The sequence below is a fragment of the Phoenix dactylifera genome, chromosome 2 (assembly GCF_051530095.1).
Source record: "Phoenix dactylifera cultivar Ajwa chromosome 2, Ajwa_hap1_PhDact_Kaust_v1.1, whole genome shotgun sequence".
NCBI lineage: Eukaryota > Viridiplantae > Streptophyta > Magnoliopsida > Arecales > Arecaceae > Phoenix > Phoenix dactylifera.
The window spans coordinates 11,919,295-12,040,676 of record NC_143191.1 but is presented as its reverse complement, the minus strand read 5'-3'; the positions used below and the strand labels follow the sequence as shown (position 1 = coordinate 12,040,676).

At 37.5% G+C, this 121,382-nt stretch overlaps 6 protein-coding genes and 1 non-coding gene across 16 annotated transcripts; 2 read left to right on the top strand and 5 right to left on the bottom strand.

The window, feature by feature from the left end:
• The first annotated feature begins 11,843 nt into the window (after window positions 1-11,843).
• Window positions 11,844-12,983, top strand: LOC120107775 (gamma-glutamyl peptidase 3-like). Its single transcript, XM_039121205.2, has 4 exons — window positions 11,844-12,250; window positions 12,335-12,499; window positions 12,609-12,776; window positions 12,858-12,983. The coding sequence occupies exons 1-4, from the start codon at window positions 11,933-11,935 to the stop codon at window positions 12,963-12,965; spliced, it is 759 nt and encodes a 252-aa protein (XP_038977133.1). The 5' UTR covers window positions 11,844-11,932; the 3' UTR covers window positions 12,966-12,983.
• A 1,971-nt stretch (window positions 12,984-14,954) lies between these two features.
• On the bottom strand, window positions 14,955-33,406 carry LOC103709802 (putative GDP-L-fucose synthase 1). Of its 5 annotated transcripts, XR_005513854.2 has the most exons (4): window positions 29,861-33,406; window positions 28,729-29,735; window positions 15,439-15,815; window positions 14,955-15,251 (listed from the first exon to the last, which is right to left on the bottom strand). XR_005513854.2 is itself a non-coding variant. In XM_088715341.1 (3 exons), exons 1-2 carry the CDS (start codon window positions 29,877-29,879, stop codon window positions 28,750-28,752), a joined length of 1,005 nt encoding a protein of 334 aa, XP_088571467.1. In that variant the 5' UTR covers window positions 29,880-33,406; the 3' UTR covers window positions 14,955-15,251; window positions 28,729-28,749. The 5 variants fall into 5 exon arrangements, 4 of the variants coding, with proteins under 4 accessions (XP_088571467.1, XP_038987372.1, XP_088571468.1 ...); XM_088715341.1 differs by lacking the exon at window positions 15,439-15,815; XM_039131444.2 differs by lacking the exons at window positions 14,955-15,251; window positions 15,439-15,815 and adding an exon at window positions 16,924-18,012.
• A 128-nt stretch (window positions 33,407-33,534) lies between these two features.
• On the bottom strand, window positions 33,535-37,391 carry LOC103709801 (S-adenosylmethionine decarboxylase proenzyme). The gene is made up of 3 exons (XM_088713670.1): window positions 37,198-37,391; window positions 35,287-35,435; window positions 33,535-35,064 (listed from the first exon to the last, which is right to left on the bottom strand). Exons 2-3 carry the CDS (start codon window positions 35,416-35,418, stop codon window positions 33,838-33,840), a joined length of 1,359 nt encoding a protein of 452 aa, XP_088569796.1. The 5' UTR covers window positions 35,419-35,435; window positions 37,198-37,391; the 3' UTR covers window positions 33,535-33,837.
• A 13,575-nt stretch (window positions 37,392-50,966) lies between these two features.
• Window positions 50,967-63,168, top strand: LOC103709799 (uncharacterized). 4 transcript variants are annotated; one of them, XM_008795295.5, is made up of 8 exons: window positions 50,967-51,395; window positions 51,483-51,607; window positions 51,716-51,753; window positions 53,518-53,628; window positions 57,792-57,871; window positions 61,318-61,354; window positions 62,268-62,309; window positions 62,813-63,168. In XM_008795295.5, the coding sequence occupies exons 1-8, from the start codon at window positions 51,126-51,128 to the stop codon at window positions 62,881-62,883; spliced, it is 774 nt and encodes a 257-aa protein (XP_008793517.2). In that variant the 5' UTR covers window positions 50,967-51,125; the 3' UTR covers window positions 62,884-63,168. The 4 variants fall into 4 exon arrangements, with proteins under 4 accessions (XP_008793517.2, XP_088571466.1, XP_008793519.2 ...); XM_008795298.6 differs by having other exon boundaries at window positions 51,064-51,395; window positions 62,803-63,168; XM_008795297.6 differs by lacking the exon at window positions 62,268-62,309 and having other exon boundaries at window positions 51,063-51,395.
• Window positions 63,169-70,813: 7,645 nt separating this feature from the next.
• On the bottom strand, window positions 70,814-85,527 carry LOC103709848 (putative clathrin assembly protein At5g35200). Of its 3 annotated transcripts, XM_039131402.2 has the most exons (16): window positions 85,333-85,527; window positions 82,851-82,991; window positions 82,681-82,750; window positions 82,315-82,412; window positions 74,646-74,787; window positions 74,265-74,365; window positions 73,700-73,783; window positions 73,530-73,580; window positions 73,379-73,444; window positions 73,236-73,301; window positions 73,028-73,108; window positions 72,808-72,885; window positions 72,018-72,191; window positions 71,854-71,929; window positions 71,657-71,775; window positions 70,814-71,397 (listed from the first exon to the last, which is right to left on the bottom strand). In XM_039131402.2, exons 2-16 carry the CDS (start codon window positions 82,950-82,952, stop codon window positions 71,068-71,070), a joined length of 1,638 nt encoding a protein of 545 aa, XP_038987330.2. In that variant the 5' UTR covers window positions 82,953-82,991; window positions 85,333-85,527; the 3' UTR covers window positions 70,814-71,067. The 3 variants fall into 3 exon arrangements, with proteins under 3 accessions (XP_038987330.2, XP_089784864.1, XP_038987333.2); XM_089928738.1 differs by lacking the exon at window positions 82,315-82,412 and having other exon boundaries at window positions 85,333-85,497; XM_039131405.2 differs by lacking the exon at window positions 73,530-73,580 and having other exon boundaries at window positions 70,871-71,397.
• Window positions 85,528-91,169: 5,642 nt separating this feature from the next.
• On the bottom strand, window positions 91,170-110,875 carry LOC103707182 (uncharacterized). The gene is made up of 15 exons (XM_088715339.1): window positions 110,608-110,875; window positions 109,836-110,107; window positions 109,479-109,558; window positions 109,280-109,380; window positions 109,009-109,131; window positions 107,673-107,742; window positions 107,429-107,515; window positions 107,255-107,320; window positions 107,019-107,111; window positions 106,868-106,924; window positions 106,636-106,764; window positions 106,460-106,550; window positions 106,237-106,325; window positions 103,731-103,924; window positions 91,170-91,486 (listed from the first exon to the last, which is right to left on the bottom strand). Exons 2-15 carry the CDS (start codon window positions 110,065-110,067, stop codon window positions 91,381-91,383), a joined length of 1,518 nt encoding a protein of 505 aa, XP_088571465.1. The 5' UTR covers window positions 110,068-110,107; window positions 110,608-110,875; the 3' UTR covers window positions 91,170-91,380.
• Window positions 95,173-95,278, bottom strand: LOC149768202 (small nucleolar RNA R71). Its single transcript, XR_016399702.1, has one exon. It is a non-coding gene; the product is annotated as a small nucleolar RNA R71 (small nucleolar RNA).
• Window positions 110,876-121,382: the final 10,507 nt, after the last annotated feature.

Here is a 121,382-nt window from a genome sequence, read left to right as displayed (position 1 = left end):
CTGAGCCATGGACCAAAGTTCAAGGCATAGTCCACCTTGGCTCATAGAGGTAATCAATTGTCACTAAGTGAAGGTTCAAACCGAAAGGTACCTACACCTATTACATAATATAAGATACTCAGCATTTTATTTTTATTTTTTTATTATTTATTTATTTTATTTTGATTTTAAATTTTTTTTAAATATTTAATTTATGTGGGGGATTGTTGAATTAAATTAAATATTTCAAAATTTTGAAAACTAAATTAGTCAACGGCCAAGTGGCAAGCATCCAGCGCAAGAGCAAATATGGAAAAATTTCCAAAGAAAGCAAACCATAACAAGTGTCATGCATCCAGCGCAAGAGCAAGCATGGAAAGGCCCCTCGAAGAAGGAAGAAAACGTGGATGGCCAAGATGCAATAAGCCGAAGGATCAAAGAAGCACAAGAAGACACGTCATCAATCCGCGGGAGAGGAATCTTCTTCTTTTGATGCGCATGAGCCTATATAAAGGGCTCTAGGGATCATTTCAAAGTACAATTAAAAATTTTCTCTTCTCCCTATTCCAAGAGTCTAGATAAAAAAGGCTTTAAGGATCATTGGGAAGAAAAGAAATAAATAAAATTTTTCTTCTCTTCATAATTTTTCTAAGTTTCTTTTGAGGTATCTGCAAGTGTGAACGTGCTCTACTTTCTTCCCTGGAGGCGCACTGACGGGGAAGACGTGGTTCTGTATTGGGTCGTCGTATCTCTAGGAGATCTGTGCCAGCAGACCCGTGCGTTGGGGGCATAAACTTTCCTGGGACGGCACATCAGCGTGCTTCGATCCACATGCCATCTTCTCTCTCTTTCTTTATTTTATTATTATATTGTCAAGTTAATTATTTGCTAGTTTATTCTTCTTAATTATTGTTTTTGAATATTAGAAATATTTAATTTATCAATTATATTTGTGCATCTAGGCTAACACTAAGTTGGGCATGATATACCATATATGCATGAACTTTGAAATGCAAGTCTGAGTATAGATGCTTGTTTCCGTATACATAAAAGTGATCGCACTTCCTGCATGAATCTTGCAAGCATTTCTAGAAAATATTTCAGAATAAATAGCAGATATATGGCATCTGATTTCATTCTTTTAGTCCGTAGCCTTCTGTTTCTATATGCTTGTACCCACCTCCTACCTTCTCAAATCCACTAACTCAGCCCCCACGAATGTAATCTTTTTTTTTCTTTTCCATTCTCTGACTTGCAAAATATTCCTTCCCCCATACCATCCTTGATTCATGAAACCTCTGTCTTTTGTATTCTTTTCCAGATACATGTACATCTAAGAATAAGCTTTTCAACAACATGTAACATGTTAACATCGTATCTAAAACCCAAGTGTTTAAATGGATGGGCCCAAGAGTATCTCCGCACCACAAGATTCCTAACCTATTCGATATGGAACTATTATTCTTGAGCACTCTTCTTACATGTAAAGCCTGAGGGATGGAATTTGTGGATTAGTAAGTGAGAGTATAGAGGCTTCGGTAGACAAAAAGAATCGGTGGGCTCTGAGGTCCCATCTAAAAATCTAGATTATTTAAATAGATGGGTCCAAGAGTATATAAGCACCACAAGTCTTTAACTTATTCGATATTTGAGTATTATTTAAAGTATTATTCCTTAGATGCAAGGGTCGCGAAGACGTGATGTGTATGACGAATTATCTTTGCGTCATCAAGGATTCAAGGAAATGGGGTGTGCACTGTAGACATTCCTATTGGGGTGGAAGGGTAAGCCTGCAAGAAAAAGGTGATCAAATTTGCAGGCACTATAATAAAGCATATTGAATTATTTGGGAGGAAAAGATAGAATTTGATTCCTAAAAGGCCTAGCTGTATCTATAATTGCAAGCCATGAAGCATGCAATTGGTGTAGCATTGATATTTGATGTTACTTGGTAAGATATGTCTATGTTTGGGTCTTGGTGCGGCATCTATGGATGCTGACACAAGGATTGGATCTTGATAGACGGTACCAAAGTAATAGATTCAACAAGAGGATAATTGCCAAAGTTTTTTTTTTTTTTTTTAAAAAAGTCTTCCAGAGATAAACATCATACTAAATAAAATAATTTATCTTAAATGATAGACCATTTAAATCCAAGTTTGACAAATATATTTTTCTTTATTTATTATTATATTTTATGTTGAATTAATGCATCAATTTAGCCTACTTGTAAGAGAGAGACTTTTGTCGCTTTCATAATTGAGAATTATGCTTTCTTCAAAGATTTGGTAATCGATCTAAACCTCTTGAAAAGAATTTTGAGTGCTTCCTTTATTTATTATGAAGTGTAGGATCTTGGATTCGTGATGACATAATTTATAATACTGCCATGGCAAAGAATGTTTAATTTTCTCCTTAAAAATATTGACAAATACATACATCCTCCGCCACTGCTATATGTGAGGATTTATTTATATAAGATTATATACGACAATCCGCGCACACTCCTGCACTAGGGAATAAAGATCTAGTCCAAATTCCAAATGTTTAAATCTAATGATATTTTAAGAGATTTTCTATATCATCACCGCCGCCGTCATCAATTTTTTTGGTATGATCTGGCACCACCATCATCTTCAAACTATCTCTAGGGCTCAATCCATTTTTTTTTAAAAAAAAATATCCATCTATGGGGGATCATCACCTACAGTCAGGAATGCATAACCTTTATTGGCGTATCACGACTTGCAAGCATTCCTTCATTCTTTCCTTCTTGGATTCAAATAAGCCTCTGGCATCCATATTCATGGCTCACTAGAAGTGGTGTTAATCAAAAGCTAACAAGAATATTCTCCAAGAATTTCTTTTGCCCTGTTAAGGATCCAAGTGGGATTTGCACTTCTCACACTGGGTTGGAAGGATAAACTTTAACAAAATTGAGTAGATTAGGAAGAAAAAGAAAAAAAAAAGAATCTGATCATTCACGTAATGTGACCTTGCATCTAAGCATGGACAAATCTATAGCACTCATGCAATTGGAATCAAGTATAGTGTTTGATGTTAGTGTTGTTCTTTGACACACAAAGGGTCCAATGTTTCCGTCAAACGGTAAATTTACTTGGAGCCGCTTTTCTAGTGCTGCATGGACGTCGGCAGTTGGATTCTGATACATGATGTAAAAGCAGCAGATTCAAGTACAAGAATATATAGAACGTCAAAACTAGGAAATTACTTTTCTACACAAGACAAAATATAAAACATCTTCTAGTTACCAAAATTTTCCATTGAATTTGGTTTAACTAAGATTCAGGAGAGAGAGAGAGAGAGAGAGAGAGAGAGAGAGAGAGTCACCCAACACCCGGGTCCGGTACGTGACCGGCCGCATGAGCCCTAGAGCAGTGCCCTAAAGATCATGCAAGGCCTATTATTAACAAAAATTTCAATAAATCCACAACTAATTTAGTAATTCAAATAGATAAGTTCGACATGTCCAAATAAAGAAATTAGTTCAATTACAAGATCTTCAAATGTTCATCGACATCGACATCAAAGAAAGATAAACTAACTAACTAGCTAATGACTTTGATACTCGCGCTCCGCGCCCAACCCATCCATGTTTATGCATCCTGCAACTCTGAAAAGAAAAAACAAAAAGAAGGGGGGGTGAGCTTTACAGCCCAGTAAGAACCCCTACACATCCACACCAACACAATAATAATATAGATTTAAAAACCACGATAAATCGATGCACATTTCATGAAAACATAAACAGTTTCCAAAAGACTCAAATAATCAATATAAGTATGTACATCAAACATCAATAAAAGTCCAGTCACACAAGAATGATATAGCATATCATAGCTCATAAACCTTCATTACTGTTTTCAATGCTTTTTCTTTTCATTCTATATTAACTTGATCCGGATCAATTATCTTTCCGACTTTGGGCTACATCCCGGTCACGTTTCCGGCCCGTGACGGGGCAATCGATAGTATCACATTTCCAGCCTATGACGGGGCAATCGATGGTATCACGTTTCCAGCCTGTGATGGGGCAATCGATGGTATCACATTTCCAGCCTGTGACGGAGCAATCGATGGTATCACATTTCCAGCCTGTGACGGGGCAATCGATAATATCACATTTCCAGCCTGTGATGGGGCAATTAATACTAACGAGATAAGCCCAAAGTCCCTACTCATTTAACCAATCACATACACACATCAATTCCTTTTTCCATCTTATATCCAGTCTAGACTAACCATGGTCACATTTTCGGCCTGTGACAGGGCAATCAATATAACATGGTTAGTCCATACCACCATATTCATAAATTCAATTATGCAGGTATAAGTTATACGCCTACATACATCCATCATACTACCAATCACAAGCCAACACGATCAAAATATAATTTTATATAAAACTATTTCTGCTTTGTCTGGATCATAGCATATCAAACATATATAATGTAAAAATATTTATATCATGTAGGATTGGCGTACAAGGATTCTTACAGAAATTGTAGACTGACTCAAATACATATCTGGATCACAACCTACGAGCTGGGGTGCTGAGTCCCCTGATCAAAACCTCCTGGCACCGCTGACTCTTCCCCTACAACATCAATTATAAATCACAAACTAAATTATTTAATATTTAAATATTCTAAACCATAATTCACATCTACTATGGGGTCCATCACCAGGTCCCCAACATCTCAATCCCTCCAGATCTAGGGCAGTCGGGGTGGCCCGACTCCCACCTTGTACCATCGGCCTATGTCGTCGCCAGTCGTGGCCGCAGCCATGCCGGCGACGATGGCCGGTCCCGATGAAGAGACCAACATAAAGGGATGATTCCTCTCTCTTCATGGTTGGGAATACATCTTCCTTCCTCAAATTTTTTTGATCCAAGGGCAACAGCCATGGTGGCTGTGCCCTCTCCTTCCCCAACCCGACACACCTTGGCCACCACTGGCCCAACCATCGCCGACCGCCCTGCTGCAGTCGTCGATGATGGTGGCCGGCCAAAAGAAAGAGAGAAGAAGAAGAGGTCTTATTCAAGAATCAAATATTCTTTCTTTTAGGCTTTACTTGGAAAATTGAAAAAAAAAAAAATATGGATCTCTTTAGTTCATAATACAAATAGTATTCTGAACCAAAGTTATTAAGGAATCCAAGAATTTTAGTGTTTTGAATCAGAATCCCCACAAGAACCGGCGAAGGGGTTTCCTCCTCTTCTTCTTCTTTTTCTTCCCCTCCTCCTTCTTCCATTCTCAACCGAAGGCCTCCCCTCTTCTTCTCCCTTCATCTGCCGAAGGCCCTCCTCATGGTGGCTCGGCCTCTCCCCCCCCCCCCCCCACCCGACGGCAACCCAAGCAGCCCCCTCCGACCACCGTCGTCGCCGCCGGTGGCCAACCCACGCGAGAGGGAGAGAAGGAAGGGACGGGATCACGAGGAAGAAGGCCTCGGATCCGCCATCCCCCATCTCCAACCAAAGCCCTAGAGCCCTACTCCGAATCTCCCATATCCCGACCACCCCACTGCCATGGACCTCGACCAATCCCGGCGGCCGACGGCTGGCGGCAAGATCCGAAAAGAGAAGCCGAAACAGGGTACCCCTGTTTCGGATCCTTCTCCGACGATCTCACCGGCCAAATCCCCATCATCACCGCCCTAAGTCCAGAAAATGAAGCATAAGGAAGGGAGCCCCACTTACCTCGGTCCGACGACGTGCTCCGGCGACCTTTCCGACGAGGAATCGACGAAGAAATTGTGAGCAACTTGCGAAGGGTCTTCACCGAAGGAAAGAGGAAGGCTTTAGGCTTCCTCTGCGGCCGGCCGTCTCCGACGCTCGTCTCCTCCGGCGATCAACTCTCTCCTAGCGTCGCCGGTCCCCCCTCTCTCCCGTTCTCCTCTCTACCACGATCGTGCCCTAGGCACGATCGTATATGGTGGATGGGCCCGGTCTTTTCGGGCCGGCCCGTCCACCCCTCTTTTTTTTTTTCCTTTTTTTCTGAGGTATTACAGAGAGAGAGAGAGAGAGAGAGAGAGAGAGAGAGAGAGAGAGAGAGAGAGAGAGAGAGAGAGAGAGAGAGAGAGAATTACGTAACTTCCTATAAATTTAGAGGTAAATTATGCTTACATTTAACAGTGTGAAAAACCTATGCTTGCCTTTTGAAATTTATTTTTATCTAATGTTTTAATCCATAACTTAATAGAATATTCGACAAACTATTAACTTTAAATAGGATCCAAATACTATATTAAAAAAAATTGTAAAAATAGCCAAAATAAATTTAAGTGACGTAACAACCTAAGGATATAAGAAAATATATGCATTATTCTTTCTACCTACGAGCAATTTCGACTTTTTATATAAGGTAAACGGTTTCATTAACGCTGTTAATTTATCTGGATGTAAGTGTAGGCTTTACAAACTATTGAATCTACGTGTAATAAACGTAAATGCTAATGAAGTTTTGTAACTTACTAAAAAAAGTAATAGATCTTTTATGTTCTACAACACGAGGCTTGGTAATATCCTTTGGGTTTGCAGCATGGGCTATTGACGCTATCACTCATTGTGTCACAAGATATTTACGTTTTTCTCTTGAAACATCTTTTGAGATGCAAGATTTTCTCCCTCATTTTTTTTTAAGAAATAGGGAGGAAAAAAAATTAACTCAAGTGAATCCAAAGATTTTTCAAAAAATGCTTAAATTGTAGTATTACCTAGACATGGCTCAACGTGGCTCTTGGGCTGCCCCTTGGGGATATAATGCTTAGGAAAGCAAGAAGGACTTTTTCCTAAGTTTTAAAGGTAATCCCATCCGAATGCACGAGTATGTTAAAACATAAGCTTGATTGAATGAGCACAGACTGGTCGATCCAAGCTAGGTTTTAATTGGACAATTGATGGAGCCAATGGATAGGTAAATTGATCTAATAGACAAAGCTAGCAATTTTTTTTTAAGTAGATTTATCTAAATGATATTCTCTATATTACTTAAGCCAATTATATGGCATTATTGACCAGTTGGAGCCACTAAAGTTTACATTCACTCGCAAATCAAGTGCGTTAGTAATGGAAAATATCGAATGAATGTGTCTACACAAGGATTCCAGGCAAAATAGATATGTCTACATGAGGATCGTATAAATTATCCACCTGACTAAAAAAAGGAAAAAGAAAAAAAAAAATTGAACCATGCACCTATATCGTGCATGCACTAAAGGTTATGAAATCGAAAATCCGAAGAAGGCACATGACTTGAAGTGGTTTATGCAGGATTACATCAAGAAGAGAAAAAAAGGTCGATCAATTTTTAAGTCTGTGCTTGGCCGATATTACTTGATGCATGTTAATTCGAGATTCACATAAGCTCCACCTTAACTTTTCCATGTTCTACTTAGCAAGTTAGCATATGAATGCAGACTTGAGTATCGAAATACATCACGTATTGCAAGTGGAGTTCTATTAGCAGAAAAAGAAGAAGAAGAAGAAAAAAACTTCTGCTTGCTAAACCATAGTTGAGACTTATAAATTAGCCAAAGAAGAATGAAAAAAGCACTCTTTCTGGTGGAGTGAGGATCCAAATTTTTAGGATCTCTCAAGAAAGTTACATGTAGATTCAGAAATCTTGCTGGTGGAGTGAAGATCCAAATTTTTCGGCAAAACTGCAATCAGGTTTATATAATAATCCTATAAATCAATTCAATAAATGGTCATAGCAATCATTTTAATCTATTTCTTTTTGCAAAGCATGTTTTATGTTAAGTCTCAAAATATTTTATAACGCCATTAATATATCTATGTTGGTTGCTAGTCCCCACGGAATTTTTGGCATAAAACAAAATTTATAAATAATTTTAAAATTTAATAATAAGATAGATTGCTAGATTAATTGGAAGAAGGTATGTCTGGAATATGGCACGTAAAGATAGCAGCCTAAGAACAGAATTTGTCCAGTCGTGCAAGTTTACGGCAAGATCGTCCTAAGGTACAATGAACCCAACTCGGTCTAAAGGCGTATAATCACGTGGACTTCTGATCTAACAGGCTCTTTCAGTTTTCGAAAAGAAAAATAGAAAAGTTTTAAGAAAAATTGAAAAAAGAAAGAAATCGAGTGGAAAATTTGAAGAAGAAAAAGAAGGCTAATGGAAGCTCTCTCTCTCTCTCTCTCTCTCTCTCTCTCTCTCCCCCTCCCTCTCTCCCTCTCCCTCCTTCTCAATCTCAGAGCAGCAATACAAGTCCTGATCTAGATTTTTTATTTTGAGATCCAAGATTTGGAGCTGTTTTTAGGCTCGGTTAGGGTAACTCCTGGAGAGGCTCATAAAGGCCTCAATGACTCTCTCAATAAAAAATCTAAATGGACCGCTAGTGTTGGTGCCTCACAATAGCCCAACAGCACATGCATAGGTCAGTCAAGAGTTTAAATTTCAAATTCAAATTAAATCCATTTAACACTAGCCAATTTGAAATTTGTGATGTTTATGATTATGAAGTCATAGGTTACATTATGAATCCAATTTCAAATTTAATTTAGCTGAGGCATGTGGCGAAACATGATAGTCATGCGCACGTATGCATCGTGCATGCCATATGCATGGCCAACCTATCATGCTACAAATCATGGATATAATATGACAATACTATCGAGGGGTACAACCCATAAAAGTATGAAGCCAACAATCATAATCTATATACAAAACCATCTCAAATAAAATATAATAAAAGGATCCAAATCTATCATCCATTAAATAAATAAATAAGTGCTTATTCAGAGAGTCTAAATCCAAATTTAAATATCAAAACCTCCAACTTAAAATTCATAAAGTCAATTCATAATCACTAAAATTTTCGCTATAAAAAACTTCAAGATTGGTAGCATGAACTCCAACCCTGGAGTGTTCTTCATTCCTAATCATCCTATTTATCTGAAAAAAGAGAAAATGAAGAAAAATGTGAGCTACACAACTCAGTAAGTAAAACTTACATTACCTTACTAGATCAAGCATAAATTTTTATATAAACAACATATTATTTAGAGAAAATAATTTTCACTACAAAATAAAATACTTAATAGTACATTCTGAAAAAACAAGTTATAATCAATCATGCATGCATTAATCATCAATATTTCATAAGCATGGTTCCAAGTCTATTACACAAATAAAGTTATAAATTATATTGCCATTTAGCCATATCATAATTCAAAACATTGTTCACATATATTTGTGCTAAGGTTACTTTATACCAGTGACAGAGCCTGTGTTTGTAATCAACAAAGTATTTTGATTTATAGTTTGTATGCTAACTTTATATCCATCCGCAAGGTTTGTATTCGTATAAAACTCGTTCTGAATGCCGATCTCTCCTAATTCTGAAAACCTTTAAAATATTTTTATCTTCTTTTAAAATATATATATAAGTGGTAAAACACTAAATGGCATAATAAGATTCACATTGCATAAACAAGCTATTTTTATTTAAAATACTTATGGAATCATTTTTCATAGCAAAGCATAATTTTCATAATACATATGCCGACCCTTTATTTTAAGAAAATACGATATTATCATTGAGAAACCATATGCATAAAAAGTACGTAACAATTTAAAAATTAATGAGTGTAAGATCTAGTTACTTCTTCCACTTTGAATCTTCAAAACTAACTAGGAGAATCGGTTAAACTTATTTAAAGACATAAATGTACAATTAATTTCTATTCAATAACTTTGTTAGTATTAAAATTTTAAGAGAAAGAAGACGACAAACAATTGGCTGGTTGACAGCGTTTAGCAGCTCCAGATGGTTCAAATTTAAGCGATTCAATCAATAAATTCAGAAGCAAGGACTTGATCAAAGCTAAGATTGTTTGACAGCGATCATCAACCGTAGATTTTGATGATACTCCATAAAAACCAAGGTGATCATTCTGGCAGGCTGCTCGGGCACCGAGGTGGTTCAGGACCTCTTTACTGCGATCAACTTGAATCCATAGGAAAGAGAGACAGGACTATGTTGGGATCCATAGGTATGCTTAGAGAGAGAAAGAGGAGAGAGAAACAAGAAAGAAAGAGGGAAACTTCCTCTCTTCTAGAAGCGGAAGGGGAGGCCTGAATCGCAAGAGATCATGCCTAGGGGCATGGTCGACTATCGGAGGTGGTGGATAGCCAACGGTAGTAACCGGCTGGTGAGAAAACATGAAAAAGGGGTCGAAAAATAGGGGACAAAGAGACTTTTTTTTTTTTTGGGCCATTGGCCATTCACCGATGACTAAGGCTTCGTTGTGGAGCTCGTAGGGAGGCCAAAGAACTCGACTGATGGTCCAATGTCAAGAGAAGGCGGCACTAGTGGCCAAAAAAAGAGAAAGAAGGGCAGGAAAAATAGGAAAAGCGGAATAGGAGGGTTTCTTGATCGATTTCAAACCGATTTACTGGCAGAATCCGACTGGCAATCGCTTAATGGAGAAGGAAAAAGACCAGAGGAGGATCGAGGCTTACCTCGGGCTCTGGCGGTATCTATAACCCGATTTTTTAGTGAGCGCAATGACGTGATGTCGTGAACTCAAAGGTAGAAAAGAGGGAGAGAGGAGAAAGAGGGGCAGCTCTCATGATGGAGTGCCTTGGATGGAGGAGGAGGTTGTTATACAGAGGAGCCCTAGGGTCCCAACAGCCTTAGAACTCTAGCTTCTTCTTGGAGTTACTAGAGAGGAAGATGACTCCAACTAGGAGTCTCTGTCCTTATATGTGTAGCACACGAAATCCAGCTAAGTTGGGCTATGACTAGATCTAGCTGATCAAGTGGACCGGGCCAGATCATGCCATCACATACTCGAGCAAAGTGAGCACATGCATGCTTCCTAGCTTGTCATCTCTAAAGCCTAAATATGAGACTACTAAGAATAGTTTTTAAAAACTTGAATCCTTTTCAAAAAAAAAAAATCCATTTAAAAATCTAAACCTTTTTTGAAAGGAAATCAAATAATGGAGAGGTTTACAATGCAGCCTTGGAGATGCAGCAAACTTTGAAATTTATGTTTGGAGCAATAACAATAGAAATTACTTTTCTTTGTATTTTTTAATCAGCAAAGGAAGAAGTGTTTGATCCTACATGAAACCATGTAGCAGAAATAAAATTTTCAATCCGTGTTAGATAATAATTCACGTCAATCCATCCCCTACAATACAAAAATACATGCGCCATTTCCATAGCAAAATGATAATGCCGGCATTCTACGTCGCTATAGGCAACGCTATGAACCTTGCTTATAGCATTGTAGGAAGTTCTACCTAAGTACAATTGTATCACATTTGAGCAAGGCTATAAGCCGACTCTTTCAAGCAAGGCTTGCAACTTCTATACACGAGATCATTCAAAGGAAAAAATAAAAAGCTTCTTTCGAGTTTAAGCTGATACATTGCCTTAGTCCCATCCTTCCTTGACAGTACTCTCGTCATACAATGGAAAGCACCATCTTCTTTAGAAAAAAACAAAATTTTTAAGAAATAAGAACTATCTTTTCAAGTGGAAAAAAAGAAAAATCAATATTGGTAAGAATAGAATCTCTTCAAAAGGAATTTTTTTTCATGAAATGTTCGAAATTAAGGAAGTAGTCACCAGGGCTGTTACAAGGGTTACTCAATCTTTAGCATTATTCTTCGAGATATAACATAATGGGAACTCACCTTTCTAGTTGCTGCCCTGGGTGCAGGAGCAATTCAGCATGTGGCTGCTGGTCCAAACACTGTGGACTTAATGGTCCTCTGATGCCAATCTTCGTGGTCACACCCCCCCCCCCCCCCCCATGTTTTTTCTTTTTTTGGATACGAGTTGCTTTCTCGGCCGCCACCCACCCTCATAAAGGAGAGCTAGATTGCACTCCTTCGTCCGAGCCATCTCCAATACTCTTCCTTCAAAGCTCTTCTGTTCTCCAGAGAAACCATGGAGGCCAGCGGCAAGAAGCGATATGCCCTCCTCCTCGCTGCTAAAGACTCGGCCTATGTGAAGAAGATCTATGGAGGCTACTTCAATGTCTTCGTGGAGGCATTTGGTGATGAAGGTGAGACATGGGACATTTACAGAGTGATAGATGGTGAATTTCCCGGCGTGAAGGAGCTCGATGGCTACGATGGTTTCGTTATCAGCGGTAGCCCTCATGATGCCTATGGCAATGATCCCTGGATCCTGAGGCTCTGCTTCCTACTCCAGACCTTGGATGCCATGCAAAAGAGAGTCCTTGGCATCTGCTTCGGCCACCAAGTAAGCATGCAGTTCACTTCAAAGGCAAAGCTTCTTGCTTTGAGACATTGACCTTGATATATATTTGATTCCTTTGTGACATAGGTGCTGTGCCGGGCATTGGGAGGCCGAGTAGGAAAGGCTTATGGGGGATGGGACATTGGAGTTAGGAAGGTGAGCATGATGGAAGACTTGTCGCAGTACAAATTCCTGCAAGGTCTTGAAGAGTTTCCTCACAGTGCTCTAATCATCGAGTGCCATCAAGATGAGGTTTATGAGTGTCTTGGTTTCAAAACACCAAGACAGCTTCTAATGCTCTTGCACTAGTATACAATGTTGTTGCATGATTTTGTCACATTTGAGTCGTTGATGGAATCAGGTGTGGGAGGTGCCGTCGGGGGCCGAGGTGCTCGCCTTCTCGGAGAGGACCGGCGTAGAAATGTTTGCAATTGGAGACCATGTCCTGGGAATACAAGGGCACCCGGAGTACACCAAAGATATCTTGCACAATCTTATAGATCAGCTTGCAAACAGGAGCACCATTGATGTAAGTCTCTTTTTAATGAGCATCTCTTGTTTTGGTCTACCAAGATGGATCTTTCCAAGACAATGGTTTTATGTCCATCAGAGAGGCTTTGCTGATGATACCAAAAGCAGATTGGAGGGAGCTGAACCTGACAGGGGCTTTTGGGAGAAGGTCTGCAAGGGATTTCTCAAGGGAAGACAAAGCCACTGATCTAAAGCTTTTCGGTGGTGACACTGTCATCTTTAATTGCTCAAAACAAAAAAAAAGATACAAAGATTGTTGTTTCTCTTCTAACAGGTCCTGTTTTGGTATCTGTAATCAGAAAGAGAATTGGCAACATAGAATGCATGCTAGCCTCTTTGTAACATCAATCTGTGCCCTTCTTTGTTTGGGATTACCGTCTGTCCCTTTGAATAGTAGTTGATTATAAGGTAACAACCTTTTTTTCCTAGCAAAATGGTGGGGATCCATCAAAAAAAAAAAAAGAAGAAAATATCTATTAGTTGATTTTTTACAGCTATCTCTAGCTCATATACGAAATGCCTTTTCCAGTAGAATCTCTCTCATACATTGCATTACGGGTAGTCGTACCTCCCGCTTCATCAAAAATTTTAAAAAAAAAAATCTCACTCATACATACAAACAAATACTAAAAATTGACAGACACAAGGAAAGCAAATCCACAGGGACACAAACAGTATGCTTATTTAAAAAATAATAATAATAAAAGCAAGCAGATTATTTTGCAGGTTAACGTTAGAAAATTAAGGGGAAGTGCATCTTCCTGAGAAAAGGATGTGTCATTATCAACATGCGAGTTATAGCTACATAAGCTTTCATCCTCAGCAGAAGAGATTTAGTAGATTGGAAATGAGCATTTGTCATGCTCACACTTACCCGTAGCTCATATATCAGATTCATGGAAAATTTGAGTTCATTTGATTCCATCTACAATAAAATGGGAAGCTGCCTTTTTTTTTTCTTTTTTTTTTTTTGAGCAATGCCACCACTTGTACTTACAATTAAGTAGTTTATAAATAATTTTAATGATATAAAATTCATGTCTAATAATTAGAATTTCCTCCTTTCTTTCTTTTACTCTTCAGACAGAAACAGGGTGGACCTGCCACCTTTTTTATATCAATTATTAGGGTCGTTTTTTAGTAAAACTAATAATGTCTGCATCATGTGATGTAATGCACATATACAGCATATCAAAAGACAGGATTTAACTTGATAAGAAAAAAAATATGGCTACCATTCAGACTCTCTTCTAATGATGTAAGAAAATAGATGTGAGAGAAGGAAAAAAGCTTGGAAACTAAAAACTCAATAAAGCTAGAAAAAAAACGTTAGACAGCATCAATTGGATGGATGAGCGGTTTCTTCTTGTGAGGTTTGCACAGAAGAGATTGCAGGATGACATTTTTTAAATGAAACAGGAATTATCAGAAAGCGTGGAACATGCATATGAGATTTGAATCAAGTTGCATAATAGCGACAAAGAAAATCTTAAAAGAACTGCAATTCTAGGCATGGCAATTTTTGGTATTTGTATTCAACTGAAGATGTTACAAGGCTATCGATGTTCCCCTGTCAATATGGCTGCTCAGAACTTGTGCAGTACACAAGAGGGTAAGTGTGATGGACCAATAACTTAGGCCAATGACCACAACTGGCCAATTAAAGTAGGGAATAGAATGATGCTTGCAAGCAACTTTTTTAACATTTGGCGGAATTAAGTAGAGATGGACTATGCTCCTCTCCAGGGGAGGGTATTTACTCCTTGTGAGTCTAAAATCAATAATAAGGTATTTAACTCAAATATTCATATAGTTAATCTCGATCTATACTACTAAAAATACCTAGAGACCAAATATCACATACTTTGGTGTTCTATAAGTTATAAATCATGTGAATATAAACATGAATGGTTTCTATTATGCTAGTGTACTAAAATATAGAAATAGAGTATTTAAATTAAAATTCATATTATTAATTATAGCAAAACAAGATCTTACATCATTTTAACCATTTATTTTTGCATCGACTTAATGTATAGAATAGAGAGTACTAAACCACATAATTTTTTTTATTTCTAGATATGTTTAATAATACAAATAAGCATGCACGCTACAGATCTTTGATTTTGATGTCCCGCTATAGATTTTGAAATTGAAAGGACTGGACTCCCTCTCCTATCAAAAGAAGCAAAGTTCATCTTATTGAAATATATTAATACTCATATTATTAAGTCCATCATTTTCCTAGTCACATCCAATTTGCGGGCCATATAAAATGAAACTTCCTTGTTGTGTAAAGAAGCAAAATTTGTGAAAGTTGCAAATGTTGCAGAAATTGGCAAGATCTTAGCAAGGGGGCTACCAAAATTTTTCTTCTTGCTGTGGTGCTGGGGGTACGCTGCCCTCCATCTCCGCTAATTGTGCCTTGTTTAATTAAGAGACCGCTCCAACTTTAATGTTTAAGCATTTTTGTCTGAAATGCATTTCCCTCACAATTAGGCATTCTTTTGGAAATTGATGTTTGAAAAACGAATCATAGACAAAGTAGTATAAAATATTCTACAATTTTTTCAATGACAGAGTACAATAGAATCACTACCCATTATTTTAAAGAAAGGATACAAGAAATATTTGCATCAAATATTTGAGAAAACACCTACCAAGGTATGTTCATGGAGCTAACTGCATCCAAATGGAGGGGCATCCATGGGGAATGGGGCCGTCGTCCAGTTTTATAATATATGACAACAAAGTGTTCAGCTCATTTCAAGAAATACTCTTGTCAAATATTTGAGAAAACACCTCCCAAGGTACGTGCATGGCACTGCATCCAATTGGAGGGACACGGTCACCAGGGCTGGTGCCGTGGTCCAGTTTTATAACATATAACAAAGTGTTCAGCATTATGATCAAAACAAAACTATCAGAGAGTAGAGAATGGTCCAACAGTCCAGCAGGGAGGGAGGAGCATCACATGAGACTGCAACACTGATTGAATCCAAATTTGGATTTTAATGGTTTCCTGCACCAACAGCAGCTAACCGTACAGAAAACAAGATCAGTCTAACTTTTAAAATAAAAGATTGGTGATAAAAATAGTCCCTCAACCTAGCCAAACTTGTGATTATTGTTCTAACGCAAGAAAAAAGAGACTATTAGACCACAGGATGTTGGAAACCGATCCTATCAGCTGCTTCTTTTTGTTCCTTCTTCCTCTCCTTTTAAGAGGAATGGTGGGGAAAGTTAAGAATCTTGTTTGAAGCAAGGAGAAGAGCAGAAGAATGCTACAGTTTGTCCTAGTTATCTCAGTCCCTGCAGCTGATAGTCTTTTATTCTTTTTTCTGTGAACATGTCAAGCTATGATTGGCGCATTAAAAAAAGCATTATCTCTATATATAGTTAATTAAAAATTTTTAGGTTCTCTCCTGTAAATTTCTATCATCCCCCATATCAGCTTCCTAGGAGAATCAGTCGTTGTAATGGAAGTAAAAGACTAAAAGCCATTGCATCACTTTGCTACAAAAAAAAACACAAAAACAGAAAACCATTGTCTCGCAAAGAAAAACGATGAGAAGAGAAACAAAAGAACCACTGTTAGCTCAGTCCAATCATGAGCTATAATTTTCCGGAATTAAATGACCACCATAATAATTGGAAGACAACAGATAATAATAGCAAATGACTGTGCTACTTCACTTCATTGAAAATATGCAATAATTTGCCAGTAAATAATATTTACTTATATACATAATGAAAAGATATGCATCAAGGAAAAAAAAAAAAAGCTGTTATCATCGTCATATGACATCATTACAATGACCTATGATGGTTGTTATAATTTTTTAACTGAAAAAGGGATGCAAGAACCGCCATTTTCACAAAGCAGAAAGCTCACATTTTAAATGATGGAACACAAGATAGTACCCATTTAATCTTGACATAATCTTGATATCAAATAACAATTTTAGACAACCCTTTTGAAATGAGGTGTTGACTATCTTGACATAATCTTGATATCAAATAACAATCTTAGACAACTGATTACGCCCAAAGAATAACGTGGCTATCGCAGCATATATTGGGGTGTCGATTCCACAGGAAGAAGGTAGAAACATTAAAAGAAATTACGAAACTAAGGAGAAATATCAAAACAGTAAAATATAATGTGAACGTTTAAAAGTAAATTGGCAATTAGATTGTAGTAGTAAAAAGATATGACCAGAATTAATGGCAGCAAGCATCAGAAATTTCTCACTTGAATCAGGTAATTCCATTCATATTTGATCCATTGGTTAACTCAATTAGAGATCATAGCACCAGATTCTCTAATTAGAAGATATAGCATTACAATCAAAATATTTAGTGGTAATTCTAGAAAATCATTCTCCTCTTTAAAAACCAAGGATTGTTATCCTATTAGACTCAGATTCAAAGACAAAAATATACCCAATGGCAATATTTCAGCAAAAAATCACACTAACTAGATAAACAATCAAATCTAGATATAATCAAGCACCTCAACAATTCTATAGAAAAAGACATAGCTGAATCTATGAAAAGAATCAGTTCAAGACTATCCCAACATAAGAAAAGATCTATTGATGAGAGATAATAAACAAGAATTGTATCAACATGAGAATCTATTACATAGATCAAATATAAATGAAACTACTATTATCCAAGCGAGTTGATCCCTAGCTTCACCAAAGAATTAGCTCTCCATGAATTTTTGGCTCCTCTTGATGATTTCTTTGTAATGTAGCTCTTTCTCCCTCAGTACGGTGTGCTCCTCCAAGTATATATATGGTTTTGGGGCTAAAAACCCTAAGAAACACGACTTAGACACGTCTGCATGCGTTTTTCCGACTTTACCCTCGAGCACCAACGTTAGCATAAAGTTTGGGAGGCTCTCCAGATCGCATCTAATCTCCAAATTTTGTGTTCTTATAGTCATTAGAAAGCCCTAGAAGTCTAGTTTCCAACAAAATTTGAATCAGCTCAATTGGACTTTTGTATCTCCCAAAATCATCAAAATACTACACAAAGGTCTGATATTTCAGGGCCCAGGCTGGCAGTTTAGGAAAACCTAACTTTGCAACCTCATAACTTTCTTTCTGGAGCTCCAATTGACCTGATTCTTGATGCATATGAAACCTCAACATGTCTACTTCATCCCCACCAAGTTTCATTTCATTCGGACTGCAATGGGACATTCAATCTCCTTAACTCCATTCCTACAATAAAATCACCAAAATCAATTAAGACTTGGACACTTTGTGAAGTAAAGCTCAGATTAGAAAAATATCATAAAAATACCCAAATCATGCTTAAGTCTTAACAATTTAGCCTAAAGTGGTAGTGTTAAAAGGTACATTTTCATGCACCTATCAACAACCCTTTTGAAACGAGGCGTTTACTTTCAAAGAATTATGAAAACAATATTAGCACCAAAATAATCATGATCAGAGGGGAAAAAAACCACATGCTTGTGTTGCAGGGCCCCATTCAGAGTGATAAGCTTATCAGGTCAGGTGAGGAATTGGCTAGATTCGACATCCAATAAAAAATCATTACTTACATATATATGTGTGTATATATATACATAATTATATATTACATATTAATAGATATTTCAACCATGTCAGCATGTCCAATTTATATTTGTCTGCTACTATCATTATAATTTCAAATCTGTATCTACTCTTATTGGTTTCAATGAAGGTTTCGATCATTTAAGGTCACTAAAGAGAACATATTTTATTGCAAATATTAATGTTTTAATTATTGAAATAAAAGCTCTATTATTATAAGGTTCTCATGTTGGAAACAAGGATATTGCAGAAAAATATCAAAAGAAGCAACAATTTTAGAGAAATCACAAAATTATTGAATATTGGATCAAACTTCAATATCAACTAGCTCATTGGGAGTTCTAGTCCCTATTCAACACAGAACCATCTTAACCCAAAAATCATGTATTATTACTAGAGAGAATGAGGGACTTCTGGTCCAGGCATCGGAGGAATGCCTAGAAAACAGAGTGAATAGCCTCAGCAGGTCATTTTGTTTTTTAGTTTACTGAATTGCTGTGCCAACACATCTATCTCCATTTCATTCATATAAGCTGTTCTATTTCTCTACCAAAATTAGCAGTGAACATGTGCAGTAAACATGCAAGATGGATGGTCGTGATCAAAGTAAAAGATAAGGCACACGACAGGAAAGGAGGACATCTGCGATTTATCCGAATATTAGCTCTTTTGCGAGATCAAAACCTTGATATCTGAAGAGTAGGGTGTCCCTGTCTAAAGAAAAGAGAGGTTTCTTTACAGGGAGTCACTGTTTCTCAAGATTGCCCCTTTTTTCTTTACATTCAATTTCTTTATCACATGATTATATTGAACATTGATATTGAATACTCAATGGTCCATCATAAAAAGTTTGCTTCATGCAATACTAGGTATTAAGAAAATACTCACTAAACCAAAGTCTCCATAAATATTATAATGCTATGATCATTATATTGATTATATATGTCTCTTTCCCCCAGAAAGAAGAGTAATGGAGAGTAGATCTTGCAAATCCTGATATGAGCATGAGAGGTGGTAGTCTCTTTTCTAGCACTGTATATGATATAGCTACAAAACTAACTTAGCTCTTAACTATTGTTCCCCATTCCCAAGTTGGCACAATCCTCCCCTCTTGGTTCATTGCAGTCGCAACCACCGCTGCCACCCAAGGAAAGTGTAGACTTGCACAGCGCATGTCTGTGGAGACACGGAGCTCCATTCTGAAGTTTTGGTTATAGATAAAACATGGTTAGTCCTACTATTTCCCTCCAAACCAACAAGGTGTTCATTTACAGCTCAGTCTCAATCTGATAGCAAACCAAGTTCGAGCCTCATATTCAAGATCAACTTATAAATTAGCCAAGGCTGAACAGTCCTGAGAATATAAGAACAAGTGGAAGCTTGAGTTTGGCTCCATAACAACTTGCTCAGGCTCAATTAAATCAGCAGTCAAGAACAAGCATCTGCTGACTTTGGCTTGAGCTTGAACATTCCCCCAAAACAACAATCTAAAAGCCTAGACGCTCAAGACTCAAACCCAGAGGAGGGGTGTGATCACTAAGGCATCACCCACTTGAGTTGACTGCAACCTGTTATTGATGTATCTAATATTCAATTACTTTCATTCTTATAAAAGTCATGTGCATTCACAAACATCATCTTTTTAAATTTCCACCTTTTGTATGGCTTTATATGCTTTGTTGTATCAGTTTATAAGGTGGTGGTTATGGCAGTGACAGTCATGGTAATGCCTGGTTGGCATGAGACTTGGACTCATGGCTTTGTGCTTATCCGGCTTTGCAACCATGATCTTTTTATCTATCGTCCACTCAAAATGTCATAAGTACTGAAATCTTAGCTGAGCAAGTCTGAGTGCTTATAATTATTCAGAAAAATAAATCACCCATTGTTCAGCTTCCATCAACGGGATTTCAGTAATCTCCTAGACAACTAAGTATTATTACCAGTAAGTGCTAATTTTAGAATTTTCCTCCAAGATCACAAACTTTCTGGATTTTCTGTTCTCACTGCATAACCAACAGATGCACCATTTACTAGCAATATATGCAAAAAAAATTGGTTGTAATCCTACATGATCTCTCTCCTGCCACACCTATCCAACCACGATCATGGAAAAGCAGAACCAAATTTTATTCTCTTCAGAAGATCCATTAGGACGAAATTAGTCTCAAGGCTGTCTATTTAAAAAAGTGAAAAAATAAGACCATTGTATGACAGGGGAAGATAATGAGTAAAGGCATTCTTATCTGAACAGGCCGAACAATAGGGAGATCATCAGAAAACCCTCCCCTCTTTCTCATGTCATTTATGGCTTTACACAAGTGCGTCTAGTCTTTCAGTTCTGCCATACGATAGGCCAATAGCCCGGTTGGAAACGGATTGGATGGGTAAATGCCTGCGGTTAAATAAATAAGAGCTTATATGGATATGATTGCAAAGAGGACAGACTATTCCTCGAACTTGTTAGTATATTGACAGCCAAAAGAACAGGCCCAGGTAAGTATTAGCATTAAAGAGAGAAAAGCTTTCCGAGAGAATCTGTAAGCCTTCACAGGGTCATTAACCAACCTGAGAACAGGTTAACCCTCTTCTGAAAATGGATGTGGAAAAATTTCTACCCAACTCAACCTAAACCCATGAATTTCAATGACCACCAACTGAAAATATATGACAGGTTGGAAGATTCCTTGCCAGAGTCGGGTGAGAGCGCGTAGAAGCGGATATTTTAGAAACACTCTTAGCACGGAATTGCTTAAAAAGGTACGTGCAGGTTCGAGATTCTAAGAAGATTCTGAAACCAGTTTGTTATCCTAGACAAACGATTCCTAGTATTGAGTAATTATCTTTTGACCAGAGAAGGTGACCTAGAATGTTTAGAATCCAACTGAAGTTCCCTGCCATATGAAATAACTAAGAATATGACTGTTTAGACAATATTAGTAAAAGAACCAGAAAGAGACAGAGAATTTGAATTTACCAAATGTTACATATAACAATTATTTCCAAAAGTAATGAACTTACAAAATAACCAAGTAGAGACTTGGGCTATAGCATAGCGCTTGCATCCTTCACATGGAGGTTCTAGTTTGTAGCATTTTTGCCAACTATCTGATCTACCTAAATCTAATAGATGGTACCTCCACAGTTATTCGTAGGGAGAAGGGAAAATATAAATCTATGCTTGTTCTTGTTCTCTAATAACTTATAATCACCATGAAGTTATCCTTGTTCTTTAATCATTTATAAACTCACAATTGCCCTGATAATTGAAAATGAAAAAGGAATCACTTAGAGGATAGAATTATATAAGACTGCGGCACACCCTCACTGAACACATAAATTCAGCTTGCTCTTCCTATTTGAAGATTAATTATATACTTTCCAGGAGAATTTTGCATAGAACTGATTAGAGTGTAATGAATCTCCACACTGAAATAACAGAAGAAACAGATTTAAGGCGACTCTTTCTAAGAGCATCAGCAGGAATGTCTTTTGGAGAAAAAAGAATCCTTGTAATGTTGTTCTTTCATTTCAACCAAAAGAGACAAGGAGGGTGATCAGGATTTTGGATTAAAAGGTGAACAAACAACTTTTCATCATCATTACATTCACCTAAAAGCATGGGAAAACTTGTGTCCATCCTTCTATGAAGATCATTCAATTTCTGGTATTTGTTATTGAAGTCTACTTTTCAAGTTATCAGAATGTGCAGTTCTAAGCAACAAATTTACTAGGCACTCTATATTTCAAGGATTCCTCACCTGTACAAAACAATAATTACCTACCTTTATGTCCAACTCTATCTATTTACTTATGAATCCTCATCGACATTATGTTTGATTTGTCGGTCTACATGTTTCAGATGCATCCTAATACTACCAATGTACAACATCATAGCATATCCCCCAGATAAATGGCTCTCTGTGCCACCAATCAACTGCACAATTACCTTCCCTATGAACATACATGACCTTGGCCATCTAAAATAGAGTCACAAGAGAACAGATTTCTTGCATTATATACTACATTTTGGCATAGCAAACCAAGATTTGGGTTCAAAATCCAACTTCTTGGACACCATATTCCCACCCAGAGTGCGAAGTTAATTATGTCATCTTGCTCAGCAATGATTCTAGACTGCCCAAAGCAACTATAACATATGATTGCCAAAATGGTTTGGAATTAGATTCAACCTACCAGTATTTCCTCCATTAGTGGTCATCATTGAACTAGCATTCCTGCTGGCTTGATGGTAGCTAAACAGCTTACAAGTCCCCTTTATATGATGGCGTGCAAGATTGCTATACATCTGCTCTTGATAAAAGATCATTTCATTCTGATCCTTCCATAAATCTCAGAAAGAAAAGGCATCAAGGAAGCTAGTTCCTTCATTCAACTAAGGTGGAAGAGTAAAGCTCCTTTCATAATAACAAGGATGGACATAATAAATCATTGCATGAATTGCATGAAGAAATTTTGGAAAGACCGAGGGTTCTGCAGGAGGAGACACCTACTCAAGTCTACCTACTATGGTATGCCGTATCGTACCGAACCGGATGGTACTAGGAATAACGTACCATACCGGTTCGATACCGATACTGGTACCGGCGGTGTACCGACCTTCGATATGCCAAAAAATTCTGTACCGTACCGTACTGACACTATGCTAGTGTGGCACCGGTACAGCGTCCGGTATCGGTACGACGAACCTTGATACTAACTCATTAACTTTGGCAAAAGGAAAAGGTTACAACTTAAATGAGGAAGGTAAGAAGTATTTTAAGTATTTGAAGGGTTATTCAAGATATAATAGACATTATGCAATAGTCAAACAATCGTAATACAAAATCAGACTGTACTGGCATTAGGAATTGGATCATGAATATATGCAACTATATCGATAACTATAAGTAGAGAACTTGCCTTGTGGCTTTTTCACTTTCATTAAAAATCATAGTTATCAAGATGACTCGATTAGTAGTTGAGAAAGTGAAGTTATCAATAACCACAATTCTAGAGTGATAAATCCTGACAAATTGCTCAACTTGGTTAATTTAGAATTTAAGAAAGAAATCTAACCTCATCCTAGCAATCTATAAAAAAAAATCCTTAGAGACCTAGAAATTTGAGTCAGAGAAAACTAACAAGATGATCTAGTAATCATTAATTGATTACCTCATATTACAAGTAATAAATTAAGGATTAAAAGGAAAAGTTGAAATTACAAGAGCATGCTAAACTAACTCCAACCTCACAAACAACCCTGACAAGGTCTATGGTACCGACACACGCCATTTGCACCAACCACACCATACTACTAAGGAACTGGTATGGTACTGAGGTTTAGTAGGGTATATAAGCCGAACCGGTCTATATCATTTCGAACCAAGCAGAACCGCCCAATACCAATCCATACCACTCGGTTTCGCATAGTATCATGAATAGAAACGAGAAAAAAAAGGCATTGGGAGACTGTCTCACTATGGGGTGTGTACCATACCAATCGCATCATACCGAACTGTTAACGTGCCGGATACATTTTCTGATATTAGTTTCACACCTTAAACCCAAGTTTTCCAAGGCTTGCAACCCTAAAACTACTAACTATAAGGCACCGCCACCTGAATAAGTTGGAATTCCCCTCTAAAGGCCACTAATTTGGCACTAGCCCTGATTTTCCATGATTGATCATGGGATGGTTCCACTTTGGCATTTTCTATTTACGATAGAAAACTTAAGAATCCAATTCCTAATTGCAGCACCTTGGGCAGTCTAGTACGCCATCATCTATATCAAACACACTTGGATTATTAACCCTTATCATTTAGTGAGATCTGAAAGAACAGATCCCTTACTACCCTATGCATCTACACTCCCAAACTTACTATACAGTGCTTGACAACATCTACTATTATAGACCATTAATAGTTTTTAGCTCTCCATCCAATAACTATCGACTGCCTGGACAACCATGAAACTGAAAGTATTAGACTTCTGTGGATGAAGGGAGAGAAATAAACAGAACTAGAGAAAAACAATGAGAGCATTGAAGATCTCATCCTGAAACTTAAAAGAAATGGAAAGTCATGTTAAGAGATGCAACACGAAAAGACTAGAAATTATGTTTGAACAAAATGTAACATGACCAAGAATGAAAAAGCTGGAGGTGGCTAATACGCTTAAGAATCATACAGAAGGCAGAACCCTTGAGATGAGGCCTCATCATGGGTTTGTGAATTAGTTGACAAGCATCTTCATTAAATGGAAGTAATTTTAGTGAAAGAGTGGGTGGGTGGGCTTAAAGGGATTCAATTCTATCAGGTTAAGAATAACGGTTCTACTTTAACTCTCCCTCTAATATATGCGCATAATGATCAGACATAAAAAAAAATAGATTTCTGGAAAGGGTTGAGTAGTTCCAAGAGCTTTATGTAAGAACCTAGTGGATTAAGAGCAGACTTTGATGTAACTAACATTAACTTGGATCCAAAAAAAGGTGAATGACCCCGACATAAGAGTGTGAAGGATTTTCGTCTGTTCATGAAATGAAATGAGTTGATTAGTTCTCATTCATATTCACAAACTTCACTCAGAATTTAAGGAAAATCCGATTATGATAAGTATTGATGTGGTCTCCCAAATGTGATGAGAGGCTCTTTCAAGATCCTCCTATCAAACTTCCACACTTTTAGCAAAACAGACAGGCAAATCAAGAGCCAAAACAACACCAGACCACATGGTGGCAATAACTAGGGCAATTAAGGAGTGATGGGTAGTGAGTAAAAATTGGACAACATTTGAAAATATTTTGTAACATTGTGTTTGCTTGGGATTCACAGTACTTATCTAATTGAGAAACGAGTACAAAAAGAGGGAAGAAAGGAACTAGAATGGAATCAAAATATAACTCATGGACTAAAATAAAGGAGAATGATTGAAAACAAAGGTCATGATTAACCAAAGAAGCGATAAAAGTTCATCCTTCACAGATGACAGCAAACAAGAAGGGAGTAGTCATATGGATTGAATTGCATGTAGAAGAAAAGAAAGTTGCTTGAGCAGATAATTTTATGTTGATCTCTTCTTAGACAACCCAATATCTTTAGAAAGATGATAACTTTACAAAGATTAGCAAAAAATGTATGCTGGAAAGTTATGATGCTCCATGTGTTTTGTTAACCTAAAAGATGCCAAAATAACATATTTGTTAGGCTTAAGGAATTTGTAAGATGATCGAGATCATCATGAAGCTCGAGGAAGGAAAACTAAGCAGCCCGAGATCATCAATTTTAATTGTTTGCCAAAGAAGAGAAAGCTGCACAAAAAACTCTCAGTTCATTGTATAAACCTGCTTGGCTTTGAAATATGCAATTAATCAACCAAGCGCAGATATTAGGTTCACGCAAAGCTCATAATATGTGATTAGATACACATTAACCCTCAAATCTTCATTTAATGTCTCATCGCTGCTTTGAAAATTTCGGCAATCTTATTATTGACAAAGTTGCAATTTAGAATAGTTTATAATTTTGAATAATGTGGAGTTTTAGGTTCAATTAAACATCTTTTCTTAGGGTTATTCTAAGTATTATCAGTAGTCTTTTTATAAGTAGGAAACATTGGTTTCTAGTTGTGTTTGTTTAATCTAACTTTGGTAGTTCCTCCTCTCTTAATGATTTTTCTCTAATATACTCTTTAATCCTCTTTCTCTTCCACTTTTATTTTCCCATAGTCTGCCTTTGTGGATCTAAATCTAAATATATTCAAGATAATTCTTATCTGAGAAAAAAATATTCAAGTTAGCTTGTAACGACATTTTCTAATTTATTTATCTCATTAGAATCATAGAAATGGAGAATTTATTTCAAACCATAGGAAGCCCTTATAGCACTGACCTAGGCTTCTTTCCATCTGAATCACAAAAATCTGTGCACAGAATCAAAAAATGTGCACAAGAAAATAGAACCTGAAATTTAACTCTTGAATTCTTAGAAACCCCTGCCTGAATCTTCTTAAGTCTAAATAATATATTCTCCTATCATAACCCAATCCAGGAAACCTTAGAAAGGTTATCCATCCTTTTCTTTTTCCCAAAACCCTAAGACTTACACAAATCTACTCCTTTTATCTTTTTGTTGTAGGAAGCCATTATAATCATTAAATTACTAATAACTTCCTAGATTCTTGACATTAACCTCACCTACATTGGCTAGGATGACTTTGTGTGCCACTCCATGCTACTATGTGCCTTAAAACCTGGACCAGAAATGGGTATAGGTGTGTGCCAAAGTATTGATTGAGCCTATTGATACCTGCTTGTACAAAAGCGTGTTAGTTCAATATGGTTGACATGGACCGGTACCAACCAGCATTGGATCACAAAGCTCCTAAAGCTTTGTTGTTTTTCATCCCGTTTCTTCACCATAGAGGGAGGTGAGGAGCTGCTTGGCTTTAGAGAGGAACAAATTCATGGAGAGTGCCCGATCAAAGCAATTCTTGCAAAATCAAGCTGGATCAACATCAAATCCCCCCGTCCCACACAAAAATAAATAAATAAATAAAGACAAAAAAGAAGCAAAAGATACCACTAGATAATCAACTTTCAACCATGTTTCCTCTTTACCTTGTCAAAATATTAGATTCTAAATTTTTTGTGAAATGAGGTTAAATGCAAGTTGAGTTTGAAGCAAGGTACGTCATACCGTACCAAACCGGATGGTACGAAACACACCATACCATACCATAGCGGTATAGGGTACGAAGGGGCATACCGACGCTTAGTACGCTGTCGGTACGCCCAACCATTCTCTTTACTGGGCATACCAATACAGTAACAAGATGGCATCAGTATGGGATCCGGTACCGAGACTACGTATCTTGGTTTGAAGATTCTAGTTCATATACACTTGATTGTGCTTAAGCAAAAATATAGGCCGGAAGAGAGTGCTTTTGATAAGGAACGTATTTCACCCAAAGTACTCCCAAGAAACAGTACAAATTCAAAAATTAAAACCAAAAAAAATGGCATATGTTCATATCGTTTCTGGATATACTGTTAAGTAAGGGAAGAAAAAAAAGAAAAAAATGGCATAGATTTGAATATTTTGCAATTAATTTCTCAATAAAAACTATTTAGCATTACGGAAAACATGTGTTCATCAGAATATTTCTTTCCTTGAGTGATTTTGCATTACATCAAGAGACGAGAGGTGGCCTTTGAGAAGGAATTGAAGGGTTTAAGGTACACAAGTACTATCAAGTTAACTATGTATATGAGTTTGCAATGATAGAAGAGTGATGTATATGAGATAATTAGCTCAAAGAGGCACTTAGGATGTAGCCAAAAAAATGACTTGGGGAGATTATAAAGGAAAAAAGTTGAGCGACAAACAAATTGGTGATTAGGTGCTGCGGCCATATTGTTAGTTATTGCAAATAGCACTGTACTTACAAGATACAGTTAGGAGGGTCTATGGATTTGAGCTTGAAGGTAGATTCTAAATATAAATGATATTGTTCTTAAAATAGGTGTAGCTTGAGTACTTCAAAATATCTTAGAGATGCTTGCGATGTAGCTTCTAATCCTAATGTAAGGAAAAGCGCTAGCTTAGAAAACCTCAAATTGAACTAGAGGCATGGTGTGCAAACTGATTAGAAACTCAAATCCATGAATTATTGTGATATCTATTCTCTCATATAAGAGATAATCTTTCACAGTGAGAGTATACGAGATAATCTTTTACAGTGAGAGCATTCTTGAAGGATAATAACAAAAGAGATATGAACTCGGTGTCAAACAATGTCCATTCATCTTCAACTATCGTGCAAATTCACAAGAATTTTTTGGTGACATTGCCTTCCCAAAGGAAAATGTTGAGTGCTACCAGCTGTTAACATTGAGAATTAGACAATTACTTAAATCATATTATACACTGCATAAAGATGTTTTGTAACCGTGAATAGTAGTCTAATCATGGACTATCTCCCAAAAGGGTACTGTTATTCTTCTGTAATAATTTCTGTATTTAAGAAAGCACTACTCCACCATACCGCATCTTATATCAAAATATGCAATTCCTTCAAAGGTGAATTCTTTTTGAATTCATCAGTTACAACAAGACACCTTGATTTAATCTAACAAATGCTCCGCATAAAACATTATCGGAGCAAAGTGATACTCTTTTATTAGTAAAATCAACAAGAATGTAACTACATATCCATCCAAGATTTTGTATGTAGATAACATTTTGATCTCAATGTAGTCGTCTCCCCAAAAGCATACTGATGTAATAACAACAACAATGATATAATGGAAACCATCAGATAGAACACAAATGGAAGAAGAGGAGAAAAAGATACCAAGGGAAGATCAGAACATCATTACTGCTGCTGCTGCTTTGCTACGTTCTCCACATACCACTTGTAGGTATTGACGAGCCCATCCTTGAGCGAGATCTTCGCCTCCCACCCCATCCCTGCCAGCCTCGAGCTGTCCATGAGCTTCCTCGGGGTCCCATCCGGCTTCGTGGCATCCCAGACCAGCTCCCCTTGGAACCCGACCACCTCCTTCACCATCTCCGCCAGCTCTTTGATGCTCACCTCCTTCCCGCTGCCGACATTCACGTGTTCCAGGCCCGAGTAGCGGTCCATCAAGAAGACGACAGCATCAGCAAGATCGTCGACGTGGAGGAACTCCCTGAGAGGGGATCCAGTGCCCCAGACCACGACATCCTTGGCGCCGGAGATCTTGGCCTCGTGGAAGCGGCGGATGAGGGCGGGGAGGACGTGGGAGTTCTCCGGGTGGAAGTTGTCGAAGGGGCCGTAGAGGTTGGTGGGCATAGCGGAGATGGCGTCGAGGCGGTGCTGGAGGCGGTAGGCCTGGCACATCTTGATGCCGGCGATCTTGGCGACGGCGTACCACTCGTTGGTGGGCTCGAGAGGGCCAGAGAGGAGGGCAGACTCGGGGATGGGCTGGGGGGCGAGCTTGGGGTAGATGCAGGAAGAGCCCAGGAAGAGGAGCTTGCGGACAGAGCCGCACCGGAGGGCCGCGTCCACGACGTTGGTCTGGATCTGGAGGTTGACCGCGATGAAGTCGGCGGGGAAAGTGGAGTTGGCGTGGATGCCACCGACCTTGGCGGCGGCGAGGATCACGTAGCGGGGCTGCTCGGCGGCGAAGAAGGACTCGATAGCGAACTGGCGGGTGAGGTCCAGCTCCGCGTGGGTGCGGAGGAGGAGGTTGGTGAAGCCCAGGGATTCCAGCTTCCGGTGGACGGCGGAGCCGACGAGCCCGCGGTGGCCGGCGACGAACACCTTGGCGGACTTGTCCGAGTGGAAGGAGCCCACAGTGGTGGTGGTGGTGGTGGTATCTAAGGAGAATACATTAGAATGGGGCTGGAGTTAGGGTTAAAGGGGCGAAATAATGGAAATCAAGAATTCGAATAGATTATGGAGAGAAAGCGAGAGAGAGAGAGAGAGAGAGAGAGAGAGTTACCTGCGTCGAGGCTTCCCATTTTTTCCCTGATGGCTTCTCTCGCTGAAGAAAGGAGAATAGTTTTGGAGAGCAGGAATGTATCAGGAGAGCAAGAGGCACGTATTTAGTGACTTAGCATGTGCATAGCACGTGAATAGAGGACTTTATTTGACTTGTGACTTGTTAAATTAATTTTTTTTAAGAAACTTGTTTAAAAGAAGCTAAGATCGTGCAATGCACGGTTGACAACATGGTTCTCACGCTCACATGATATTTGCCCCAATATTCTTCGTCCTAACGGAGACCAAGCAAAATATCAATTAATATCGATAGGTATCCAATCATACCGTACCATATCGATAACAAATCGATATACGATATAAAGAATGTATCGATAGTATACTGAAATAGATATCGTATCAAATGTACCAAGAGAATGATATTGGTACAGAATTCAGTTTCAAAATGACGAATCTTAATAGTATTATTATACACTTTTTTTTCTTTTTTTCACCCGAGACTTCAACTCTTGGATAAGCCAAAGGTGGCATGAATAATTTCAGCACGGCTGTATACTTGAATTGAACAAGCAAAGCTAGTTACACGAGCAACCAGCCTAGTGGTTATGTAACTTTTCTTCTCATCTTCTGGCGTTGGCCAAGGATAATCCTTTTGGTGTTCTTCTCCTCCACCATAACTAGAGTACTGGAATTTTCTAATTTATTGGACTTTAAACTGCCCTGCAAATCTTTTGTATCTTTGTTTTGGCTGATGCTAAATCTCGTATGACTGTAACAGGATCTTACCCCTTTCGTACCAAAATAAATAAAAATAAAAATAAAAAAAAACATACAAGAAACTAGTTAAGGGCAGAAGGAGAGGAACGAAGATAAGCAACTACAAATAAAATAATTCAATTATTTTAATAAAATAGTTTTATTTGAGTAAAAAGGAAATAACTATCTGGAATTTTTCAACAACTTTAGAACTCTGAAGCTATTCTTTCTCCAGCCTGCAAGTTTATTCCTTTCTGGGGTAAGACTTTCTCTTTCTTTTGGCGGATCAGTCGAGCCTTTCTGAAAAACCTGGAGAAGGTTTCCCTTGGGCACCGGAAGTAGTATACTCAATATATACTAGGCTTCAGCAATTCTAGTTCAAATATTCTCAACTTCAAGCTGTTAAAACTTTCAACTCTTTTCATTGCTAGAGCTTCTGGTAGTTTACCCAAATCTTTGGTACCTTCTTCAGATATTTTGGAATACAAACTCTTGGCGACCAATGAAGGGAGCTGTTTGTTTCTGTTTCTTGTTTCACAAAGATTTCTCATGTGTTGCTTCATATTTGTCATAACACCTTAGAAAATTCTTGTGGCTGATATGATATGTATGGGAAAAGACTGAAGAGCTACTTGCAAAAGAATCTTATTGCCCAGCTCCAAACTAAATGATGTCGTTCATAAAGCAGGCTTCTCTTAAAGCATCTCAAGATGTCGGAAAAATCCCTTAGCCCTGTTCTTCCATATATTAGAACTCCCATTCGAGTCGGCAGCCAATTTAGATTTCTTTATCTAAGAGCATGCTTTATCAACTTTTTAAGTTTGTAATGAAGAGAAGATTAAAATTGAACCATTGGCTATTCCAAATTTGACTCCAAAATGCACAGGTCTTTGCTTATCTGTACTATATTTTTCTCCTCTGCGACATTCCAACAATGAAGCTTCCACATTAATCAAAGAATAGTCTACATAAAAAATATACAGCTATCTTAGAAATATTCATTACCATTATGTCATGTCTGTGCCAGCATTCTCATTATGCAATTGAAGCAGTACTCTCTAAGCCAGTATAAATAAGTTCAATGGTAACAGGCCTCCTTGACAAACTCCCTTTTTTCTTGAAATATGCCCTTTATTTGATCATTAACTAGGAAGCAGTTGGGTGGGTGGGTATAAATTCCTAAATTGATTGAATCCTACATGGAAAGCTTATTTTCCTGAACTTATTAGAATCTCAATACAATTAGAATTAGAAGCTTATGTTTTCTTTAATTCTTGTGTATGGAAAATTTCTTGTGCAGCAGCAACATTATACATAATACATCATCTCATTAAAAAAACTGAGTTGTTCTTTTATAATAGTGCTAACTAAAACTCGTTTCAGCCTCAGGGTTGTCATTATAATCTCAAAAGGATATGTTAATAAGGCTACTTGGTCTGAAGTCTTACAAAAAAAAATTATCCTTTGGGTTACTTGTCATCGGTATGAGAGTAATCAGTATTGCATTCCATGCTCTTGGCAGTGATACCAAAGAAAACAGTTATAATTTATTGCTTCACAAACAACATGCACCAATGATATTCCAGCAAAAGATAGTTCAGCAGGTGTTCCATTCAGAACTGAACAGGTTTAAATCATCTAGTTGAGAGGAACTGCATCTTTGAGTTCCTGATCTGAAAGCTGAGCTCCCTATATCATTTTATGCTCTCATGTTAGTATTGGCAATGCTGGTAGATCAAATTCTTGTCTCATTTCATACTCATCAATAGATTAAAAATTCTTGAGATTCTCAAAGAAAGCTTGCTTGATCTGCTTTTGGCCTGTTACATTGTTCTCCTGCTGATCAATAATTTCAAGAATGAATTTTTTCTGTAACTGCATTGCAGAAGAAGCATAGTAAAACTCAAAATAACTTCTATCAACATTTCTATAACTCAATGTGATCTTTTTGCCATTTGAGCGGTTATCTATCAACATTTCTATAACACAATGTGATCTTTTTGCCATTTGAGCTAGCAAGCTCTCATCTCTCATCCGAATAACTGTTAGCTGTGTCTGGAATGCCCGGAGTTCCATTTCTCTCTCCTTGTTTAAATCTGAAATACTTTCTTCGCCAGTAACCTCACAACATTTTCCCTTGCAATTACAATTCACATGTCAAGGTTCCTTCAATTCCATTCTCTCAAAAACTTTTTGATACATCTCAATTTTATATTGAACTCCTGTTCTTTTATCCATATTCCCATCAACACCTTCTTTAAATCTCTCTTCTTGTGACCAGCAAGACTGCATTCTTAAGGGTCAAATACTTTTTACCGTTGCTGGTTTAACAAAAGCCCCAAAATCCAAATTCCTCATTCAGTTTTAGAGAAGGATTGATCCAGACTCTCCAAGATCCAACCAGGTTAATCAGTCTAGTGAAGCAAAAAAAAGAATTCAAATTTCAAAGCTTCAGTGATTCATGTTAATCAGTCTAGTGAAGCAAAAGAAAGTATTCAAAGCTTCAGTGATTCATACTCGTGATAAATACAGGCATGTACCAGAATAAAATTGAAACAGAATAAAACTAACAAAATTGAACGCCACATAGGTCCATGAACAGGCAATAGAATATCATCTCTCGGGTCTTTAATTGATTAACTGAGGTATTCAATATTGTATAAATCAAGACTTCCTGGATTAATTATTCAATAGGAGAATCAGTCAATTCAAGCTAGACAAACACCACTTGGGAAAAACTCCACAATCTTAACATAACAATGAGTATCCAGAGAATCTTGCATGCCAAGCAGGACCCCACCATCATTCGCACAGCCCAACCACAAAAATGATAACATCACCGCTTTGTTTCATCTATGTAAATGGAGAGCATCAGCGACCCTACCTGTCATAAAAACCCATCAAACAACACATCTCATCTGCTTATTGTGGCAGAAAACACCATGCCACAAAGCTTTTTTCCAAAATACTAAATTATAGGTTCAAACATAAACCATACAAGACACTACACTTACCTGAAACACTAGGACACATTATACGGCTCTTGTGGCATACATCAAGCCACAAAGCCTTTTATTTTACCTACAGACTGAAGATCATAGTTCAGGCACAACACAAAGACCAAATTAAAATTCACAATACTAAGTAGATGGATGTGCAATAATGACTTGGCTTGTATGCTGCTTCTAAGCCAAACAGAGCAAACACCACCAGAATCACAAATTATAATCTCGAAAGCCCAACCTGGTATCTCTCCCAGCCTTCTCCTCCTCCATACTGACCATCCCAGCAATGTAGGACACACCTTGGTGAAACTGCCTTCAGCTTGGAAGCAGAGAAGGTCTGATACATCAACAGCCCACCACCAGCAAGCTCCTGCTCCACCAGATCCTTGCAAGTGTAGCCATTGACATCAACCATCTTTCCCCAAGTGCCAGCTTGCCCACGTCCACCAAAGATGGTGACTGCCACAGAAAACTCAGAGGGATCAAAGCAATGAAGAACCCTCTTGATCAAGTCCCCATAGACCACTCTGTCAGGGTTAAACCCCATGGCTTCGTAGCTAGCATAGCTAAACCCATTCTCAGGTGTCACATGAATTGTTGAAAGTGCAAGGCCATTAATCCCATTCATTGAGTAGCCACAAGGGTCAAATTCAAAGTCACATATCTCCATCTCAGGGATAATCTCAGAAATGCCAGAGAGCTTAGTCATCTCATTTGCTGTTGAAGAGTGACCATCCACCAAATTCTTGTAGAAGATGGAAGCCTTCTTGCTGTTTAAGCCAGTCATGCACATCTCAAGAGTAACCATTGGCAGCTCAGGCTTTCCAGCAGCATAATAGATGTGCCAATTCCCATTGGATGATGCCGGATCACCTATCACATAAGCATTCCCACCAGATGCAAGGCCACCAAAGAATTGATTAAGTATTGCAACCTCCTCTGAGAAACTACGATGGGGAGCAGGCTGAGCACTTGGAGAGATAAAAGTCCCTCTTGAGTACTTTGCAGACAAAACAGTGAGAGAGAGCTCCTCAGCAAGTTCAAGAATTCTTGGAATTGATAGAAGGAGCTTTGTAGTCCCACAGGTTTTGAGGATTATCTTGTATGGGTACACAAACAGGCTCGATTCAGAGAGGACATAGGAATCGAAATCCTTGTTCGAGAGCTGCGCAACAATGGTGCACTGTGCTGGTTCCAAAATGGAGTCAATCTGGGCACGAGTAAGGGCACGCAGACCCTGCCCAAGTGGATCCACAAAAAGAGGTGCTTCAGAGAAGGTGATCTCAAGACGCTTCTCATAGCCCTCAAACCCGATTGGTGAGGCTAGAGGAGAACCCATGTCATACACTGGTAAGACTGCCATCAGTCTGAGAAAGGGAACAAAAGCCAAGGAAGGAGAACACAGAACAAGATAAGGGGAGGGATTGAGAGGCTGATTTGGTTGTTAGAAAGCAGCTTGCCAAAGAGAATGGCTTATAAGCAGAATTCCAAACAATGTTGAAGGTAATCCTAATCCTACTCTACAGAAGAACGCATCTGAAGGGTTATCAAGATGGCTTCCTCGTGCACTGTAACAGATAAAAAGAGAATATAATATCAGTTAGCCTTAACATGTAATCAAGAAAACAAAGAGAGATACAAAAGCCTTTTTTTCCCATTTTCTTACATTGGAGTAAGCAGCAGAATGGAACTTCTTTATTCCACCCTTTGGTCGAACTTCCTCAATGCTATAGCCAAGGGGAACTTCATACTGTAAGGAACTACTGCTGGACTTCTTCTTGCCACCTTTTGACTCCATTAAAGCATTCACACTTCCTGAAGAAAAAAGAATTAAAAAAAAAAGATTAATGCATTGTTCTTTCTTTTTTTTTCTATTTTCTGCATCAGGAACAGCTTGAGTCCTGAGTCCTGCATATTAAGATTTAATATAAACAGCTATATGCTTATTGGAAAAACATGAGTGCCTCCGGTAACATTAGAATTTCATCAGCCTCAAATATAGCATGATAATTTATTTATTTTTTTGAAAATGAAAAAAAGTAAAAAAATAGATAATGTCATCAAACTCAAAAAAATTAAACCATGAAACCACATGAAAAGCGGATGAATCGACAACTTACATAAATAGAGAGGATAGAAAGCAGAGAAAGGGGAAAGGCAATAGCATCAATGAAACTGTTGTGCTTTTTTGTGGATGGGGGGTTTAAACAAATTCTCTGCCATTAATAAGTTAAAAGAACAATGGTTCCCAATCTAATTCTTCTCAAATTACAAAATGAAAGAGCCATAAGTTCGGTCCTTTGCCTTTCGTGTAGAGCAAGGCCGAGAATTTTACAAATTACAGCCATGAAAAAAAACATTATTGGAGATTATTAAGGAAAGAACAATGCATCCGCCCCTGGTAGCAAGCACATGTCTTCAATTTCATGAAAAGATGCCTGTTATTTATTTATTTATCTCTCCGATTATCTACATAGGCTAGAATGTGGACGAACATGGATGGCTGGCTTGCTGGATGAATGAACATTCAATTGTTCCTCTTCATATATTTTTCAGACTCAATTAACGAATAAAACACTGGTATGTTTTTAGTTAGGTTTTCCCTTTTTTGCTTTGTTCACCTTATCCTAGATTTCGATTATAACTATGATCTTAAAACCCACAAGTATTTTCCTGATCATATAATTCAAACATAAAATAAAGAGAAAAAGAATAAATTTATTTAAAAAGAAGAAAGATACCAACTTACCAACTTCACGATCTTATACTAACACAGCACAAAATAACAAGTTATAATCTGAGTATATGATATGAAAAAAGAACAAAATGGGTGTTAATTAAGTAGTGCAATGCTGCTGGATAAGAAAAATACGAAAAAAAATAACAATTACATTTATCTTGGACTTTTTTATACATAATTTTTGGTGATTTAATTCTGCTCCAATGCAAAAACCTTTTATGTGAAGAAGCAAGCACAATGCCAACCTTCTTAAATATTGAAGTTATAGAAGAAACAGTTTTAATTGATTGGTTTTCATGAGAACACACAGGTCGCAATGAGAATAAAATAATCACAACAAAGTTTTCAGTTAAGATCTATCATACGCAATCTAAATACCCAAAAAAAAAACAGAAATAGGAAAATTGCAAATCTACAATCTTTTGCATTAAGAAAATAAGAAAAAGCATTTACGCGAACATCGTGTATAGACTAGATTCTTCTCCTTTCCATGTAAATAAATATAAGATTTGATTGATAGAATACCCATGATGTTTTACTTAAAAGATTGATAATTATTTTTCTTCGTTCATCTTACACAAAACTTAGATTATGCATCCATTATTTTATCTATAAAACCTCTGCACCAAAAATTAGAGCAAGGAGAATATAACATTCTTGAACTAATTTTAAATTCCAAAATCGTTGTACTGAAACAACTAAAAAGGGAAAGGAGAAACCAACAATGAAAAGGAATCTGAGATCATAATATCTAACAGATTCCATCATACAAAAAAGGGCGGAAAAATAGTAAAACGAGAGATTAAGGAGAAGAGATGGATTGAGAGGAGAACTCACGCGACAGAGGAAAAAGGCTGTCTCGCTAAGGCGGCGAAGAAACTCTCCAAGAGACCGAACCTTCTTCTCTTCTGCGATCAGAATTGGGAAACCCTAACCCTAGAGCTGGATGGATGGAGGCGAGCGCGATGGGGAACGGATACGGAGAGGAAAAGGCGGCGGAGGCGGCTTTAAATAGGAGAAGGTTGGGGAATCCAAGCGGTGGCGTCGGGTCTCTGGCGCCGCACGTCACTCGCCACGCTTTCTTGGCGATATCCGGCGGCGGTAGGTCCGCTTTGGCCAAATTTGGGACCCCTTGCCTCGTGACCCCTAACCCAACCAAACCCACAACCAAGGGGAACGAACCAATTCCCACCTCTAAGCCCTCAATTAGCTCGGTACCTGAATCTAATCTTGGTTATGGACACAAGGATATAGCCTTGGAATGGGTTTCCTTCTTGATGCGACCTTCTTCTAATCTCCCAGGGAAAAAAAAAATTGTTGCAGAAATATTCTTCTAAAAATTTAAATTTGCATAAATACCCTATTAAATTATATTTATTTCTATAAATATAAAATTTAAGAAAATATTTACATAAATTTAAATTTTGAGAAGAATATTTATGAAAAAAATCCCATAGAAAAATTGAAGTCTACCCCTAGATAACAGCCTATTTATGTGCAATTCCTGATGATTGGAAGATTTTCTTTTTTTATATATATCCCCTGATTTCAATAACTATTTACATTTATTTTCTAATCTTATGCATTAGCAAGCAAAAAACAAATGTAGTTTTATATAAAAAGGGTTTATCGCATGAATACCCTTCTAAAAAATCAAATTTGTATGAATACCCTCTTAAAATTTATATTTATTTATGTACCCTCATAAAATACTATTTTTGCATAAATGTCCCTAATATAATGGTTCTTCTAATACTGTTAATAAAAGTCATATATATTTTAATTAAAAATAAAATAAAATTTTGAAATTACTTTTTTGTCTTCCATTGCGATCGCCTTATAAATATTGCTTTTTGCACATCTACCCATTAAAAATATTTTAGTCATTTTAATTTGAAACTATTAATTTTTTAAAAGCATTAGATAGTGTAGATACATATGTAAAACAAAAAAAAAGGGTAAAATAGCAAAACAATTGTTTTACGAGGGTATACATATAAATATTAATTTTATGAGGGTATTCATGTAAAATTCAATATTTAAGAAGATATTCATACCAAAAAAAAAACTCATATAAAAATAGATGTGACTAAGAGATCTATCTGTGTACAAGAAACTGGGTATATAAAATACTGATTATGTAAGGATTAGAAGTACAATGATAGTGAAACAAAGTAAGTGGCTTTTACGTTCTTATTTTCCAAGTCAATGAATTGTGATTGAAGCCCAAGTTGGTACATCTCCACGAATTTGTGCTCAGATGATTATAATATTGATACGTCTCTCTTCCTCTCAAAGAGATGGAGCTTTCTAATTGAAGAAGTCTACCTACCATCATCAAAATGATATATGGTTAGGGTGGTAGATATTTTTAGAGCTTAGCTAACAAATTATGGATCAATTTACATGGTGTAGAAGTAATGAATAACTAATATGTGGCTACTCTACTTTATGGGTTTAGTTGAGGCTATCCACCAAGCACTAGGATTTATTTGAGTGGGATTTAGATATATTGCTCAACAGCATAGGATGTGATCTGGAATTTATTAAAAAAATTATATTGTATGACTGTCATGAATCTTGCAGTCCATTGTGAAATGCAACATGGTTTAGAAATATGTCACTTACGTCAACATGCCTTGACTTGAGAAAAATATGAACCCTAAAGTGACATAATTGTATTATATATAAAAATGAGAGTTTCCAATGAAGAAAATATGCTCTTTTACTCCATCTATCAATTTTTATTTCGATAATATCCTTTTTATATGTCATAAAATAGTTAAATTACCACATATTCCTTTCCCTATAATCTTTTCCATGAAACGTCTATTTTGTATTAGATTCTCTCTCTTTCTCTAATTCGACTCCTGAATAGATTTGACTTTATGTTCTACATTAAACTCTATCTTTCACTCTCTTTCTAGTTTTCTCAAATGGGCAGTGCACATACTCAATTTTTAGTTGCTTAAAAAAAGTCACAGAAGCAATTTATTTAATTAGATATTAATACAGCCACACAAGCCGTAGAGCTACCTAAGTGCAAGAGTCCAATGTTAGTTAAATCTTACTACTTTACAAAAGAAAGCAATAGCAATGACACTACAAGACATTATCCAACCCTTTCACCTCGATGTCATCTTTACATGCTGCCATTCCACCATCAACATCAGCAGAAGCATGCTCTCGTTCTCCATGGAGCAATAATTTTCCACTCTCTTTTGTTGCTATCCACATGTAATGACTTGTGGTGATCTCAAACATGTCGACATGCATCCTTTCTAGACTTCTTTTGCACCTTCAACTTTCTCGTCTTTCCCCTTGTTTTCTAACTTTTCCGTTCCCCTATTGCATGGAGACCAGGATTGCTTTTGATGAGGTCGAGCTCCGGCCCGCGCGTCCAGCGCTACGGTTTTGTCCTGCAAAAGGCGCCTCTGAAGAGAAAGGAGTTGTCCCCCCATTTAAGGAGCAGACCTCTCCGCTATCTAGTCGATGTGAGACTAAGTTTGGACCCTTTATTCCCACAACAGCTTTCATGCAAGCTACTATATATCTTGCACCACGTGTGCTCTTTTATTATTATTATTATTATTATTATTATTATTATTATTATTTTCTACCAAATCCAGTGGTTCTTGCTGGTTCTAATTATTCATCTATATTGCATGATGCTCGATCAACTGCCACTTCTCTAGATGTCACCATATCAATGAAAAATATTGAGACATTGTATGGATCATGCAAGCCACAGTGAGCCTTTAAATATGATTCTGTTGAGCTCCTAGCTCTAGGACAATTTCAACATTTGTATGGAATTATTTTAAGAACTTTAAATGCATAAATTGATGGGGACATCAGAGCTGATCATCCGCCCGTCTAGTCCACCATTTTCATTAGCATTTTATTTTATTTCTAGGCTTGTTTGTATTTTATTTTGTAGGGCTTTATTTGTGTTATTTTAGGGCTTTATTGAAAATTATTTTTTTGTAAGGGGTTTATATTAATTATTCTTGTTTGCGCTCTATATATAGGAGACTTTTATCATGATTAGGGTTTCAATGAAGTGATTAAAAATTTCTCTCCCACGTTCTTTCTCCTCTCTCTCTTTCCCCTCCTCCTCCCTTCTTCTCCCTCTTCTCTTCCTCTCTTCCTCTCTTCTTTTCCTCCTCTTTTTCCTCCCTCTTCCTCTGATTTTCTTGTTCTGTCGCCACAGCAGCCTCTCCCGTGATCGGTGCTGCATCATAAATATTACAATTTTACTAAGGAGGTGGATATAGAAGGAAAGAAACGCCAAGCAAATTTTAAGAAACTAAGATCCATGTGAAAGGCTAATCTAATAGTCCTCAAAATTTTGATGTTTTGAAAGTGTATCCTGTTTGAAGTTGCGTGAGGAGGAAGGGAATGGAGAAAAAGGAAATAAAATGGTCGAGATTACGGTAATCTCATGAGCTTTGAGATATTGTTGGATTAAGGGCTCCATCTATATTTATTTCACCATCCACATCTTCAGTCTCGCAATTGATATGGAGGCATTTGAAATAGTTGGACATGCTCCGGGATCTTTAGGGATGAACAAAAGAAACCATGAGGTGCCTTAAAATTGGAAGATTTTTATTTTAAAGGATAACTACTCATTGTGTATGCCTTGTGCGATCATGCAGTACATTCTATGGAATCATGGAGACCGTTTGGTGATTAAGTGATAACAGTGTTTTTAATAACGGACCCTCCTTTTCAATCCCCAACTGAAGAGGATCCCAACTCTATCTCCATACAAAAACAGCGGAAGGAGTTGAGACGAGAAATTAAAGGATATAATATAGAAAAGCATGCTATTAGAAAAAGATCAAATGTACCAACTTAGGATCCAAAACAAACAAATATAAAAATAATAACAAGGAAGAGATGATAGTAGAAAAATTTAGAAAATAAATAAAATAATTTTATTTAAAAAGAAATTATAAACCAAAAGCCATATTGGATTTTTGCTTGCAAAAAAAAAAAAAGGGGGACAAAAACCTCTCTTTGGCTCTCGCTAGACGTGGCATCTCAGCTAAAGGTGCCTCTCTCTCTCTCACGCGTCACCCACAAGGATGCCTCACGCCCATGAAAGAAAAGAGGCAATAAAGGGATCTCTTAAAAAGAACATCACGAGAGGGCGGCGTACATCAGGGCTTACAGTAGCTAGAACGGAGTTGCGACTGCCTGGAAGGGTTTATTCTATGCCAGATAGGTGCTTGGTGTCGAGCTGGTGTACCTCGAGAGGGATTCAGCAGTGGTGATCGACTGGATCCGGAGGACGAACAAGTATGGTGATGGTCATCCCCTTATCCGGAAGACTCACAGGATGGCTCAGTTGATGGGCGGCTTTCAAGCAGATCATGTGTTTAAGAAGGCGAACAGGGCCGCAAATTGGGTCGCTTCCTTTGTTGCCTGGCACTCCAGAGATTTTTTGTGGACGTCTGCATCAAATGCTCCTTCTCCTTTGTTGTCATTACTTTCCCATAATTTGGCTGGTTATACTCATGTTAGACTTATATGAATGAGTAGCCATTTTTACCATAAAAAAAAAAAAAAGAACATCACGTGAGGTCAAACAGGTGTTTGGTTCGTACCTAAATTTGAAAGCCCACTAGGAAGCCAACATCCACTTTTAAAAAAAAAATCTTGTATAATAAGCCTAAGGCTCAATCTACTTATTTTAGGCTAACACCTAAAAAAAAAAAACTAATTAACCATTGGAGTTTACGATGACTCTAACACTCTCTTTTGTCATGCTCCGAATGCAGTATCCGAGTTTGGCACGTGACACGACTGCACACTCAAAGTCCTAGAGTATATTAAGCTTGAAATTTAATACAATCTCGATACCCGTAATCAATAATAATCTCAAATCATAACAAACAATAAAACTAATCCAATTATAGAATTTAATCATCCAACCAGTATCAGTGATACTGTATATATTTATCCATTCTATATGTGATCTCAATTATAGCTAAGTACTACACAACCTACAACTCTGCAAAAGAAAAAGAGGAAGAGGCTTGTGAGCTTTATAGCCCAGTAAAAATTCCAAACTGCTACACCATAAGTAATAAAAAATAACTAATTCATACTGGATAAACGAATATCGTATCAATAGTCTGAGAACTCAAAAACAATATGCACTTAAGTTCTCATTATCATCATTTTAAAGAAGAATTTGACCTAGAGTTGGATTCCATTCAGCAAAATTGGGAGGAAGAAGACTTCCGCCGGGAGTCCTCTTCTCTCCATGCACGTGCACGGCATGTGTCAACTTTTTTTTCCGTTCTAGGCCAAAATTCAACTGGGCTGGTCAATGGACTAGGCACAATTCACTTAAAGGACTGAGTTTTATATTCTCTCCTCCTTAAAATAATTTTGTCCTCAAAATTAACCTATTTAAGACTCGGACTTTGAAAGTATTCAACCTTTATGTCTGCTTCAAGCTCTCAAATAGTCTTCCTATTGGAGTGCCTGCTCACAAGATTTTGGCATAAAGAATTATGATATATAAAATCATGGCATCTCAAAACTTGATCTTTTCATCTATAATACATAGTAGATTCTTTTAATCTCCTTCAAAAGAAGGCTAACCTCCCAACCTTGGATTTAAATACTACAATTCTTTGTTCAAAAAATTAATTGCTCTTGATTAATTCGATGCAGAGATTATAATCAGCTTAACAAAAATGGAAGAAAGGTTTAGCATCCAATGCTCTTCATAATCTATAATCCTCTTTCTTCTCTTAACTTCGCTTATGATTTAATAATTAGACTTTTATCCTAAGAAAACCTCAATCCTCTTCAAATTGATAGATTAACTATGTTAGAGCTACGAGTGGAGATCTATTTCAAAACACTTCAGGTCCAAGCTTAACCAAGAAACCATCAATCCGTGAATGTTAAATTTAAGAAGCCCAAAATTTTCTCAAAAATTGTCAACAATAGAAGAACCCACTTATAAAAATTGCTTAACTACGTTTAGTAGCCAAAGAATCACGATATTCTTCTTTTCTAACTCAGGTCTTCTATCATAATACCTTTTGGATCAAAGTATTATTGTTTCTCACTAGTTTCAAATTAACTCAAACCACTACACTTCCGCTGCGCACTTTGATCTAACCAAGCAAATATTCTACGGCCACAAAATAATTTCTAACCAAAATATCTCTTTGCATTGGGACTAAGAAAATCCAAATTTCAAAATTTCAAGTGGAACTAGAGCATAACTTCTAGATCTCCTTATCCTCACTTTATGTAGAGTATACTTACCATAACTAACCCTCACCATTAGTCAATTTTAAGGTCACTGCATGATCTCCACAACCTTTTAGAATCTAAAATATTTGATTTAATTTAACATGGAACCTTGGATTTTCTTAGCAATTTGATTAGACAATCTAAATTGATCTTCCTTACAAAAAGATTTACTCCAAATTCAGTGGGTTAGGAATCTCTGAGTCAATATCACTATGAGTAGAATTAACTCTCTTAACCTCCAAATCTTTCTTCACCAAGATTCTTAATATCTTTCAGCAATGCTATATGTGATAACTCATATAAGCATCTATACTCAATATAACATTTTACTAGTGGCTTCATCAACAATCACAAATATCCCTATTTAAATCATAAACCTAGACTTGAGTTTAAAATAACACATCCAATAGTCTCCAACAATTATAAGAAAAATCTAGTAACCTGATTCAAACATGAAAATTCAAGTTACTAGAATTCTCCACCAATTTGCATACTCTATGACCTTAAGAATTTAATCCACCAAAACAAATTAACCTATTTGCAATGTCCAAATATGGCGATTCCAAATATAATCCACATACGGATTTTAACTCGAAGAATATTCTGCTCTAATATTATGAAAAATCTTTCTTAGCTCATTCCAATACTATAAAAGATCCGTGTACAAATTTCATCCTAATAATTAGCAACAAAATTAAAAGTGCTATCACATCTACACCCATATCAAGTTGGAACTTTCAAGTCATTTAAACAATATATGAATAAATAAACATGGAATGTTATAACCGGTATGGCATGGTTAACCTTCCTATACTTATCTTAGGTCAAACCTCTCTTATCATGATTAGAGACAAATTATCAGGTCCTTTTGTACTCATCATATATCAAACTAATACATACATTTTATCATAATGCCTAGTAATCTTACACCTAAGCACTGAATTTATTTCGCCTACTTTTGTCATGTCTTTAGTGATCATAACCTTAAGATCTGATACATTTCTGTCATATCCCTAGTGATCTTAATCCTATGCTCTGATACATTTCTGTCACAGTCTCTAGTGGTCTTAAACCTTAAGCTTTGATGCTACTTATTCCATAGTCCCTAGTGGTCTTAAATCTTAAGCTTCGATATTAATTCTATCACTCTCCGAACCCAACACATAGGTCCTGCACCTGACACGACCACACACTTCCTAGGGTAGAACCCTAGAGAATATGCTAGGCCTGAAAATTTAATACAACCTCAATATCCATAATCAACAATGATCTCAATTTATAACGAACAATAAAACTAATTCAATTACAGAATTTAATCATTCAACCAGTATCACTGATACTCTATCTATTCATCCATTCCACCTGTGATATCAACCATAGCTAAGTTCTACGCAACTTACAACTCTAAAAAAAGAAAAAGAGAAAGGGACATGTGAGCTTTACAACCCAGTAAGAATTCTACACCGCTACACCATAAGTAACAAAAAAATAATCAATTAACAATACCAGATAAATGAATATCATATCAATACTCAGAAAACTCTTATCACCGTTTCAAAGAAACACATATATACATACACACACACACACATATATCATACATAACCAATTGTTCAACAACAATTTTTTATGTCATATTATTCGTTTCTCATTAGTTTGATTTCCAAGTTTCTTATCATTTTTTTTATCTTTGGACTAACCAAGATCATGACTCAGTTCAAGACTGATACCGTGTTACGTTATAGCTCGTGATGGCTATCCGATCCACGTTATAGCCCGTGGTGGCTATCCAACCCATGTTATAGCCCATGGTGGCTTCCTATGCATAAGCTCTTGGAGGCTTCCCATATATTAGCCCATAGGCGCTATGATGAGGTTAGTCCAAACCATATTTTACCCGTTTGATTTATATGTTACTCTAGTCAAATCAATTATCACATATACAATAAATTTTTTCAAATTAAAGTTATTTTTGTTCACATAATTATATTCTCAATATTTAATACATATAATAACTAAGGCTATGATCAAAGTGATTAACTTCTACTACTACTCCTATGATGACGTTGGCAAGAAAATTAAAGATAATGTAATTTAAAAAATAAGCTGAGTTGGGTTGAAAGGTCTTTCTCTCAACATTACAATCTAATATTTAGTAATGACCCTCATTAATTACTAGGACAAGTGCCACTGCTTAACTATTGATACTTGCACTCGTTCATTTGCGCCATATAGGCTACTATTGCCATGGCAATTATATTTTTTCCATTACTCCTATATTCTGATTAGTTGTACCACTCCTCCCATTTATTGGATAGTGGTATGAGTGGTGGTAAGATAGGCACAACTATTCTATTTCTTTTGTATTCTAGGTAATCCATTAAGGCCTCATCATAGACCGATGACTATCACTCCCTTAGGTCTACACTATATTTATTCAGTCTGCACCTCTTTTGGTTTATTAGCCTTTAGATCACAATTGATCTGAATAAGGTGTAAATAGTTACATATCATTTGTAGAGCTAGAAAAGAGTCCCCGAGTTCTTTAAAGGGTTTATCCAAGTGGACGAGTATTTTCCACGGGTGGATCATTAAAGCTATGAATGAGGTTGAACATCACACGTAGGAGGCTGTTGAGATGGCTAATGACAATTTGAAGTTCTTCCTTCACCGAGGTTAGAATATACACTAACACCCGGGTGTGCCATCACATTAAATGCTCAACACTGACAATTACTCCCAGGGTAGTGGTATGTGTTGCCTAGATATGCAGCCCAAGAGGGGGTGAATTGAGTTTTAAAAACTTTTTAACTAAATGGAGCGGATAAATAATAATTTTAATTTGAAAGATACAAGTGCTAAACCAATGAATGAATGAGGGCAGAATTTAAAAGGCAGAAGTATAAAGAGACAAGCACACACAAACACAGAGAATTTATAGTGGTTCGGTGTAACTCACACCTACATCCACTCTCCAAGATTCTTGAAAATTTCATTATAACCGCCTTGATTACAGTGTGGTTGTTTTTCGAGTTCACAACCCAACTCGTTGTTTTTTCGGAATCATAACGAACTCAGTCGGTTTTCACCGGATCATCAACCAAAACCTTTATCCGTTTGTTTTTTGGGATCACAAACAATCCAGTTGGTTTTCACCGGATCACTAACCAAAATCTTTATCGTTTGTTTTCCGGGATCACAAACAATCCAGTCGGTTTTCATCAGACATCAACCAAAATTTTTATCCGTTTATTTTTCGGGATCACAAACAACCCAGTTGGTTTTTACCGGATCACCAATCAAAACCTTTACCCTTCTTGAATTTTCTGATTCAACAACTTCCAATTTAGGTTTGGAAGAACCTTTATCAGTTTCAGAACAAATGAAACTGTTACAGCGGAGTTAAAACTAAGTAATAAATGCTATAACAAAGTAAACAAAGCTTCAAAATAAATGAAACAATAAATGTGGATGTGAAGCTTTGAAGATGGTTGTTGGCTGCAGCTAAATATCTTGATTGTACAGCAACAACTCTTATTGAATATCTCCAATGGATTTTCTCACAAAACGGTTTTTCTTTTTGAAAGCTTTCTTATGAGGATTTGATCTTTGAAAGCTTGAATTTTGATTTTTGAATTTTCTCTCTTATTCTTCACATCTCTTCCTTTGGCGCTCCTTTGAATTTATAGGCTTCATGCTGTTCGGGAAGCACCAACTAGCCGTTAGACCAAAAAACTAGCTGTTGAGACCCAAGAAAATTCCGTCGAAAGTAGTCTTTGGAACAGTCAGGATAACAGGGGTCATCCCTCCAAATTAAGTGGTCGTCCCATGTACTGAAGGGGATGACTCACTATGCACAAGGTCAGCTCATTGCTTTAGTTCATACAAATTTTCTGCACTGGCCTTAAAGGGTCGACTCTTCAATATAGGGGGTCGACTCATATAGATAATGGGTCGACTCTTTAAGCACAAGAGTCGGCTCATTCCTTTAGTTCATACAAAATTCCTGCGCTAGCCTCAAAGGGTTGACCCTTCAATATCGAGGGTCGAGTCATGTAGATAATGGGTCGACTCTTTAAGCACAAGGGTCAGCTCATCTAATTTATCTCAGGTAGTGATTCTTCTCTGTCTTTCTTGAACTGCATAGGGGTCGACTCTTTAAACATAAGAGTCGGCTCATCTAACTTGACTCAGGTGGCAATTCTTCTCTGTCTTTCTGGAACTACACAGGGATTGACTCATTTACTGCATGGGTCGACTCATTCAGATAACAGACAGAATTTTCATAAATCTTTGATTTTGTTTTTCTTAATTCTTTGGAGGTTGTAAGTGCTCTTTTCTTCTTGAAATTTAAACCTTCACTCTTAAGCCAATATCCTTAGAGTACACATTTAACTCAATTGTTTTGTGACCATCAAAATTTATCCTTTAGGGTTAACAGTGTGAACTAGATGCGTGAGCTTGCCAGCAGTCTCTTGACATGAAGGGCAATACTCCTTATTGTGTTTAATTTGGAGGTTAGTAAATTTGTAGTCGTACCAATGTGTCAACCATGGTATCCTAGATTTTATCCTTAATAAGAAGCATAGAGGTTTATTAGATTCCGATATAAGGGAAAGTCAGACTGTCGAACATAGAAACTAGGGGTGCAAATAGGTCGGGTTGGGTCGGGTCTTGAGTGACTCCGGCTCAACCCAGTTTGTTTGGGTCTTAATTTTGGACCCAGATCCAACTTGATTGAAGATCAGGTTGGGTCGGATCGGGTCTATGGCTATAATTTTTGACCCAACGGGTCATTTGGATCGGGTCGGGTCCATATATAATCCAGACCCAATCCAAAAAATTTGAATCTGGGTCGGGTCTAGTCCGGGTCGGGTTCGAGTTCAGATCAGGTTGGGTCCGAGTCCGAGTTGGGTCGGGACTTACTACCTTAATTTATGAATGAAGACAAGGCATGGAGTTAGCAGAGAAAGGTTTTCCTGTTGCTGGTACTACTACCACTGAAAAGGGAGTGGAAGAAGAAGGGGTTAGTGAGAGAGCTTCCGATTTTTTTTCGGCCTAGTGAGTGAGTGAGTGAGAGAGAGAGAGAGAGATGTCAGGGTGGGATGAGAGGGCGGTGTTCTACACCGACTAGGTGCAGTTTCTCCACGACGGAGATCCAGACCAAGGCTTCCTCACCCGCCCGCCCTCTGCAAGTTCAAAGAATTCATATGTGGCTTTAATGGTGACAAGGGCGACTTCCTCTATCGGTAACTAACCTAAGTAGTCCCCTTCCTTCTCCCCATCTTCTCTCTTTCCCTCTCCTTTGATCTCCATGTTTGTAATCGCAGGGAGAGCCTTATCCACAAACCCGACCACCTCACGGTAGCAATGGAGGACCTTGATGCCTTCGATGCCGTGATCTCTAAGAAGATCCGCAAGCCCCCCATCCTCCGCCCTCCTGGAATCAAAACAGCAATAACATCAGCCACTGCAGCTCCTTCCATTTTCACTACCCTGCAACCCAAAAAACCCAAAGAAAAAGCTAAGCAGTAGGAGCGGAAGAGAAGACGCATGTGGTGAGAACAGGGAATGCCACTCGATTTTGCATGGGAAGGGGGGAGAGGGGCCGCGTGTATCTATAGCCATCCCATCATTATTAAGGACGACATGACATTCCGCCACCTCACGATCGGCTGTTGCCTTGGAGAGTGGGGAGGTGTGATCTAGGGCCTAGGGCAAGTACTGCTATGCCACTCCCACACCTCCTTTTGCTGCTTTCCTTCCTTTTTAACAAAAAATATTTTTAGCTTGGTTTTTATCGGCTATTAGTACTAATCCCTGTAAACAACGGCGACACTGGGGTAAACCGATCTAGTGCCCCCCAATTTTGGCCAAAAACTCTGCAGATTGTGGGCCTGCAGGTTGCGGGCCTAAACGAATAATTCAGATTCGGGTTGGGTCGGATCGGGTCGTTGGGTAAACAATCCAAAATTGACCTCCAAAAAAAAGTGTTGGGTCAAGTTCGAAATGGGTCAAGATTCAGTAAATCTAGGCCCAACCTAAAAAATAGAACGAGTCCAATTTTAAGACCCGACTTGGCCCCGTGGGTCCTCCAATTCGGGTTGGATCTAAGCGAGTCGGGTCGGATTGGGTCACGAGTCAACTCGACCCATTTGCAGAAACTATCATAATAGAATAATATGTAATGTTAGGACTGAAAAATATTTTGATGTTTCTATAATATTTCTACTTCTTATGTGCAGTGTGATCACCACTTACTAATGAGATTGACAAGGAGATCTTGTATCTATTCATATTGAATCCAAGCATTAGGCAATAAGAGGATACATGATCAACCAATAGATGTTTTTAGTGTCAAAGCGCATGCATGGCAAAATTTGGAATGAGCAATAACAAAGAAAAATTTTCATGACAAACTTGCTAGTAAACCGACATATTTCCTGATGTTAGGTTCTAGCTATATCTGTTGATCCGACTGATCCAAATTTGTTTTGTTTTGGAGGCCAAGAGATGTTTAGGAGGTAAAGGGATTAAATATAAAAACTTAGTACCTTTCTAAATTTTGTATTGAGTTATGCATATTTTTTGCATTTAGAATTGCTGCAATGTCAATTTTATACTTTTTATATTTCTCAAGCAGGTCCAAGAATTCATCCAGTTCCAATCATAGCTCTCGGGGATACTTACACGGAGTAAGTTTGGTCCAGATACCAAAAATCCCCGCCCATGCCAGGCATGTGAGTTGCCGGTATCTACTGGAATAAAAATAGCACCAGCCCTATCCCCTCAACTCTCTCTAGCTCCCTCTCGGTGCCTCTCCGTCTCCATGGTGAAAAAATTTTGCCACGCCCATGCCGGGCTAGTTGCAGAAATTTCAGCTTCTATTTTACTCCAAACCAATCGGCCACTATTTCCGGCGCATAGTCTACTCTAAAAAATGTAGCAAAATACAGAATATGTACATACATATATTTAGCCTTATATCAGTTATTTATTGAAAAATTTTTGTGTACTTAAACGTTCTTAAATACTTATATAGATATAGGAATTCTAAAAATATTTTTCAGAGAATCTTGAATGGCAGGAGTATGAATATTTAGTTTCATAGCGGTTATTCACTAAAAAAAAAAATATGACATAATTATATAGAACTAAGAAGTGAGAATATATCTCCCATGCCATTGGTCATTTTAGCATCAAAAAATGCGAGGAAAGCCCATCCTTTGGTTTTAATGATCTTAATTCCCTCTATAGGGTTTTTTCATGCCAACCGTATCAGTGGCATATCAGCACAGTACTAGCAAATTATGGCGTCCACTATTTGATGTGGGCGACAAGAAGCGGACTTATTCCGAGCCCCGCAGGATATTCCTGGGATTCGCTCTAGAATAAATAAATCGCGGGATATACGGAACCTCGCTCCCGTGCACGAGCAGCAGCCTTTTATTTTAGGCTTGGAAGGAACCCCAAGGGAGATGACGAGTGGGAGCCAGGCTCTCTGCAGCAAAACCTCTCTCACTACCCCTGTCTCCTCGTGCACCGCCCGATTCAATTTCCTTCGTCGGATCGCCAATCGTACCGTCCGGATGGCTTCCCCCGACCCCTCCGGCCCTCCCCCTTCCTCCAAGATGGACTCCGCCCCCGCCGCCACGGCGGCCGCCTCCTCCTCCGACGCCGGAGCCGGCGCATCCTCCGTGTCCGCCTCCTCCGCAATCGACTTCCTCCACCTCTGCCACCGCCTCAAGGTCGGTTCCTCTCTCTCTCTCTTGCTTATTGTTTTTTTTTTTTTTTTGTAAATATATATCCATGGCAATGGAGGCACTTGGTTCCAGACGACGAAGAGGACGGGTTGGGTGCGCCGCGGGATAGGGGACCCGGAGTCGGTGGCGGACCACATGTACCGGATGGGCGTCATGGCCCTCATCGCCGGCGACATCCCCGGCGTAGATCGAGACAGGTTAGGGCTTATGATCGGAGCCCCCGCTACCCTTGTTCACGAATCTTGATGTTGTCGATGCTTTTATGGATTGTTATTTGGGAGTCACAATGTTCTTTTCTGGTTCAGGTGCGTTAAGATGGCAATCGTGCATGATATCGCTGAAGGTGGGGTGCTAGATCTTTAGTTTTGGGTAATTTTTCCTGTAATTCTTGGTTCTCTCTCTTTTTTTTAAAAAAAATAACAAAACCTAATATACGGACAAAATTTAACTTTTAGGGTACTAATGCTGTTTGTTGTGGTGAGTTTTTTAATGATGTGAAATAAACTTCTATTTGTTTCCCTAATATCCTTTACAGTTCAATGAGTATAGTCTTCTTACTACGACTTTTGCTTGTGAAATGCCAATCTTTATGTCTTCATTGTTGTAAAACAAAAAAGGATAGGACGGTTAGGCGTCACTGACCCAACTAGGGATTATGTGTGTGTGATTTGACCATGCTATGATCCATTCCACTTCCTTGCTTGCTAATGTAATCTAGTTAGAAACATCAAAGATTGATGAAGTAGTGCTAATCACTTAAAAGAGAAATGGAATAAAGATAATGAGGAAGGGAGAAAATAACAGACAGTTAGCATGTCTTTCCTAAACTATTATACTGGGACTTTAGGTCACAATTTATATATTGGATGTCTTACAACTTCAAAAGGAGTAGCTCTAAATATAATCACAGTATAAGAACAAGCATTTTCCGATCTGTGTAGGTTAGGATCAAGGTGTGGATCAATAAATTTAAGAATGTTTATGACTAGCTTTTGACTTGGTCTCAACTATCTCTAATTTAGTGATGCTTCATGGCTAAGTCAATTTGGGGCAAGTGAAGGCTTACCTCCAAAATGTTGATGTCCAATTGGCAGGTAAGAGGCTTGCTTTATTGGTTACAAAATCTAAGATCATGCATCCACAGAGGCACTTTATAAAGTTCTTCTAAAATAAAGAGGGAACAAGATCTTTCCCAGTTTCATAAGAATATACTGTATAGGGCTATGAATCATATCCAGCAGATCAACCTGCTAGGATCAGTAATTCATCTGGACAAGACAATAAAAGAAGGAATTGTGGTTAATGTTACGATGAATTACGAGTTTGAATACTTGAACTTTTGCATTAGAGATTCAAACGGTAGGAATTTGTTCTTCCTACACATTGAGACGAGAGCATGATCAAAGCACTATGAGAACATTTGGAGGTATCACTAAATTCCAATTGTAGTCTATGTTCCTTATTTGCATGTGTATTTTTTCCCCGTATAATCTCAGATAACATGGGAAAACTTAAGCATAGAGTACAAGTTAAGGGGTTGACTGTATTAATTGGATTGAACAAATAAATACAAGGAGAGCTAACAAAACAAAAGAGAAGGGATTTTCACATCCATCCATCAAATCCTAAAAGCCAGTTATAATCTAATTTTTCAAAACTGATTTAGTGTACCATTGATTGTTGTTTATTTACTTATATGTTCTTTAAGTTATTGCTCTATCTTTAGTTGGTAGAAGAAATGAAGTTAAGAATATATAATATCTACTTACCGATGATTATACTTTGTTGAATCTGGTATTTCTAAAAGTTAAAAAGCAACTCTTTTCTCTATTTAAATTTTCCTTGCAAAAAAAAATAATATTTTCGACATGAATCAAATGTGCCCTTAATTGTTGTTTGTTTACACATATCTTCTTCAAAGTTAAAGCTATGTGTCTTTAATTGGTAAAATAAATGAAGTGAAATATATATATATATATATATATATATATATATATATATATATATTATCTACTGAATGACTATTATAAACTTGAATCTAGCATTCTAAAACTCAAGGCCGTCCTATTCTCTATTTTAACTTTTTTATGGCAAATTGCTTCATTAGCCATTGTTGGTGATATTGCTCCTTCTGATGGTGTGCCAAAGTTGGAAAAGAGTCGGAGAGAAAAAGAAGCACTGGAACATATGTGCAGCGTACTTGGTGGAGGATCTCGAGGTAAATGGATGTAACTATTAGATGTTTTCTCAAACATCTTTTTATTTTTGTAATTTGCAGAGATTTTATTTCTTGGGTTGATATTATACATGTATGTTCTATTAAGTTTTAATGATTTAAAATTGTTTTCTTAGAGATTTTCCAAGAGAAATGCCATCACCTGTGCAAGCATTAGCTCAGCCCATCAGGCCCTACTTGGCATTGCTTAACCTCAGTTTGATATGAATAATAATACCCAATACCATATTTATTTATTTGTTTATTTTCAAAGATTCTTCTGAATTTTAATGGCCTGCAAGAGGACAGCATTTTAGAGGTTTTTCTGTCTTTTCCCTTCATGCAAAAACCATTCTAATTGATCTAGCCAAATAGCTTGGAGCCTATAATGGTTGGAGTGTAGTTAAGATGTATAGTTAGATAAAAACTTCAGATTTAAACTTCCTTCTCATCTAATAGAATTGATAAACTTCACTTGTCCAAAAGATCATCATCTAACAACCATAGCAAACAAGACTAGTTGTGCAATAAAATGCTTGTTTACTAAGAAAATCATATGAAGTACAAGAAACAACAAAACGAGAAGTTGTTTAGTAATCCACTTGACTTTAAAAATAGCATTTTAGCAACATGGACTTTAGAAATTGAATTTTAGCACCCATTGCCACTCTATGCACGTGCTTGTTATTGCTTCAAAAAAAGTGCTTTTGCCACTTTTAAAGCAACAAAACATTTTCGGAGAAGCAAGAAAACCTAGCTTCTGGCTTCTCTTCTTTTTTTGAAGCAGAAGCAACACTAGAGACATGCCGAAAATCAAATTCTAGTTCTTGTTCTTGAAGTTTAACTAAATTGATTCCTTACAATAGGTAAACATTTAGCAAGCGAAGCAACTACCATGCTAGTTTCCTTCTAGGTGGAATACGTTCCTGCATTACCACACTCATTATAGTGGTTAGAATTTGGCGACCATGCATGTCAAAAGATCATGCTAGACAAATTAATATTTGGTGGAAAGACTAACATCATAATGTTTATTAACCTCTATTTAATAATGTTAGAAGAACTAAATATAATGCTCTAAAAGTTCTCCAGGACCTTATCGAACAAAAGCTTGCATGCTAGGATGGGCATGCCATCTGAAAAAAATGTCTTTTTTCTTAATTTCTTAAGATGCTTTATACAGGAAATTTGAAGATAACTTGGTCAAGAAATACTCGTATTTATTCATCATTTCTTTAAATGGGCTTCCTCTTTGAAGTGGTAATCCTCATACAGTCCTACTAGCTAAGGGATCAAATAGCATGCCAACTTCATCATGTTCATGGATTTGTAGGAGTTGCTAAATTTAATGCAAAAATAAAAACTATTTGGCAATGGATTTAAAGTACCGGTAAATATTTGTTTGGTGACCAGTAAGGCACCAGTATTGATATGCCTCGCATATATGTACCATACCGGCATATGTAGTACCTTATTTTTGTTCTACTTGCACTTGAAGGAATACTGCATGTTGGTATGGTGGCGTACTAAACTCTTCCGTACTCTATAATGTATTGACAAAATATTTGTTTGGATATTGGTATGGTACATGCAAAGCAGAGGAGAATCAAATGGTGAGTTATGCAAATTTAATAAAGTGTTGATAAGGTATGCCCTTTCCTAAAGACTAGTAAGTTAATACAATAGGTGGATGCTCGATACAAGGTCAAGATATGCTGATGAAACCCTTTGAGAATAACTAATAATCAAGGTTAGCTATTTCGGTAAGGGGGATGCCTACCAAAAATGATTGACCACTTTTTCATTATTGATTCTTAGGCTCTTGTCATTTAATACTTGTTACATGCATTGTGTGGAATTAATTGTCAAGAATCCTCCCTTGATAAGCAAGAAATGCAAGTTTGCTAAATAAGTAGACAAAAATCACCCAACAGTTGTGACATTATTGAAGATCAAGCATAATGTCATTCTCTTCATCATTCAAGAGAAAAGATTCACATCTTGGTGCATCATGACATGTCTTGCCTATATGATACCATTCCAACAAGAAACAATATGTGGGACACCCCTTGGACTTCAGTTCACTTATGAACTAGGATGTCTAGTGTAATGACCCAGGACCTTATCCAAAAGGGCTAGTCAGAAGATATTATTTAGATTTTTTGATTTTGTATGCGTACACAAGATTTTCCAGCATATAACTAATGTCGGACTAAATTAAGGATTGCTGAACCGGTATCGGGTGCCGTACCGGTCGGCACCTGGTCTGGTTCAGTACCGGGCCTGTACCAAGAGAAAACCAGCCGGAGCCGGAGAAGGAGAAGAGAAAGAAAGAGCGAGCGGGGGAGGGACGGAGAAGGAGAGGCTGCGGAGGCCGCGGGGGGCGGCGGAGGCCGCAGAAACAGGGGACGCAGTCACAGCCTTGGCCTCCGCAGCCCTTCATAGGCGTCCACGACGCTCCTCCCTCCCTCCCCCGCTCGCTCTCTGTTTTTCTTCGTCTTCTCCGGCTCCGATAGCAAACCGGTTTCAAAGCCGGAACTATACCGGTAGGCCATTCCGCATTTCTTGAACTAAATACATCTACATGGTTCCTCCCATTGTCCTAGTTAGTATAAATGGTCTTAGAGCGGACCTAGGCTGACCATATGCCAATCGTGGTGTTTGCGATTGGATTATACCCTCAATGTGGCGAAAGTGTCATGACTTAAATGGGGAGAGCATGTGAGGATATATGTAGACGTATATATGTCCCATATTAGTTGTGTGTTGAGAAGATTTAGGTACTTATATAGCATCAAAGAACCCAAACAATATCTTCTAGCTAGCCTTTTAGAATGAGATCTTGGGTCGTTACATCTAGATCATCTTAGTTGGTACCGGTTTGGATGGATTGGGACAGTTGTATCTTAACAATTAGGATGGAGTAGCATTTTAGGACACATTTTTTTATTTTTCCTCTTCATTCATGTTGTTAATAGTCGTTTAGGAATGGCTCGACCCATCCCAATATTGTATTGACGCAAAACCAAACCAGGACGACTATCGATATTGGGACTTTAGTACTAGCTCAAGAAGCATATTAATTGTATCAGTGCCTCTCTTGCTTGGGTAGTTAAGAGCAAAGCTTTTGATGTACATGGCCGTAGGTGTATCAGCCACCTTGCACATGTGCATTACACATGCAAAAATAAAAGGAAAAAAGACAATACCCTTTGCTTACTCACAAATATTTAAGGAATTAACAAGTGCCATGCCACCCATGCTAGATAATGTTGTTGCCCGACATGGTTGGTGTTGCCATCATTGCCTGCCACTAGCTGATACCTAAAAACCTTGGTACAAGTAAGGTATCCAGTACATATTAGAAAGTTAATGAAAATTTCAACCTTCTTAGTAGAGTTTAGATTCTTGCCTTAATCTTTCCGTCTTCTTATGCACAATAAGTTTTGCTTTCTTTTCTAAGGTTTTAAAAGGATAATTTATCCTACTATCCAAGGTCCGCCGTACCGATACCGATCGGCATACTGGTGACGGCCTGGACCGGTACGAATCGGTTCCATACCGGTCACGTACCGCCGTACCGGTCCCGTACCGGTCCGAACCGGTCCCGTACCGGTTCTCCAACAATAAACCCCCGGTACCGGATTCCACGCTGATTCGGTACCGGCCCCAGGCCGGGCCGGTACGTACCGGCCCGTACCGGCTGGTACGGACTGGTACAGCAGACCATGCTACTATCCTTCACTCTTTTTCTAGACTTACTCAATCTGGCCATGCAAAAAGCTCGGCAATCTTCAAGTTCATGATCATGAAGTTTATCGCATAGGCATGACACAACATCAACCTCTCCTAGCTTCTAATAATCCTTGCATTTTTTTCTTCATGGATCATACAATTTATGGAGGTGTCTTCTTATTCTTCCCAATATTGTATATCCACCCTTGCAAGATTCATTTGCCCAACACCTTGCTCCTTTTTTAAACTTATTAATTAGAGGTTCTTTTTTTTTAAGGGGGTGTTGTGCAAAAAAGGAATGGCCGTGGTGGAGACCACGACTCATGTTTTTCATAATCTAAACCAATCATGCTTTGGGAGTCGAACTTATTTCTTCCTTTCATTCATTTTTTCTTTCTTTTTGTTTTTTCATTTGGCCAATCTTTTTGCAGCTAAGGAAATTGGCGAGTTATGGATGGACTATGAAGAAAATTCTTCTCCAGAAGCAAAGGTTGTCAAGGATTTTGACAAGGTATTTTCCCCATATATCATCTAGAAGTGACTTTGGTTTTTCACTACGAGTGAATGTTGAGGCGTATGACAAATAACAAGTTTTACATTAGTTATATTTTTAAGTTTGTAAATTCTCTAAGTAGATTATCATGAGTGTGTAATCTTCTCTACCAAGATCACTATTTGTGTAAGCATGTTAGCAGCTATTAGATGGACGATTAATTTTTATTATTTTTATTTCTGTGTCTCATGCACATATTTATTATAAATCTCCCTTACTCAATTCTTTGACCAGACTTCCTGTCATACATTAATTATGTTAGATATGTCCATCAAACATCTCTCTAAAACATCTTTTCCTCCATAATATTTTTATAAAACCCCCTTTCATCTCCCTCCTATATCATAGGAACATATCTTCAATAAAATATAGTGCTAAAAAGCATGCATTAGATAATAGTTTTCCATTTTCAGATTGTGAGCTATAGTTCTAAGTTATGAAATCCTTTTTTGTAGAAATTCTAATCAGTACAATATTTTCTCCACCAACATTTCTGTGTTGTTTCCTACCAGAAGCACATGCAATTGATTGACCAAGACATGCATATCTACTTGAAAGGCGATCAAGCTGATTGAAATAGGCTCATATTTGGCTTGTTTTGAAATTAAGCTTGAATTACGCTCAATCAAGTAATAAATGAACCAAGCTCCTTCACAAACTTAAGGTTCAAAAGTATTTAACACCAAGCTTGATTAGACCTGATCAGGATCTACTAGATTACACCCCTACTCACTATAGATACCATTGCTGTGGCATGCCACTAACCCTTTACGTGGGCCGTCAGTGATCATGCTGTCATCACATTAGGGCCTCACCACAATATTGGCATAGGCATTCATTGCACAAACATTGCATCATTTTCACCATTATCCCACCACTCGATTATTGGTGATCATGCTGCTCTCACTTCCTATTCCGATGCCACTACCATATGCAGAGCATACATTTAACTAGTGCTTGGGTTGTTAAAAATAAATTGCCTGAATTTCAAAGTAGACAACAAATTAAGGAACTTGAAATATTTGATGTACCTTTAGCTCAAAATTGAGAAAAAAAAATAAATCTAAAAAATATAAATAATATACCTGTGTGGTAGAAAATTTCATAGAAATGAGTAGCAGCAATGGGTTTGCATTACTTCTACTTAGGTTGGGCAGGACTAAGAACTTGATAATATCAATATGGGTTGAGTCCAAGATGGGTCAAACCATGGTATGCTGTATTGATCGGTACCGGTCGGTACCGGACGTACCGTACCCATACCGATGGGTACCGGTATCGGTACCAGTGTCGGTACGCCTGGCGTACTGTATATCGTACCGTACCAACGCTCGGTACGCCTATGCTAGTGCGGCACCGATACGGGGTTCGGTACCGGTATGGCGAACCTTGGGTCAAACTGTTCAAGCCTAAAACTTGAACCTAGTATAACTTCAAATAAATCATCCACTACAACCGCTGCCCAATCTCTTGGAAACAGGGGGTCTGCCTAACTTGACCCAATATCAAATAGGTTTGAGTTAAACCAAGTAATGAAAAAGCAACCAAAAGATAATAAATAAATGTTAGAATAATAAAAATTTATAACGTTAGAAATCTAGGGAATTGACTTCAAAATAAAAAATAAAGATATCAAAATATAATTAGTTACCAATGTTTAATAAGGGAATATTAAATATAAGGGAAGTTATTGAGGAACAATTGATGATGAAGTAATAGATATAATAAAAATGTTTTACTAAATTTGTATCTAATATGCAGAAGATGTTAATTTGACCTTGGGGAGGGGAAAGCAAATCCCCTCGCTGGACTGCTAGATCTTATACCAATACTGACTACCCATTTCCATTGTTGTGCTTTCTAAAATGGCATACTGCATATCTGAAAGCTGCAGTTTTCTATTTGGAAGAATGGAAAGAAATGGTGAATAATTGTCATGGTGTTCTCTTTCATCGGGCGAAATGTCATAAATTGTCCGTGTTTAATTTCAAACCTCGTTCAGTTTTCATTACTTTTTTTTTATTCCTTAGGTTGTAATTTACAGAATATAGATCAGCTTTGTACCCAATCCATAAGCCATAGAAGTAAGGATAACCTCACCTCGATCTCAACCTTGCATTTTCTGGCTCTAGCACCTGTTGCTTCCTTGCTGTTACATTTATTGTGCTCACTTTTGTTTGAGATGATTCCTTCCTTTACACTAGATAAAAGCTGAACATCTTCTCTGCCCTCTACCTGGGCATCACACCAGAGCAAAACCTGTAGCACAAAGTGAGGGAGGAATAAGAGACTTGTTGCCATCATCTCCTTGGCATGTTTTCATGTCCATCTGAACATGGTCAGGATCTAGTTGGACTGGGCTGAGAGAGCAACATTGTCAGCGTGGAGAAGAATCAAAACCAGGGAAGAGGAAGAGTACTTTGGCTGAGGGAGGAGATATCAACAAATGCAGAAATTGTAGAGGGAATTGAAGAAGTGAAAAGAGCAAATGGCAAATTAAAATGCTAAGAGGCTATGTTTTTTCCCCAGATATATCGCTTTCTTTTGGGATTTTTTTTTTCTTTTTATTGGATGGCAAAGGGTTTATCTTTGTTGCCCATTTAATAGAGAAAAATGAAAATACGTCTGCGGAAGGTACATGAGAGAAGGGGTTCATTTAGATTACTATGATGTAGGCAAGTGTGGTATGGAAGATGCTGTATGATCTCCCAACTGATCGTGTGTTTGTGAGAGAAAAAGTGGCCCAAACTTTCCCTCAAGTTTTCGCTGGTGTTTTTTTTACTATTCCTATTGAGTTAGTTCACATACAGGAAGAAAATCTTTTCGATTCGTTCAAAGAATGCTTGTTCCTCTAACATGAACATATGTCCAGTTGAAAGAAATCGTTAATCTAAGTAAGAGGAAAAGGATAAAAAGATTTTCTTTCTGAATTCTTGTAACTTGTTTAAACTAATGAACTATTAATGTTTGCTTGAGTAGGTGGCAGAAAAATCCTGTGAAGTTTGAAATAGATCTTTCATTTAAACCAGTTAGCTTGTTGTTGTTAATAATTGTCTAGCATACATTGGAGAGCGCACATGTATAATTCATGTATGCACAATGAAAGTCCTTGTACTATATGTGACCTATTATGGTTCAATTCTTGCAGTTCTTTGCAATAGTGATTTGTAACCCATGTTGCACGATTATGAGTAGATAGTCATTTCATGTATTTGCTCTTCCATGATATGTGCCTAACCATTCTTCCTGGTAGGTTGATATGGCTCGATGTTTTGTGATCTATATATTTTAGTGCTATGAATACTCCATCCTCCTCTTTCTGTCCTATCAGTTCATATTATCATTGCAGCTGGCTGCTTTGGAGTCTAACAAGACTTTCTCTCTCTCTTTTTTTTTTGGGTCAGGTTGAGATGATACTTCAAGCTCTAGAATATGAAAAGGGTAAAGTTTCATATCAATCATTCTTGATTCTGTACATTTTGGACATTTTTTTTGTTCAAAAATATGCATGTTCATATTTTACTACATTAACATGTTGAAAGAAAGAAAAATAAATTAATTTATCTTATATTTACTGTAAGTTAATTAGGTGACATTATTAAAGACACCACGAAGGTGCAGGGCCGGTGTCAAGTTGAAAATTAATTGCAACAATACATGTAAGGAACAATATATAAGTGGCAGCAAATGTATGTGGGCCTCAACACGGAGAATGTCAAAAAAGGGTTCATAAGGCCAACTCAAATTAAGAACATAAGGTATGTTGGTTGTTGTCACCCTTCATAATAATGATGAGGGTCATTTTAAGATGTTAATCCTCCTTTCCAAACCCAATGCCAAAACAGCTCCCTTTTCTTCTGAAAAAACATGTATCACCAAATTTGATAACTGAGACAGAATACTAATAATTATTCAACTATTGTCTGATTTGGTTGATGGCCTTCTATTTAACGATGATTGTAGCCTTTCTTTTTCCATTCATCTAAACAGTTTGTGGTATAATAATAAAAAACGGAGGCATAATCATTTCTAAATAGATCATGCTTAACCAAATTAGTCATTAGTTTAATGGTAGGGATTACTTTTTCCCTATTACTAAAATGAAATGCTACATGTCTTTTTAGAAAAACAAGAGGGCTGTTTTAGGATTCAGGAAAAGGAGACTAACATGTCTAAATCCTGGTTGAGGGGAGTGTGAAATATTGTTTCTTGCCGAAATTGTCTCAGTATATATTGACCTTCCAAGATTGAATCTGAATTCTTTGGTTATACTGCTGTGTTCAAGGAGCAGTGAGATTTTAGTAATGTGGATGCTCCATGCTAAAGAATCTTTGGGCTTAACTTTTTTTTGCAGAGCAAGGAATTAACTTGGACGAGTTTTTCCTGTCAACTGCAGGTATGTTTTTTGTGGCCTTCTAAAAAAACACGCCTATATGTTGTAGTTACCAAATAATTTAGAAATCTGATGTTAGCCAAAGGACCTGGGTTTGTTTGGTCAGATATTACAATGCAAGTTAATTATCAAGTAAGTAATCTATATAAAATTCAAGAAGGCAAAAGTTATGAAAGAATCTATGTCTCTGAAAAACATGATGTGCCCCTGGAGGCTCCAACAACCTGTGATCAATATGCGCTGGACATGAGCCTAAGTCTACATGTGCTTTAATGCCAATATGCTTCCTAGCATATTGGTTTTTGTACAACCTGATAAACTATTGCTATATCAACCTTCAAAAAAAAAAAAAAAATCTCTTTTCATCATTTCTCTGTCTCAGTTAAGATCCCCATTGCTAGAATACGGATCAAGTCATAGCACCCACCAGCCACTTAAGCTTATGAAGTAAAACTCTTTAACAAACAAAATGCTTTTTTATCTCTAAACATTTTAGGGCTCTGCAGGCAAATTTCAGACTGACATTGGCAAGGCTTGGGCATCCGAGATTGCATCAAGAAGAAGAAAGGAAGAATAGCACAGAACTTGGGCATCACTGGAAAGGAGGATAGCCATTCTTAATGGAACATCATGCCCAGATTTTTTTTTTTGACTATTTTTTTGCGTTCTCTTACACACCTCCACATATGCCTTATGTTAGGCTTGTCGGTGCACGTCCACTAAAAACTGAAGTGGACTAAGGAATTCCAAAGCTGCAGAACTCTTCAATGTGTTGTATTTTTGAAATTGACCCCGACAATGGATTGCTCGTGGATATGGCTTGGACGCCTTTTATAAACAGGAGCTGACATTTATTACCGTATGCTGGAGGGGGTATTCTTGTAGTGATTCAAGTTCACATCCTCTCGAGTCATATCTCCATTGAAAGGCTAACCTTTGGTATTCTAGTAATCATATTATATAGCATAGCATTGACCTTTTTTGCTGATTCATGTTGGACATCGTATGAAGAATATCATTGGAACGTGTTAAAGAAATCATGTTCCCCGCGGTGATAATGAGCCCCCACTGTCTGGACAGAAGGCATTATTAACAAAAGACACATTCGAACGTCCCAGAATCTCATCGTAGGTATGAGAATTTTTATCCCAAGCAATTTTATCAATCGTGTCACTATGGAATATGGATTGGTTTCTTCATGCCTGATCCATTTGTTAACATGTAATTGGCAGGCCTGGGTACCTCACATTTCAGTCAAGTTAAAGCATTCATGCATTAGGGGGAGCCAGATATGCTAATACAAATTCAAGTGACAAGAAATCATACAGAATCTCTATACGTTATCAATAGAATTACTGGTTCATCCATTCAATTAGGTGTAGTGCGATGATTTGACATGCCAACCACTGTTTTGCTACCGTAAGTTACAGAGCCCGTAGCAGGCAGTACCCTCGAGTAATTCCTCTTGGCAGCAAGACATCACCATTTTTAGCCCCGCCATTTATCCTCTTGGACTTCAAGTCTCACAGCCTTTGCTTCTGCATCTTGACTCTGCTGTATTCCTCTACCTTGATATAGAGAGGACAAAGCTGGGCATCTGCATCAAACCTGAAGAAGCTTTGTTAGTGTGAACTTGTATCGACAATGGGGGGCAAGCTTGGATACTGACCTGAGCACTTTTAGCTTTAGGCCCCTGTAGTTCCTCTTGGGTGCATGAGCCTGTGGTTGCAAACCATTCCATAAGATCATCACGACAATACTGTAGTTGCCATTTATGTCAGATTATCAGAATTTACCTCCATTGCAGATCAGTAATATCCTGTAATTGCTCCTTTTCATGCGTTGCTTGCAGCTGCAAAATGGAAAGAGTTTCAGCATGCAGCTCTAAAACAAGAGTTCAAAATATGCTCCTTCTGCATTACCACATTAGATATTACAAGGCCATGAGTAGTTATAAAACTGTGAATTTGCACCATGAGATGGATAGTTCAAAATGTGCTACTTCTGCATTAGCACATTAGCAATTACAAGGCCATGAATAGTTATAAAACTCTGAATCTGCACCATGAGATGGATGCCAAGGTAGGCTGCCTGTCAAAGAGGCCTAGTGGAACATCCATGTAGGTCATCAAATCACAACAGTACCAGTAAAGTATGTCCCCATCTGAAGCCACAGTGTATTTCATATAGGCATGTTGAACTTTCAGGACAGCCAGCATAATTTTCCCTAGTACACTTAAAAAAGAGATTGTTAATTAAAGATACGGCGAAATAGTTTATCAGAGGAGTACAAGAATTGAAGAAAGTATGCATGTGGGAAGGAGAGGAGTGAAATATAACACTAGGAATAAGAGAACAAGACCACCCAACAATAGAATATCGGAGTAATTAATACTGAAGAATAACATAATAGATCAATAACATTGTGCTGCATGTACTATACTGCGTATGAGTTAGAAGTGTGCTATTAAGTGTTTTCCTTGAATGGCGAAGAAAAAGGAGAATTTCATTCCCCAAGGATAAAAAAGGACACTTCCATTCAGTTTGCGTTTTTCCTACCCAGCAGTAGGAAAAAATGGTATGTTATCATGACACTACTTCCTTGTTGGAATTCTGAACAACAAAAAGGGTGCAGACACATTGGTTGACCATATCAAATTGGAAAATGCTAATTAAGATTTGGGACAGTGGATGATAAAAAACACATACTTTGAGCATAATTATAGAATTTTAGTGGACCCAAAGAAAATAGAAGCAGTGGTGAATTGGCTTTGTCTTACCAATATGATAGAAATCAGAAGCTTCTTAGGTTTGGTTGGATATTATAGGAGGTTTGTAGAAGGATTTTCACGGATAGTTGCTCCTTTGACTTACTTAACCCAGAAACGAGCAAGGTTTGATTGAAACGAGGATTGTGAGCAAAGCTTCCAAGAGTTAAAGCAAAAGTTGGTATCTGCTCTAATTCTCACTCTATCATCCAGTTCCGAGGGTTTCACCATCTATAGTGATGCCTCCAAGAAAGGGTTGGATTGTGTGCTAATACAAAATGATAAAGTGGTGGCCTTTGCCTTTAGACAGTTAAAGCCCTATAAAAAAAACTATCCGATGCACGATCTAGAGCTAGCAGTAGTAGTTTTCGTTTTAAAAATTTGGTGACACTACCTATATGGGGAGCTATGCGAAGTTTTTACTGATCACAAAAGCTTAAAATACCTATTTACTCAAAAGGAGCTAAACATTAGGCATAAAAGATGACTTGACTTGCTGAAAGATTATAATCTAAGCATTAAATACCATCTTGGAAAAGCTAATGTGGTGGTAGATGCTCTAAGTAGGAAGTCAGCAGTGGGCACAACAGCTTTGCTTACTACTCAATATCAAATTCTAAAGGATTTCGACAATGTGCAGATTGAGGTGACTGCAAAAGGTGCTACGAGTATGCTGGCTAGTTTGATGGTGCAACCGACCTTGATAGAGAGAATAAAGGCTGCCCAATCAAATATTACTCGTTTGTGTCAGCTCAAGGAAGATCTAGAAAGGGGGTTGCGACCTGAACTCAAAATTCACTTGGATGGTATTTTATGATTTGGGAATAGACTGTGTATGCTAAGAGATCCTGACTTGAAGAGAGAAATTATGAAGGAAGCTCGCCGGTCTTGCTTCTCTATTCATCCTGGTAGCATGAAGATGTATAGAGATTGAGGTAACTGCAAAAGGTGCTACAAATATGCTGGCTAGTTTGATGGTGCAACCGACCTTGATAGAGAGAATAAAGACTGCCCAACAGAACGATGCTCGTTTGTGTCAACTCAAGAAGATGTAGAAAGGGGGTTGCGACCCAAACTCAAAATTCACTTGGATGGTATTCTGTGATTTGGGAATAGATTGTGTATACTACGAGATCCTGACTTGAAAAGAGAAATTGTGAAAGAAGCTCACCGGTCTTGCTTCTTTATTCATCTTGGTAACATGAAGATGTATAGAGATTTAAGGAAGCACTTTTGGTGGAATGGTATGAAGAGAGAAATAGCTAGATTTGTAGCGCAGTGCTTGGTATATCAACAGGTGAAAGCCGAACATTAGAGACCTGCTGGTTTGTTAGAGTCATTGGAGATACCGAAATGAAAATAGGAACATATTACCATGAATTTTGTCATTGGGCTTCTAAGGATAGCTAAGAAAAATGATGCAGTGTGGGTAATTGTTCATCACCTCACAAAATTAGCTCAATTCTTATCTTTTAGTGTTGACACTCTACTTGATAAACTAGCATGAATGTATATTGATGAAATCATGTGCATGCACGGTGTGCCGGTAAGTATAATATCTGATCGGGCCCCACATTTTATGCCTAGATTTTGGAGGAGTTTTCAAGATGCCATGAACATTGAATTGCTCAATACTGCTTTTCACCCTCAAACTAATAGTCAGTCAGAGAGAACGATTCAAACCTTTGAGGATATGTTGAGGGCATGTTCAGTTGATCTTGGAGGTTGCTGGGATGATCATATAGCTTTGGCGGATTTGCCTATATTAAGAGGCATAATTCTAGCATCAAGATGACACCTTATGAAGCCCTTTATGGAAGAAAGCACAGATCTCCTTTGGATTGGGATGATGTTGAAGAAAAGAAGTTATTGGGTCCTGAGTTAGTCCAAAATGCTAGAGAGAAAATTATATTGATCAAAGAAAGACTCAAGATAACTCAAGATAGACAAAAGAATTTGGCAGAATAAGAAAAAGAGAGAGATGAAATTCCAAGCAGGTGACTTTATTTTCTTAAATGTTTCACTCTCAAAGGGTGTTATGAGATTTGGGAGATGTGGTAAGTTGAGTTCTCGCTATAGCGAGCCCTTTGAGATTCTGGACAGAGTAGAAGAGATTGCTTACAAATTAGCTTTACTGTCCAAGCTATCCAGTGTACACAATGTCTTCTATGTTTCTTTACTGAAAAAGTATGTTTCGGATCCGAGTCATGTGGTGAAGTATGACACATTATTCTCTATGTGAAGACTCAGCAAAGCAACTATTCAGAAAGAGAGGCAACTTGAAAACTTGAGGATGAAATGTGAGCGAGGCATCCGCAACTTTCTGAAGACTCGGATATGTAAATTTCGAGGATGAATTTTTTTTAAGATATAATGTGATAGCTTGGTTTGGGCCCACTTTACTTAACCGATCCGACCCAAAGTTGGCCCAGCTCAAGTCTCTGGGACAGAAAAAACAACAAATCAAGAAGCCCTTGCCCGAGCAACCCTAACGGCCCCCATTAAGGCATGACCGGGGGAGGCACGGCCGGCGCGAAACCCTTGAGGCCGGTGCTAACGGCTAGTGGTTGTTAGAGGTTGTTGCAATCAGTGAATGACCAGCCGTTGCAGCTAGTCAACCAAGCTCATCCTCTCTCGCGCGGCTTCTATATAAACCCCACTCCCTCGATTGATCCCTCATGACTCACCTCCCTGACTCCTTCCTTTCTTCCTTCCTCTTCTTAAGCTCATCGTGCCCTCTCTTGTGCTGCCAGATTTGTGGTCGCAATGCCTCTTTGGAGCAAGGTAAGGTCTCCTGTCTTCTCCCTAGTCTCCCCCTCCTCCCGATCGATTCGGCAATGGTCGGAATCTGGCTAAGGGTCGCCAAGATTAGAAGAAAAACATAAAAGGAAAAAACACATACCTGGTGGTCGTTCCGTCATGCCGCAATCGCCATCGAGCCAGAGGCTCCTTCCTCCCTTTCCCTATTTCTCGTTAGGGCGGGCTCTCGCCTTCCCCCTCCTGTTTTGCGATGGAGAAGAGAGGAGAGCAATAGAGAGGGAAAAAGAGGAAAAGAAAAGAACAAAGAAAGAAAAGAGAGAGAGAGAGAAAAAAATTAAATAAATAAATAAATAAAACCGAGAGAGAGGTCCCATTCTTGGTTCAACCTTTCTTTCTACTTGATTTGTAGATCGTAACCGATTTATCCAGTCGGAACTTGAAGCCTACTCAAGTCCATTTCGGTTTCTTAGAGCTTTTTAATTTATCTTTAGATTTTTAAATAGTGAATAACAAGTAATTTATTCTTCTTAAACGGTTTTAATAGGTGCAGCGGATTCGCCCAATTGAACCAAGTGATTTTTGGGCAAACAAAAGTAAGTGACCTAGCACAAACCTTACAAAATTTCAAATTATTAGTCAATTTTAATTTATATGGGCTATAAAAATATAAATTATATTGATATGATTGGCTTTGCAATTTGGGATCAAGCATATGATTGTTCTATGATCCATTTTTATATAGCATTGCCTCATGGATATTTATGTACGAATGATTTTCAAAATTATGAAAAAGTGCATTTTTCTATGAAGGTGATGCATATAGAATCTAATTTTGAATTATAAATTTTTATAAAAATAGTTGATTCACTAATAATAATTTCATGATAGTTTTATTATTAAAGATTATTTATGGATCACAAACTCTGTAAAGCCATTTAGCATCTTATTCAAGTAAGATGTAAGAAAATATATTTTAAAAAAATATAAGATGTTTTATGAGCTCTCAGCTTGCTATGACCGTCCCTAGAAATGAAGGCCGATCGACATCCTAGAGCTAGCATCCAACAAAAATGGCCCTCTGCCAATGGGTTAAAGTTGGGAACGAATACAAACTATGATATCTTATCGATGACGAAAATGGTCAGGTTATAATGACCATAGTGCAAAACACCTATGAGCATTGTTTTAATTGAAATTATGGATAAATAACAAATATTTGACAATTATGAATATTTTAAATTGCACTTTTAGCTTTACAAACTTAAATGATTTGTGCATACACGATTGATTTGCTACAACACAGTTTTATTGAGTTTATGAAATATTTTATTTTACAGTATAAATTTACTTTCCAAATGATGCATTGAATCATGTAAAGAAATTTATGCTTAATACAATAAGATGGTGCATGGTTACTTACTGAGCCGCAAAGCTCATTTGTCTCTTTATAATTTTTTTCATATAATTAAGGTTGGTAGGGGCAGAAAAGAATAAATAAATGAAGGATGAAAGAATAAAGCTCGAAGCATAGTTGCCCCTAGGGTTCCTCGATCGGTCGTTCTAATTTTCGACCATTTTGGACCTCTTCTTGTCACTCGTTTTCTTCTCTAATTTTTTCAAATTTGATTTGACCTTCAAGGCTCTTTTCAACCCATCTTTATGACTACTGAAGAGATGAGATGACAAATGAGACCAAATTAGATATCTCAGGTTGTCAGGATCAAGCGCTACCATTACACCAAAATCCGCAAGTATTAATGAAGGCGCAACTTTATTTCCTTAAACTAGCGCAGGGGCCCATGGCGCCACGAGTCGATTCCGACAAAGCCTCGCCCGACTTCGGACTCCGACAGGGCCTCGCCAGTGGGTTTAGAGACCCCCTAGTGGTATACACATCCTACTCCTCCAGCGCGTCCACGTTGGCAGGCGGCAGAACTGACTCGGCCCTTCAGGCCTCCGCCAACGTTGACTCGGCCCCTCAGGCCTCCGCCAACAATCCCCTCCAACGTGATGCCTGGGTTTCGAACTCGAAACCTATGGCTCTGATACCAATTGTCAGGATCAAGCGCTACCATTACACCAAAACCCGCAGGTGTTAGTGAAGGCGCAACTTTATTTCCTTAAACTAGCGCAGGGGCCCATAGCGCCACGAGTCGACTCCGACCAAGCCTCGCCTGACTCCAGACTCCGACAGGGCCTCGCCAATAGGTTCAGGGACCCCCTAGTGGTATAACCCATCCTACTCCTCCAGCGCATCCATGTTAGCAGGCGGCAGGACTGACTCGGCCCTTCAGACCTTCGCCAACGTTAACTCGGCCCCTCAGGCCTCCGCCAACATAGGTCCTGCTCAAATCTATTGGTTCTGCCCTTATTTGACTCAATAACATGTGGACAAAGCGTACTAGCTCATTAAACTTATTAGCATATTCCAGCACTCACATATTTTCTGTCTGTCAGCTAGAAATTCATTCTCCTTTTCTAGCCTTACGGGCCCTACCTTTCCACTGCTCGCTTTAAAATCTGTGCAGAGGGATCAATAACAAAGGTGGATGTTGGACATTTTTCTTTTGCTTTGAGATCATACATGCACTTACCTTGGCATTCTTCCAGCCTCCAGCTCAAGGATTTGACTGTTGGAATTTTCTCACCAATCCAATTAAAAGCATCTTCCTTGAATTAATTTGTCCATCATATTCGTTTTTGCAAAAATATCAGAGGAGAATATGACCGTCTCTCTCCTCGCTGTTAGTAGCATATGGCAAAAGATTCCTTCTTCCCCATGCAGCCCCTCTAAACTTTTTCTTCAGTCATCAGATTGGAAAGAGTAGGGCTTTTGATACACACTGCATGGAGGGAGGCATGCCAAGGTTAATTTAAAACTCCAAATTCTGATCATCTACCATTCCTTCTCCAGGAGCCTATCTTGTTTCTTCCATTCTTAAAGCAGTGTACTCCAGGCATGACTCAGAAGCCAGAACAGCACAACCAAGTCAACCAAATTTTATAACCCAAAAGGGATCAACCGAATTATGAGACTGTATGGAACAACTGTGATTTCAATTTGCAGCTTTCAGAGTATACCCAGAAAAAGGACCTCAATATGAATGAAGAATATGAACAATGACGAGATGACTAGACATACTGCCCGCTTATTTACAACCAAGCCTCCTAATTCTCTTTCTTCACCATTGAGCACCAGACACCCTTCTTGTAATCCCAAGCTCATCGCCATCTTACATGTACCTTGTGTATGGATTATGAGGAGGGTAAGATGGAACACCTAGGGCTCCATATGGATTGCCAAAGGGATTACTGCCATCCTGTCTCAATGGTTGCTGCTGCTGCTGCATCATGTATGCTTGCTGCTGCGCCATCGCGGCCATCTGCACACTGGCAGGTGGTGTTATAGTGTTGGAGGCATAGAAAGGATCTTGGGGGTGTTGAACTGCATCAAAGGGATTCGGCGCCATTTGACCCATCTGGTAGCTCTCACCAGGATTTGTTCTTCTTGCAATTGCATCATCGTATAAACTTTCCAGGGTCAACTTGTCTAGCCCACCAGCCTGTAAGATTGAGGAAGACATCAGGTTAATTGGAATGTACCCTACTAAAATATGACAATATGTTTGAAGTGATCTGTTGACAACTACCCAAGGTAAACCAGGCAGCACCATCATCCAGCAAAGCAATGTCCATGATTTATTTATGCATATCTAGGGCGACCGACCCAACCCAAAGGTGCTAAACAAGAATAGTGCTATAGATATAGAGATATAACAAACATATTCTTTAACTAATTATCTGCAGGGGGTATAGATTTACCAGTTTGCTCTCTGCGACAGCACTACTATTGGAACTAGGAAAATCAAAAAGTGCAAGCTCCCATCCAGAAGCAGTTTCACTTGTAAGATTGGAATTATTTGTATTTTTTAATGGATTATCTGCATACAGCGAAAAAATCGACAAATGAGGATCATATATTTGCATATTTTTTAATCACCAACATCACTTTAACCTACCATCACCAACAATTGCGAGTGCTAGGGCATTTTCCTCTTCCAATTTTGTTGCACACTGGTTGAAATCATCCAAACCCTGTATGTAATAACATGGATCAAAACCAGGCAAAGCAATAACTCTAGCCATCAGCTTAGTCAAGTGGGTTGGATATTGAAATGTTTACCAAGAGTTCAGTTACTGGAGCTTGTTCTGGAGCTTCAGCAATCTCAGCTGCAGAAGGTTCAGGTTTTGCAAGGGTTGGCGCCAGGATCAGGTCAGAGTTTTCATGATCATCCTTTGATTTTTTGTGCTCAATGGCCAAGATGGCTCGAGGAGTTACTCCTCTGTCACCATCTACCTGATGAAGATATCTGAATCATATTATACCCAAACAGGAAGAGTATCGAAGAAAGATTATCCCCCTTAAAAACTAAAAGCAATTGACAGAATCAACCATAATTATGAAGCACCCATAATTGTTATCGTGGAAGCATGTCCAGGTTGTTCCATGTGACATTTATATTGGGCAACAAATTCAAGAAGCAAAATCCATAAGTTCTCTGCATATCTAGACATGGGCGGATCTGCTGGATTTAGACCCAAAAGGAAATAGAAAAAAATATGAGAATCCAACTCTCTTGGCTCGCAGAAACTTTATTTATGTAAAATAATCCATAATAAGTATATCAATGGAGGGAACATGAATAAATTGCATCAGAAGATAAGCTTACACTAAATATTGAAGCATTTAAGGCAAATGTTTTTTACTGATTAGACCCCACATAATGGAATCAGTATCAAAGTGATACTCACCAGTTCAAGTAAACATAAACATGTAAAAATAATAATAATAAGGTTTCACTAACTCCTACACCCATCATAAACAAGCCAGAAAACTTTGTGCCTGCTTCCTGCATTCTTCTAGAGAATGAATAAAAAAACATTCTACTTCATGAAGCAGTTGACATACATACCACATTCTGATTAGGAGGTAAAGCACGTGGAGCATCCTTCACATACTCTTCCATTGCTGCAATAAATGATGCAGGAGGCTGCAGATGGATACACCAAAACAAAAAGGAAAGAACAATCACAGTAAAAGAGGAAAAAAATCTCGATAACTATTTGGCATTTAAAATTCAGAAAAAAAATAGGAGAACAAACAGACCGATTTAGTGTTCAAATAAACCTAACCTGTTCGATTTTAACAAAATTTTTGCCCCGACCCAGATCAAGACCCTTACAGAACTCATAGAAATCAAACAGCCTCTCCGCCTACAACCACATGGAAAGTATGTCCAGATGCTAATTAAAAAGGAAAAAAACCAATTTTTTATAGTAAAAATTACATCAGCAATCGCAGTTAAATCAAAATTTATAAGAGCCAAAATTTGAGATGTACCTGATACCCTGCCTTCCGATAAATTTCAAGTGCCCTGATGGCATCATGGTGTTGCATCTCAAAGAACTATTACAGAAGCACTATTAGTATTTAGTATGCATATTCGTAATGAACTAGCACATGATAGGAGAGCAGTACCCTACCTTGTCCACCAAATTTAGAGTTCCTTCATTAATTGCACTGTATATCTTAATACCTTCACTAGCTACCTGAACAAAGAGTCGTATTAGAGATCTGTTAAAGTATATAACTAAACGAAACCAGCAAAACATTGTGCATCTATTTGTTACTTACAATTGAAAGTGCATATCTAATCATGCTATTATATACAGCTGAACCCTCTGGCTGCAAAGGAAGTAAATGCTTACAAAAATAAAAGAAATGCATAATGTATTTGAGAGAAAGAAAGAAATAGAGAGAGCGAGGAGATGCAGAAGAGCAAAAGCAATCGCAAGCCACCTTACCTGGCAACAAAGCAGACGAAAAAGCAGCTGTTGCAAAGCAGGTAATTGCTCAAGCAAATCAGCAGTGTCAAGTTCCGAAGTTCTCTGTTAATGAAGCATCAATTCACGATAAGTAGCGCTCAAAACTGCACCAGTACTTATTGACATATTGTGAATTCCCATTTGACAGACTATCCAAGCGATGAGGATTTTACATTACACCATATGCAAAGATAAATATATGCCATAGAAACCAAGTGTTTAAGCCCAAATTACAACAAAAATATAGTAGCTTTCTTTAACATCATACTATGATTTTTGGAGTCTCCATTGTCATTGAAAAATTTGCCACAGGTCTCCTATAACAGAATCCAATCAGATTCAGCCTCCATTCTATAGCAATAAATATCATATATCCAGTCATTATCATGCTGAAGGGAAAAACGTCAAAATTTCCTTTTTCTGGGAAAAAGTAGCACCAAAAAAGAAGAAAATAAAAATGAAAGTAGATGCCTGCACAAACAAGAATGCAAGCAAAAACAATTCCATGAGAAAAGAAACTTGAATGCAAAATTCAATCACTTACAGAGTGTTCTGTCCCGACATCATACTTCAATATGCCATAGCACTCTAGCCACTCCTCTAGATACAAAGCATATGTTCGAACCCAAGCAGAATAATCCCATGCTTCAGGCAAAATATAGACAGAAACACATATACATCAGGAACACTTTATTTTTCCTCCCATATACAGGACATTGCTATTTGTAATCAGCTAATAAGTATACAATGGATCCGGCACTGCACAATTAGATCATCTTCTCGCTCAAAAAGCAACTGACAGAGAAGTGGTGCAATGGACGGAAAAATGATGGTATTATCAGCTTTTGAATGAGAGGAAATTAATTGTTAGGCACAAGGTCCCTTTTTATACATATTAAGCTATACAGAGCACAAGATATAATACCATTTGGACTTGAGTCATCCCTGAAATGGGATACATTCAGCATACGACCTCTGCTCCTGGTATAATTGATGAGTGCTTCATGAAATGAGGGATCAATTTCTCTCAAAGAACAATGGAAGACAATCAAAGTTTTCAAGGCAACCTGATTGAAATCAAGAAAGTAAGCTAGAAGCAACATGATAGAGCTTCAAAGTAAACAAATAGTGTTATGAGAAGTCAAGCTACCATACTGTTGTCTATAGCCAGCTCCATAACATGCTTTTAATCAGCTCGATATCAAAATATATCTTAATAGAACAATTTAAATTTGCCTGAGTATGTATGAAGGTTTGCATCTTAAACTGGTGCCTTATGGCCCTGCCGTTGCTTCCTTGTTTTCAGACAAGCAAGCAACAATAACTTTACATGTATGAGGTTCATGTATAACACCAAAGTAGTTTCATGTCTTCCAAAATAGGTAGCCCCCATTTGCCAATTATTTCTATACATAAAGTCAAGATATCGAGGCTACCATGGTCTTCAAATATATAAATGTTTTGGATTTGTCCAACAGCGAAGCTTATGACTGAGGTCAATACCAAAGTAATTGCTTAAAGAATATCATACAAATTTATTTATCACGTCATAACCAGAACCAAATTTTAAAAAAACAATCATATATGCGCGGCAACAAAACCACCCATCAACATAAAACAAACAACTTTGAACATGTTCAGACTTATCTTTGCAAATGACTTTGAACATTCAAATAAGTGAATGGTCGTACATGTGTTAGAGTTATGGTTCTCAACGACATGCCATTTGAGATATATAGCTTGTAATTCACTGTCATGAAGATAATATCATGTCTAAATTGATAGCCAATAAACTAACATGATTTGAATTCAACTCAACTCAACTAAGCCTTGATCCCAAACTAGCTGTGGTCAGCCACATGAATCTTTTTTGCCATTCCACTCGGTTTAGGGACATACTTTTTGAAAATGATGAGATATCAAATCCTTCTTTAACTACTTCATCCCATGTGATTTTCAGTATACCTTTACCCTCCTCATTCCTTCTACATGAATCAAATCATTTCTTTATACTGTTGCATCCCTCAACCTACACTGTATATGTCCAAACCATCTTAGTAGTTATGTTCTCAATTTGTTCGCAATTGGTGCTACCTTGCAAAAGACATCATTTCTTGTTCTCTTTTCTTGTATTACCACACGTCCATCTCAACATTCTCATTTCGGCAACACTCATCTTATACATATATTTTTTAATTATCCAACATTCTATATTATAAAAGCATAGCTGATCATATAGCTGTCCTAGAAAAATTTTTTCTATAACTTGGTAGGTATCCTACGATCAAAATCTTTAAAATCTCAAGTTACTCCAATGCAACTTAAACTCTTCCAAATCTCAATAGCAAAGTACGTTGTTTCATCTCGAACCTCTCATTTTGGGGTGTATCGACCCGAACCAATCAATTACAAGGTTAAAACAGTAGTTCAGGTTGGTAAGAGGCTTGAACCGAGCTGAACCAGGCAGTTTTGCTTGGTTCGGTGCAGTTCAATGCCCTCTTACCGCCCCAATTATTAGAGGAATGTAGAGAAGGCCTATCGTGCCTTCTCTGCCCCTTTTTCAAAAAAAAATACTCAACTAAAAATGAGAGAGAAGAGCGATTTCCCGATAGATTTAAGGCTCAATCCTACCAAAATCAGGTATGATCCCCTTCATTCTTCCCTTTGCTCTCTTTTTTTCTATCCTTGCCCAAAAGAGGCAAAAAAGTGAAAAAATGAGAAAAAGTCATGCCAATTTTGTATTTTGGCATGATTTCCTAATATCATATTATCTAAGGATGATCTATGCATGGAAGTAGACATCATAATCTTTTTGTTGATCTTCTAATTTTTATAATAAAATATATTTTTTGATTAGAAATAGTAATAAATAAAATAACATTAAAAGATTTTCTAAAAAATGGTAGCCTGTTTAGGAGTGTGTATGCTACTTGATATCTTATTTTGATAGAAATTTATTTAAATTGCAACATGATTATGGCTTCGTAAACCTAAGCTCATATTCATATAAATTTCAAAAATAAATGGTGATTAATATATACCCATGAACTGAAAAAAAAATTATAGTACCTCTCATAAGCTTTTACATTAATCTAAATTAAAATTATTTTTACATATTATATAATAAAATATTGATTTATTATTTAAAATTACATAAAAATTATTTTAAAATATATAAAAATTATGAAAAAATAGTATTATATGTAGATATTGTGGACAACTTTTTTGTTGCAATCAACCATTTTTTGGATTACAATGTAAATTATCTAATTTTAAGTATTTAATTAATTAAATAATTAGTAATCTAACCAAAAACTAAGAAAATATAGTAGTCCATATTGGTCATTGGGGTTTCTAGGACAATGAGCATAGCTTTTACACAACATTACAAATTATCACATATTCTAAGTGAAATTAAATTATTAAAGTAACTCATATCTCTAAAATTATAAAATTTTGTTTACTCTTTAAAAGTGTAGATTCATTGTACGCAATTTATGATGATGAATGAGAAGGTTTATGATTCGTTAAACTTACATAAATCAATCCAAGAAAAAAGAAGACTAACATAAGTTAGGAGTACAGTGAAATGATTTTGGGCCAACACCACTAGAGGTTCAAGTGGTGCAATACGAAGCGGAGGGGACGAAGGTGACAAGAATGAAATAGCATCTAGCTGGTGGTTGCCCCGATATGACTGTTTGTATCAAATGTTCATAGAATGTCCAACAGTCAATGAAGAAGTGTTTTAGCGATTTTAGAGAGAAAGGGTCGAGAAACAAGAAATGATCAAGCATTAGGCAGCTGAGCCACCTTCATGCTACTCGAGAGATCCAAAAGACAATGAAACATCTGATCCACATGACATGGAGGAGGCTCAACTTCGGGTTGCCCTACATAACAGTCTTAATAAGTAGTGACATAGAAAGGAGGTTGTCAGGCATTGGGCTTAGCTTGGGCCCTCAGAGTATGAGATGGGTTCTGGTTGGGATTCGCTAGGGTAGATCTAGACTACAGGAGGAGCTAGTTAGTAAAAGATGTTGACAGTAATGGTGGTAGCCAAATAGTCTCTATATTTGGGTCTTCACCAGCAAGAAGGAAAAAAAGTCCACAGATATACCAGCAGAAGGCACCATCCATAACCTGGATCCACATGCCTTTTCCAGTAAAGATTCGAAGTAGCAGAAGATTGGTTCTATACGCATTAAGGATTAAAAAAAAGAATATGTGGAAAGTTATTGCTTCCTGTTCCACTTTAGCTATATTCCTGCAAATGTTGTAGATAACACATATTACTGGTATGTTGTCAGCTCCATCCAGAGAGCCGGTCAAGATGTAGATCTTCATGGACCAAAGGACATATATAATGAGATGCTTAATAGTAACAACAAGCTAGAGAGATGGATAATCTCCTACAAGAGAGTGGGATACCAATGGTGTGACTTTGAAGTGTGAAGGTTAGACAGGACCCGCAGGCAAAGTATCATTAATTTCTTGACATATTGTGATAAGAAGATATTTTTTCATATGTTAGTTGATGCTTCTAACTAGGTGAGCGGCGTCCAGTATATCCTTAGCTTGATGAAGCAAATAATTGATCAAATAGGGGAGTAGCATGTCGTATAGGTGGTTATGGATAATGGACCATGGTACAAGACTGACGAGGATATTTTGATGATCAGGAGATCCCATATTTTTAATACTTCATGTGCTGCCCACTACATAGACTTGATGCTTATGGATATTGACAAGATTCAGAGGGTGAAGCAAATGGTAGAGAAAGCCTAGGCCATCACAAAATTCATATATAACCACACATGGGTTTTGTCTTTGATGAGGATGTACACCAAGGGTGAGATACTAAGGCTAGCAGTCACCCATTTTGCCACACACTATATTGCATTCAATAACCTTATCGAAAAAAAGGCAGATGTGCGTCAGATGTTTGCGAGTGCCAAGTGGTGGAGAATAGATATGCCCTTAATGGCATGAAGGCAGTCGCATGGAGCGTTTAGTGACAAGCCAATAAATCTGAAAGCAAGCCGAGAGAATAGTTCAGACAATTGCACCAGTATATCAAGTGCTCCATGCTATGGATAGTGAGAGATATCCTCAGACAAACCTCTTATATCATTTGATGATGGTTATCAATGCTGAGATCAAGCAGGCAGATCCTAAGCATGTTGAACAATACACTGACATCATTGACAAAGTTAGCAGGCAGATCCCAAGCATGCGGAAGAATACACTGACATCATTGACAAAGGTGGGATTACTAGATGGATAGGGAGTTGCATCAAGCAGGTAATCCAAGAGCAACCCTCAATGCTTCTTTATCCTTATAAAATAAATTCCAAATGCCATATCATGTTTGTTAATTAAATAAGTTACATGTCTTAGTAGCTTACCACCTTAACCCAAATTTCTAGTACAATGTCTCCAGAATGGACATGCATGAGGAATCGTTGACCATCCTACGCAAGGTCATTTATAAGATGGGGCCTGATTTAATAATTGCTGGCAGATGTTTGGAGGAGGTTTTAATGGGATAGGGGATCAATACTTTATCAATTCAAGAAGATCATTGACATCATATGTCTCGTGTGTTTCATAAACTAAAGCTTTTAGAGAGGTCGTCCATAGTTTTAGTGAGATGGCAACTATGGCAAGCAAAGACAATATAAATCCATGTAGTTTTGGACACCGACTATAACTGAAATAATATTGTATAATAAATAATGCAATTTACTTGATTGTATTTGCAACTGAATAGTAATTCCACTTTGGGTTGTTATCGAAAAATCTCAAGAGGTTAGTGATTCAAATCTTCTCACAAGCATTCTCTAGTGGTTGCAAGTGCAGCTAGTCAACCTTTGTGCTAATTCATAGAAACAGAGGAACTGCTTGATGTAAAATTGATTGAATGATTTGGTATACATGCATTATAATCTAAAGCTAAGATTGAAGAACATCCAAGAGGGGATGGAGTTGAAAACCAATTTCACCATGACTTTGTATATGATAATGAGAATCCGATGATTAGTTGGCTTGAGGACTAGCAACCAAAGCTTGATGAGCCAGGATCATCTCCTCGACTACCTAGTTTCATAGCAAGAGAGGTTAGGATGGATGCAGAATAATGGGCAGAGCAATACATGCCACACTCACAGCTAGCTGAGCAACCACAGAGATCCAGGGGAGTCGATGATCATCGGAGGCTTTAAATTCGGGACATCCACCATCCACCACGAGATATGACAGAGAGATACTAAGAAGAGGTCACCATACTACTAGTCCAGCTATGGAGGTAGGGACAACAAAGATGATAGGCCGAGTCAAGCCACCTGGTAGAGCCAGACAGGCAAAGACATCTAGTAAAAAAAAGCAGTTTCTTAGAGCAGCAAGAAAAGAAAAGGAAAGAGTGCTGCAGATTCTTTGAAAAAAAGTGAATACCGATTCACTCAAATTCTAACACTAATAATCCCTTAGATAGCCTACTGCCTAGATCATCTTGCAATACGACCGATGATAATAATGACAGTTCGAGCGATGATGAATTTGGTGACCTAGGAGATAGCAGTGGACAATGCAAGTGTGCATACAACTTATAGCCCTATGGTTTTAATCGATTGACCAACGAGTCACAATTTACTTATGCCATATAGGATACAAACCACAGCACACAACCTAGAGGTTCGAAATACATCACTGCTATAGATGATATAGCACGTGGAGTAAAGTTCCTAGACATATCTAGATCTGAATTGTATACCGAATCCTATTTCATGCAACTAAAATATAACCCATATGGATATCTCACATCTGAGACATTGTATTCAAGCAGCTAATGCCCTCCACAGTCTCAACTATATTATGGGTAAAAATTATTACCTCAATGTTCCCTCAGATGGAATGACCGGTACAGTATCGGACATCGGATCAATATCACGCTGGCTATCCAAAAGGCTCAGATTATCGGATGCAGGGGTGAGCACAGTATCTTAGTTGGAGTCAAATCCCATGTCCTGACTATGATCAGGATCCTAATATCTACAAGCAATATAAACACTCCATAAGGAGCTAGATATCAGTACGTATTTTGTAGCTCAAATCAATTTGATATATATATATATATATATATATATATATATATATATATATTCAAGTTCAAAAATATGCATTAAGTATGTTAATGATATTATAATTGCATTTATTAATTGATCATACGGTCTATCAAGATTCGGGACCAATACGATATAAAATAACATCAAAATAGCATTGAAATCATAATTCAAATAACAACAAAAATAAAAATAATCCCACAAAACAAAAATTAAAAACAAAAAATAAAGAAAATGGGTATATCGATACCAAAATCGGTATACTTGAGTGTTTCGAGCATCAGTATGGTATGAACAGGTACCATACCCTACCTACCAGTCATCAATCAGTACGGCACCTGGTACCGATTCACTGGACCTTGCTCAATAGGGATTCCATCAAGAACAACCACTTTTCCTATTTTCACCTATTTCAAATACTCCGATTCTACATGTATACTTAATATTTCTTTCATTAATGAAACTAGTTAGGCATCCTAAATCGTCTACATGACTTTCATTAAGTAGCTTATCAAAAAAACTTCTCCATCTTTCTTGGATCTTGTCCTCCTTAACCAAAACTTTTTAGTCTTCATCTTTGATGTATTAAACCTGAGTCAAATCTCTAGTTTTCCTTTCTTTTGATCTTGCAATTTTGTATGCATCTTTCTACCCATCCTTAGTTTCCAATATGTGATATAACCATTCATACACATTAAGTCTAGCCTCTCATACCGCCTTTTGAACTTTCTTCTTAGCCACCTTATAACTTTCTTACACTTCTCTATACCTATATTTAGGTAGTCTTCGGTCTTAACCATCAACTGAACCTTCTCATTCTACCACCAAGTTTCCTTACCCGATGGCTCTTTTTCCTTTGAAGTCTAATGCAAAGCATGATCCAATTTGTCTACCTATGCAGATGACTCCAATCATCAAAGAGAAAGAATCGGTATCTTCTTTTAAGGAGATGAACCACATATTACATCTTCTCATACAGGTCCAATTTATGGCAGTCTGAATGTCACTATGCTAACTTTTGTAGTTTCAAACTGCTGAAAATACTTTTATCATTGATAACTCCTTAATTTTCCAATGAGAATTTATTAGCAAAAGAGGGTGAAAATTCGCTTGTACCCATCATGCATGCTGCCTTGCAATTTAATTTGATTTCCAGAACACACATTCACGCTTTCCTCTGTTGCTATAATTCACTTATTAAACTCATCAATAAAATACACACCTCTTAGCAACTCTTCTGGTCAGTATATGGGCCTTAATTCATTTCAAACCAGTTAAAAGGTTCATATGAACCATAATCCATCTCAAGTCATGCAAAATGAAGATCATAGCAAATTTTAGATGCGACATATAAAAGTTGCAGATGCCAAGGAGCTAAAAATTACATGGGAATTCATTTGGTATTCTGACACTGAATTCTTTTTAACAGCATGCATACAAAATTATTCAGCAAGATTACAAAACAAAACATACAGCCCAATTGGATGTTTTGGTGAGCCGTTTAGCTAGAGAATTGATGCAATATGCAACATCAGCACGAGGTCTCGAAGCCGATACAGCATCGAAAATAGCTGTAAAAAAAATGTGATACTCATCGTAAGCAGATTTAAGATAGTCTCAGAAGATATCAAACTTAAACGAAGAAGAAGGAGAAGTTGTTTTTCAACTGTTGAAATATTCACAATCAGAATAATTAGTTATACAAAAAAAAAACAGCATCAAGATAAATATTTTCCAACTGTTGAAATATTCACTACTCAGAATAACTAGTTATACAAAAAAAAAACTCTTGTAAGCAATATTATGCAAAGAATGGGGGTGAAAAGAATTAGGACTAACTGCGCATATGTTTCTCCTTTGGCAACTGTTCCACATGGTTAGTGGCCTTGACAACTGCAATATCCAATTCCTGGTGAAAAGTGTATAAAATAGGTTATTGACTGATTAAAGACCATAATCTAGAAAGATACACATTGATAAACACTGACAAAATATGCAGAACTAACAACCTTGTAATCACTGTTTACTTTTGCCAATCCAACTGTTGTGGAGTCCTTCAATGCTCCGAGGGCTTTTCTTATGCTCTGCTGAGTGCTACCAATTCCAGCCATTATGCTACTCTAAGAGTGTTGGGTAAGTATATATTTTCCCTAAACACCGATCAAATTATTTAGTCACTAACCTGCAAAGAACATGTATTCCATCCAAACAAAATGGACTCGAGCATCCTACCAAGTAAGATGTGTATATTATGTATAGCGGAGGTTTGTCCATATGTTTCATTCTTGTAAGTAATGATTTCTCAGTAATGGTTATATTTTAAAATGTATCGGATTAAAGTTGGCAACTAAATGTAAAATCACATATGACAAAACATTTTATTAGGTAGTAGTTGTACAATGGGATAAAGTTTAGTTTGCACTAAAATATATTTGCATAGCATATAAAGAACATGCTGCTAAGTTGTCTCACACTTATTCAAGAAACTGTTCCTTACTAGTGATAATTGCAACTTTATATAATAATAGCTCCAATTGGCAAGCATATATAGCATATACAGATCATATTCAGCTATTTGGGGTCAGCTTTATGAAGCTTACATGCCACTGTTTCCAGCTCAAGTCATCTGAATGGGTGATCAAAAAGAATATGAAAAAAGAAGGTGGGAATTGCAAATACCTAGAAACAATATGCTCCCAGATATTTCAGCTAAAATATTAAACTTTTGAAACATTGAGACACAACTTCAAAAGTAAAATAGAAACCAATGTACATCAGATTGATAATGTGGGAACAAACAGGATTCCATGTTACAATTTTTCAGTGAAGAGGGTGGACAAAGCTCTCTCAGATTCAAAATCATGTAATAACAGAAAAAAGATAGTGGATATAATTTCAAACCAAAAAAGTCACAAGAGCAAAAAACAAGTTCCAGTCAAGTCCATCACAAAATAATAAGAAAATCCTGAGCCCTAAAAAGATAGTTTGAACATGGAATCTACTATAAAAGATACAAACGAGGAGAGAAAATCGAGATACAAATTAAAATTTCACTATTCTCAATCTTAGCCGTTTTCAAACATAAATAACCAAATCTTAATGTATTGTAAATTTCTCAAACTCAAAAGACAATCAAGGTATGATTATGTTGGATGTTTTCTCATTTGTATCATAGTTGTAAGCTTTCTCATCCAAGGTTCACAATCTCGCTACCGGACCTGTACCGATATCTTGCTATTATAATATCAGTGGAGCCGGTATCGGTACGGTACAATACACCTGGTACTAGGCGATGTGCATCGGTATGACAAACCTTGTACACCTAAGAACACCGAATCTAACTTATGCACTAAAAGATAAATCATCACTAGACTTTGTTCCAACTTCTAGGAACAAATAACAGCAAAACTAGCTATACTATAAAATAGGGTGGCCTAGTATATAAGACTCCCACCACTATGGGGTCTGGAATGGGTCAGACGTATCCCGCATGAGGACAGGTAGTTTTTGTGTTTCGAACCCATAACACCCAACAAAACTAGCTGCACTAAATAGATAAAAAATATATGAACCTGAAATTAATCTCAAAACAAGTTTTTGCATTCATGAAATAGACAAATCTATATAGATCAATGCCTCCAAAAAGGTACCTGCATTGTTTTAATTAAATAGTGAATACTAACTCATATAAACTACTATTACTACTAGTATAGAAAAATGTTAGCAAGAAAAGTGTCTAGTTGTATTTAAATCTAAAGATAGCCCCTGGATCAATTTTTTTTTATTTGCAGTACATTTTAGTTAAATATTTATACGGCATTTGATGTATGAAAGTTAAAAAACATCAAGAAGTTATTCTTAACATTTTTTACATGAATTCTCCAGCAAAGAAGCCAACTATCTTTTCTACAAGAATTTCTATTTTTTGAATCATGGGTTCATAATATATAAGACTCATCTGGTCTTATCAATTTTCATTTCATTCTTGATCCACTCAACTATAAGTAAAAAACATGAGGATTTGGGACAAATTAACCCCAAGAAAACAAAAATGCTATAAAAGCATTCGATCAATTCTCTTAAACAACTTACTCAAAAATACTTTCATCAAAGAGCAAAACCAATGCCCGACCAAATAAAAATTCTGCAATGCATGAATAAAAGAAAACAACTTGCCGCACCATCACTTCAAGAAAACAACTTTTGTCAGCTAATAAGAAGCAGACCATCCGCATTAACAATCACGAATAAAAGGGCAACTCAAAAAAGTTCATAACCATCGAAAGGTTCTTCACGAATCGAAATACCAAGAAATCTCAAGATAACAAGAAGATAGCAAACAAAGAATTCTACTAGTACAACCAAGAAATCATCAGAAGTTCCCAAACGAAGCATGCGAGATAGCTGAAACCAATCAAATTCAGATAAAACGTAGGTCTCCGAATCATTTGCATTTCGTACAAGAAACCAGAGGGTTAGGGTTTTACGCACCTCGAGAAAGAAAAAGAGCGGGACGCAGGAAACGGTCCTCCGCCGGGAGTTCGCTTTGGGGAATGGCGAGGTGAAAATCGAACGGAATGGGAGAGAAAGGAGCAGCGAAGGCCGGAAAGAATTCGTGGAGGGCGCCGAGGAGAAGATTCGTTAGGATTGGGGAATGGCGGTGGACAGAGAGCTCAGACGAATAATATCTCCACGTATCCCAGCTGGACGTCAATTAAAGCTTAACTCGCAACGGTCATGCCTCCCGACTGCGTATGCCTCAGCTGACCTATTCTTATGCGCGCGCTCGATCGTCGCCAGCGAGAAAATGGACGGTAGATCGGGAATGTCCGTATGCGGACCGTTCGATGTGATAACGTGGGGCACCTGGAGGGTGGGTGCTATCTTGGGGGTTATAGGGAATTTATGCCGGACTCATGGCTGAATGTAGTGAGATGCCGGTGCATTAAAAAAAAAAAAAAAAAAAAAAAAAAAGTCTGCAGCTCAAATTAAAGCCATGAAATAAGTAGTTGGCAAATCAAAATTGGAACTAGCGCAATTCATGGAGTTAGAAGCCTTTGCACAATTTACTGTTTTAATTACTTATCTCATTCGTATTGAGTAAGCTGACTAAGTGGGCTACTTAGTGCCGCACAGTAGATAGAAATTTGGGTGAAAAATTCGCCTTCCCCAATATCATGCTAAGAATAGCTAGGATTTCTAGAAGAAAACTGGAGATAAGGGGCTTCCCCATTTGCTTCGAAAAAACTGCTTTTGTTGGGCAGTAAGCATTTGCAAGAATAGGATCCCTTATGTGGAGCAACCCATTATATATATTACCACCTATTTTTGTACAAAATCCGTTCTTGAATAAGAGAGGTTCTTGGGACCCCTTAGGGGTTCTAACCAAGGGGCACGAAGATCTCAAAAATGCACAGTTTCTCCTCCAAAGAATAGATCTACTTCACTTTGTTCTTATGAACAGAATTGTTCCGTTATTTTCAATGGAACAGAATAAATATTAACTCTTTGAACCAATATATCTCTACCTTCTTGTGTGTATCGCTACTTGATCCCTTCACCTTTTTTTAGGAGGAAATGATGGAGGGATTTAAGACGAATTTGCTACCCTTTTTTTAACATTCTATCCTCGACCTAATTAGGATTTTGTGTTCAATTCTTGTACACAATTAGACGAGTTTTGAAAACATATGCATCCGTGTTCCGCGCACTTGCATGCCACTTAGAAGAGACATCATGATCGAGGATCAAAAGAGAATAAACGTAAAATTGGCAATTAAATCAAGAGAGAGGTCACAAATTTTCTAATTTTTATTTCTCGAGAATACATGTGCATCACGATATATTGTGATTTATGAATGGCAGGATGAAACCCAATCTATCCTAATATTTGTCTTTTTTTTTTGGTAAACTGGCGTCTCACTACATAGTATGAGTACGCCTCGAACAGTCACAGTGCAAAACACAGGCTAAGCCTTGCAGAATGGAATAGTGCCCTCCCATAAAAAGGCTCCAATATGATGTGCTACAAAGGAGGTGGCCCAGTCAGCCGCACTGTTCGCCTCTCGAAGTATATGTGTGATCCCAAATGAGTCGAGACCCTCGAGAAGGTGGCAAATTTGTCTAAATTTTTAAAGATGCATGTCTGGGTCACAAAACTTTTGGTTGCTAGATAAAAAGGTGTAACTATTAAAATAAATATAGGTATTTTATAACGTTGTCAACAACTAGTAAGGCACTTAAGCTCAAAAGAAATTTAATTATACAACTTGCCATTTCTTTTTTCTTGTATGCCATCAAACCTTCTTACATGGTGAGTTTTAAAGCTCTCAAATTAGTCCATAACTCATTTAACCTCAGTAATGGATGCTACGAGGTTTAAACTTGATACCGAGAAAGCCTTTCATAGCTAGTGCATCCCATGATGAAAAAGGATTAGTGCCATTTAGGATGTGCATGATGGATCTCTCATGTAAAACACCAATTTCTTTATAGCACACGGCTCTGAAATTTTTCCTTCGTATTGGGTTTGGCCGCTAAGTATTTTCCATTTAACATTGAAAATTAAAGCTCTGCATGATATAGGAATCAAGTTCTAACTCTGGAGAGGATGCATTATGCCGAATCCCCAGCTGTAATCCTTTGCATAGAGATTTTGTCTCGGCATCCAAATCATCTCTATCAAGAATCGATTCTGAGTATGCAAACTATATCTATCTCCAGAGCAAATGCCACCAATTCTAGCTTCAAGGGATTCTATATTAAAAAATGATTAAAAGGTGAAAGCTGAACATATTTTTCTAGGAAGGAGGGAAAAAAAAAAAACAATTAGAAGGAAGTGTTTCATACTTAGTAGGGATACAAATGAGTCGAGTTGGAGCGGATCATGAGTGATTCCGACCCAATCCGATTTTTTGTTCGGGATCTAATGTTGGACCTAGACCCAGCCCAATAGAAGATTGGATCAGATCGGATCTATGGCTACAATTTTTAACCCAATGGGTCTTTCGGATCAGGTTGAGTCTATCTATAACCCAGTCCCAATCCAAAAAATTTGAGTCTAGAATGGGGCTGATTCAGGTCTGGATTTCTGCTCTCTCTTCAAACTACTCCCTATTCTCTAAACTAACAGTAGAACCTCAAGATGACTTGCCATCCTTTAAACTTTTCCAATTCTTCTAACTTGACTTCAACTCCTATATAATTAATTCATGTTTGAACCAGAAATCATGTTTCTATAGAAATAAGCGTATATAAAAAAATACTGCATGGACTTTGTTCACATAAATCAACAATTTCTCTTTGCATCCACAATGGCTTATCCCCCTCAAGGACAGCAAAATAAGTCCACTGGGCGCTGGTTTTCCAGGCAACCAAGAGGAGAAACATGGCAAGCATGCGTCTCTGCTATCCTCCAACAAATTAACCAGAAAAAACAGATATTATAAGAACATCTAGAACCAGGTATGGATGACGATCTCATCCCTATTTTCTTCTTCAAAATGAGATGGACTTGACAAAAGAAAAAATCAAGAAAAAGAGTTTACACATAGCGAGGACTGTGAATGGGCAATCTAGATGTGCCATTAACACCTACAGGGCCTCCAAAGTTTTCAGAAACTAATTTTCTGAGGCCATAGGACGCATAGGACTAATGTTTTTTTTTGTATATATAAAAAACGAACGCCCCGACTATGGCGCCCGCCTTCCCTGCGGCCGAGGAGATCCTGCGGCACATTGATCGCAGCCTCGCCTGAAAGATCTCGGCCGGCACGATAAAGATGGTGCTATTGGCCTGAAAAGGTTGTATTCAAACTTATAGTATATAAAATTAACCAAGATGGCAGGAAAAAAAAATAGAGTAAAGTCTAATTACACAAATGGGTCCTGGGCTCAAATAGTTTTTCGGGTTCGAATCCGATCGTAAGGTTGGAAATTCAAAATTGTCCAAATTTTAAATAAATCAAGTCGAGTCAAAATTCAAGAAACCCAAACTCAGCCTTGAAAATAGAATGTGTCCAATTTTAGAACCTAATCCGACTCCATGGGTCCTTTAAAACAGGTCAGATTGGATTCAAGCGAGTCGGGTTGGGACCCATTTGCAGCCTTAATCCTTGGAGCTCTATCATAATGATCTTAGATCACATAGCCACTACTTACCCACATTTTTGGCAAGGCTCCATATCATTATAAATTTTTGCATGCAACACGAAAGTTGTTAATATAACAAACTTATAATTTTGATAAAGTTGCCGTCGTACTCAGTCAGGGTTATTATCGTACTCAAAAGTCTATTATAGTTGAACTTATGTATATATCCAATACATACTATTATAAGCAAGTAATTTCATATATAATTCAAAATTACAGAGATTTAACCCTCTCCTCCTCTTGTATTTTCCTTCTCTTCTTACAGGTTAATGTAGACAGGCATATTTTTATCCTAAAGCTTGCAGGCAATCATGGTCCTCCTATCGGAAATAACCAGAGCATGCCATTTTGATGAAAAAGACTCCATATGCTCGCAAAAGGGAAGGATGTTAATGTCTCTAGATGGTGGGGGGCACCCACAGTAAGTGGCCATGTCACAATTGGTGGTGGCCTGTAGGCTTTTCCTTGGCATATTGGCATGTCTGAACGCCTTCCAGAGGCGCATCAACACCAAGAGCTCGTTTGGTTCGCGGAAAAAGAATGGAAAAAAATATGGTCAACGAAAAAGTAATGAAATATATCTTGTTTGGTTGAAGTTTTCAAATGAGAGAAACGAAAAAGTTGTATTCTCATGAGAATATGATTCCCACATTTCATAAGAAAGTCTTTCCCATAAGAAACATGAGAAAGTTACTTTTCCATGAGCCAAAAATCACTCTATTTTCATTTTTTCCCAAAAACGCCCTTCAGAATTAAAAAGGCATTAAAGACCTAATTTTTATTAAAGGTATAATAGAAATTACACATAACTTCTTTAGGAAAGTGGATGATCAACCAAACATAAGTACTCTGAAAATCTGTCACTTTTCTATAATTAACCAAACATACCAAAAGTACTTTTCCAGACATCCTCTTTCTAGAAATCTACTTTGCAGGAATCATATTTTTAGGAAGAAAAATGCTTTCCGTGAACCAAACGAGCCCCAAATGACAGTCTTTTCTCATGGACGAGGTTTGAGACGATCCTACATGTCACGGCGTCGCATCTTTGATATGAAATGTATTTGTCTCCACCATCCAACGAGAATATTTCTTGGCAACGAATGCCAACCCTTCCAGCCACAGAAATGCAGTCCAGCTGCCACTCAATACAGCATATGCTTGGACTGAAAACCAATGGCTAATAATTTTTGGAATTGTTTACAATGTTATGCTTGCTTGTTAGAAGCAGGAAAGAAGATGAAATCTCTGTATATTGTATTCCTCTTTACAAAAATATAGGCATTAATATAGTCTAATAATGTAGCTAGAAAGGAAAGATGGAGTAAATACTGGTTATATTTGGACTAGTACAATAACAATGCTAACACACCAGTACTAGGAAAAGGTGCAATTGTGCAGGGACTACAACCTTTTTGGGACTTTCACAGGGTTTGAATCATGAAGTTCCTCAGAATTTCAGAATGTAGGTTGAAGTGTTTTAAGTTGTTGGATTTTCTACATGAATATCTTTCTAAAAATTTAAATTTGCATGACTACCCTCTTAAAATTTATATTTATTTTTGTATCCTCATAAAATACTGTTTTTGCATAAATACTCATAATATAACGATTCTTCTAATACCATTAATAAAAATCATATTTATTTTAATTAAAAATAAAATAAAATTTTGAAATTATTTTTTGGTCCTCCATCGCGATCGTTTTATAGATATTTCTTGTTGCACATCTATCCATTGAGGGTATTGTAGTCATATTTGAAATCGTTAATTTTTTAACGGCATTAGATGGTGTGGGTATAGATGCAAAAATAAGGATAAAAAAAGAGTAGAATAGCAAAACAAGTATTTTACGAAGGTATACATACAAATATCAATTTTGAGTGAATATTTATATAAAATTTGATATTTAAAAAAAATAGTCATGCAAAAAATTCTAAATTGTCCGTCTGTAGCAAAACTAAAAGAAGCAAATCAAGCATTTCACTATCACTGAACAATGGTAGATCAAAATTATATCAAATAAACTTTGACACCTAACAGTTTATGAGGGGCTTGAAAGGAATTTATTCACTTAAAAAAGGCTGGTTTTTGGAAGGGTTAAAGGCACAGGGTGATCCAAGCTTGAAGAATGGAAGCTTTTCCAACAATTTGAACGTGACCAAATAGAAAAAATACTTATGGCAATAAATGTTTTCTTTATTCATAGAAATGATGTGCGGTATTAACCCCCTCCCAACTCTGAAAAAAATAGATTGTTCGGGGTGTACAGATTAGGCCTCTGCTGACCTGAGGCCCATGGTACATTATTGATTTAAAATTCTCCTGAACTGACTGGGGTGGCCTCGTCTTATAAGAACATTATAAATAATTAAGTTAGAGCAAGTTGTCATGCTTGCAAGGCTTCGCCCTTCTCATCTACATTCTGAGAGGCCTTGTTCTGCAAGTTGGCCTCATGCTGTTCCAAATACTCCTTGCTGTTCATCTCTGTTAATCTACAAGACAACAGTAGCAATGAATAATTTGGAGCCCATTTTAAGAAAAAGGGTAAATAACATTACAATTTTTTCTTATATGGAAAAACAAAAATGCATTGTAAAACCTGAGAGAATATAAAAGGGAATGGAACAAAAATGGACAACCCCTTCAACATTTGCTACTTGCTTCATAACTATTAGATTTTTTAAATTTTGTTAGTCAAATGCAGAATGTTCGAGCTGATCACCAAATCTTTGTATCCAAAATTTGGATTAATTTTCTTTTCTTTAGCAGGTCTGCATAGTGATAAGTGCTTAATAATTTATAATTTAGTTACCTTTCCATAGCACTTATCAATATTTTTAAACTGATAAATACATATTTTACCATGAAATTGAACAAACATTGAAGTAAGTTTAAAATATGGTAATTATTCTCTTAAACTAGATTCTGAACTTGTCTCTCCCTTGGTTGCAATCCTTCATGAAAATTACAAAAAAATATATAAGGAGATTGTGTTGACCCGACTAAGGTTATAACTAAATGGGCTTTGGTCCTGATTTGATTGAAAGTTATAATTGTATAGGAAAATATTTGATTAACTCTTTTATTAAGTCACGGTCTGATCTGGTTGAGTCCAATCTGAAGCAGTTTAGTAAGAATTAAATGACATTGGGCTCGAGAACGAGTTCAAGCCAAATCAACAATCATGACCCACTTCAAACCCAAAGTAACTCCCAACCAATTCTTTACCTGCCTTCATATAAAATTTATAAATTTAAAAAACAAAAAAAAAAGAAAATAATAAATATAATAAAATAAATAAAAATAATTTCGGGGAATTCACTGTTCATATGAACAGTGTCCCGTGAAAACACTGTTCATATGAACAGTGTTACAAAAAAAAAATAATAATGTAAACAAGAAGCCACTGTTCATCTTCTCCCCCCGCAGTGCATCCGGGCCGTTCCCCTTCTTCCCATCGATTCCGCCTCGTCCTCCGCCTGTGACGCAGCCCGCAGCCGAGACCCAGCTCCGCCATCAAGCCGCGTCGAGGCATCTCCCCGTTGATCCCGCGGCCACCCACCATTCGGAGCGATCCTCCCAGCAGCCGGAAGTCACCCATCCGTGATCAAGGCAATGCAGCCATCTTCCTTCCTGCCTCTGCAACCACGGATCCATGTTCTCCACTCTTCCGGATCTCCAGCTCCTTTCAACGTCCCCGTGATCCCAGCGATCCTGCTTCCAAGTTTAAGCACCAGTCCAAGTTCCCAGCGTCCGTCTGCAGTGGTCCTCCAGCACCATTTCTTCCGCCGGTGATGCATCCCACGCTTCAAGCCTCCGCGTCTGCAAGCACTGTGACCCAAGGACCCAGCACCTCTTCCGTGATTTCCTCCCGTCGATCAAGCTCCCATTTCTTCCGCCCGTTTCAAATGCAGCTGGTGATCCCACGGATTGACGCCCTCCTTCCGTTTCCAAATCCCAGCCCCCAAGCAATCGGATCCCCAGCAATCACGCATCCTCTCCCTCTCGATGCTTCAACGATTGATCTATAAAAGGGAGAGAGGGAAGAAACAGAGGGAGGAGGCTCGGTGGAGAAGAAAGAAACAGGGGGGCTCTGTTTCGGTGAAGAAGAAGAAGAAAGCCGAGAGAAAGAAATAAAAAAAAGAAGAGAGAGGGGAGGAAAGAGAAGAGTCTTGGATATTTTGGGAATTATGGGAGGTGATCAACTTCATTTGAGGATGGGAGGTCGTCCGGAAGCCATGCTCGGCTAAACATCTAGTCTAGGGCTGGATGAAGCCCTAGCAATGTATCAGGGCATTGTAGTTCTTATTTTTATTATTATTTTGGAGCTTGTTTAAATTCTTATTTTCAATGAAATATTCCTTTATGATATTTAAACTTTGAGCATGCTAGTTACTAATCATGTTTGCTAAAGTAGTCTAAGATGATCCATGCCTAGGAAGATGAAGTGTGCTGCATCCTAGATTAGCATACTTAGGTAGACACTTCATGCTATACCGAAGATGGATCTTCCTAACACTCTTTATGTTTTTATTTTAAAAGGCTTATAGCCAAAATTGCATGCCTTCCAAAAGATAAAAATTAAGAACACAATCCTTGATGCAATGCTATGTGGTGGATTCCAAACCCTAGATCTATTTACTTTGATTAAATTTCAATTCGTACTCATAGATTAATTTAGTTGAATCAAGTTAGCAAATCCTTCTTTTTGATTTATTTTTAAAAGAAAAATAACTTGTCTCCAATCCCTGTGGACCGACACCCGTAATCACTATCCTACAGGATACGTGCTATTGCGTGGTTTATTTTCAAAATTGAAATAACCGATCAATTTTTGGCGCCGTTGCCGGGGATTGCTAGCATAGTTATTTTTCTTATTAAAAAAAATTATTTAAAAATTAAAAAAAAAATTCTTTTAAAAAAAAAATTCTATTATTGTTACTTTTCTTATCTTCTTTTTCTCCCTTACTAATTTTTATTTATATTATTTGATCAGGAATCGAGGAAAAAATCTGGGATGATCAAAAGGAGAACTGCCGGAAAAGAAATGTTGTAGAGGTTTGCAAAAAAAAAAAAAAATTAAATTGCTGGGGAAATTCCCTTTGGTAACCTCTAAACTTTTCTTATTTAAATTAATTATTGGTTTGAAATTTTGTGGTGATTGTTTGATTTTAATTATAGCAAAATTGTGAATGCATGCTTGATACACATACACAAATCAATTTGCACATAGTAAGGGCAATCACCCCAACAAGATAAGAGCTGGATTTCATCACCGGACTCTTGCCCAACTTAGGTGAACTCAATCTCACATAGTGTCATCTTTAATTAAAATCAATTAGACGTTGGCTCCTAGGGACATTCGAGCTCAATAGGACGAAGATCACCGAAAGTTGCACCAATTTCGCTCTGTGGCTTAGTTGATGTCTAGGCAAGCTTTGTCCCTATAAGGGAGACAGTTCATCTGTTCGAGGCAAGTGGGTTTTAAGTGGGACCTTTGCGAACGCATCGTGACCCCTCCACTTACCTGGGAGCTTACCTGGTCAACTCGGTTCATTAGACCGGATTGGAGGCTTAGGTGACCTCTTCAAACCAGTTAGGAGCTGTCTAGTGATTTTAGGACAAAGACTAGGATTGATATGCTTTTCTCTTTTATTGCATGCTTGATTGATCAAGTACTAGTGTATGCACGGTAGTCGTTCTAGAGTACAAAATCTATTACCTTTTGACCCTGAAATAGAACGAACCCTTAGGAACATTCGAGCTAAGATCAAAACATTAGGATCATCCCCACCTCTTAAGATGGCTGAAGAACAACCCAAACTCTTGAGGGAATACTTTACTCCCACTATTTATACTTCCCCATCTTGCATTCGATTACCTGAGGTAGCAGCTGTACAATATGAAATAAAGTCTAGTGTGATCCAAATGCTCCCATCTTTTTATGGGCTCACCAATGAAGACCCATATAAACACCTAGATGAATTCCTTGAGATTTGCACCACTGTCAAGATTCAAAATTTCACTGATGATGCTTTAAAACTTAGATTATTCCCCTTCTCCCTTAAAGATAGAGCCAAACAATGGCTGAATTCTTTAGAAGCTAACTCAATTCGTTCTTGGGATCAAATGCAACAAGAATTCCTTAAAAAATACTTTCCCATAGGAAGAACGAACCAGTTTAGACGTGCCATTACAAGCTTCTCCCAAACCGAGGGAGAAGAATTTTATGAAACTTGGGAGAGATTTAGGGACCTAATCCGTAAATGCCCTCATCATCAAATACCTAAGTGGCAGCTAGTGCAATGTTTCTATGACGGTTTGACGGAACGAAACCGTCAGATGATCGATGCTGCATGCGGGGGACTTTCATGCTTCGAAATGAGCATGAAGCATGGCAACTATTTGAAAATCTTAATGAAAACTCCCTCCACCATGCTTCATGTTCTCGTCAAGCATCCCCGAATTTTCAAAGAAAAGGGGCCATTTGTGAAATAAGTCATTCTATGGACCTGTCTAGCAAGGTAGATGCATTGTCCCATAAGATTGACCAACTAATGATAGGAGGACAGGTCGTTAGTTCTTCCCAAGCACAAGTGTGTGCTATCTGTTCTAGCCCATCGCATCCTATTCATGAGTGCCCCTCAGCACCCCAATATCCCGAACTCGTGCAAGAACACATCAATGCTGCCCAAACACAGCCCAGACCGGGTAATGATCCATTTTCCAATACATATAATCCGGGATGGCGGAATCATCCAAATTTTTCTTGGAGGCAGCAAGCTTCTAATACCTCCCAACCCTTCCCCCAAAATTTTCAAAACCCTCAGAATTTTCATCTCTACCGTCCCTCAACTCAATTTCAGCATCCTCCTCCTCCAACCCAAAGAAATACAGCCTTTGAGGAGAAGGTGTTGACTGCCCTTCAAGGTTTGGAGGCAAATACACAACTATTGCACTCTCACACACAATCAATTGCTAAGCTAGAATCCCAAATGGGTCAACTAGCCAATGCATTAAATAAACGAGAGGAAGGTAAGCTTCCAAGTCAACCAATGAGTAATCCTAGGGGACAATATGTGGCTCAAGAAACCCGACTAAATCATGAGCAAGCCAATGCTTTGACTACCCTAAGGAGTGGACGTATAATAGATAATAAGGTTGGGGAGGGTAACAATAAGGAAGATGAAGAAGAGGAGAGGAATGTTTCACGTGAAAACCCAAAACCTTCTTCAGCTAGTCCACCATCTGTCACAACCCATACTCCAAAGGCTCCATTTCCTGAAGCACTTAATGCACCCACTCCCTTTGGCAAGAAGGGAACTTCACTAGAAGAGATGATGGAGGTGTTCAAACAAGTTAAAATCAACCTTCCACTTCTTGATGCCATCAAACAAGTTCCCTCCTATGCCAAATTTCTCAAAGACCTTTGCACCCAAAAGCGAAAATCTAGGACACATGTGCCTAAAAAGGTCTTACTTACTGAACAGGTAAGTTCCATTCTCCAATACAACACCCCTCCAAAATTCAAAGATCCTGGCGCTCCCACTATTTCCTGTGTCATAGGAGATAACTCCATTGACCGAGCGCTCTTAGATCTAGGGGCAAGTGTGAATCTTCTACCCTATTCAGTCTATGAGAAATTTGGGTTAGGTGAATTAAAACCTACCTCGGTGTCCTTACAATTGGCTGATCGATCTGTGAAGATACCACGGGGGATGATTGAAGATGTTCTTGTCAAGGTAGACAAGTTCTATTTTCCAGTAGATTTTATCGTCCTTGACATGGAACATGTGCCCAACCTAAAAAAACAAATCCCTGTGATTCTTGGTCGTCCCTTTTTAGCAACAGCCAATGCATGTATCAACTGTAGAACCGGGGCAATGGATATATCATTTGGGAACATGAAAATTAAATTGAATGTTTTTCATGCCGCTGACCAACATGTGAGGGAAGACGAGTGTTGCCTAATTGACGAAATGGATGATCTTGTAGAGGAAGCCCTTCCCTATATCTTAGCAGATGACCCCTTAGAGGCATGTCTGGCCCATTTTGACATTGACAACTTTGATATAGACAAGGCCATAGAAGAAGTTAACATCTTACTTGACAATCAATCTCCAGTGAGTTCCCTTCCTTGGAAGAGCCGACCTGAACCTCTTCCTCCCATTGCCAGCGCGCCACTTTGTCCTTCCATTGATTCACCACCTAAACTTGAGTTAAAGCCACTTCCAACAAATCTTAAGTATGCCTTTCTAGGACCAGAAGATAGCCTCCCTGTAATTATCGCAGCCAACTTATCTACTGAACAGGAGGGTAAACTTTTGAGGGTGCTAGAAGAAAATAAACATGCCATAGGATGGTCTGTGGCCGATTTGAAAGGGGTTGACCCCTCTGTTTGCATGCATCGAATTCATCTCGAAGATGATGCAAAACCTACCCGAGAAATGCAAAGAAGACTCAATCCTAACATGAAGGAGGTAGTCAAGAAAGAAGTGGTGAAGTTATTAGATGCCGGAATCATTTATCCAATTTCTGATAGTAAGTGGGTGAGTCCGACACAAGTGGTACCCAAGAAATCAGGTATTACTGTGATTGAGAATACGGAAGGAGAATTAATACAAACACGCACAACCACGGGTTGGCGCGTGTGCATTGACTATAGAAAACTTAATTCAATGACTAGGAAGGACCATTTCCCTCTACCTTTCATAGATCAAATTTTGGAACGGTTGGCTGGTCAAGGTTTCTACTGCTTCTTAGATGGTTATTCTGGATACAACCAAGTACCTGTCTACCCGGACGATCAAGAGAAGACCACCTTTACCTGCCCATTTGGGACATTTGCATATAGGAGGATGCCTTTTGGACTATGTAATGCACCCGCAACTTTTCAACGATGCATGATGGCCATCTTTTCAGATATGGTGGAAAACTTTCTAGAAGTATTCATTGATGATTTCTCAGTTTTTGGCATATCTTTTGATGATTGTCTGAACAATTTGACCTTAGTTTTGAAAAGATGTAAGGAGACCAACCTAGTACTAAGTTGGGAAAAGAGCCATTTTATGGTTCAAGAAGGCATAGTTTTAGGACACGTCGTGTCCAAGAGGGGCATTGAAGTAGATAAAGCCAAAGTCGATCTTATTTCCAATCTTCCTCCACCAAAAACTGTGAAACAAATCCGATCATTCCTTGGCCATGCTGGTTTCTACCGTCGCTTTATTCAGGATTTCAGTAAGATTTCCAAACCCTTGTGCAATCTTCTTGCCAAGGACACTCCCTTTGTCTTTGATAAAACATGCGAGGAGGCATTTGAAAATCTTCGCTCGAAATTGACCACTGCACCTATCATACGGCCCCCTAATTGGACCCTTCCATTTGAACTAATGTGTGATGCATCCGACTATGCTATTGGGGCAGTCTTAGGGCAACGGCTAGATAAAGTACCTCATGTCATTTACTATGCTAGTAAAGCACTCTCAGATGCACAATTAAACTACACCACCACTGAGAAAGAATTGCTAGCGGTAGTATTCGCACTAGACAAGTTTCGATCTTACTTATTAGGATCCAAGGTTACCGTATTCACTGATCATGCTGCCCTTCGACACCTTCTTGCAAAGAAGGATACCAAACCCCGTCTGATTCGATGGATTCTTTTACTACAAGAATTTGACCTAGAAATTCGTGATAAGAAAGGAACTGCAAATGTCGTAGCGGACCACTTATCTAGGATTCTTCTTGAGCCCTCTTGTAAAAATACCTCACCCTTGCACGATTCTTTCCCAGATGAACAATTATTTGAGGTACAAAGAATAAAAACGCCATGGTTTGCAAACATAGTGAATTACCTTGCCATAGGACGAATTCCTGATGATTGGTCAACTCAAGATAAGAACCGATTCTTTTCACAAGTAAAGTTCTATTATTGGGATGATCCTGATTTATTCAAGTATTGTCCCGATCAAGTCATCCGTCGATGTGTCCCTGAATGTGAATTTCAAAGTATTCTTTCATTCTGCCATTCACAAGCTTGTGGGGGACATTTTGGGGGTAGAAAAACTGCAGCAAAAGTTTTACAAAGTGGATTTTATTGGCCCACACTTTTCAAAGATGCCCATAACTTTTGCCAAACTTGTGAACGGTGCCAACGGATGGGTACCATCTCTCGTAGAGATATGATGCCTCTCAATCCTATTTTAATTGTAGAAATCTTTGATGTCTGGGGTATTGACTTCATGGGCCCTTTCCCACCATCCTTTGGTTTCGAATATATTCTGGTAGGGGTTGATTATGTTTCAAAATGGGTAGAAGCTGTCGCCACTAAAACTAATGACCACAAGGTTGTGATTAAATTTTTACATGAAAACATCTTTTGTCGTTTTGGTACACCCCGGGCCATTATCAGTGATGGGGGATCTCATTTTTGCAACCGATCTTTCGAGGCTTTGGTTCGCAAATATAACATCACCCACAAAGTTGCTACCCCATACCATCCCCAAACGAGTGGACAAGTCGAGGTGTCCAATAGAGAGTTAAAACACATCTTAGAGAAAACGGTACGTCCCGATAGGAAAGATTGGTCTCAAAGGATAAATGATGCACTCTGGGCTTACCGTACCGCCTACAAAACTCCTATTGGCATGTCCCCCTACCGATTAGTTTTTGGTAAAGCTTGTCACTTACCGGTAGAACTTGAACATAGAGCTTTCTGGGCTATAAAAAAATTTAACTTAGACATGGCAGTAGCTGGTCCTCACCGAAAACTCCAACTAAGTGAACTTGAAGAATTGCGTAATGAGGCTTATGAAAATGCTAAAATTTATAAAGCAAGGACTAAGGCTTTTCATGATAAAAATATTAACCGTAAGTCCTTCGAACCTGGTCAAAAGGTTTGGCTGTTCAATTCCAAGTTGCGACTCTTCCCGGGTAAACTTCGCTCTAGGTGGGATGGACCATTCGTAGTGAAAAAGGTTTCTCCTTATGGTGCAGTAGAGATCCAACACCTCAATGGTGGACATGTTTTAAAAGTCAATGGTCAAAGGTTAAAACCTTATGTAGACTGTGTTGCCGACGGGCAATTGATCGAATCCCTTAATTTAACGAACCCTGTTTATCAAAATAATTAAGGACCCACTGTGTCTGGCTGAAGACAATAAACTTAGCGCTTGTTGGGAGGCAACCCAATTCTCTTAGATTATTTCTTAACATTGAGGACAATGTTAGGTTTAGGTTTGGGGGTATTCATCTTGATTTTCATCAAAAAAAAAAGTTTTAAAAAAAAATATATAATAAAAAAAAAATCATCTTTAAAAAAATTTTTAAAATAATTTTTTTTTAAAAAAATGTGTTTATAAAATAATAATAAAAAATTATTAAAAAAAAAGTTTTGTTGAAAAAAAAAACCTAATTTATATACATTTATGCGAGAATGATAAACACACAAGGTATATAAAATCTAAAAGCCCAATGACTAGTGGGAAGTAATACAAATTTAAGTTCTTTTTATTAAGTCTCTCTTAGGGAGTTGTAAGCTAATTAATACTTTGGAATTTCACTACACACTGGCCGACCCTTCTAAGGTCTAGGCTCGACATTATGTTGATAGTATAGTAGCAACCTTGGACCCTGATGAATCATACTTATCTAATCCAATAAAAAAAATAAAAAAAAAAAAAATTCAATAAAAATGGATTTAGTCAGGAACATCGAAAAGGGCTACCTATTGTCAAAGGTCAAGTGGGCTTATGATGAGGACTCCGAGCATAAGTCCGTAGGGGAGTCTTGATGCCCGACACCTTATGCCAACTGGTGTGAGAGTCGTCGACTGATTGCTCGTTACACGGAGAAATCACCACAAGAGTAAAAGTGCACAATTTATATATCTTTCTTAAAAAAAAAAAAAAAAGAAAAAAAAGGGAAAAAAAAGCTGTATTGACCGAAAAGACAATAGTGTGAAAGCCGTCGTTGTAAAAATTCGAGTAAACTGGAATATTACAGATAAAGCCCGTGAGGTACTAAAGTAAACATCCACAACTCTCGAAATCCTGCAGATAAGATGATTTTGAATCAGTGAGTAGGTTCCTTCGACCAATCCTTGGAAACTACTGGTATTAGCAATATTTTGGAGATCTGAGCTCTTAGCTTGGGTACGGTCCAGATTTCACTGAGCACTCCAGTATAAATAAGTCTTACAACTCCCTAACGGAAACTTAATGACTTCAACTTGAATTGCATCTTGACCTAGGATTTGGGCTGATTTAGTAAATAAAACCGTGTGTGCTTTGAAATTTTCATCATTTATGTATCTTAAATTAGATTTTAATAAAAAAAAGAGAAAGAGTTTTAGAAATTCTTTACTAGTATGCATTTGGAATTCGATTTTCACTTCATAGATCAATCGATCTAAAAAAAAAAAAAAAAAAAAAAAAATTAAGAATAACAATAATAATAAATGATTTACTGAAGTTTGTGGGTATCTTCACTGAAAATCCTCACGAGACTACAACTCGTCCACTAGGGTAACCTAGGGGTTTAAAGCCTTGTTACATATGGTAAATGTAACCACGATGCCTGCGAAAGTGAGTTAGAATTCTTCTTTTCTAGTTTTATTTTGCTCGAGGACTAGCAAAACATAGGTTTGGGGGTGTGATAAGTGCTTAATAATTTATAATTTAGTTACCTTTCCATAGCACTTATCAATATTTTTAAACTGATAAATACATATTTTACCATGAAATTGAACAAACATTGAAGTAAGTTTAAAATATGGTAATTATTCTCTTAAACTAGATTCTGAACTTGTCTCTCCCTTGGTTGCAATCCTTCATGAAAATTACAAAAAAATATATAAGGAGATTGTGTTGACCCGACTAAGGTTATAACTAAATGGGCTTTGGTCCTGATTTGATTGAAAGTTATAATTGTATAGGAAAATATTTGATTAACTCTTTTATTAAGTCACGGTCTGATCTGGTTGAGTCCAATCTGAAGCAGTTTAGTAAGAATTAAATGACATTGGGCTCGAGAACGAGTTCAAGCCAAATCAACAATCATGACCCACTTCAAACCCAAAGTAACTCCCAACCAATTCTTTACCTGCCTTCATATAAAATTTATAAATTTAAAAAACAAAAAAAAAAGAAAATAATAAATATAATAAAATAAATAAAAATAATTTCGGGGAATTCACTGTTCATATGAACAGTGTCCCGTGAAAACACTGTTCATATGAACAGTGTTACAAAAAAAAAATAATAATGTAAACAAGAAGCCACTGTTCATCTTCTCCCCCCGCAGTGCATCCGGGCCGTTCCCCTTCTTCCCATCGATTCCGCCTCGTCCTCCGCCTGTGACGCAGCCCGCAGCCGAGACCCAGCTCCGCCATCAAGCCGCGTCGAGGCATCTCCCCGTTGATCCCGCGGCCACCCACCATTCGGAGCGATCCTCCCAGCAGCCGGAAGTCACCCATCCGTGATCAAGGCAACGCAGCCATCTGCCTTCCTGCCTCTGCAACCACGGATCCATGTTCTCCACTCTTCCGGATCTCCAGCTCCTTTCAACGTCCCCGTGATCCCAGCGATCCTGCTTCCAAGTTTAAGCACCAGTCCAAGTTCCCAGCGTCCGTCTGCAGTGGTCCTCCAGCACCATTTCTTCCGCCGGTGATGCATCCCACGCTTCAAGCCTCCGCGTCTGCAAGCACTGTGACCCAAGGACCCAGCACCTCTTCCGTGATTTCCTCCCGTCGATCAAGCTCCCATTTCTTCCGCCCGTTTCAAATGCAGCTGGTGATCCCACGGATTGACGCCCTCCTTCCGTTTCCAAATCCCAGCCCCCAAGCAATCGGATCCCCAGCAATCACGCATCCTCTCCCTCTCGATGCTTCAACGATTGATCTATAAAAGGGAGAGAGGGAAGAAACAGAGGGAGGAGGCTCGGTGGAGAAGAAAGAAACAGGGGGGCTCTGTTTCGGTGAAGAAGAAGAAGAAAGCCGAGAGAAAGAAATAAAAAAAAGAAGAGAGAGGGGAGGAAAGAGAAGAGTCTTGGATATTTTGGGAATTATGGGAGGTGATCAACTTCATTTGAGGATGGGAGGTCGTCCGGAAGCCATGCTCGGCTAAACATCTAGTCTAGGGCTGGATGAAGCCCTAGCAATGTATCAGGGCATTGTAGTTCTTATTTTTATTATTATTTTGGAGCTTGTTTAAATTCTTATTTTCAATGAAATATTCCTTTATGATATTTAAACTTTGAGCATGCTAGTTACTAATCATGTTTGCTAAAGTAGTCTAAGATGATCCATGCCTAGGAAGATGAAGTGTGCTGCATCCTAGATTAGCATACTTAGGTAGACACTTCATGCTATACCGAAGATGGATCTTCCTAACACTCTTTATGTTTTTATTTTAAAAGGCTTATAGCCAAAATTGCATGCCTTCCAAAAGATAAAAATTAAGAACACAATCCTTGATGCAATGCTATGTGGTGGATTCCAAACCCTAGATCTATTTACTTTGATTAAATTTCAATTCGTACTCATAGATTAATTTAGTTGAATCAAGTTAGCAAATCCTTCTTTTTGATTTATTTTTAAAAGAAAAATAACTTGTCTCCAATCCCTGTGGACCGACACCCGTAATCACTATCCTACAGGATACGTGCTATTGCGTGGTTTATTTTCAAAATTGAAATAACCGATCACATAGTCAGATATATAAGATGGTTGAGCCATACCTACTAATTGTGCGGTCCTTAGCAAATCCAAGTTCATTGTCCACACAAAGATCAATATCATCCCTTTTCTGCGACCTAGAAGAAGTTCTTGGAGATATCTTTTGGGCATCAGCCACAGTCGCAATTTTTTCAAATAATTCAACTGGAGATGCCTCGGCTGTACATAACAATCTAGCCCTGTTCTCATACATCACCTGTAAAAAAGCACAAGAATATCATATTAAAGTAGTTTCCCCAGCAAAATATTGCATGCAAAAGGCCTGTATTAATGATGAACAGCTGAAAACAAGCATTACTGTCTAGATGAATATCACACTTTTATTAAACTTGGTTTCAATCTAATTGCACAAGACAAGAACAGTAAGGATTTTCAACAGCAACTGACGCCATCATATTGGTGAATATTTTAAGAATATTATGAAATGGGTGAAATAGTACAATACAGTCAACACTGCCTGGTCTACATGACATCCACATAAACCAAATAAAATATCAATCCAAAATGCAGAATATGCAGGTTAAATTTCCAGTTTGTAGTATGTCAAATATTAATCCCACATCCTCATGGTTGCAAGTAGTTTTGGCATTTAAGCTACCAGTTAAAACCCAACAAGAAGTACTAACAAATCCATTTAACAGATGAACAATCAGCTTCTTAACTTCATAACAAAATAGCATATATACTAGCAAATGCAAAAAGCAATACTAGCCAGGGCTTAGTCCAGAAGTTTGGCAACATCCATGCATGGAAGTCCAGGTTTAAGTACAGTGAAGTGCGCCACGGTTTCTCAGTTGTCTGGTTGAAGGATCTAGTGGTTGAAACGTGGGCAAAAGATGGATTTGACAACAGACTCTGCCCGAATACAGGATCAAGGAAATGATGGAGCTAAAAATGAAGAGCCTGATGTAGAAAGGCATCATTGAGGGGAGGATGAAGCTCAAGACAAAGCGATGGAAATCATAATTCCGATCTAGTAGGTTAAGTATTAGGACATGAACGTATCTTCTTGTGTCCTTCTAACCCACACAACTTCGATTTTTATCACATATGAAGATTTTAAGACACCAAAATTAATTATCCTCCCTAATAATCTCCATCTAGGCAAAAATGCTTCTTCCACCTTAGAGTACATGCCTAGATGATTTCCAAACAAACTTATGAGCTTCATCACATCTTCCAAACATGCTCAACTTCCATATTGTAAATATCACTATATACTTGCGTCAGCATGCAACATGCCTAATATTTAGTAGATGACCTTTTAGCATTGTGTGAAGCACAAGATACACTTTTTGAACCAATAAATCCTTCACATTCATTGTTTGGTGCCTGAGGTTTCCCTACCCATAAAACCTCTGCATCCAAGATGCTGTTAGTCTTCACCACAAACAAAGATGACAGACTCTCCTATGTTTCGTTATAACAAAGCATCCTAATTCTAGCTTTCATACTAATATGATGTGGATTTTATGCCTTCAACTCAAAATTTCACATTTCCCAAAAGAAATGCAAATAATTGAATATGTACAAGGAAAAGAGAAAAACAAATAGCAACATGCAAAGGCATCTCTCTTCATGCACTCGACCAAGGATTCAAGTCCAAGCATTTACCCACTAAAAAAAAAATCAGCAAAAGAAATTTGATGAAAAATCATAAGTGGAATCAAATAACAGTATTTACCCACTCCTTCTGAAGAAAATTACCTTCAGATTTTATTTGATTAGAATAATATATACTTGAGTAACCATGATAACTGGCTTAAGAAATTATTTCACATTATAGAAATCAATCAAACATAAGTAATCCTGTCATGCCTAACAATGAATGTTTACTGAAAAAGAAGATTATAAGCATCCAATGTTTTTGAGGGAAGAGAAATGATTGAATCAAATAAGAAACCAATCATCTCAGAAAGTCTCCAATCCCAAAAAATTACTTAAACATTTCTTGCCAGAAAAGATACAAAGATATCTTGAAAGGATTATTTTAGGGGAAAAATCCTAGTATTTTTGTTTTTATTTAGACTTTCATCAAAAAGAATTTGACGCATATATTAGTCGATTATGGCTTTAAAATCATTATAAGACATTGAAACTATTTTAACTAGCAGGGAATTTATTTAATGAGCATGAAACTAAAACCAATGAACTATTTCAGAAATATATAACAGACAATGTTGCACATAGGGTGTCATAAGCACAATGCAAGAATTCATCCATCAGGCAGAACAATAGAGCAGTTCTAGAGATTAAAATATTATGAGTTCAACAGGGCAGCAATTGATCCATTGGGGGATTTAAATACCACAAATTCAATGGATAAGTCAAACCATCAAGCCTTAACTCCTAGGGATAGTTCATCTACTTGTACATACAAAAAAAATTGTTGATAATTGAGATAACGATGGAGAGAGAGAGACTTTAGAAGATCGTATAGATTCAACATGTAAAATACTAGCTTTATAATGCACAATCATCAAAATTCAAAGGAATATCAAGACGCACATCAACTAAGGTGACAAACCGATAAGCTGCAGTCCGGTTATGGAGCGCGAACTTTGGCACTCCTTCCAATGCCAGTGTATGAAATTTTTCTGCATAGTGATGATGCTATTCATTAGAACAAATGGCTTCTCATGTTAACTTAAAGAAACAGAACACCAAATATGGATTCTAAAGAAATATGATTTCTTTTAATTTATGTGCAAAATGGATTGAGACAACTCACTAAACAATCCAAAATAATCAGCTGCCCCCAAAGGTCTGTCACAAAGATCTTCAAAAGGAAAATATGCACATCCATTAGCTCCCAGTGGGACCTGAAAAGAAAAGCTCGAATTTTTTGCCTTTGTCCTGCATATGCAATAGGAAGACCTAAATAATTATGAACTTAAAGGAAAAGACCTGCAATTGTCTTCCCATAACAACTTCCACAACTTGTGGGCCAGGTATTTCCTGCCCAATTAACTCATAGAACTTCTGTTTAAGAAGTTCAGAGTACACCTTTCCAACAAAATAAAAGCCCTCCCCAGCCTGCATTGAGATAAGAAAATTTGTTAGGCAAAGGCATAAATGTAAGCATTGAAATGAACTGCAAGCACGCTACAGATATAAGAGGGAAAAGATGTAAATTTACCGAACCCAATTTTCTATAATCTGTTGAAGAGCCAATTTCATGCACTACACACCTTTCCTGCATTAGCAGTTACCCAGATTCATCAGCAGACCTTTCAAATCAATGGCAGACAAAATAATAAAAAAAGATAAATTAGATCCAAATATTGCACCTTCAAGGTTTCAATGAAGGGCAAAAATAGATCCCTCTGTAAACCACCTTCATAAAGCTGATCTGGAGCACGATTTGAAGTAGAAACAAGAACCTAAAAATACAACGTGCCCCACACAGAAAATAGAAAAGAGCAAGAAGACAAGGTCAACATAAATTTTAAGCATTAAATTGAAAAATATACTGTGAAGAGATAGAAAACTGCCAATTTTGAAAATAAAAAGGCCAGCTACATACAACGCCTTTGGCGAACAAATGTCGAAAAAGACGATTCAGTATCAAAGCATCAGCAACATCAGTCACCTATAATTACATGTTCACAATCATTAGAGGAAGAAAGCTACATTACAAAGACCCAAAATCATACAATGTACACAGAAATAAGGACCTACCCCTGTATTTCTTACGTACCATGAATTCATCAAGACATAATAGAATTGACTCATCTGATATCTCTCCTGCAACAACTTCAAGTGGATCTGCTACCCCTTTATGCATCTGCAAAATACATTATTACAGGCCAGGAATGTAGAAGTACATTAGGGAAAACTAATAAGAAGTGAAAAATATTCAACTAAATAATATCTGGAGGAAAAAATGCACATTCACAGCCTTAATCAATGATCACTAAAGGGTATCTTAAAGCTGAAGATACCTGTAGGCGACTATGTACACTCAGCATGAAATCATGAAAATGGATTCTTTTCTTCCTCCAGTTACATGGCCTGCCCCAAGAACAAGATCATTTTAAACAAAACGATCTAAGAAGCAAAAAAGAACCAAAAAAAGTGATTAAAAAAAAAAGAAATTAGTGCTATGGTATCTTGCAATTTACATGGCACTTAGATACATTGGTGCCAGCTTTCCTATCATAAAAGACAAGAGAGAAAATAGCGATACTTAAAGGACTTGATTAAATGAATATATGTTTGGAATCTTACAGAATGTACTTCGTAACATAAATTTCAGAAGTTAAATCGAAGCTGCATATTTCACAACCATAATCTGGAGGTTTCTTACAAGCTCTCTGCCAACATTATAGCATCTTCTCTTTCAATCATGGGTAACAATCCCATGGATATGTTGAAGCATGCACAGGAATGGCAAGAATGACAAGAAATGCAGGACCCCAAGTAACAATCACTAAATTGAGCTCATTCTTATTCAGCCTAAAAACTAATAAAGGAAAGATCTGTTTACCAAACAAATGAAATTAAAAGAAAAAGTCTGATGGATGTGATTTCTCTTGGTTCCTGAAATTCAGGACTTTCTATGCTCTTTGCAATCAAATTATCCTTAACCTCATAGCATACATGTATTTGGAAACAGCACTTATACAAGAACTCAGTATTTTATCATGTCTTCAAGTTAAAATATAAACTTGCCATTACAATTCAATACAAAAAAAAAGATTTCAAATCAAGAAATCAATGCAATGATGAATAATAAGTCTATGCACAATATTTAAAATGTGCAAGACCTGAAGGATGTGGCTTTTCTAAATAAATATTCCAAGCATGCACTAGAATACCTACATGTATTTGGAAACAGCACTTATACAAGAACTCAGTATTTTATCACGTCTTCAAGTTAAAATATAAACTTGCCATTACAATTCAATACAAAAAAAAAGATTTCAAATCAAGAATCAATGCAATGATGAATAATAAGTCTATGCACAATATTTAAAATGTGCAAGACCTGAAGGATGCGGCTTTTCTAAATAAATATTCCAAGCATGCACTAGAATACCACCAACTACTTTATAATGCAATTGAACTAAGATAAAATCTTTAACGATGCTTCCACAGCCCAGAAAGAAAAAGAGAACACCAATAAATTCATTATCTACTGTGATCTTAGTAATGTTCCAAAGTATTTTTTTTTCTTCCTAAAAGGTCTCTCTAAAGCTTCGTTGATTAAGAACACTAAGACATGAATGTAAAATGGGTACCCCGAAATACCTAATATGCATCTCCATTTAAACTTACAATTGATCATAAAACAAATCCATAAGCATCGTCTTTCCAGTGCCTACTCCTCCGTAAAGGTAAAGGCCTTTGACTGGTGAATATGAAGACTGGGGAATGAGACGTGACCATAACCACCTGCTCCTGAAAAACAATGATATAGAACAATGACTACAAATCTTGGATGATGGATAGAAAGAGAAAAAAATCAATAGTTCAGGCAATAAATACATCTGCAAAATTGGGATGTACTCTAGAAATACCAATAAGCTTTCTTGCATGCATAAATTACCTCCCGTTTTTCTCAGATGCTTTGTATCTATCCAACTGACAGCTATCTTCATGCTCAATCAGCTGTTCATAAAGTCTTTGCAGCATTCTAAGGGTGCCTACCTGAAATCATAATTTAGGAAATCAAAATGGAGGATGACCTGGAGCATAAATAACCAAAAACACACCAAAAAGCATCAGTTAATTTTAATATTTAATACCTGGCAACTGTCGCCATCAACTAGCTCCCCTGATGTCGTTCTCCTTTCATACTCCAGCAGAGGACCAGCTCCTCCAACATCTGTAGCAGATAACACCGACAGCAACAACAATGACAATGTCAAAACAGAAGGATCCCACTAGTGAGCCAAAATCAAAAATAGGATGCAATAATCAGAGCATGCAATTCCCACTAGTCCAAGGATCAAGTACATAAATGAAGCTAAAAGACTCAAACTGCTTAAAATTATTACACACAGTGCACCAGGAAAGGTTGTGCTCGTCATCCGAATTCCCAAAGGTAAATGCTCTTTAACGTGATAAATTTACAAAAAAGAAAGAGGGTGTTAGAAGAAAACCTCCAGTTGCTTCATTTGCTACAGTGGTCGACAGAGCCCGCAAGAGGACCAAAGACTGGTTCAAATATCTCCCGATTTCTTTATCGAAAGAAGGTTTGATCAAAGAACTAGCAGCTGGATTACACAAAATCGGAACTTTCCCATTTTCTCCCAAACCATTCAACGAAAGCACTCCTCCACGAAGCTGAGATAAATCCCGAACTTGTCGAAGAGATCGCGCTAATGCTCTCATCTTCACCAACAGCAAATGTATCAATCAGAAGCTAACCTACCTAAAACACCCAGCAAAAGGAAAAAAAAAGTAAGAAAATTACAAATCAAGCACCTAAAACACCCAACTAGAAAGAAAAAATTCCACCTTTTTGGACAAAGACCAGGATGCGATCAGATAAAAGGATACAAAGACCGACGCAAGCATTGAATAAAAACATCAAAACAAAGAAGTTATTGTAGAAAAGATGCAGATAATTTCGGAATTAAATCATAAAACATTTTTTGCCCGCAAAAAACAAATCCAAGAAATTCAGAACTTTTACATAAAATTCAAGTCAAGGGAGGAAAAAAGACAGCCGTTTACAATCACCGGTTCCAACATAACCTCGATCCCGCCCATCGTTCCAAAACTCAGAATTTCCCACAAAATATTCGAAAATTAACAGACTCCGACACAGCTCCAAAAACAAAAAAGAAAGCAAAAAAAAAAAAAGTCAGGTTGCTTTCGATCATTAAAATTGAACAAAATAAAAGCAACAAAAAGGAGGAATATGCCCACCGGAATCAAGAGAAACTCGAGTCAACCAATCTCCAGCGGCTCGAAAAAGACTCCACCAATTAACCCAAAACGGAATCGAAGGATCCTCCGAACCCCTCCACCGATTCTAGACACCAGCAACACCCCAATCCTAACCCTAAATTCTAGCCGACGATTTCAGAACACCAATGGAGTTCTCCGACTCCAGCGGAGGCAACCGGCTTTTTATCCGCAGGACGCCATTAATTGGCTTCCTCCTTTTTTTAGCTTCCAACTCTCCGTCTCCGACTTTAAAAACCGGAATAGGATGTCCTTTTATTAGCAGAACGGAGTGGGGGCCACCTCGCACTACACCTGGCGCGGGATGGGCCCCACAGTTAGACGTCGCGAGGTTGTGGGGAAGCCGCCTACGGCTCCGTTCGTTTACGCAGGCCGAGGTGAACGCGATGCCGCACAGAGACCATCATACGGTTGGAATTGAGTTTCTTTTTTTTTTTTATGGGGTCCAAAACTTTTGGGATTTGCACGCGCCAATTGGCGCGGCTTTCGAGCGACGCGTGACGCATACGTGCCTTAGTGGTGCGGCCGGTTCCTTGCGTGTGGGAATTCGGTTGCCGGGTTTTATTACGTGGCGAGATTTGATTCGTTGAGATTCTGGTCGGATAGTTTGCGCGGAGACTGGATCGGGTCTGGCTCGGAGTACGGTCAGGCAAAGAGGGCTCTTTAGGCCATCACGCATCACCGTCCATACTGATAAATCTGTGGTGGTGCATAGAGGGCGAATGAATTTGGGCCCTGTTTGGGTCCCTGAAATTTATTTTTTGATCAAAATATTTTTTTATAAAAATATTTTTTAAAAATATAATATCGAAAAAATGGTTTTAGTATACTTGATTAATCATAAAAAAATAGATATATTTCAAAGTGGCTTGTATTTGAACAGGCACCTATTTTACTGAAAAAATTTATGAAATATTTATTATATCCATTAAAAAAGACATCTTGATGGTTTAAAAATATTTTTTTTAAAAAATTTAATTTTTAATGATGAAAAAATAGTTTTTTCATATTTTTATGATTTTTTTCATAAAATTTTGTTTTTATAATCTTTTGAAAACTCAAATTAAATAAAAAAATTATTTTTTTATTGACTATATTTTGCCTTTTTATTTTTCTGCGAACCAAACGGTCCTCCGATTGGAGTTGATGGGAATATCAAGTAGGTGATTTGAGCCCTACCTTGGACCTCTTGTTTTGTGTGTGGCCGATATGCTTGTGGGTTGCTCTTTCAAAAAAAAATTGTTTGTGACTTGTGACTCATGCCATCCTTTGTCTGTTAAACTATTCAATCATTTATTCCAGTGACCAAGCTTCTCACTTTCTATATTTTAGAGTGGGTTCCAGATCCTGTTCTCCGTATGGCCAGGATGATGATTAAGAAATTCTTGCTCACTGGAAAAATCTGTTCCAAATTCATTGAACAGGAAGTTCTCTATGAATTTGCATGACTAATTTCCCCTTCTATTATAAAATAAAAACTAATAATTAAATAATTTTCATTCAAAAAATCCTAAGATTCATATATGTTAATTTAATCGATCAAATAATTTATTGCAACTCTCTTTGTCTTGAATTATAATTCAATATTTGTGTCAAAATTTGGATGTGCGTATGTAATTTCTAGCATGTTGAGGCCAGCCTTACTCCACAGCTACAGTTTTTGCACATAATATATCTAACAAATTGTGTCTTAAAGCACCTTGATATGATTTAAATATTTGACACTTTCAAACATAAGAAAGAAACAAATAGACCACATTTCAATATAAACATGTAAGCATAGCATATAAATGTCAAAGTGAATAGTTAATATATCTACCATGTATGTTTAGTATTACACTAATCGGTTGAAAAAAAAAAACTTTATGATGCCCCAATTCATGGACACATATGGAAAGTTGGTAATTATTAAAGTTTGTCATGACAACCAATTCCAACCTTGAGCAATGAGTGGACAAGAGAGCACATGTCAATATTATGAATTGGCTTTTGAAATTTATGCCTTGGCCAAGCTCTTTTGACTGCTCCAATCTAAGATTGCCATCCAGAAAAGAAGTGGATAAGATCAAGAATTTAAACAGAAGTCACCATCAGAAAAAGCTTACAATTCATCATGCTATCTAAAGCAAACCAGAGCAGCATTGGATGGACACCAACATTTTAGATACGGTCCCCTCCTTAAGCAACATTAGCCTACAATTAAGGTTGCAAATAGGTTAGGTTAACCCATAACCCGATCCGATCCAATCTGACCCGTTTTGGAGGACTCGTGGAGCTAGGTTGGGTTCTAAAATTAGATCCATTTTATCGGATCAGAGTTTACTGAATTAAGACCCGACCCAATTCGATCTAACCATTTTAAAATTGGGATAATTTTAGGTTTTTAATCTTGTGACCCGACCCAACCCGACTTGAATCTATAAAATTGTTTAGGCCCGCGGGCTGCAGCCCGTAAGGGTGCAAACACAAGTTCTGAAGGCATGGATGGGTTGACCCGAACCAGATTCAACTGGATCCGAATGATCCGTTAGGTCAAAAATTGTAGCTATAGACCCGACACGACCCGATTCAATCTATTTGCACCTCTACCTACAATGCCCGTTAAAATTTCCTCATCAAATTATGGTATAGAAGAAGACCATGCTGTCTGAATCTTATTCATCAATATTGGCATTATGGTTAACCAGATACCAAAATTTAGGATTTCATGCTTGCAAAAACTCAATTGATCAGGATTAGACAAATCATGGAACACTCATCAAAATTGTTCGGAGCAAGAGAACGATAAGGGCAGCACATGAATCGTCTTTTCCGTGTATAAGGTGAGAGCATGCGAGTCCACCATATGCACTTGACTCAAAAAGTCAAAAGCAACCTTTTATATTATTTGTTATCACAAATACTCAAATTACTATACCTTAAAAACTGATTAAGATTAATATATTATTACTTTCTTGCACATGTTAGATGCTATTATATAAATTTATGAACGACGAACAGATGTGAAAGATTTTATGCACAAAACAAAATATGGGGGACTATCTCTTCCCTCCCCATGGAGAAGTCCAATGTGTTCGGCTCATGCTAAGCCATCATAGATCGAGTTGTCCTAACATCTATTTTCTAGAATGAGTGTGCATTGCTAAGAAAAACAAATCAATATCCAAGATCTACCTAGCGAATAACTAACGTGAGATTAAACACACGCCCATACGGATCCTCACATATTTTCACCGTTCATGCCCTGACGTCCTCGTCAGGTTAAGGGTTCAAATCTATTCAAATCTAATTACAAACACCACGATCGGCCTATGGTCAGCTCCAATAGATCCGTGCTGCAGTATCCCCAGTTCACATAGGTTATGGGCTTGATCCACTCTGATACTATTTGTAACAATCCAAGACCTCACCCAAAATGGCGAGCTAGAAGAGATTATTTGGATTTTTTGATCCTGTATAAGTACCCAAGATCTACCCAGTGAATAACCGATGTGGGACTAAACACACGTCCGTACGGATCCTCACATGTTGAATACTTAAAAAAAATCCTACTTTTTTTTATAAAAAAAATATTTCATACGTCCAACAGGTCCAAAATCGGACTTCTCAACTATACCATTCCTCGATATCCTCTAATCCTCTTCCACTTTGATGCTCATCAACCAATCTAAATTTAAATATATAATCGTGCCAATCACGTGTGTAATTTGAATCCAAATTATAATTTATGTAAATAAGTTAATATTTCATCCTGGGATGAAACAAATCCGGTCTTCACCCTGGTATGCATCGTGGATGTGCCCGAGAAGTGGGCCCCGCCTTTGTCGCGATTAAAATGATAAAAAAAAACTAAAATGCTGTCCACTGTATGTCGGTATACCATAGGATACGGAGACGAGGTGACACCTAACATGCACCTGCGTTGCACGTGCTGCAGAACCACGAGTTTCGTCGGAGTTTTTGTCCATGAAGCATGAGCTTTGATTCCATGGGACCCACTGGGGCATTATCAGTTAAGATTTCCAGCCGGACGTAGAAATTTGACTCTTTTATATGACCCTCGAGGAGTGTGCGTCTTCTCTGGATGTTCTAGTCTAGGGTGAAGGCACCAGATTGTCTGGTAGTCCGAGTCTTAATCGCGAGTTCAGAATTTAGGTAATATGTGTTTCACCATGGTCATTTTTTATGGTTAAAATGGAATGTGCGTCCACCTAAGCTGGATTTAGTGGCAGTAGTTTGGGAGTACTACTTTATCGCGTTGATTGGAGAACGAAACAAGAGAAAGACCCACTGCTTGGAATCTACTTTTTTTTTTCTTTCTAATCTTTGTTCTTTTATGAATTCTACAGGTATGTTTAGCTTTGATTGGCTTATGATTTCACTTGATTAAGAGAACAAATATGTGGGTGGCTTGGCATTTACTCTCTTATTATAAGTTCAACCCCGTGACTTGCAGAACATGTAACATATAAAATGTAATAACATTATAATATACAAACCATATTGCAATTAGATAAATTACAGGGAATATGATATAGTATGCAGCTTGAGTACAACTAAGAAAGGCAACTAGGAAATATAATGGGGAAATGACTAATTTAAATTTGAAGTAGAATAATTGATCCACAAGGATCATCCAATCTGCTATTAACTATTCTGATCATTATGGATGGATCTCGATTGAAAACCAAATATACTATATTTGAAGCTGAATAATGCATCAAACTTATGAAGATTTTAACTTAGTTACATAATATTTGATTTAAAAGTATTTTTTTGAATCAAGTAACTTTATAAAACATAATACTAATCTCCAAAGATTTGCCGCACTTAGCGATTAGAGATAAATTCTATCGTTTATATCTTAAAACTGGTTGTCAAAAAAAAAAAAGCTTTTTAGGAAAATAGTTAACTAGACATATATCTCGATCTAGAAAGAATTAAATGAAGTGTTTAAAAACAAAATCAAGTAAAAGTCAAAATCTACGTTTCTTTGTAAAATTTTTAATTTTTTATAATTATTTTTATTAGTCATGTCTTTCTTGCAAAAATTGTAATTTCTATTAACTAGAAGAAGAAGAATTCGACCTAAATGGACCTCGTTAGTATAAATAAAGAACTTTTGTAACTTATTTTTTTTAATATCATTAATAAAATTAAGAGGTGATACATACTACTTTTGCTAATTTTCTTATTAGAAATAAGATATTTCGAGTTGAGTAGCTTAAAAAAAATTATTTTTCTCTAGTCGGATCATAAACAAAGATTACTAGCTCTCAACTTGATTCTATAAGATCATTTGGGCAAGACAATTCATCCCGTGAAAGAATTAGTATGCCTAGTCATGGAGTGTAACCATTTTGCGGTTAAAATATTGTCGAATATAACTGAATTAAAACCAGTATAATTTAGGATAGAATATATATTTTCTTTTGCAAGTACTGTAGTTTGAAAAAATAATGAAAAATGTATAAGCATGCACTGAACTGAAAAAAGACTAGAGTTTTGCTACAATAGAATGTATTTGATGCATGTATTCTGTACAGGTATATGGATGTATCTCTTATTGTTATACATTAAATCAATGACCATCAAGTGAAATATACGATGCCAATCACAAATTATTACTTCATAGTGTCTGTAATTAGATGATGAATATAACAAACAAATTTTTAAAGTAAAAACATCTTGAAGTAGTTCTCTCGTGCAGAAAAAAAAAGCTAGTTCTGCATGTCATAATTTCTTAATTCATTAAACGTAAATTTGAGTTTGTAACTTTTATCTTCCCATATAAAGTTAGTAGTGTTGTTTATGCCAATCGACACTTATTGATTATATTAAAGGCAAGTTGAAGGCCTATTCACAAACTGCATGAAGTGACTAGAAATCATTGGAGAAGAATGGTGGAATCTGTACTATCTACTTTCCTCTTGCCATGTTGAGGTGCTTTGGCATGTATTAATCAAATGGACTCAGTGTTGAAAATTTCCAAAAGGATGCTTGAAGCGACAATCTTAATTTTATGGCAATATAATACTAATCTTAATTCTATTTTATTAATCTTGATTTGTTGCTAATATTTGGTGCGACAATCATAGTGCCTGACCATAGCTGATCAACGGTGTAATTCTTCTCCTTCTACTTCGTCTTACTCTTCTTTTTTTTGGGTACGATGAGATGCGGTTCTTCACATAGTAATTCAGGTTCGCGACATTGCAGCGCCTTGTGTTTTTGAGTTTACATCGAGCATATGTTATCTAACACAGCTACAATGCTTTTCTACATCTTAGGTCAGGAGAAAAGATATTATGCAATAGCGTAACATGCCATTATATGCACCTTAATATATGGCTGTCCATGTTACATGTATGGTAACCAAGAGTTATATTTTGTGATTATATTTTACCTATTGTTTTATTGATATTATTTCTTTATTTTTTTTTGGCCTTTTCTTCTCTTTTCATTTTTTTGATTAAAGATTTTTTGGAGTGTAGATTTTACATTTTATTTTCCAAGATCTTAAAACTGTAACACCTGGTTAAATTGAACAGCCGAAGCAACACTAAAGCTTAGGCCGAAATAGAACTTGAGGTCCAAAGCCCTGTCTCCAGAGGCCTGAATTGCCTTCCCACGTAGGCCCATCTTGAAACAACACTTCCAAAGACATCTATTAGAAGCTGTGGCATCTATTATACGTGTATTGTGTCTGGATAAAATGAATGCATAAATGGATTAAACATTTAACCTAGTTCACACTAATGAAGCTGTGGACTTTATTAATGCACCAACATCTATGAGAAGGATCCCAAGACAATAGGCTATATCCTTTCTCTAAAACCGCCAACCCCTAAATCATGGTATAGAATTTGGACCCAAATTTTTGATGCAGTTAACAATAAACCTTACCAGTTAGGTAAACTAGGATTTAGAGTTTATGAATATAGCTAAATTTAATTAGACTTGGGTCTATTTAGGAAAGGAAAAAAAAAAATTTATTTAATAAAGCCTTATATATTCTCAGACAGGGTTGTTCTACTTCAGTACTCCATGTGGGAGTCCCTGCCATTGTAATTCACTAGTGTTAATGTACGGCAGGATTAAATTGAATAACAAAAAAAAAAAGTAAGAAGGTCGAGATAAGCAAAAGCTACAGTTGTATGATCATATGATGCGTTAGATGATGCACAAAATATCAATAAGTTTGTTTGAGTATCTAGATACAAAAGTTATTTCTTGTTGCAAAAATGGAATTAAAATTAATATTTTTTTTTATGCATAAACAATTTTAAGAAATGATATTAGAGGTTAAAAAAAAAATGAATACGTCGCAGTTAGCTCCTACATACCTAATAATAACGATGACGATGATAATAACATCTATGACATTACATGCTCAACTCTGGGGATGGAGACTCCAATTTTATTATGATATCATGTTCTTTGTAATTCAACCAAAATTATTTCTAAGTAATGGAATCTAAATGATTGCAGCATGAAAGAGTCTCCCACGTTTTCTCTAAGATTTTTTTTTTAAAAAAAAACAAAGGATAAAAATTTACTGGGCCTTACTTTCAGATCCAATCTCATATTGCTCAGGGGAAATCAGGCCCATTTCACTTCGCAAGGGAGACCAACAGGGGCCTTGCTGAAGCACCTCCATGCACAAATAGAGTAAGTTTTAGCAGAATTTGACGTGACCAATACTTTGCAGGCTAAAACCAGCCCAAGGTGTTGGCTGAGAGGGAGAGAGATGGAGCTTGGAGGTGATTGGCCAAGCTGCCACCCCCTCCTTGGTGAAATCCGAGCCACGCTGCCGTCCTTGGTGAAATCCGAGAGGAGAAGTTTTGGATAGAGAGAGAGGGGAAAGGGGTAGAAGAAGAGAGAGAGAGGTTTCCGGTGGTTATCAACAACCGGTCGCCACTCAGGAGAGAGAAACAAGTAGAGCAAGAGAAAGAGAGGGTGTGGGCGGCGTCGTCGGTGCCGATGATGGTGGTTGCCAGTGGTGAAGGAGGACGTACATGGGAGGGGAGAACAAATAGATATAATAAAATTTTGAGAAAATAAATAGTCAAAAAAATCTTACAAATTCTTTGTTTATTAATACATAGATAAAGAGTAAAATATAATAAATATCTTTTGAAATAAGTCTGGATCTGAAACTTGTGAGAACCTATACAAACGTATGTTTAGTTCCATATTGCTCATTCATTGGATAGATCTTGAGTACTTATATAGAATCAATGAACTTATTTAATAGGCGTAATTGATCACCGGTACATTTATTGACCGGTCTTTAACATTTAATCTCTGTTGACTGGTTGTTTAACAATCAGTCCAGCCATATTTCAATACTTTATTATGAGACGAAAATGCCCTCAAAGAATATTTTAATTCCTATTGCTTTATCTTCCATTCCACCGGAGAAGAGAAAAAAAAAGGGTTGGGCCCGCCACGGCCGGCGCCGGCCACGGCCTGACCCTCCCGAGCCTCCTATCGCGGCCGCGCCGTCGGAAATACCCCCACCCCAGCAGCCTTTCGAGCCCCCTCGCTTTCCTGCGGCGCCGAGAATACCCCCGCCCTTGCCCCACGGTGGGGAGGCGTCGAAGAAGAGGAAGAAGGGCTGCCGTGGCGTCCTGCAGCTGTCGCCGGCCACGACCTACCTTTCTCCCGTGTCCGCCGTGGCCCGACCCCTTTCCGGCGCTGACGGCCTCGCGGGAGGAGAAGAATTCTCCGCGGGTCATCTACGGCTGCCGCGGCCGCTGGCGGCGGTGGCTTGGCCCCTTCTCGTGGCCCCCTCCTATGTCCGCCATGGCCCGGTCCTCTTCCGACGCCGGCAACGTTGCGGGAGGAGAAGAAAGAAGAAAGAAGAAGAAGGGAAGAAGAGAAGAAAAAAAAAGAAAAAGAAAAGAAAAGAAGAAGAAAAGGAAAAAAATAGAAAAATAGAAAAGAAAAAAAAAAAGAAAGAAAGGGAAATAAATAAATAAATACATGCATATATATATATATATATATATATAAATGAACTAAAGGAAGAAAAAAAGGAAAGAAGGAAAGAAAAAAGAAGAGAAGGAAAGAAAAAGAAGAAAAGAAAAAAAGAAGAAAAAGGAAAGAAAAGGAAGAAAAAGGAAAGAAAAAGGAAGAAAAGGAAAGAAAAAGAAGAAAAAGGAAAGAAAAAGAAGAGAAGGAAAGAAAAAGAAGAAAAAAAAGAAAAAGGAAAGAAAAAGAAGAAAAAGAAAAAAAAGAAGAAAAAGGAAAGAAAAAGGAAGAAAAAGAACGAAAAAGGAAAGAAAAAGGAAGGAAAAAAAAGAAAAAAAGGAAAGAAAAAGAAAAAAAAGAAAAGAAAAAAAAGGAGAAGAAAAAGCAAAGAAAAAGAAGAGAAGGAAAGAAAAAGAAGAAAAGGAAAGGAAAGAAAAGGAAGAGAAAGAAAGAAAAAGAAGAAAAAAAAAAGAAGAAAAAGGAAAGAAAAAGAAAAAAAGAAAAGAAAAAAAAGGAGAAGAAAAAGGAAAGAAAAAGAAGAGAAGGAAAGAAAAAGAAGAAACGAAAAGAAGAAAAAAAAGAAAATAATAAGTAAGTGGTAGTTAGGTTAGTAAGTTTGGTACACAGGTAATATAGTATAGCACACATTTAAGTAAGCTTGGCATATAATTAATCAATGTTTTAACACTTAATATAGCCTGGCACAGTTTTCTATTTTGTGCACACAGTTTACTGTTCCCTGCACATAGATATAGTTTTTGTACACATAGTTTAGTTAAGCTATCTGATTTTGGTAAAATATTTCGAATCAGTTACAACGACGTGGTAGGCACTTAATATAGGTTGCTCTTGTGAGCCAAGACTTATCCTAGCATGGCGCATAGTCGATTAAGCTTGAAACACACTTAATTAACTAATACACACACTTAATTAACCCCGAAACACAATTTTCTGTTCTGTATATACAGTTTACCGTTACCTGCACACAGTTAAGTTAAACAATTTGATTTTTTAGAATATTTCGAATCAATTACAATGATGTGATAGACACTTTATATTGGTTTTTCTTGTGAGCCAAGACTTATCCTAGCATGGCGCATGGTCGATTAAGCTTGAAACACACTTAATTAACTAATACACACACTTAATTAATCCCAAAACACAATTTTCTGTTCTGTGCACACAGTTTACCGTTTCCTGCACACAGGTATGGTTTCTTTGCACACAGTTAAGTTAAACAATTTGATTTTTGTAGAATGTTTCGAATCAATTACAATGATGTAATAGACACTTTATAAAGGTTTTTCTTGTGAGCCAAGACTTATCCTAGTATGGCGCATAGTTGATTAAGCTTGAAACACACTTAATTAACTAATACACACACTTAATTAATCCCAAAACACAATTTTCTGTTCTGTGCACACAGTTTACCGTTTTCTGCACACAGGTATGGTTTTTCTGCACACAGTTAAGTTAAACAATTTGATTTTTGTAGAATGTTTCGAATCAATTGCAATGATGTGATCGACACTTAATATAGATTTTTCTTGTGAGCCAAGACTTATCCTAGCATAGCGCATAGTCGATTAAGCTTGAAACATACTTAATTAACTAATACACACACTTAATTAACCCCAAAACACAATTTTCTGTTCTGTGCACATAGTTTACCGTTTCCTGCACACAAGTATAGTTTCTCTGCACACAGTTAAGTTAAACAATTTGATTTTTGTAGAATATTTCGAATCAATTACAATGAT

What these genes read in the sequence shown, in the direction of transcription:
- LOC120107775 (XM_039121205.2), top strand. Translation starts at nt 11,933, where the DNA reads ATGGAGGCCAGCGGCAAGAAGCGATATGCCCTCCTCCTCGCTGCTAAA. An exon ending in GCATCTGCTTCGGCCACCAA is followed by an intron (nt 12,251 to 12,334) that starts GTAAGCATGCAG and finishes TTTGTGACATAG; the next exon opens with GTGCTGTGCCGGGCATTGGG. An exon ending in CAAACAGGAGCACCATTGAT is followed by an intron (nt 12,777 to 12,857) that starts GTAAGTCTCTTT and finishes TATGTCCATCAG; the next exon opens with AGAGGCTTTGCTGATGATAC.
- LOC103709848 (XM_039131402.2), bottom strand. Translation starts at nt 82,952, where the DNA reads ATGGCTGGAATTGGTAGCACTCAGCAGAGCATAAGAAAAGCCCTCGGA. An exon ending in AAAGGAGAAACATATGCGCA is followed by an intron (nt 82,413 to 82,680) that starts GTTAGTCCTAAT and finishes TTTTTTTTACAG; the next exon opens with CTATTTTCGATGCTGTATCG. An exon ending in CTCTAAATTTGGTGGACAAG is followed by an intron (nt 73,302 to 73,378) that starts GTAGGGTACTGC and finishes CTTCTGTAATAG; the next exon opens with TTCTTTGAGATGCAACACCA.
- LOC103709799 (XM_008795295.5), top strand. Translation starts at nt 51,126, where the DNA reads ATGACGAGTGGGAGCCAGGCTCTCTGCAGCAAAACCTCTCTCACTACC. An exon ending in TTGTCAAGGATTTTGACAAG is followed by an intron (nt 57,872 to 61,317) that starts GTATTTTCCCCA and finishes TTTTTGGGTCAG; the next exon opens with GTTGAGATGATACTTCAAGC. An exon ending in GTTTTTCCTGTCAACTGCAG is followed by an intron (nt 62,310 to 62,812) that starts GTATGTTTTTTG and finishes AGGGCTCTGCAG; the next exon opens with GCAAATTTCAGACTGACATT.
- LOC103707182 (XM_088715339.1), bottom strand. Translation starts at nt 110,067, where the DNA reads ATGAGAGCATTAGCGCGATCTCTTCGACAAGTTCGGGATTTATCTCAG. An exon ending in TATGTCTTGATGAATTCATG is followed by an intron (nt 107,321 to 107,428) that starts GTACGTAAGAAA and finishes ATGTAATTATAG; the next exon opens with GTGACTGATGTTGCTGATGC. An exon ending in ATTTGTTCGCCAAAGGCGTT is followed by an intron (nt 107,112 to 107,254) that starts GTATGTAGCTGG and finishes TTGTATTTTTAG; the next exon opens with GTTCTTGTTTCTACTTCAAA.
- LOC103709801 (XM_088713670.1), bottom strand. Translation starts at nt 35,418, where the DNA reads ATGGAGTCAAAAGGTGGCAAGAAGAAGTCCAGCAGTAGTTCCTTACAG. An exon ending in ATTCTGCTGCTTACTCCAAT is followed by an intron (nt 35,065 to 35,286) that starts GTAAGAAAATGG and finishes GCTGCTTTCTAA; the next exon opens with CAACCAAATCAGCCTCTCAA.